Raw genomic sequence first — 144,179 nt, 5'->3', positions numbered from 1 at the left:
TCTGTGGCTTTGTTCTGGATTATCGAGTTGGAATATCTCTGGAGTTCTGTCATCTGTGGACAGCATCATCTCTCATTGTGTTCTTGGGACTCTCTCTGATTTTCATGGGAAAGACACTGGAGCAGCACCCGATGTACCCGCACTACACCTGTTATTACCCACCATACACACACAGCAAGGTACTAACCTGACTCGACTTGCTCATGTCGACTCATCATCTCTCTCTCTCTCTCTCTTTCAATTGATTAACTGCCTGGCTTTTACACTGAACAGTTGACAGTTGTGCATGCGTGCCTTTTTCAAAATCGAATTGTTAGGTACTGGTTAAGGCTGGGTATGAATTAAAGATTTGCTTCGATTCTGATTCACAAGCTGTTGATTCAATTTAGATTTTGATTCATTAAGGTATATTTCAGTTCCCTATCTGTCACACTCAACGTTGTGTCAAAGTGGTGGCACTAGGGGTCGACCTTGTGAGCCCCAAAAACCTCTGATGTTTGAGAAAAGGCCAATGAAAATTGACGAGTGGAATTTGCATGCCACTCCCCCAGATATACGGGTATAAAAGGAGCTTGTGTGCAACCACTCATTCAGATTTTTTCTTTGGAGCCAAGTGGTGTTGATGTATTCCACTGCCAATCTATTTGCATCTGAAGAAAGCAAGCGACCTCTGCTGCTGTTGGATTTCATGGCGCATTACAGCGGTTTAGATCATCCCTGAGTGCTTAGACAGTGCACGTTGAGCGCTAAAAGAGTATATTTTGCCCTAAAAAAGTATATATTCCCTAAAAGAGCAGACACTGATGGAAAGCGTCTTTTTAAAGATGCCTTTCCGGTTATGTGTATTTCCTGGTTGCGGTCGTAATCTCTCTGCTTCTGACGGTCATGATTGCTGTCTTATGTGTCTGGGCTCCAGACAAGCTGAGACAGCATTCATGGATGGTTCATGCCCGCACTGCGAGAGTATGGCCATGGCCACGTTGCGATCACAGCTTTCCTTACTCAGAGGGAAAGCTGCTCCACGTCCTGTTTCTTCTACCCGTGAGCACAAGAACACAACGGTTAGCGTTGGGGGCGATTGGGGGACTTCAATGGAAATAACTCTGTGGGGTGAAAACCCACGGACCTCCCATTCCCCAGCACTCTTGTGCACCCCCGTTGAGTTCTGGGATGGTGGTGAGGTGAGGATGTGAGGAGACTTGCGGCACATTTGGAGGTGGTAGACAGACCACTCCATCACCCGGTGGAGGGCCGGAGGTAGAATCCTTGTTTCCTTTTTTAAAAAAGAGTGCTTTCCTCACTCTCTGTGTCATACACTCGGTGATTTCGGCCATCGTTGTTATGACAGCCATGCATCGAGCATTTACGGCCAGGGCGTTGCAGGTGTGGGTTTCCCACCTGCACGCACCTGGCCACAACACACACACCCATGCACAGGTGGTTGTGGCTGACTATGAGGACGCTCAGCCTCCTCCCCCATCACTGACCAGTCCTACGTTGGGTACACGTTCCAAGGTAAGTGCCTTAACGTCTCTCCCTATACAGTAAGATCGGGACACGAGGCCCCCCGACGTAGCACTACCTGCCCAGCTCCACCACGAGACCCATTCCGTGGGTACAACAACAGCGGTCATCCCCTTGGTGCCCCTCGCCCGAAGTTAGGAGGCGTGGTTAATGCTCTCTAACACATCATGATGGCTGGCCAGGACAATTCGACTCAGCTACGCAATTCAGTTTGCCAGGTGCCCACCCAGGTTCGGCGGCGTCCATTTCACCTCGGTAGGTGGCGAGGACGCCACTGCCCTATATGTGAAAGTCACGGTCCCTCTGCAGAAGGATACGATAGAGCCTGTCCCTCAGCTGACATGAAGGGCGGCTTCTACAGCCACTACTTCATCATGCCCAAGAAAGGTGGTGGGTTGCGTCTGATCTTGGACCTGCGGGCACTGAATCGGGCCCTGTACAGGCTTCTGTTCAAGATGCTCATGCAGAAGCACATTCTATCATGCATCTGGCACCGAGATTGGTTTGTGGCGGTAGACCTGAAAGATGCGTGCTTTCGTGTCTCAATACTGCCTCGTCACAGACCATTCCTTCGAGGGTCGTGCATAGCAGTACAAGGTCCACCCCTTCGATCCCACCAGGGTCCTGGTGCTCAGCCACATCAGCTGATTAGGGCTTCAGGTCAACTGGGAAAAGAGCAAGCTCGCCCTGTTACAGCGACTCTTTTCTAGGGATGGAGTTGGACTCGGTCACTATGACTGCACGTCTCACTCTTTCCTCTATATTTTTCTCAATTTCCTGTTTGTTCCAAAGTGTCAAAAGCTCCTAGTAAATACAATTGACAAGGCAAACATGAATAGCCCATCTATAATGACCCAAAGATTATTTTAACCTATTCCTCCACTGATGCACGTAAAAATGGGAAACACTGAACCCAAATGCTCAGAAATAATAGTATAAAATAAGTAAACTGCAAAATACTTCTTAGCGAATGTAGGTATTAATTTTTATCTACACCAAGTTTATCTAGAAAGTTATCTAGAAATTAATAAATAAAAGTGATTAAGTTTATCTAGAAAGTACTCATTGTATATCAAAATCTTTTATGTATAGTATAATCATAAACCCCTGCAGATAGAGTCAAGGCATCATAACATTTTCCAGTTTCAATCTGGAAATGAAATTACATTATAGACATGAACAAATTTACACAGAAAAATTTAGAAAAAATAACGTTCTAAAACACAAATATGGTGTCCATTTAGTCTGCACGATTGATTGAAGTCTGAAATCTGCATTTAAAATCTGATAATCTGCATTCACCACAGTCAGTGATGTGTGATCATGTGGCGCCCTCTAGCGGTACACACTGAGCAAAGTTCTTCAAATTGATGAATTCTCAAATGTTGTCTATAGATGCAGTACCCTTGAAACATGTCACGGATCTATCTGAATCATCATGGTAATAGTGTTGGTAGAGGTTTGATTCTCCCGTAGCCTTTTCATATGGTTTGACATGAAGTGCCCGTAACTGCACTTTTTAAAGAAAGGAGACTGTTATTGTCTGATAAAGTCGGTGTATACATGCATGATGGATGATGCGGTGCTACAATCACACTCCATGTTGTTAACCTGTGACGTTCATTTGGAGCGTGAGCACATGTTCAGCTGATCAGATTGTGAGCGGCATTAAGCCAATTGCCATGAAGATTTTTCATGAACATTTCTAGATACACATTACAGACACACACCAGCCGAGAGGGAGCATAGTAGATAGGAAGAATCAGGGTGAAGTATTATATTCAGTGTGAGTCCAGAGGAACAGATTGGATCCACACGGCTGCATTTGTTTGTAAATGGGTTTCTCTGACTTTTTTTGCAGTCCAAAACTCAAACTGAAGCAATATGGCATAAAAAGGCAGGAGTGTGAGATGGAGAATTATGAGTTTGAAGGTAATGAATTTAAACCTTCCTAAAGTCAAGTTTAACCACGCCCTCTCTTTGTCCACCAGCCCTATGTCCCTCCCCCTCACCCGATGGCTCCGCCCAGTCCAGACAGCTCCAGCTGTAGTCAGAGTGCTGTGGAACAGCTCAGTCAAACCAACCTGTACATACGAGGACTTCCACCTGGAACTACCGACCAGGACCTCATCAAAATCTGCCAACCGTGAGTACAGACAAACACACACAATTAGTTAGGATGAAAATAAGGTCAATGGGGCCTATTTAAAATACTCACTGTTTCAAAACTATAGAATATTAAGAATATGTGTTTTAACTTTGTTGCCATGACGATGTAATGCCATAAACCCTAAAACGACTGTAAACATGACGATTTGTTACATTAAGAATGAATGTTAAAGTTCTTTTATAAAATTATAAGCTTCACTTCTTTAAACACTTCACTTCTTAAAAAATTGGCCCCATTGACTTCCATTGTAAGTGCCTCAATTTAACACAGATTTATGCTTTTTTTTTATGAAAAGATGGAGGAGTCAAAATTAATTTTGTGGTAACATTATGCCAAAAATGCTATTGATTGAGCTTGATTTTTTAAACACAGATTTAGCATAAAATTCTCTAAACGTTTGTGCAATGAGTCTGACTAGTTATACCTTGGAAATGGTCAAACCTGTAGCACTACGGGACACTAGCATAAGCACTAGCAAACCTCAAGCGTTATCAAAAACATTTTGGTCTTTAGATTACATTCATTTAGCTAGTTCACTGCAAATAGAATGTAAGCATGACAAAGCACCTGCACCTGCTCACTCCTCTTTGATGTTTCTGCCTCTTCATCACCACCTGCAAACTGCTTACATATAGTTATATATTTATATTTATGCATTTGGCAGACACTTTTATCCAAAGCAGTGCACTTATTACAGGGACAATCCCCCCGGAACAACCTGGAGTTAAGTGTCTTGCTCATGGACACAATGGTGGTGACTGTGGGGATCAAACCAGCAACCTTCTGATTAACAGTTATGTGCTTTAGTCCACTACACCACCACCACAAATCTGTTATTTTAGAACACTTTGCGCCATCAGCCAATAAAGCATTTTTCTTTTTTTAGCGCACCTTCTAGCTCATCCTGCGGGTAGAACAGGAGCGTCACAATGGTGCCGTGACCCGGATGGGAGTGAGGTTTGGGGTGGGGGTAACAGTGACCAGCTGATAGATAGCTGTGCAATGTGTATAAACCTCACTCTCCTGACCTCAAGAGGTGCAATAGCGAATGACGCTAGTGACTGTAGCCTTTAGCCTCCTTGTTAGCGCACCCGCCTTCCATGTCAGAGACGCCAGTTCGAGTCCCGTATGGAGCGGGTAGAACAGGAGCGTCTCAGAAACAATAGATGCTCATTTTGGACTGGAGAGGAAGATTTGAGTTCTGAAACTTACTGTTTGATTTTATTGTACAATGTCCTCTTGTACTGTATCTCAAAATATCTAGGAAAAGATCATTCCTCATGACATGACCCCTTTAATATTTGCATTAAATGTGTCATGTTTTACAGATATGGGAAAATTGTGTCTACAAAAGCCATTCTGGACAAGAACACAAACCAATGCAAAGGTAAAAACACATTATAACAACATAAACAAGCACTATTATATCTAATATTATATTGAATGCATCTGTCTGTTCCCTCATAAGTTGCTTTTCACGTTTATGAAAAGAAAGCTCCTCTACAACACGAGTGAAGAGTCGTTGTGATGTCTCTCAGTAGATGTGTCTGATGAGGCTTTCATTGTCTGAGAGTTTGTCCTTTAGAAGAACAGAGACTGTTTGTAATAGAATACTAGTGCATACTGCACAGTATATACTGTATACTTCACGTGTGACAGCAGTGTTCAATCGTGAAAACACAATAAATCGTTTCTTTAACTAGCTTTTCTCTCTGCCTCATTGTCACTCTTAACTTTCCACTCATATGAATTTTTCCCAGTGTGTCCGTGAGGAAGGATTTGAGGATTTGAGCTGTGAAGAGGGTTTTATAACCTATTTTCTCTCTAATTAAACCTTCATCTATCCTGGATAACAGGTCGGCGCTGACGGCTTTAATCCAATGTTGTGTGTGTGTGTGTGTGTACATTTAATCTACCATGAAATTTTAATTACCACCAGTGTGACCCATAACTGCCGATACTGCCCTGAGAATGAAGGTGTGATTGAAAAACAGAATAAGAAAGGGAAAGTGTGAGGGGTTGTGGGAGAGAGAAATCGCTCATAAATATCTCATAACTCATTAATCAGGTTTGCAGGTTTCCTCTCTGCTCGCTCTCTGATGGATGAGGTCACGAGGAGTCGAAAACACAACGGAAGAAAGTAAATTCTGACAATGAGGTCTCTTTGTCCTAGTTCTGGACTGGGCTGTTGTCATGGAAAAGAGAGTTTAGATAGAACAGCCTGATCTAATTTTTGCTAAATGAATTTACGTGCAATTTTACACTTTTTGCTGCAGTTTCCCAGTGAAATGTCCAGCGGGGGGGCACCAAAAGCGAGTGAAATGGTGTCGTAATCGGACGAGATTTTTAAGGTGAACATTAGATGGAGGTTTAAATAAGTAAAATGTACCACCCTATCCTAAAACTTTAACCTTAACCTAACCAATAGTGTTCTAAAACATAATGAAAATTAAATTAAATGTAATGGTAGGTGAACAAAACAGATGTGCCTAAAAATGTAAAGCACATTGATGCAACCACGTCATTTCGTGACGCTTCTATGTCAGTTTCATCTCACGTGTCAGCTTGTGGACTTGGCTGGTCTCAAACCAGATCGAACCACATTATAGCGACAACAAGGAGGTTACCCCATGTGACTCTACCCTCCCTAGCAACCGGGCCAATTTGGTTGCTTAGGAGACCTGACTGGAGTCACTCAGAACACCCTGGGATTCGAAATAGAAAACTAGAAAAATCCAGGGGTGGTAGCCAGCATCTTTATCACTGAGCTACCCAGGCCCCTGTTGCCCGTCTTTTTTTACCTAACACGGCATCTATAAAATGTAGCTGGATGTGGTGCAATGATCATTACAATGATTTGGTGTGTGTGTGTGTGTGTGTGTGTGTGTGTGTGTGTGTAGGTTATGGTTTTGTGGATTTTGACTGTCCGTCTGCAGCACAGAAGGCCGTCTCCTCTCTGAAGGCTGCAGGTGTACAGGCACAGATGGCAAAGGTAAGACCGAGATCTTCATCCTTCATCACTGTGTGTAAACTTGTTCTGAATTTTAGCATATTCAGTCACTGTGGCACTGTAAATACACAGCTCTCTGGATTACTTGATTGTGATTGGTCAATGGTGGCATTCTGTAGTTAAATATTTCCGTATAATTGCACTGAATTGTAATTGACTGTTGTTGCAGTGAAGTGATTTCCTACATAGCTGTGCAAGTTCTGTGCTGTCTTTCATCTTGTATAATGAAAAACTAGGGCTGTCGATTTAACACATTAAAAATGAACGCAATTAATCATGTCCCCCGGACTTCCTTCATCAGTTAAGGAAGTTCAACCTACCACAGGTGCTGCTTATACAGTTCTACACTGCCGTCATTGAGTCTGTCCTCTGCACTTCAATAACTGTCTGGTTTGGTTCAGCTACCTAGTCAGACATCAGAAGACTTTAATGGATAGTTTGGACTGCTGAGAGGATTATTGGCACTCCCCTACCCACCCTGCTAGAACTGTACACATCCAGAGTGACAAAGTGCTGGTAAAATCACTCTTGACCCCATTATCACAGCACACTTCCATTTCGAGCTGTTGCCCTCTGGCCGGTGCTACAGAGCACTGAGAACCAGAAAAGCCAGGCAGAGTAACAATTTTCCTAAGGCGGTAAATGGAAGTGGAGCGTAGTTCTAGCGGGAAGACCAGCAGGTGTACATCATCACATCATTAGCTGGGTAACTCCTAGCCAATCGCACGTAAGCCATTGCTTTATAAGTCTGCTCACAATCTATCACATTGCTGTTTCGGTGTGCTAACACTGCTACCTCCTCCACCCCACCACCACCAGTTGAGCCCTGTCCCTGCAGGGGGGTAGGCTCCTCAAACCTGCCTCCTATCTCCGGCAGGACATGACGGTTCCGGGTACAACTCCCTCGGACTGCCGGACGGGGCCTACGCCAAAGAGAGAGACATCACCTCCCGTTTTACATCTATCAAATAAATGTCATCTCAAACTTCACTCAAGCCTGCGTGTCTTCCCGATAGAAACGTTATCAGTGAAAGCACCATCTTTCTTTAAAAACCTTAAATCATGAATTCAATTTGTACATTCAGGGTAATAATCCTCAAACTGTACTCCAGGAATCCCTTTAGTCTCTTGAAGGAATTTGCTATATTAGACTATATATCACGGTCTGATATTCATTATAATTTTGTGAATAAATATGAACAATCAGATGTATTCGAAGCCGTAGAATCACCCTTGTCTGAAATCATATTTTCTGCCTCGCTTTTGTCTTTTTTTACTTACTTATTCGCCTTGCTTTGACAGATTTGTTTCTTTTGGTGGGGACTTCACAACATCACCAGACTTGTCCTGTTTATCAGTAATTGACAGTATCTGTAGGTACAGGAGGGTCACTGACCATGTTAGTGGGCTCGACCGCCGCGGGTTCAGCCACAGTGACAACCGGCACGGAAAAAAAGCCCACAGTATTCTCAGCCACTGCGGGTTCACTTGATAGAGTCTCGACTTCACCCAGCACGACAGTAACTATCTCATTCGTAGCAGGCGCAACGGTGGCCGCTACGACAGACTCGGCCTCAATGGAGCGTTTTCATCTATTTTTTCAGGACAAGCATGTACCACAACCAAAGCCTTTCATAATAATTTCAGACATTGCATAAACCGTATAATCAACTTTGACGATAAAGGACAGGTTAAGCATGTCAGCATTATTTTTCAGAATCATGCAAACCTGTCTCTGAAAAGACACCGTAAAGACAGAGCAGTTTTCCCAATGGGAGAGACTAACTCACCAAAGAATGACAGTTCATCTGTTACTAACGGAGGGATGTTCGACAGAATAACTTTTCTGGAAGAGCTACTAAGAGGAAGCACAGGTATGAGTGATTCGTTAATCACAACTCCTGTTTGAACAACCTCATTGGCGTTTTCGTTCGTGTTTAAAAAGAGAACAATTGCGTTGTTCATTCTAGAGGCCGAACATTTTTTGTTGTGTCCCACCACATTCCCCACTGCTAGACTACACTCCTCAACACTGACTGACAGAGGTCAGTTTTCTTGATTGATTGCACATGGAGAGATGGTCTGAAGTCGTCAGGGGTCGTGGAGATTTGTGTTGTGCATCCGCTCGATACCGCTGACCTGGAGTCGACAAACTCTCATGAAACCAACACGAGGAGAGACAGAACTCGGGTTCAAGATGAACGGATGCTGATCAATACTATCTACATACAGTTTAATCCCAAATGAGTCAATTGTTGACTCAAGTGTAGAGCTAAAACATGAATGTGGATATCACAGCTCAGATCAATTGCTCCTGGAAGGATTTGATTAGAAATGTTTGAGTTCATATTGAGATCTCTGACTTCTATTGCAGAATTACTTTCTATTCTATCTGGCAAATCTGAGCACATGAAGAAATATTCTCATATGTTCATCTCCTTCATCTGCATTTCTCTCCAATTAACGGCTGCCATCTGAATCTAATTAGTATAATTGCGACAGCAGGGGGTTCTGGGAAACTCAAGGACAGACAGGTTGTGGTTAAACTTGTAAGCTAACACAAAATCGACCCGCATGTGAGCAAACAGTCCACACACAAACATAACGAGAGATTGGATTACTTGTCTGGATAGTTTCATCATAATTGGGTGATTAGTTTGAAGTGTGTATGTTGTGTAGGAGTTTTCCATTAGCCGTTATGAGCCGTTTCCATGAAGACGAGCTCTCTACAACACACACACACACACACACACACACATGTTGGTGCAGCTATCCTTATGAGGACTCTCCACAGACATAATGATTTTTATTCTGTACAAACTATAGATTCTATACCCTAACCCTAACCCTACCCCTAAACCTAACCCTCACAAAAAACTTTCTGCATTTTTACATTTTCAATAAAACATTGTTTAGGATGATTTTTAAGCGATTTGAATTATGGGGACAATAGAAATGTCCTCATAAACCACATTTATAGCATAATACCCTTGTAATTACTAATTTGTAACCTAAAAAAATGTTCTCATAAACCACATAAACAAGCCCACACACACACACACACACACACACACACACACACACTCACTGGAGCTCAACTCTACTTGATCAAATCAACATTATCTGTGAGCAACAGACACGATTCACCATGATTTTATAATCAGTAATAAGTCATATGTGCTATAAAGGTAGATTAGGTCAGACGAATTAGAAAGTGTGTGTGTGTTTGTGTGTGTGTGTGTGTGTGTGTGTGTGTCTGTTTGAGTACGTGTGTGTGTCTGTGTGCGTTTGTGAGTGTGTGTGTTTGTGAGAGTGTGTGTGTGTGTGTGTCTGATTGAGTATATGTGTGTGAGTGTGTGTGTCTGTGTGCGTTTGTGAGTGTGTGTGTGTGTGTGTGTGTTTGTGTGTGTGTGTCTGTTTGAGTATGTGTGTGTGTGTCTGTGTGCATTTGTGAGTGTGTGTGTGTGTGTGTGTATTTGTGTGTGTGTCTGTTTGAGTATGTGTATGTGTGTGTGTCTGTGTGCGTTTGTGAGTGTGTGTGTGTGTGTGTGTGTGTCTGTCTGTGTGAGTGTGTGAGAGTGTGTGTGTGTGTGTGTCTGATTGAGTATATGTGTGTGAGTGTGTGTGTGTGTGTGTGTGTCTGTGTGCGTTTGTGAGTGTGTGTGTGTCTCTCTGTGTGAGTGTGTGTGTGTGTGTCTGATTGAGTATAGGTGTGTGAGTGTGTGTGAGTGTCTGTGTGCGTTTGTGAGTGTGTGTGAGTGTCTGTGTGCGTGTGTGAGTGTGTGTGTGTGTGTGTGGTGGTGTAGTGTCTAAAGCACATAACTGGTAATCTGGTAATCAGAAGGTCGCTGGTTTGATCCCCACAGTCACCACCATTGTGTCCTTGAGTAAGACACTTAACTCCAGGTTGCTCCGGGGGGATTGTCCCTGTAATAAGTGCTCTGTAAGTCACTTTGGATAAAAGCGTCTGCCAAATGCATACATGTAAATGTGTGTGTGTGTCTGATTGAGTATAGGTGTGTGAGTGTGTGTGAGTGTCTGTGTGCGTTTGTGAGTGTGTGTGTAAGTGTCTGCGTGAGTGTGTGGTGTAGTGGTCTAAAGCACATAACTGGTAATCTGGTAATCAGAAGGTCACTGGTGCTGGTTCGATCCCCACAGTCACCACCATTGTGTCCTTGAGTAAGGCACTTAACTCCAGGTTGTTCCGGGGGGGATTAACCCTGTAATAAGTGCACTGAAAGTGCATAAATGTAAATGTGTGTGTGTGTGTGAGAGAGAGAGAGTATGTGTGTTTGTGTGTTTTTGTTTGTTTTGGGTATTTTTGTTTTGTAGTATTTTTGTTTGTTTCTGTTGTTGTTTGAATTTGTTTTGTTGTATTTTGTTTGTTTTTGTTGTTGTTTTTATTTGTTTTGTTGTATTTTTGTTTGTTTTTGTGGTTGTTTGAATTTGTTTTGTTGTTTTTGTGTTTGTTTCTGTTGTTGTTTTTATTTGTTTTGTTGTATTTTGTTTGTTTTTGTTGTTTTTTATTTGTTTTGTTGTTTTTTGTTTGTTTCTGTTGTTGTTTTGTATTATACTTTTGTTATTACAATTACTGCACTAGGTCAGAGAGGAACATGATGGACTTTCTCATGTGTTTGTTTGAATGAGGTCTGTCCCTTCATGAGATATTACGAATATATAATATAAACATATAAAAGTTTAATACAGAGAGATGGAGGAGATGAGAAATGAAATCGGGAGATTTTAACATCATTCTAATGTTCAGTGCTCGTGATCAGACACATTATTGATGTTATTACTGGAGAAATATCAAATAATAAATTCATCAAATATTATGTGATCTAACAGTCCAAAAACAACTCATACTGACCTAATTATGTATTAAAATAACATGTTTAATATTAAAGTACCATTATAATGAAGTTCTGTTGCATATGTAGTAGGTTAAGAGTTTATTGGTTCACTAATATGAATATTTACCTGCACATTGTCATTAAATAAGACTAATATGTTTAACACAGGTTAACTTGCCCTGGAATCTGTGTGTCTGTCTGTAGCAGCAGGAACAGGACCCCACTAATCTGTACCTGTCTAATCTGGCCGTCTCTATGGATGAGCAGGAGTTGGAGGCGGTGCTGAGACCTTTCGGTCATGTGATCTCCACACGGATATTACGAGATGCCAACGGGATGAGCAGAGGGGTCGGATTCGCCAGGTACACAACAACAGCCTGTGGGATAGTTCACCCAAAAATGACAATTCTGTCATCATTTACTCACCCTCATGTCGTTCTAAACACAGAAGAAGATATGAGTCTCAAGTCACCATTCACTTTCATTGCATCTTCATCCATACAATGAAAGTGAATGGTGACTGAGGCTAAATCACTAGATATATGAGTACATGTGACAGGGCGGGGCCGGATCGTGATTCTACACACCCGGTCCCGTATCGGGCTCCACCGCATGAAGAATACTAACACGCGGATCACCCGATGGTATCTGGCCCTCCTCCCTGTCACAGTAAATTAAGTGAGAATCTTCATTTTTCAGTGAACTATTCCTTCAATATTTCTTTTAGTATCTACTGTGTGTTGTATTACTGTCATGTGTGTAAATATGTTGTTGTTTTTCTTCAGAATGGAGTCCACAGAGAAATGTGAAGTTGTCATACAACACTTGAACGGGAATTTTCTCAAAATGCCACCAGGCATCCCAGGTGACCTCTCTCTCTCTCTCTCTCTCTCTCTCTCTCTCTCTCTCTCTCTCCTGAAATTCAATCAAGCTTTATTGGCATGACTGTTGTACAGTATTGCCAAAGCAATAGTTATACAGTTGTAATATTTCCTCACCTCTCTCTCTCTCTCTCTCTCTCTCTTTGTAGCTCCATCTGTGCCGCTGCTGTGTAAGTTTGCTGATGGTGGTCAGAAGAAGAGACAAACTCCACTGAACGGCCGAGTGTGGAGAGAAGAGGTGAGATCACACACACACACACACACACACACACACACATGTAGTGTTTCCATGTTTTATGGGGACTTTCCATAGACATAATGGTTTTCATACTGTACAAACTTTATATTCTATCCCTAAACCTAACCCTACCCTAAACCTAACCCTCACAGAAAACTTTCTGCATTTTACATTTTCAAAAACATCATTTAGTATGATTTATAAGCTGTTTTCCTCATGGGGACCGACAAAATGTCCCCACAAGGTCAAAAATTTCAGGTTTTACTATCCTTATGGGGACATTTGGTCCCCACAAAGTGATAAATACACGCTCACAAACACACACACACTCACACTCACACACACACACACACACACACACTCACACACACTCACACACACATACACACACACACATACACATGTTGTTTCCATGTTTTATGGGGACTTTCCATAGACATAATGGTTTTTATACTGTACAAACTTTATATTCTATCCCCTAAACCTAACCCTACCCCTAAACCTAACCCTCACAGAAAACTTTCTGCATTTTTACATTTTCAAAAAACATAATTTAGTATGATTTATAAGCTGTTTTCCTCATGGGGACCGACAAAATGTCCCCACAAGGTCAAAAATTTCGGGTTTTACTATCCTTATGGGGACATTTGGTCCCCACAAAGTGATAAATACACGCTCACACATACACACACACACACAGAAAAACACACTCAAACAAACACACATACACTCACAAACACACAGAAACACCTACACACACACACTCACACTCTCTCACACACACACAAAAACACACACACACACACATACTCAAACAGACACACACACATACAAACACACACGAACACACAAATACACACACATACACACATGCTCACAAACACACACAGACACACACATACTCAAACAGACACACACACACACATACTCAAACAGACACACACACACACACACATCCAACACACACGAACACACAAATACACACACATACACACGCTCACAAACACACACACATACTCAAACAGACACACACACATAAAACACACACACACACACACACACACACATAAAAACACACACGAACACACACGCTCACAAACACATACTCAAACAGACACACACACACACCCATACACTCACAAACACACACAAACACACACACTCACGAACACACACACACACACCCACACACATACTCAAACAGACACACATCCACACACACACAAACACACACACACATACAAACACACACGAACACACACACATACACACACAAACACACACACACAAACACATACTCACACAAACACACACGCTCACAAACACAAGTATAAAAAAAAGAGTATTTTTTTAATTAATATGAAGTTATTTGAATTCATGTATATGAAGATTTTTTGGGGCCAGAACTAACTCATGATATGGTGTGACTGAGTCTGAGACTGTTTGAGTGCTCAAATGATGAAACATGCCACGATGAGCAGAAATAGGATTATTAAACCACCAGAGAAAAAGAGACAGACAGACACTCTTCAGTATGTTATTGTGTGTTAACTGCTCTGTCTGTCTCTCTCTCTCTCTCTCTCTCTCTCTCTCTCTCAGACAGGAATGACACTCACATACGATCCTGCTGTCATGCAGAACGGGTACATCTCTCACACACACACACACAGACAGGAGGAGTGGTCGTCTCTCCAAGACGTGTATTCCGAATGCAGGAAATCCTTCACTTCCTGTTTATTGTGTCTGCTTCCTGTGTGTGTACACCCTGTCTGGTCAAAGATCTTTCTTGAAGAAAAGCAAAGCTCAAATGATTATTTACAGCCACTGATCACACTTTTGAGTGCCGCCTGCAAGAGAAACACAAATCCACATATTCAGCACCATCAGTTTAATTTCAGTAAAATACAGCACCCTCGTGTCACCATTACCCCCATATCATCATCACATTCGTGTCACCATCACCCACGTATAACCATCCCCCTCTTCTCACCATCACCCTCGTGTCACCTTTACCCCCATGTCACCATCACATTCGTGTCACCATCACCCCTGTGTAACCATCCCCCTCTTCTCACCATCACCCTCGTGTCACCATCACCCCATGTCACCATCACCCTTGTGTCACCATCACCCTCTTGTCTCCATCACCCTCTTGTCACCATCACCCTCTTCTCACCATCACCATCACCCCCTTGTCACCATCACCCCTGTGTAGCCATCCCCCTCTTCTCACCATCACCCTCGTGTCACCATCACCCCATGTCACCATCACCCTTGTGTCACCATCACCCTCTTCTCACCATCACCATCACCCCCTTGTCACCATCACCCCTGTGTAACCATCCCCCTCTTCTCACCATCACCCTCGTGTCACCATCACCCTCTTGTCTCCATCACCCTCTTGTCACCATCACCCTCTTCTCACCATCACCATCACCCCCTTGTCACCATCACCCCTGTGTAACCATCCCCCTCTTCTCACCATCACCCTCGTGTCACCATCACCCCATGTCACCATCACCCTTGTGTCACCATCACCCTCTTGTCACCATCACCCTCTTCTCACCAGCACCCCCTTGTCACCATCACCCCTGTGTCACCATCACCCCCATGTCACCATCACCCTCTTGTCACCATCACCATCACCCCCTTGTCACAATCACCCCTGTGTCACCATCACCCCCATGTCACCATCACCCCCATGTCACCATCACCCTCTTGTTACCATCACCCTCTTGTTACCATCATCCCCGTGTCACCATCACCCCCGTGTCACCATCACCCTGTGTCATCTTCGCTCCCTTGTCACCATCAACCCCGTGTCACTATCTCCCCTGTGTCACCATCGCCCCCATGTCACCATCGCCCCTGTATGACCATCACCCTCTGTCAAAATCACCCCTGTGTCACCATCACCCCTTGTCACTATCTCCCCCATGTCACCATCGCCCCCATGTCACCATCACCCCCTTGCCACCATCACCCCGTGTCACCATCACATTCGTATCACCATCACCCCCATGTCACATCACCCTCTTGTCAACATCACCCCCGTGTCACCATCCCCCATGTCACCATCACATTTGTTTCACCATCGCCCTCATGTCACCATCACCCCCGTGTCACCATCACCCCCGTGTCACCATCACATTCGTATCACCATCACATTCGTATCACCATCACCCCATGTCACATCACCCTCTTGTCAACATCACCCCCGTGTCACCATCACCCCCATGTCACCATCACCCCCGTGTCACCATCACCCCCATGTCACCATCACCCCCGTGTCACCATCACCCCCATGTCACCATCACCCCCATGTCACCATCACCCCCGTGTCACCATCACATTCGTATCACCATCACCCCCATGTCACATCACCCTCTTGTCAACATCACCCCCGTGTCACCATCCCCCCATGTCACCATCACATTTGTTTCACCATCGCCCCCATGTCACCATCACCCCCGTGTCACCATCACCCCCGTGTCACCATCACATTCGTATCACCATCACATTCGTATCACCATCACCCCATGTCACATCAACCTCTTGTCAACATCACCCCCGTGTCACCATCACCCCCATGTCACCATCACCCCGTGTCACCATCACCCCGTGTCACCATCACCCCGTGTCACCATCACCCCCATGTCACCATCACCCCGTGTCACCATCACCCCCATGTCACCATCACCCCCTTGTCACCATCACCCCGTGTCACCATCACATTCGTATCACCATCACCCCCATGTCACATCACCCTCTTGTCACCATCACCCCCGTGTCACCATCACCCCCATGTCACCATCACCCCCATGTCACCATCACCCCCGTGTCACCATCACCCCCATGTCACCATCACCCCCATGTCACCATCACCCCCATGTCACCATCACCCCCATGTCACTATCTTCCTCATATCGTTCCAAACCCTTAAGACTTACTTTTGTGAAACACAAATAAATATTTAATTACACACTTATTTTTGCCAGAAAAGGAAAGCAAAAAACAGCATCAATAACATCTAACCTCATCTTGTGATCAAACATCCTCAATGAGTTTTTACTGGAGCTGATTCATTATTTTGAGAGTGAATCAAACAAAGTGAATTATTTCTTCTGAAGATTTGTAAAAGTTACTTTTAATGTGGTTTTACTTCATAGATTGAGGCAGTTAAATGTCTCTTTGTTTACAGTCAGATAAGCTCTGTCTCTATTCTCTCTCTCTCTGTAGGTTGTACTCTTCTCCATACTGTTTCACTACAAGCCGAATGATTGCACAGTCTTCTATCACTCCATTTATCACCGCTTCCCCTGTTTCTACATATCAGGTGAACATTTGTGTGACTCAGCTTTACTGACACTTGAGATTTCACCTCGTGACAGAAATGATATGTACTGGAGTTTCAAAAGCACTCACCCGTGAGATATTCTGCAGTATAATTTCATCAGATTTCACAGCAGCTCATTAATGAATTCAGTGTCGACATTAGTTCATCACATTAACTGTGTGTCGTAACCTGTTCTCCTGTGAGCTGGAAATGCATTGAGCTCGTGTTTAACCTCGTTAGGGACAGACACGTTCACCTCTTAATAATCATTACAAACATGTCCAAAACATCATTACACGTGAGTGTGTGTGTGTGTGTGTGTGTGTGTGTGTGTGTGTGTGTGTGTGTGTGTGTGTGTGTGTGTGTGTGTGTGTGTGTGTCTTTAGTGTGTTTTGATTGTTTTAATGTTCCTCACAGGTTCAGAATTCAGCGTGGATGCCACGGCAGCAGTATGTTATGCAACCAACAGTAAGACAACCTCTGACCTCTGACATTTCTTCTGGGGTTTTTGCATGATGGGTAACGTTTCCATTTATTTTGCTCATGTTTGCACAATTGTCTCGATCATGAAAGTCGTGAGGTTTTTATATGTAATAATTTGGTGTTGTGTAAACACTTGCTTACTTTAGTTGATCTGTCTGTCTCTTCATAAGGATGCATTAGAACACACTATTATATCAGCAGCTGCGACGACTCCACGATCACAACAGATGAACCAGCTCACACTGGGATCTGCTGCTAATGTGACTGCAAACTTTTACAACTTTTAGACTCTTCCTTTACATACTGACCAAAAGTACTGATAAAATCATCAACAATGGGTTTTGTCCATAAATGCTTTTTGCATGTGTCTTTAAACGATATTAACGGCACGCAGGCATCATGCACATGAACAAGAATGTCTGTGGATGAAATCTAGATTTTGTCCTGCTATAGGAGGTATCAGTGACTACTTTGGTTAAACCTGTCACCATGGTAACATGATCTAGTTGGATTGCATAGATGAGGTTTTGTTGAAATTGCAAGAATCCCTTGATAGTCTTTGAATCATCTAAAGGAAGGGGTTGGGAATGACCCATCAGAAAGCTGCTTTTCAGTGTTTGTGAATGTTTGTCACTCCATGAGAAACTTTCAGACAGAATGAGAATTGCACTTGTGGTTTATCCCGGTCTGATCCGTGTGTTTCAGTACATCACAGCACCTATGCAGGGAACATTCATCCATCAGTTCACACCTGTGCCTCCATCTACACTACCTGCTGAGGTAAATAACACACAACCATTTTTGCATGTACAGAAATGATTGTTGTACTCCACTCTGCTGCATGTGTTTGAATGGGAGTGAATGGAGCGCGGAGTGCTGTACGACCGCCCCTTTAGAGTCGGAGGACCACGGTTCAAGTCCGGCCATGAACTCAAGCTGATATGTGACATTACAGAGTCATAGAAGCGGCACGAAGGTGGTTGCTTCAGAAAATGGGCTTTTTAATTTCAGCTTCTGCATTTTAGAACACTAACGGACATCTTTTAGGCGTTGATTTGGTAAGGATGTCTGTTGTACACATCTCATTTATATTTTGAAACATTATTGGTTCGGTTCAGGCAAAACTTTTAGGTTGGGGTGGTATGTTTTAAAAACTAAAATTCACCTTAAAACCTCGTCTGAATACGACTCCATTTTACTCGCTTTTGGCGCCCCCAGCTGGACATTTTACTGGAAAACTGCAGCCAAACGTGTTGTACAGCACGTACATTTTGAATTGCAAAAATGTTGCCATGTTCATGTACATTTCATGAGATCAGGCTGTTTACATGCACTTTAAAAGCTTGTTTGCAGTCAAGCAATAACCCGAACCCTTGCGGCAATAATTCGCCTTTTACGTCCAACTATGTGTGACTAATGTCAGACTAACAGACCTCAGATGATGCGATTGTAGCTACATTTAAAAACACACATTTTGCGGTTTAGTTGACAACCATTTATGACCATAACCACTTCATTTATGTCATACGTGTTACTCTGGTTCATTTCCTGATCTAAACATAAAATTGTCTGATGTCTGGACTCCATATATAGGGGTTTATTTGAAGATAAATTAATGCCTAAAGGATTTGCATGCTCAGAGTAAGATTTGTGCAAGAGTAAATTCATTTGTATTGGCAGAGAATGTTCATCAAATCAAGGTGCAACCTTGTGAAAAAAAATATTTGCAATATTTGAATGCTTTTCAGTCGGCCGTTATCCCTCTTGAGGTCTAATTAGCCTGATTAGGGGCCGGGTGTGCAGAATCACGAGCTGGACCCGCCCTCCGCCCTCCGCCCTCCGCCCTGCCACAATGGACATGGCCTTATTATTTGAGTATAGAGATAAATGCAGCATACTTGCATACACTTTCAGTTTTAGCTGTTTAGATGAAATACCTCAAGACACCTCAGACTTGTAGAAGACTAATGGCAACATTCAGTATGACAACTATATGAAGGGAAGTCTTGCCCTTAAATTAAGAGCCAAATTGCCTTTTTGTAGGCAAAAGCATCAGTTTTCATTGAATTGCTTAAGCTTGAGCTTTACCTGGAATATGTTGAAAAAGATTTAACGAGATAAAAACGCTATGTTTATGAAAAACATTTTGTCATATTTAATTTGCCGTGTTATTAAAACACGCGTGTACATGTAGACTTTCCAATAGGGTCATTCCATCTCAATTCAACCAGTTTTCTTGCTCTTGAAAATCAAGATTTTGACTATATTGTTTTTATGTGAATAAATAAGGATACATTTCAAGTTTCAAAATGATTTGTACTTCAGACTTAGAAATACAAGCTTCATACTATGTAACCCACATTTGGCTTTCCACCATTGAAAATGTGTACAATTTCAAGAATTTAAACATATTGAGAGCCCCATATCTCTGCGATTTAACCATATAAGGACTTACAAATTATGAAACAAAAAGGAAAGTTTGTTCTGAATCAGAATCTAAAAGGATATTAAGATATCTTTAAGATGTCTGGAGTTATAGGCACTCCAACTTTGGAAAAACAACACAAAAATTTGTTTTTTCTCATTTTTGGACTCACACCATTGACATATAATCCAACAAGAGGTGCTGAAGTCAACTGGTTTTAGTAATAGATCTGCCTATCTCTGTGTAAAAATAAAATCAGGATACTGACACCTTTCAAAGTGTGTTTTTTTTACCTGTAGTTTTGCTCCAAATTCATAGGTGAAATGGCCAAATTGACCCTCTTCTACAAAACAATTGATTACCCCGTAAATATCGATCCATGGCATTTCATATTTTGGTTTTCACCATCATTTAGGTGTATCTTTCTTCAGAAAAAATCCCCAAAAATCTAAAATGTCATTTAAAAAAACATGTGGTTGATTTGGCATGGAATTATTTATGATGATGTCATTTCCTGTTCTCAGGCTGTAGTAACAGAAGCCTCGTCACACGGCTCTCTCCTCACAGGACGTCCACACACAACAACAACAACAACAACAACAGATCACCATGGAAACCAGTGACCACATTCAAACCTACTCCTACATCTCCAAGTGCGCACTGCACCCTGTGTACTGTACCCTACACCCTTGAGCATCTTGTGATTTTATTGTTTGCTTGTCTGTCTCTCAGTTCATTTTCTCTGTTTTCTCGTTGTGCTGTCATCAGATATCATCTTGAGGTGATGAATGTAAGTCCCCGTTGCCTTCTGATTGAAACGAGACGTTCGGCACTGAACACCAGGGCAAAGAATTGAACTTCCAGTTGACATCAGCACCAAAAATAGAGACTTGTTAGTTTCCTACCTGGACTAAAAGAAGCGCTCAGCAGTGTCGATGGGAAAGGCGATGAGGTGTTTTATGTCTATTGGACTGGCGCTTTCTTCAAAGACTTCAAACAGTTGCTTTTGTGGATAAATGAGGTTTATATTGTGAAATTAGAACATGGATCGTCTTCCTCAGATATTAAGCTAGCAATGGTCTTTGTCCATTGATTTCTGTCAGTTTTGTAGGAATTTGCATTACAATCTTGTGTTAAATTTCACTTTGAATCATGTGTAAATCATTACGACTTGACGACTTTTATTCATGACATTGAAGGAAAATCGATCAGAATGTTTTTCAATTGAAGACGATTTGGGTAATTATCATTTTTCCTGTAACAGATTGCATCTTTTACTTTTACCAGATTTGTCACATTTAAGTAAGAAAGTACAACCATATGCTGCGTCATGCCTCTATATTGTATTTATGTGTTCATTTCAGTTTTTGTCACTTTTGATTGTTATTTTACACACACTCCAAATATATATTTGATCATTTACACATTTCAATTTCTTGACAAAATGACACCAAATTGAATTGGTTAATCTTTAACACAATTAAATGAATAAAATGTTAATAAATGTACGTTTTATTAATATTATTTTGTTAAAGATTTTGTCAATTTAAATGCGTGAATCTTAAAATGAGTCTGTAAAATAGCATTGGATTTGCTGTTGAACACGTTGATGTTTAATATGTTGTTAACGTGCTTTGCTTGATACATACAGAATAGGGATGATTAGAAATGGAAAAAGAGTTGACGAGAATGGCGCATTAACTCTTGCAGTTTAAAGCAAAAGTAGAAATATGTCGATTTATTATTGCTGTGCTTGACAGAAAGCACGTTGACAACTATTTTTAAACCAAAGGCGAAGAGATGTTCTCAAGTTTGCAGCTTTTCATGATTTTATCTTGACTTAGTATCCAGTTTTATTATTTGCTCCTGTCTGACTCGAAATAAACCAAGAACTGTTACTGTGTTATATGTACTTAGGGCTACATTAAAAAATATATATATAATATATTTTCTTTAATTATGGCATTTCAATTTCATAGAAAAATTCCATCAAATTAAATGTAGTAATCTTTAATAAAATGCAATAAAAAAACTAAAGACAATTTAATGGAATTTTGTTCTGAAATTCAAATGTGTAAATCTTAAAAATGGGCTTAAGTATTGTTTTGAGTGCAGTGAAACTTTAATGACATTGAGATGACAATGTGCAGTTAGTTAAAGATATAAATGGAGTTTTCTTGTAATTAGTTAATAAATAAATCCAATGAAAATTGCATTTCTTATTTCCCAATACTTCTTCCTTAAATGCACTAAAATAATCCTTAATGGAACCATTAAAGCCGAAAGTATACTTCAGTTTTGACGGGAACAAATAGCGTATGGGTTCAGTCGAATGCTCACCTTTCAAAGCATATGTCACTTGACTGTGAGTGTACACAGGTGCTTGGCACACACGGGTATGTGCTACGACTGCTATGAGATGCTGGACGATTTCTCAAGAGTTTAGACCCATAAAGATGTCTTTATAGTCCTTCAGACTCGATGCAGATGTCCACTAACCTCCTCATGCACTCTTAACATAAACATCCACATTTCCACCTTTTTCCACCTTTGTCTCCTGTTGTTTAGAGGTGATTACATCTGCTTCTAGCACTTCCTCTTGAGAGAAATGGCTCAATTGTGAGTGTTGCCACCTTGTGGACCCAGTAATTAGTGCGATTAATTCCAGAGTATGTGCGGTCCGAAATATATGGATGGACGCATTTAGTGTTTGAGCACTCTACGTACACATCTGACCGAAGTATAATTTGAGCTTAAGAAATCAGCCAATGATTAAACAAGAAACACATGTATAAGATCAGTTCAGGCAGAGGAGCCCAGGGCCAACCATCTGGAGTCGGAGGAGGCCACGGCCGACCGCCAGGAGTAGGAGGAGGCCACGGCCGACCGCCAGGAGTCGGAGGAGGCCACGGCCAACCGCCAGGAGTCGGAGGAGGCCACGGCCGACCACAAGGAGTCGGAGGAGCCGAGGGCCGACCACCAGGAGTCGGAGGAGGCCACGGCCGACAGCCAGGTGTCGGAGGATCCCAGGGCCGACCGCCAGGAGTCAAAGGAGGCCACAGCCGACAGGAGTCGGAGGAGTCTTCTAACCCTGTCTGCTGCAGTTGTCCCCTCGGACCACCATTGCCCAGTCTGTCCAGTTCTCTGGGACCCCTGCCCTGTCGGTTCAGCCCTTTGGGGACCCTGCCAAGTCTGACCTGCCCTTTGGTGTTCAGACTTTTCCCTTGTCTTCGGGTTCTCAGCACATAACACCCTGAATTTCTGCTCCATTCCTGAATGCTCCTCTCAGGTCGCCGGACCCTGTCCCCTACCTTGACTCTCTTCTGAGGCCTTTGGACTCTGCCCCTTACTTAACGCCACCTCCATTGTTTCCCCTCCCGACCCTCCCTCCCGTTGTTGGTTCTGTCTACTTCCCTGGTCTGTGTTTTCTCTTTGTATTAGTTTGTTTTTGTGTCTGTGTTGCTTTTTTTTCAGACTAGACAGAAGAGCACATGGCAAGGAAAACAACCAAAGCCATGTACTCACACAGAGACACAGAACATTAGTGTCAGGATCCTGACTCTTCGTCAGGTTTGGTCTTGTTTCTGAGTCGGGATCCAGACACTCATGCTCTATGTATTATATTTGTTGGAGCACATGGCTAATGATGGCTTCATTGCCATGTGGTCTATTGCCTTGCCATTTTGTTTGTTCCATGTGCACTCTTGTCGGTTTGTCTTGTTTGATAGCACATGGCTTTGTGCTTGTCTTGCCATGTGCTTCCCCGACTCCACCTCCTCATTTCTTCATTACTCTCCCTCATTTAGTCCTTGCTTATGTAATTAGTTTCACCTGCTCCTGATGTGTATTGCTGCCTATATATTGTGCTTTCTTCCCTCATGTCTCTGCCAGATTGTTTTGTGCTATTGTGTATGTTACTTCCTGTAAGTTGCTATGTTTTGTTTCATTTCTCCAGTTGGTCCTGTCTTAGTTTTGTTTTAGTTTGTTGTTTTTCTCTCTCCTGAGAATTTTTGTTTGCTTTTTGTTCTTTTTTTTTTCAATAAATGTTCTAATTCAGAGATTATTCTTTGACTTCAAATATCCATCCATCCATATTCAACAGCTTATCCGAAGTCGGGTCGCAGGGGCAGCCGCTCCAGCAGGGGGCCCCAAACTTCCCTATCCCGAGCCACATTAACCACCTCTGACTGGGGGACCCCGAGGCGTTCCCAGGCCAGTGTGGAGATGTAATCTCTCCACCTAGTCCTGGGTCTTCCCCGAGGCCTCCTCCCAGCTGGACGCTTTGCCTTCAGGCTCAGCTCTCTTTTCGTGACAACGGTGCGATAGAGCGAGTGCAATACCGCCCCCGCTGCCCCGATTCTCCGGTCAACCTCCCGCTCCATTGTCCCCTCACTCGTGAACAAGACCCCGAGGTACTTGAAGTCCTTCACTTGGGGCAATACCTCCTTCCCTAGCTTAACGCGGCCAATTCAGCATGTTTCACGTCCGACACACGGCACGCTCGGTTCTCTCGATAGCCAGTCCGACCCTCATTGGCCCCAAAGTGCAACCGGCCCACCAGGAAAATGCTCGGTATGCCAGATTACCAGTCCAGCCCTGTTGAAACCCCAATATTCAATCACTCAAATCCTCTGATTAGCAATGGTGTCTGAGCCCCGTCCCTGACCAAAGAATGTGCATACATATATATCACCCTATACTGCTTTTGGACTGTTAATCACAGAACATTTCATAAAGTACAACACTATAGACACCAAAAATAATTATTTAAGGAACAGTGATGGGTCTCTTTCCCTCTCTGTCTGTTTTTATCTCTCTTTTTCTAGACATTTCCTGACTGCAAGTTTCCAAGGAAGCTGACGCAAAATAGAGGAAATTTAGTATTGAAACTCAGCAGAGAGAGGGTGAGAGTACATTGAGATATCATCATGTGTTCCAAACACAAAGTATGTCAACAAAAACATGCCAGATTAAACTACACAGATATACGGTAACCTTACATGTTTGATAGGCAATCTCTCAAACCTTTGATGCATTTTAAACTGCAAAACTATACGCAGGCCCCAAACAGAGGGCTCGAAACAAATGGCACCTGGCTGTGGTAGAGCGGGTCGGCCACTAATCGCAGGGTTGGCAGTTCGAATCCCGGCCCACGACTCCACATGCCGAAGTGACCTGGGCAAGACACTGAACCCCAAGTTGCTCCCAATGCTAGCACCTTGCATGGCGGCTCTACCGTCATTGGTGTGTGAGTGTGAGTGTGTGTGATTGGGACACAGTGTAAAGCACTTTGGTAACCTCTAAGGTTTAAAAGGTGCTATATAAGTGCAGAACATTTGTGATCACTGGATCACTAAAAGCATATACAGTTATAAAACACTAATGTGTCCATGATGTTTGTTGTCTTGAGAAGATGTATGATTGAGAACCAGCGTGAGCTGAAAGTTGGCAAACAGATCACACAAGTTTTTAAGAATAAACCAAGACTAGCACATGCTGGTAATGCTGCTATATTTACTCAGATAAAACCACAGTCAAGGAATCTTTTTCTGACTTGATGGAAGTTTGCAGAAGTTTAAGGGTTTTGTCATCAGTTTCATCAATTATTTAATTTATTTTAAAAGACATAAAACACGACATGTAAAGGTGCTAAAATAGTTTATATAATCGCATATTATTTATCCATTGAACTTTCATTCATTGTTTCATGAAGTAACTGTGTGTGTTTTACAGTTAAAAACCGCCAGAGGGATTATTAACTTGACCTAAAATAATCTGACAATCATTTTTCTATTATATTTCCTATACAATGCTTTTTATAACTCATAAAGTGACATCATTACATCAGATTTGTGTGCAAATAAGTTCATAAATTGAACCAGCTGGCTTTTACTGGCACAGACACATTGGAATGTAATATTTAGACATTTGTTAACAGTGCAGTTGAAGAGGAAACATGTTGTTTTTAACATTCATTTCCAGTTAAAGGTGATGAAAGAGACAAACTTCTACACTAGCATAGCCGACTGATGATCCGTCGCCTAAACTCACTAACCATTTACACATTTCACAAGTCCTGTTTCCCGGATTGTGTTAAAGGTACAGTTTCTATAATAATAATAATAATAATAATAATAATAATAGTTTTTGTTGCCAGAATTTAATGACTGATTCCTATTCTAGTTTTGAACTTCAGCTGTTTCAACTGGAACTAAGAAGGCCAGTGGTGATCATGTTATGGTACCCAGCTGGTACGTGCCGTGCAGTGTGTGTAAACCTCACTCCCCTCGCCTCAAGATGTGCGCTAGCGACTGTTGCTAGGGGCTTTAGCCTCCTCATTATCGCACCCGCCTCCCACGCCAAAGACCCGGATCAAATCCCGCTCGGAGCAGGTCGAGCAAGACCGGTTACAGTGGTGCCATGACCCGGATGTGAGGGAGGTTTAGGGGGGTGAGTGTAACAGTAGCCAGCGGGCCCGTGCTGTGCAGTGTGTGTAAACCTCACTCCCCTCGCCTCAAGCGGCATAGCAGTGACTGACACTAGAGGCTGTAGCCTTTAGCCTCCTATTTATTGTGCCTGCCTCCGACGCCAGAGACCTCGGTTCAAATCATGCTCGGAGCGGGTCGGGCAGGGCCGGTTACAATCGCATTGGTAAAACTAAAACTAAACCAAAACTAAACAGACTTTGTTAATGAGTTTTGTTCTTTACACAGAAATGTTGGCCAGCTAAAGCCTAGAATCCTTACTGACCTGTTTATCTGATATGAAATCTTGGATGTCCTTAAATTTCTTAAATCTCAACGAGAGCAAAACCGAGATTATTTTATCTGAGACCTCTGGTGTTCCTAACCTTAATTTGGCTAATTGTCCCCTTATGTTAAACCATTTGTGAATTTTTGTGTGTCTAATTTGATAGTACACTTAAGTTTGATAAACAGATTTATTCTGTTGTCAGATCAAGCTTCCTCCATTTACGAGCTTTGACTAATGAGTGTGTTTACATCTGGAAGACGTATTGTTTAGGTTGCTTGCTCATCTGTAATACGTGTGTAAGACATTTCCTCTCAGATGTCAATTCAGAAGATGTCTTTGAAAGGTTTATTATTTACACTGTAAATGTGTTTGACTGGATATGTGTTATAAAAGGATGTAAACAATCAATATCTGCTCATTTAAAAGGTGTGTGTGTGTGTGTGTGTGTGTATGTGAGGGTGTGTATTTGAGTGTGTGTGTGTGTGAGTGTGCGTGAGTGCATGCATGTGTGTTTGTGTAGCGTGTGTGTGTGTGTGTAGCGTGTGTGTGTGTGCGTGTGTGAGTGTGTGCGTGCGTGCATGTGTGTGTGTGTGTTATAAAATGATGTAAACAATCAATATCTGCTCATTTAAAAGGTGTGTGTGTTTGTATGTATGTGAGGGTGTGTATTTGAATGTGTGTGTGTGAGTGTGCGTGAGTGCATGCATGTGTGTGTGTGTGTGTGTGAGAGAGTGTGTGTGTGTAGTGTGTGTGCGTGTGTGTGTGTGTAGCGTGTGTGTGTGTGTGTGTAGCGTGTGTGTGTGTTCAGATAGCATATAAACTAGCTCCACCTCTCATTTATGGGAATGGTGATACACTCGCTGGATTCTTGTAAAACATCTGTTTTATCGGACCTGATACTAGAAGATTGCGTGTATTGCCTTGACAACCAGCTCAATAGTCCAGTTGCATAATCTAATTTTCACTGCTGTAATAATTCTCAATAATTCTCATTGCTGGTTGATTTTTTTCAGATTTACACATGGGAAGACTTTCAGAGAATGAGCACAGATCCTTAAAGTTGAATTTGCATACCCTTCATGAAACTCATGCTGCTGCTAATACACCACAGAAAAGACATTGATTTAATTGAATTTAACTAGTAAAAAACATATTTTTTATATCTGTAATTTTATTTTCACTAGTTTCAGAATGATCTGTCATTCAATCTTGTTCAAAAAGCAATTACAGATATCTACAGTTCATTTCTTAATAGTTCATCATTGATTATTTATTCATCTATAATCTATAATGATATTGTCACTAGTACAAGTATCCAGTCCTGATATAAACAACTGAATTAAATAACAAAGCACATTTTTGATATCTGGAAATGGATCAGATATCAATAAACTGGAGTGTAATGTCTTTCAAATGGCTTTTTTACTATTTACAGTCATATCACAGATACCTGGAACACACATTGCCACTAAAAACCAAAAAAAAACCTTTCAGAAATATCAATTGTTCATATCAGTAATTGATATCGAGGGCCGAATTACTCAAAATGAAATCATTAAATAAATATTGTAATATTTCAAAAATCATTAAATATATAAATCATTAAATCACAGAATAAATGAACAAATGCCTCTTGTATTTAATGGGTGCATTTTCATTTTCATTAAAATCATTAAATAAATATTAGTACAATAGTGACAATGTAATTATTGATATCAGAAAAGATCATTAAAGTGCATTGAACGTCCGTCTATAGCTGCGTTTGGGGATGGGATCATTTTGTCCTGTAAACACATGTGTCCTGGACAGTTTTACTTTCTGTGGTCTTCATCAAGTGTACAAATGAGAACACATGTAGAGTTGAAACTTGACAAATAGATCAATCAATACTGTTCAGAGTATTTAAAGCATGTGGTGAGTGATTCATCTCTGGTCTGGACGGCAGACGGTCTAAAGATGGTTTAACACAATCCTGCTCTATTGAGGAAGTTCAAACCACATTATAAAGGATTCTGCTGACTTGACGTAAAAGACTTCTGCAATGACATTTATTTCAGAACAGAAGACATACAGTAAACTACATGCCATTCTAACAGTATATCAAATCATACATGCATTAAAACTTTTCTCACATTTTATGGTGAAACTGTTTATTAATCATCATAAAGTCACTGTAACAGGGTTTAAAATGGGCAAGGAGGAGGTGCCACCGTGCTACGGCGGATGGACGCAGCTGCTCCTTTGGGCGGACAGCATTGGCGAGGACTCCACAACAGCACCAATGTAACAGGTTTAAAGTGGGCAAGGAGGAGAGAAAAGAGGAGAGGGAAAGAGCGAGGTGGAGCGACAGTGAGAGAGAGAAAAAATAATTCCCAACATGCCGTCATATGGTCCTCGACCACTCCTCCACCCTCTGGTGGACCGGAGCAAGTCCTCCGACCCCTGGCGGATGGAACGCCCCTCTGCATTCTGGTGGCCGGCAGCAAGCCCCTCCTCCCCTAGTGGATGGCGGCTGTTCCTCAGCATCCAGGCGCCACCAGCGGCGACTCCGTGCCACAGCGGATGGACACAGCTGCTCCTTTGGGCGGACGGCAGTGGCGAGGACTCCACGACAGCACCAATGTAACCGGGTTTAAAATGGGCAAGGAGAAGGTGGGAACCAACTGAACGGTCAAAATAATATTTGAATGAAAACTTAAACAAAAAGACACAAAACACAAACACACACACGGCAGCTGTGTGTGTCTCTCTCTCTCTTTCTCGACTGCCCTATCCGGCTCGACCTTATCCCTCTCCTCGGCTGATTAGCCCGATTGGGGGCCAACCGCGCAGACTTCCAGCCTGACCCCACCTTCCTCCTCTTCACACTCCTCCCTCCTTTGAATCAGACCGGGGAACACGCTGTCACCTGATCCTCAACCACTCCTCCACCTTCTAGCGGACGATAGCCGCTACTCCCTGGGCAGACCGGAGCGAGCCCCTCCGCCCCTGGCAGTGGTTCCACCGCTCCAGGCAGCCGGCAGCGACTCCTCCATCCCCCGGCGGATGGACCCAGCTGCTACTTTGGGCGGATGGCAGTGGCGAGGACTCCAATGTAACAGGGTTTAAAATGGGCAAGGAGGAGACGGGAACTGGCTGAACGGTCAAAATAACATTTGAATAGAAACTTAAACAAAAAGACAGACACGGCAGTTGCTTGTGGCTCTCTCTGAAACTGCCACATCCGGCTCGACCTTATCCCTCTCCTCGGCCGATTAGCCCGATTGGGGGCCCAACCATGCAGACTCACAGCCTGACCCCACCTTCCTCCTCTTCACCCTCCTCCCTCCTTTGAATCAGACCGGGGAACACGCTGTCGCCTGATCCTCAACCACTCCTCCACCTTCTAGCGGACGATAGCCGCTCCTCCCTGGGCAGACCGGAGCGAGCCCCTCCGCCCCTGGCAGTGGCTCCACCGCTCCAGGCGGCCGGCAGCGACTCCTCCATCCCCCGGCGGATGGATCCAGCTGCTACTTTGGGCGGATGGCAGTGGCGAGGACACCAATATAACAGGGTTTAAAATGGGCAAGGAGGAGACGGGAACTGGCTGAACGGTCAAAATAATATTTGAATAGAAACTTAAACAAAAAGACAGACACGGCAGCTGCATGTGGCTCTCTCTCGAACTGCCACATCTGGCTCGGCCTTATCCCTATCCTCGGCCGATTAGCCCGATTGGGGGCCGGCCGTGGGGCGACACGAACGGGGCATCACAGTCACTCATTGTGTCTTACAGTAAAAACCGCCAGAGAGATTATGAACTACTTCCCTTCATCTTTATGGTCTAAAATCATTTCTGCTCATTTATTTCAATAACTCTGAACTGCACATTCTCAAAGCCAATAAGATATGTTCCCTTATAAAGCAACATCTGCTTCAAACTAGAATAGCTGGGTTTAGTTGTACAGACACATAAGCATTAGTTCAGTACAGATGATGTGGAACCACAACATAAAATGATCTTTTTCTTGAATCTTAACAATGTCCCGTTAAAAGTGGTTAAAGAGATGTCTAGACTAATGTCCCATTCATCCTCAAATCCCCCTTTAACATTTACAATAAATAACACGTTTCACTAGTCTTATTTCCCAGAACTTCTCATGTTCCTCCTGCGAGACTAATAAAGTGTGCGTGAACCTGATATAAATCACTGTTACATAATCTGTACTCTTGTGCAACAGTTTAATTACACTTCTTTTAAGCTCTACACTACAAAAATGATTTCTTTTTTTTAGCAAAAATGTGTAAAAAGCACTTTGAATTGCATTTGATATTTGGTGAGATTTATGCTTAGAATAAGTGAAAAATAACAAATTCCAATATTCCAGATACTTTAGCTGAAAACTAGCTTTAATAGCATTTGTGGTTTCCTCCTCAGATAAATGTACTGTACGAATGATTTCTATATTGTTTTGCACACAGCTAATCTGCAAATGCTTTGGCAATATAAATATATTTATTTAATATATCTCTATAATTATTTGTCCTGCCAATAAAGTGTGTTAAACTGAAACTACAGTGTGAGTTTAATGATGCCCAAAAGTGCTGTCTGTCACACGTGTGCCACTCGACTAGTTTAAAGATGCCCAAAAGTGCTGTCTGTCACACGTGTGCCACTCGACTATTTTAAAGATGCCCAAAAGTGCTGTCTGTCACACGTGTGCCACTCGACTATTTTAAAGATGCCCAAAAGTGCTGTCTGTCACACGTGTGCCACTCGACTATTTTAAAGATGCCCAAAAGTGCTGTCTGTCACACGTGTGCCACTCGACTATTTTAATGATGCCCAAAAGTGCTGTCTGTCACACGTGTGCCACTCGACTAGTTTAAAGATGCCCAAAAGTGCTGTCTGTCACACGTGTGCCACTCGACTATTTTAAAGATGCCCAAAAGTGCTGTCTGTCACACGTGCGCCACTCGACTATTTTAAAGATGCCCAAAAGTGCTGTCTGTCACACGTGCGCCAGTCGACTATTTTAAAGATGCCCAAAAGTGCTGTCTGTCACACGTGCGCCACTCGACTAGTTTAAAGATGCCCAAAAGTGCTGTCTGTCACACGTGTGCCACTCGAATAGTTTAAAGATGCCCAAAAGTGCTGTGTCACACGTGCGCCACTCGACTATTTTAAAGATGCCCAAAAGTGCTGTCTGTCACACGTGCGCCACTCGACTGGTTTAAAGATGCCCAAAAGTGCTGTCTGTCACACGTGCGCCACTCGACTGGTTTAAAGATGCCCAAAAGTGCTGTCTGTCACACGTGCGCCACTCGACTGGTTTAAAGATGCCCAAAAGTGCTGTCTGTCACACGTGCGCCACTCGACTGGTTTAAAGATGCCCAAAAGTGCTGTCTGTCACACGTGCGCCACTCGACTGGTTTAATGATGCCCAAAAGTGCTGTCTGTCACACGTGCGCCACTCGACTGGTTTAATGATGCCCAAAAGTGCTGTCTGTCACACGTGCGCCACTCGACTGCCCAGAAGTGCTGTCTGTCACACGCGTCGCCACTTCGACTAGTTTAAAGATGCCCAAAAGTGCTGTCTGTCACACGTGTGCCACTCGACTAGTTTAAAGATGCCCAAAAGTGCTGTCTGTCACACGTGTGCCACTCGACTAGTTTAAAGATGCCCAAAAGTGCTGTCTGTCACACGTGTGCCACTCGACTAGTTTAAAGATGCCCAAAAGTGCTGTCTGTCACACGTGTGCCACTCGACTAGTTTAATGATGCCCAAAAGTGCTGTCTGTCACACGTGTGCCACTTCGACTAGTTTAAAGATGCCCAAAAGTGCTGTCTGTCACACGTGTGCCACTCGACTATTTTAAAGATGCCCAAAAGTGCTGTCTGTCACACGTGTGCCACTCGACTATTTTAAAGATGCCCAAAAGTGCTGTCTGTCACACTTGTGCCACTCGACTATTTTAAAGATGCCCAAAAGTGCTGTCTGTCACACGTGTGCCACTCGACTATTTTAATGATGCCCAAAAGTGCTGTCTGTCACACGTGTGCCACTCGACTAGTTTAAAGATGCCCAAAAGTGCTGTCTGTCACACGTGTGCCACTCGACTATTTTAAAGATGCCCAAAAGTGCTGTCTGTCACACGTGCGCCACTCGACTATTTTAAAGATGCCCAAAAGTGCTGTCTGTCACACGTGCGCCAGTCGACTATTTTAAAGATGCCCAAAAGTGCTGTCTGTCACACGTGCGCCACTCGACTAGTTTAAAGATGCCCAAAAGTGCTGTCTGTCACACGTGTGCCACTTCGAATAGTTTAAAGATGCCCAAAAGTGCTGTCGTCACACGTGCGCCACTCGACTATTTTAAAGATGCCCAAAAGTGCTGTCTGTCACACGTGCGCCACTCGACTGGTTTAAAGATGCCCAAAAGTGCTGTCTGTCACACGTCGTGCCACTCGACTGGTTTAAAGATGCCCAAAAGTGCTGTCTGTCACACGTGCGCCACTCGACTGGTTTAAAGATGCCCAAAAGTGCTGTCTGTCACACGTGCGCCACTCGACTGGTTTAAAGATGCCCAAAAGTGCTGTCTGTCACACGTGCGCCACTCGACTGGTTTAATGATGCCCAAAAGTGCTGTCTGTCACACGTGCGCCACTCGACTGGTTTAATGATGCCCAAAAGTGCTGTCTGTCACACGTGCGCCACTCGACTGCCCAGAAGTGCTGTCTGTCACACGTGCGCCACTCGACTAGTTTAAAGATGCCCAAAAGTGCTGTCTGTCACACGTGTGCCACTCGACTAGTTTAAAGATGCCCAAAAGTGCTGTCTGTCACACGTGTGCCACTCGACTAGTTTAAAGATGCCCAAAAGTGCTGTCTGTCACACGTGTGCCACTCGACTAGTTTAAAGATGCCCAAAAGTGCTGTCTGTCACACGTGTGCCACTCGACTAGTTTAAAGATGCCCAAAAGTGCTGTCTGTCACACGTGTGCCACTCGACTAGTTTAATGATGCCCAAAAGTGCTGTCTGTCACACGTGTGCCACTCGACTAGTTTAAAGATGCCCAAAAGTGCTGTCTGTCACACGTGTGCCACTCGACTAGTTTAATGATGCCCAAAAGTGTTGTCTGTCACACGTGCGCCACTCGACTAGTCAAAAAGATGCCCAAAAGTGCTGTCTGTCACACGTGCGCCACTCGACTAGTTTAAAGATGCCCAAAAGTGCTGTCTGTCACACGTGTGCCACTCGACTAGTTTAATGATGCCCAAAAGATCTGCCTCTCACACGTGTGCCTCTCGACTAGTTTAATGATGCCCAAAAGTGCTGTCTGTCACACGTGCGCCACTCGACTAGTTTAATGATGCCCAAAAGTGCTGTCTGTCACACGTGTGCCACTCGACTAGTTTAATGATGCCCAAAAGTGCTGTCTGTCACACGTGTGCCACTCGACTGGTTTAAAGATGCCCAAAAGTGCTGTCTGTCACACGTGTGCCACTCGACTGGTTTAAAGATGCCCAAAAGTGCTGTCTGTCACACGTGTGCCACTCGACTAGTTTAAAGATGCCCAAAAGTGCTGTCTGTCACATGTGTGCCACTCGACTGGTTTAAAGATGCCCAAAAGTGCTGTCTATCACACGTGTGGCACTCGACTAGTTTAAAGATGCCCAAAAGTGCTGTCTGTCACTCGTGTGCCACTCGACTAGTTTAAAGATGCCCAAAAGTGCTGTCTGTCACACGTGTGCCACTCGACTAGTTTAAAGATGCCCAAAAGTGCTGTCTGTCACACGTGTGCCACTCGACTAGTTTAAAGATGCCCAGAAGTGCTGTCTGTCACACGTGCGCCACTCGACTAGTTTAAAGATGCCCAAAAGTGCTGTCTGTTACACGTGCGGCACTCGACTAGTTTAAAGATGCCCAAAAGTGCTGTCTGTCACACGTGTGCCACTCGACTGGTTTAAAGATGCCCAAAAGTGCTGTCTGTCACATGTGTGCCACTCGACTAGTTTAAAGATGCCCAAAAGTGCTGTCTGTCACACGTGTGCCACTCGACTAGTTTAAAGATGCCCAAAAGTGCTGTCTGTCACACGTGTGCCACTCGACTAGTTTAATGATGCCCAAAAGTGCTGTCTGTCACATGTGTGCCACTCGACTAGTTTAAAGATGCCCAAAAGTGCTGTCTGTTACATGTGTGCCACTCCACTGCCCAGAAATGATGTCTGACTGCCCAGAAGTGCTGTCTGTCACACGTGTGCCACTCGAATGCCCAGAAGCGCTGTCTGTGTAGGCAGCTCGTGTTTTAAGTGGTTTTGAGACGCGCAGCGGCAGGAAAAGAGACGCTTCCTCCTCCCTCAGTGTTTTGTCTTGAAGTATATTTCCTGTCTAACTCTGAATGACTCACGTTCATCTCAACACGTTTCTTCACAGATGAAGAATCCGACCTAAATCAGACGGATAAGAGCATCGATCCGGATTGAGACGCGATCAGATCGACGGAAGTGTGATGGAGCGGTTCTGTGGGTTTGGGTCGGTTCTTGTCGCTTGTTGTCTGATGTCTGGTGAGTTTCGCTTCAGATCCGTTAGACCTGCTGCTATCATAATCAACACAGTAAGCGCGCGACGCGGCAATATTGCACAGTATTTAATAAAGTTATAAGCGCGCGTTTCCGTGGGTACGTTAAAAACAAGCTCGTTTCCGTTTTTCATGTGTTTTCAATGTAAACCAACAATTGACGGACGTCTTTGGCCGTTGCGCCGCTTGTTGCAGTTTTCTATCGGAAGAACTTTAACTATAAAAACGCGTCACGAAACACCATCGGTGGCGCTACGTCAAGCTTTTTTAATGTATTTAATTTTTTAGCGTAAAGACGCGTTCGGTGTGAACAGCACCTTATAATGGAAGTGTTTGTTTCTTTTTCGGAAGCAGTCATGCCATGCTCCAAATCACAAAGATCACCCTTTTCTCCATTCTGATGGTTGATGTGAACATTAACTGAAGCTCCTGACCTGTATCTGCATGATTTTATGTACTGCACTGCTGCCACGTGATTGGCTCATTAGATAATCGCATGTTTGATTGTTGGTGCCAGACGGGTTACACAGAAATCTCTAGTTTACTCAGAAGGGTGCTTTTGTCCAGGTGATTTATAGTGGATAAATGAAGTTAGTTCCCTTAAAGTTCACAAAGGTGTCCCACCTTAGCAGAGTAACCACAGGTGTATGGGGTTATATTTGTGCCACAACTCAGCATGCCAGATGATATTTTGAGTCAATGGTGTAGTTAAAGGTGGACCCACATTAGACCCAGTCCCACCCAGAATATTAGAGATTATTCTTTGACTTCAAATATATCAAATATTTATAAAAATGCCTAAATTTGGACATCTGAAAGTGTAAAAAAAACTGTATGAATGCATCCATCAAATTGGGGCGAAAACTTGGCCCATCCATTTTTATTGAGGTTCACCCAAAAGTAATTTCCTGGCTATGCCCCTGTTTTGACCATACAAAAATGAATTGAGCTCTTTTGTGAATTTGCACAGAATTCTGACATTTATGTTACTAAAAAGTCTGTGGAAAAGACATTTACAGAGGAGGTTGTGTTTGATTCTCCTGCATTCATAGATGCTTTTAAAGACATGTCCATGAATTCTGATGTGCTTCTCTGTTTGTGTGTCACAGGTGCATCAGTGATGGTCCATACAGTCAGTCACAGTACCTGTAAGTCATGTGGCCCTCGGCCGGCCAGCAGCATAGGACATAAGTGCTATCCAGACTGTAACGTGTCAAAAGTCTGCCCGAATCCAGAGGACGTCTGCGCTGCCGTCTGGTATGACTACACATGTAAACATGAATCACTGAGCTGTGCAGGGTTTTGTTCTAACATGTCCTCACCATCATTCAACAGACTGACACAGAGAAGATGTAGGAAGCATTTGTACTCTTAAAAATAGAGTTTCAAATAGAAGCCAAAAGGGTTTTATAGCCTGATCATAGGACAGTTCCCATGTTTTTGGAAAACCTGGAAATACCAAAAGTCTTAGGAATGTAATCTCAAAAGTCATGGAAATTCCTATAGAGAATTTTCCTAGTTCTGCTCGATAATGTTTCATTGTTTATGTGTAGAGTAAAACTTCCTCGAAAGCCATTTTTTAAGATCCAGTAATCACAAATGCTTGGAAGAGTAATTGAAATCAGAGGTGTATAGTAACAAAGTACAAAGAATTCGTTACTGTACTTAAGTACAGTTTCTGGACATTTCTATTTACTTCAGTTTACTTACATTTTGAAGAGAAAACGATACGCTTACTCTGATACATTTCTTCAGACCCTTTCATTACTTCTGCAAGCGAACATCGCCAAATATAACATCGCTGCATGTGGCAATGTTTTGATCCATTTTGAATCTGTCAAATTTTGCAGATCAGAATCAAAATGACAATGGGAACCTCGACAATGTGTGTTCATATTAATTTGCTACTTTTTTAAATGAAACATAATGTATGTTGTAAACACTGATGAAGTGTGATAAGCAGGGACAAATTATGACTGGCAAAGGCCCCCGGGCCAATTATCTCCAAGGGCCGCCCTCCCCTCCCACCATTTTGTTTTGCCTAGCAACTGACCCAAAAGTTGTTTTCATTGTTGATGGGTTTTCAAGCAGGGGGATCACCAAAATGGATGGCGAAACCTTAAAGCCCAGGGCCCCCCCGGGCAGTCAAAGGCCCCTGGTAGTCAAGGGCCCATGGGCACTGGCCCCATTGGCCCGGTCGGTAATCCATCCCTGGCGATAAGATTTGTTTTGATGTGTAATTTGTGTGATTTATTTACACTTAAGCACCATTTAATATCAGTTGCTTTAATACACTTACTTAAGTATTTTCCCCGTGATCTACTTTTAGTAAATATCTATAAAGGTATCTTTACTTTTACTCAAGTATGAAAATTGGATACTTTATCCAACACTGATTGAAATTAATTGGTCAGAAAGGGTGGGAGCACTGTGAATGGTTTTATTAAAGGGAAAATTCACCTAAAAATAAACATTCTATCATCATTTACTTGCTCTTATTTTGTGTCTTAATGATGAATAATGAGTAATAATAATAAGACTTTTTGTTTATATAGCGCCTTTTTAAATGCTCAGTCACTTTACTCTCAGTAACCAAATGTTCAAGATTTCTTGACGTTTTGTTATGCTTTTTTGTGTATTTGTTTCTGGTTCTTTAAAGCACATTCCAATTAAATAATTTATGGAAGCCAATTTCCACTAGAGGTAGACAGATATATCGCTTTTACCAATTAATCAGTGCCACTAGTTGCTTTCTGTAAATGTAAGTGCAGCGTAGTTCTAGCGGGAACACTAGCAGCTGTACATCATCGCACCATTAGTCGGGTAACTCCCAGCCAATCACATGTAAGCCAATGCTTTATAAGTCTACCCACAATCTATCACATTGCTGTTTTAGTGCGCTAACACGACAACCTCCTCCACCCCACCGCCACAGGTTGAGTCCCATCCTGCATGGGGGTAGGCTGCTCACCCCGGCCTCCTATATCCGGCAGGATATGACGCTTACGAATAGAACTTCTTCGGACTGCCAGACGGGGCTTACGTCAAAGAGAGACATTACATTTCTGTTTTACATTCATCAAATAAATGTCATCTTCACTGACCAGAAATGTAAAGAATATGGCAATAGTAATGCACATTTGTCATAGGTCACCCAGGTGTTCGACATATAGAGAGTATTTCACTAAGTTAACATACTGTATACTTGCGAAATAGCCGTATAAAAAGTATGGTGGTATTCTATTTTTAATGTAGCCTTTGAAATTGTCTTCCAGGTGGAGGGAAGCTGGAATTGTTACCATGGAAACCATGTGTCATAACCCTGCGCGGCCGCTGTACAGCGTGATGTTAAAGGACTACAGCAGCGCAGAATGTTTGCTGATATCGAAACATGTAGCAGGTCGTAACCTCCGTGTGTGCGCCTGTACTGGAGATGACTGTAATAAGCATGTGCTTCTGTCCAAACTGTCAGATCAGGAAGAATTGACAAGTAAGTTCTTAAAGGGACAGTATGCTTCATTCAAAGTACCAGTTTGGACACACTTCACTACATTTTTCATTCTCATGAGCTTCAAATGAGCTTTGCTGTTAAATATGAATTATGTAATGTAAAGAATGAATGAAACTGTATGAAAACGTTCATTTTTCTTCTGTTTTGGCACATTAAAGGGCCTTTCAAACTCCGCAAACTCTGTAGGTTCTGTGACATTGAATATTCAACCTGCAACGCCACAGGTGTCTGCGAATCTACATGCAATATCACATCCATCTGCGAGAGTCCAAACGAGGTGTGCGTCGGTGCATGGTACGTCCAGTGCCATTGTGACACTCAAGTTTATCTTTGTGCACAAACTAAAGAGAAACATCTGACACAAGTTGATACTTCAAACTCTGAAGGATAAATAAAAAAGATACAAATGAGTGAATTGTTGACATTAGAGTTTGACCGATATATCGGTTTTACAGATGAATCTGTGGCGATAGTTGTCTTTTGGAACTATCGGTTATTGGCATAAATCTATGCCGATAGTTGCTGAAAGTTTTTTATTATTACTATTTATATTATATCCGTGTTCCTCTGTGGAAGATTCTAAATTTAGAATGTCGTTGTTCTGTGTTCTGTTCTTATCAGTGATAACGAGTCATTAGTGATTGTGGCAGCTGAATGTGACCGATTCCGTCTTTATATAAGTCTGTCGCGACTCATAATGTAATTATCTGTTTCAGGAAGAGAAATGAAGGAATCTCCTCTGTGGAGACGGTGTGTCATGATGTGGCATTTCCGTTTTATGGTCAGTACCTGACCGACAATAACAGCAGCACCTGTGTGTTGAAACCGGTGAAGGGGACGGAGGAAGAGTTCTACATGTGTTCCTGTAATGCAGATGAGTGTAATGCCAAACTCATCTTTAATGGTACGTGTGTGCGTCCTCTACGCTCTCTGTTTGACAGTAATGACAGAACCAGAGACATTTTGGGGAGCTGACGAAGAGCAGCTTCACACTGGGAACTGAATGTCCGATGCATTAAATGTATTTATTTATTTTTATTGATTTGTTCATTTTGCAATATTGCAATACATTTTGTCTTTATTAGACTAGACAGCAGGATCAAGCACACACAATAAAATATAATATCTGCTAAATAGGGCGATAAGACGATTCATTGTCGAACAAATAATAACGATTATGACGATTCATTGTCAAACAAATAATTGCGGTTGTCACGAGTCATTGTCAAACAAATAATTGCGATTGTGACGATTTATTGTCAAACAAATAGTTGCGATTGTGACGATTTATTGTCAAACAAATAGTTGCGGTTGTCACGATTCATTGTCAAACAAATAATTGCGGTTGTCACGATTCATTGTCAAACAAATAATTGCGGTTGTCACGATTCATTGTCAAACAAATAATTGCGGTTGTCACGATTCATTGTCAAACAAATAATTGCGGTTGTCACGATTCATTGTCAAACAAATAATTGCGGTTGTCACGATTCATTGTCAAACAAATAATTGCGGTTGTCACGAGTCATTGTCAAACAAATAATTGCGGTTGTCACGATTCATTGTCAAACAAATAATTGCGGTTGTCACGATTCATTGTCAAACAAATAATTGCGGTTGTCACGATTCATTGTCAAACAAATAATTGCGGTTGTCACGATTCATTGTCAAACAAATAGTTGCAATTATGACGATTCATTGCCAAACAAATAGTTGCGGTTATGACGATTCATTGTCGAACTAAGAATTCTGATTATGTCGATTCGTTGTCAAACAAATAATTGCGATTATGGCGATTCGTTGTCGAGCAGATAATTGCGATTATGGCGCTTCATTGTCAGACAAACAACTGCGATTATGTAGATTCATTGTCCAGCTGGTAATTGCGATTATGGCACTTCATTTTCAAACAAATAGTTGCGATTATGCCGATTCATTGTCAAACTAATAATTGCGATTATGGCGATTCATTGTCAAACTAATAATTGTGATTATGGCGATTCATTGCCAAACTAGTAGTTGCGATTATGGCGAATCATTGTCAAACGAATAGTTGCGATTATGGCGATTCATTGTCAAGCCAATAATTGCGATTATGGCGATTCATTGTGAAACAAATAATTGCGATTATGGCGATTCATTGTCAAGCTAATAATTGCGATTATGGCGATTCGTTGTCGAGCAGATAATTGCGATTATGGCGCTTCGTTGTCAGGCAAACAACTGCGATTATGTAGATTCATTGTCCAGCTGGTAATTGCGATTATGGCACTTCATTTTCAAACAAATAGTTGCGATTATGCCGATTCATTGTCAAACTAATAATTGCGATTATGGCGATTCATTGTCAAACTAATAATTGTGATTATGGCGATTCATTGCCAAACTAGTAGTTGCGATTTTGGCGAATCATTGTCAAACTAATAGTTGCGATTATGGCGATTCATTGTCAAGCCAATAATTGCGATTATGGCGATTCATTGTGAAACAAATAATTGCGATTATGGCGCTTCATTGTCAAACAAATAGTTGCGATTATGGCGATTCATTGCCAAACTAATAATTGCGATTATGACGATTCATTGTCAAACTAATAATTGCGATTATGACGATTGATTGTCAAACAAATAATTGCGGTTATGGCGATTGATTGTCAAACAAATAATTGCGGTTATGCCGATTCATTGTCAAACTAATAATTGCGATTATGGCGATTCATTGTCGCACTGGTAATTGCGATTATGCCGATTCATTGTCAAACTAATAATTGCGATTATGCCGATTCATTGCCAAACTAATAATTGCGATTATGACGATTCATTGCCAAACTAATAATTGCGATTATGACGATTCATTGTCGCACTGGTAATTGCGATTATGACGATTCATTGTCAAACTAATAATTGCGGTTATGACGATTCATTGCCAAACTAATAATTGCGATTATGACGATTCATTGTCAAACTAATAATTGCGATTATGACGATTCATTGCCAAACTAATAATTGCGATTATGACGATTCATTGTCAAACAAATAATTGCGATTATGACGATTCATTGTCAAACAAATAATTTCGGTTATGCCGATTCATTGTCAAACTAATAATTGCGATTATGACGATTCATTGTCAAACTAATAATTGCGGTTATGACGATTCATTGTCAAACTAATAATTGCGATTATGACGATTCATTGTCAAACTAATAATTGCGATTATGACGATTCATTGTCAAACTAATAATTGCGATTATGACGATTCATTGTCAAACTAATAATTGCGGTTATGACGATTCATTGTCAAACTAATAATCGCGATTATGACGATTCATTGTCAAACTAATAATTGCGATTATGACGATTCATTGTCAAACTAATAATTGCGATTATGACGATTCATTGTCAAACTAATAATCGCGATTATGACGATTCATTGTCAAACTAATAATTGCGATTATGACGATTCATTGTCAAACTAATAATCGCGATTATGACGATTCATTGTCAAACTAATACGATTATGACGATTCATTGTCTGTTTTAAGGCTATGATGTTTAATTGTCTTTTTCAGAGCTTACACAATTGTCATATAAATTGTCATATTTCTTAAGGTGAATCATGTGTGCTTCATACACCTTAAAAAAATATATGATTTCCTTTTAAGACTTTATAAATGTTTTGATGGACCTGAAATATGATTTCAATATCAAAATATTTGTAAAAACTTAAAATATCTCTTTTCTTTTTGAGCAACATTAGTTTGGGTTAATTTCAATTTACATTGTTGATTTTGGAAATTTTGATATAAAATATTTATTTGTATTATGTTTATATTATATTATATTGTGCAGTAGTAAGATATTTCTGTCTTTATTTCTTCACTTTCATATGCTCTTTGGTTAAACACACAAGCTTTTATTTCTCATGAAGCAAAACCTTTGAGATTTCGTTTCATCTTTTTATCACTTCACAGAAATAGAGTATGTGTGCGTCTCCTCTTCTGTGTCACGGCATGTATAAACCAGGAATATTCAACACAACCTCTCGGCGAAATCGTCAGGATTCGAACAAATTTTCTAAATTTGGCTAATTAATATGATATTGTGCGACTGCACTCATTTGAATTCTAACGACTTACACTTCAGCCAATGACGTCGCTGGACATCGTTTCCATCACACACAACAGCTTCCTGTCATGTTGACACAAACTTTACTGATTGGTTGAGTTTAGATTAGGGGTTTGGGTAAGGTATAATATTAATAAACATGTCCTAACGCCTCATGCTCGCACATTCGCATTAGACAACCGGGAATTTGCACGTGATGAAGTAGTACGAGTGTATGCGAATAAAATTGTGCGAGATCATACGAAATAGCCAACTCGTATATTAAATACTAATTTTCATGAGATCGGGTTAGGAATATTTGCCATCACATGATCATTTATAGTGAAGCCGGAGTGCTTTGCTTAGTTTATATTAGTTAGTTTGTATTTTCGCAAGTTTTCCGCGAGTCTTTGCTGATGGCGTGCCCATCAGAGCGCTAGTGAAACACTTCACACGCTCTTCTATACTGGAGCGTATCTGTTGACATCCACGGTGATGCTCTGTGACGCTCAGAGTTCAACTGAATGACACACAAATGGCATTATATGTTCCCTTATAATTCCCTTGTTTGGGCGTTAAGATGGAATTTGAAGTGCGTGGTTATCTCAAATAACTGCGATCAGACGATTATTTAAGAATAGCAACTGGCCTACTGCTAAACATAATAAACTGTTCTCAGCTCATATGAACACAAACACAAACTGTCAGACATTTTCAGCAAGAAAGTCATATTTCGCAGTGTTGTGTGTGTATCATTTGAACAACACATTGTTGACATTATGAAATTGAATTTAGACGCATTCTTCATGTGCTAAACGTTGCTTCACTCATTACGCCTGCTTCTCTCTCTCAGACGTGTGGTTTCCTGTCTGTTTAAAGAGCATTCTGAAAATATTTCATGCATTAATGTCTCGTTGTTTTAACAAGAACATGTTGTTTTTGTGTCTGTGAGCGTGCTGGTGCTCGTGCAGTATGTCTGCGAGCCTGTGAGAACATTTACAGTAACGTGTACTGTGGGAAGTGCTGCTATATTGCAATTCTTGTATTTCTCATTACATTATCATCAGCCAATCAACCTGAGTGAGAGGTTGAGCTGAAACATTAGCATGAAATCTTGAATTTGGTTTGACCCTCTTTTACTGGCGTGAACAAAACCAGATGATCGTGTTGTCCAGCCTGGTTTTTTGACTGAGATACTGAGATTCTAGGGCAGAAGTAAGCACACGTTGAGACCTGTGTTTGATGTGGCGTGATCGTATCTGCACATGCGTCTTGTGAAACTGTGTGTTGTTTTACGCAAAACCTCTATGTTTGGTATCTTGTTAAAAACAGGAAGTTGCATCATGTGATTCGGTGGGGATCTGATGTTAAGAGTGCTGTTGCCCTTGTTTTGTTTTATGTACAAATATATTTAAGGCCAAGAGAGCATCGGGGGAATTGCTTGGGGGACTGTGAAAAAAACGTTTCAAAACATGTCTTACATACAAAAGTCCTCTTAATGTTAAAAATCAAGAAATGAATAATAATAAAAACACTTGGAAAGTTCAATCTAAAGGAAATGTGTACAGTCAGGGCATTTATTACTTATATTTTTAAATAATTTCATTATAATTCTCTCTATAATTGGAAGCACGTGTAACTTAACCTGTGCTCAGCACGAGGTCACAATGTGAAACTGCCAAACAAAGGGTTTAAAAATGCAACATATTGATTAAAGACTTTACGCTCTTGTTGGGTGGATCATATTAAAATGCTTTTAGTGTGTCTGATGTAGTTGACACCAATGACAGTAAGATGTATGTTATAAAGTCAATAAATGGTTTTATAAAAGCCTGTCCCCTTACATGGTACGTTAGCTGAGACATTTGATTACAAATACATCCATTTCAAATTCATTTGGTATTACAAACATGTTTTGTCTCTTATCTCACTAATCAGTGTAAAATTCTTGTTCATATTAGTTCCTCCATTAAAAGACAAGAGGACGTGTCTGCCGGTCCTCTTGGTCAGTCTGGTTCCTCTCCTGGTCGTCATTGTCCTGCTCGTCTCGTCCTTCTACATCTATCGAGTGTTACGCCAGCAGAAGCTGAAGATAAAAGGCATGGAAAGCGAGATCTTCATCAACGATGACGACCATTCTGATAGCAGCTCCGCCAAAGCCAACAATCTGAACCACAACAACGAGCTGTTGCCCATCCAACTGGACTCCCTTGTGGGAAAAGGTCGCTTCGCCGAAGTCTACAGAGCCAAACTCAAGCAAGGACTCATGTCTGCCGGAGAAGCCTTCCAAACGGTCGCCGTGAAGATCTTTCCGTACGAAGAATATGCTTCATGGAAAAACGAATGGGAGATCTTCTCTGACTCAGAACTTCGGCATGACAATATCCTGCACTTCTTGACCGCTGAGGACCGGAAGACCGAGAGGCAATATTGGCTGATAACGGCGTATCACGAGCGAGGAAACCTGCAAGACTTTCTGTCCAAGCACATTGTGAGTTGGGAGGAGCTTTGTCGATTGGGCGTGTCACTGGTGAGGGGCGTGGCACACTTGCACAGCGATCAGATGGTGAGCGGCCAGCCCAAAGTGCCCATCGTTCACAGAGATTTGAAGAGCTCCAACATCCTGGTGAAGACGGATCTCACCTGCTGCCTGTGTGACTTAGGGCTCAGTCTGAGACTAGATAACTCCTTGTCTCCGGATGAACTTGCCAACAGTGGACAGGTGAGAACATTTGCTAAAAGGATTGTTTATCATTAGCCTAATATTTCATTTAAATGTAAATTTTCTCTAGCAGAGGTTTTGCATGTTGGTTTCAAACTCCTAGTTCAAAACTCTCTGAAAGAAGGCCATATTTGGATGCAGTCTTTGATGGGGCATTTTGATCTTTAGGTTGGGAGAGTTGTTGTCTCTTTGTCCTGGCCCCTTTGATCGTTTTACTGTCCAACCGAGCTGATTTTAAATGAGAATAATTGTTTTGTAATTTCTGTCATCCATAGTAAATTGTGAGACAGTGGTGGCTCAGTGGTTGAGGCTCAGGATTACTGACCAGAAGGTCAGGGGTTCAAGCCCCAGCACCAACAATATGCCACTGTTGGGCCCTTGAGCAAGGCACTTAACTCCAGGTTGCTCCGGGGGGATTGTCCCTGTAATAAGTGCACTGTAAGTCGCTTTGGATAAAAGCGTCTGCCAAATGCATAAATGTGAAATGTACATTTTCACATTCATCATATTTCTGTTATAGCTTTTGGGTAAATAAGTGAACATAATGAAACGGGCATGCATTCAGGAAAGATAGTGACAACTGAAAGGTTTAAATGTGTTCTTAAAGGCCCTGGTATCCATCGTTTTTCTGCGGATTTCTTCAGATTGCGCTCGGTTGACCTTATACTCTTGAAGTATACTCTTTTGAGTATGAGCGAATACAAACGTGTTTGACGCATGCCACCTTGTGATTCTCTTTTAGTACAGTCAATGGCAGGCGTATATGCAGATGAGGACTGTCCGCGTGTCGAGAAAATCTGGCCTGCACATGGTCTGTGCTGATGACGAAATTTGCGCACACTGTATGCAGAGCGATCAACAACCGAAGTATACTTTGGCCTTAAAGAGCACCTATTATGGTTTTTAAACATGTCTAATTTAGTTTTAAAGGTCTCATACAATAGATTTACATGCATCCAAGGTCAAAAAACACTTTCATTTGCTCATAATTTCAATTGCAGCATTATCGTTTTCTCCCAGAGCCAGAAACGACTTGTTCAATGATCCGTTCTGAAGGATTAATTCTAAACTCCGCCTTTCAGACAGCCTCCTCTGCTCTGATTGGTCAGATGTTCCAGTCTGTTGTGATTGGTCTACAGCTTGGTGTAGTGTTTGAGGGTGGGTCAAAGCTGTTCGTGAGCAGCCAATGAAGACCAGAGGCGGTTTATTGTTACCAAATGACGTAGGCTAGTACAGGAAGTAAGTCTGGAATTACTAACGACTCGTTTCAGGTGTTCAGAATCGATTCTTTCTTTTGGGAGTCAATAACTCAATTTGTCCTGCACTGACATTTTTACATTCACGAACAAATGATCACTTTAATGTGTATGTGGCTATGCAGAAACTGACTTGCAAAAATTCAACCTATTCTCTGACAAACACTCACTGAAGTAAAAAGTTTGACAATGAGCAAAGGCACAAAAATGTGCAGCTGTAGCCTACTGTAGGTGACAACAACAATTAAGCTTGTGCTCTCATTTCCATCAAGAATGTGTGCATATGGGGTCTGCGTATCTCAGTGAGTATTGCCGCTGACTATCACACCTGGAGTCGCGAGTTTGAATCCAGGGTGTGCTGAGTGACTCCAGTCAGGTCTCCTAAGCAACCAAATTGTCCCGGTTGCTAGGGAGGGTAGAGTCACATGGGGTAACCTCCTCGTGGTGGTGATTAGTGGTTCTTGCTCTCAATGTGGCGTGTGGTGAGTTGTGTGAGGATCGTGGAGAGTAGCATGAGCCTCCACATGCTGTGAGTCTCCACGGTGCCATGCACAACGAGTCACGTGATAAGATGCGCCGATTGACGGTCTCAGAAGCGGAGGCAAATGAGACTTGTCCTCCACCACCCGCATTGAGGTGAGTAACTGTGCCACCATGAGGACCTAATATTGGGAATTGGGCATCCCAAACTGGGAGAACAGGGGATAAAATAAAACTAAATAAATACTGTGTGCATATACAGTGTGTATGCACAAAGTGTCTGTAGATAACTGCAAGAATAACTGTATATAGTTCAAATCTGTTGTCATAAAAGCACTTGAATTTGCTGTAATGGATGAATGGGCCCCTGATGCAGATTAGAGATCGACCGATATTGGTTTTCAGTGGACGATAAGATACCAATTATTTTAGTATACATCACTGATTTATAATTCTTGTTTTATTTCTGCTTTTAGGCTAAAACAAACAACTGCTGAGTGACCTGCTTTGCAAAACTAATAAACTTACTAAGTCTACAAAGAATTAATTTAACTAGTTTAAGTCAATATACACATGTTAAAGCCCCTAACTTAATTGGTAAACCTGAAATTAAAGAACCAGTATCAGATTAAAGGAATATTCTGGGTTCAATACAAGTTAAGCTCAATCAACAGCATTTGTGGCATAATGTTGATTAACACAGTCATTTTTTATAAATGCTAAAATCTGTGTTAACTTGTATTGAACCCAGAATATTCCTATAAGCAGTAAAGTGTAAATATCAGTTAAAAATATCGGTCTATCTCTAATGGAGTTCCCCACCTGTATTTCCCAAGCCATCACAGTTTGCCAAAGAATGCGAACGAGCATTGAAAAGTGTTGCATTTAAACTTGTATGTCTTCTCAGGTTGGCACTGCCAGATACATGGCTCCTGAAGTTCTGGAGTCCAGAATTGACCTGGAAAACATCGAGTCCTTCAAACAGGCTGATGTTTATTCCATGGCTCTGGTTCTGTGGGAGATCACATCCAGGTGCAGCGCAATTGGAGGTAATAAATGTCCATTCAGTCATCTGACCAATGGTTGTAAAGAACACATACTAGACAGAGCCATGTCTGCAATACCTGAAAATGCACAATGATTGACAGACAGAGAGTTTCTGATTGGCTAAAAAAACAGGTGTCAGGTTGTAGCAACATTTTAAGCTAAGTGAGATTCTAATGATCTGTTTAATAAATAACAAATCTGATCCGATTGATCACTTACTCTAGTACTTTCTGTTCCTCATGCTAACACACAGATAAATGCTTCTTCTCTCATGGACTCAAACTCTCTTTCACTTTCTTTATCTCTGTATCTCTACATCTGGCTTTTCAGATTTGGCTAAACTTTCCATTTAGCACTTGAAACAAGGAACTGTTTTGCTTTCGTTTCGGTTTAGTTTAGAGCTGCAGTTAGTTTTAAAGCCCATTTAAACTCCAAAAATAAATCCAGAAAAAGATTTGTTGAGCTTTGTTGTAACATTTAGAGGAAATGTCTGTGTGTTAAACAGGAAGTAACAGTGTTCTGAACTCAGCTGTGACACAAAGCCCACTTCCTGTCTTCCTGCACGTGTAATTCCGGAAAGTGTTTGTTGTTGTTTTGCGGTCATCGATCTTTGCTTCTTGTGCATTTACAGCAAGTTATTGAATAGTTTGATGTAATACTGCCCAAAAAATGTGTATGAGCATTAGAAAAATGTATGTTTACCATAACAAACCCCTGAACCTGATTATTTGGGCTGGTAGTTCTTCCAGCTTAACAAAGACCTATATTTTTATGCGAGTAAAAAGTGACATCACTGAAACAGGTCGATAGACTTACATTTGCGGAATGTACAAACAGGCCAACAGAAAAAATGTAAATGTAAACAAACCCACAAAAGGCCTCATTTTACACTGTGCTCTCTTTTCTCTTTCTGTCTGACAGCTTATATGTCTATCTACAGTATCTAGCTAACTGGTGATTTTCTTACTGCATTTATAACCATTAAACATCAAACTTCTGGTACTGGTTTAAACTTTAAGACAGGCTTTTTCAAGCCAATAACATAGTTCATCTTGACAAACTTTACTATCTGCTTCTAATAGTTCTGTACTTTATTAAAGGTTTGCTTTGCAAGTTGTGTGTGTGAGCAACAGATGTTTTTTCTCTCTCTCTCTCTCTCTCTCTCTGTAGATGTTCGTGAATATGAACCTCCATTTGGGAAGCTCAGAGAACATCCATGTGTGGAGAGTATGAAAGATGATGTCATCAGAGACCGACTGAGACCAGAGATACCAGCCAGCTGGAGTCAACACACGGTAAAACACACACGCAAACCTCTGAGCTATTAATGGAATGGTTTCGCATTCATGCATAGATTGCATATCCTATGGCACTGAAGGGGTTAAATTGTCTGACAAGAGTTTTATCCACTCAGCATCTGCCTTAGCATCTCTGACAGTAATGGGATTTTACATTTTAACAATTTCCTCTTAACTTTATTTAATTTTATCAAGCTAAATTATTATGAACATCTGAAAAAGTTTCTGAGGTAAATGTACCGTTAGGTGAAAGTTGTCATCTTCTCTCGGTTAAAACTGATCCATATTTCAGCCAATGGCACTGTATCTTTCAACATCCCTTGTGATGTTCATTCATGTGTTGTTTTTTTGCTGTAATTTGTAGTATAGAGGAGCGCTGATCAGATTTGACACGCAACAAAATATTTAGACTTTGAATTTCATGATAACATTGAAGACTTTATCAAAAACAATAGAAAAGTCAAAACAGTACAAGTTCAAGTTTTTCCTAAAACGGCCTATTTGTTTTTTACTATTTTATATATATATCATGATTATACTATACATACTATATTGGTGATTCATCTTTTACTATATTATATTTATAATGCGATTATACTATACATACTATATTGGTGATTCATCTTTTACTATATTATATTTATAATGCGATTATACTATACATACTCTATTGGCGAGTCATCTTTTACTATATTATATGTATATACACTCACCTAAAGGATTATTAGGAACACCTGTTCAATTTCTCATTAATGCAATTATCTAATCAACCAATCACATGGCAGTTGCTTCAATGCATTTAGGGGTGTGGTCCTGGTCAAGACAATCTCCTGAACTCCAAACTGAATGTCAGAATGGGAAAGAAAGGTGATTTAAGCCATTTTGAGCGTGGCATGGTTGTTGGTGCCAGACGGGCCGGTCTGAGTATTTCACAATCTGCTCAGTTACTGGGATTTTCACGCACAACCATTTCTAGGGTTTACAAAGAATGGTGTGAAAAGGGAAAAACATCCAGTATGCGGCAGTCCTGTGGGCTGAAAATGCCTTGTTGATGCTAGAGGGCAGAGGAGAATGGGCCAACTGATTCAAGCTGATAGAAGAGCAACTTTGCCTGAAATAACCACTCGTTACAACCGAGGTATGCAGCAAAGCATTTGTGAAGCCACAACACGCACAACCTTGAGGCGGATGGGCTACAACAGCAGAAGACCCCACCGGTACCACTCATCTCCACTACAAATAGGAAAAAGAGGCTACAATTTGCAAGAGCTCACCAAAATTGGACAGTTGAAGACTGGAAAAATGTTGCCTGGTCTGATGAGTCTCGATTTCTGTTGAGACATTCAGATGGTAGAGTCAGAATTTGACGTAAACAGAATGAGAACATGGATCCATCATGCCTTGTTACCACTGTGCAGGCTGGTGGTGGTGGTGTAATGGTGTGGGGATGTTTTCTTGGCACACTTTAGGCCCCTTAGTGCCAATTGGGCATCGTTTAAATGCCACGGCCTACCTGAGCATTGTTTCTGACCATGTCCATCCCTTTATGGCCACCATGTACCCATCCTCTGATGGCTACTTCCAGCAGGATAATGCACCATGTCACAAAGCTTGAATCATTTCAAATTGGTTTCTTGAACATGACAATGAGTTCACTGTACTAAAATGGCCCCCACAGTCACCAGATCTCAACCCAATAGAGCATCTTTGGGATGTGGTGGAACGGGAGCTTCGTGCCCTGGATGTGTATCCCACAAATCTCCATCAACTGCAAGATGCTATCCTATCAATATGGGCCAACATTTCTAAAGAATGCTTTCAGCACCTTGTTGAATCAATGCCACGTAGAATTAAGGCAGTTCTGAAGGCGAAAGGGGGTCAAACACAGTATTAGTATGTGTTCCTAATAATCCTTTAGCTGAGTGTATATATAGCGTGATTATACTATATATACTCTATTGGTGAGTCATCTTTTACTATATTATATATAATGTGATTATACTATACATACTATATTGGTGAGTCATCTTTTACTATATTATATATAATGTGATTATACTATACATACTATATTGGTGAGTCATCTTTTACTATATTATATATAATGTGATTATACTATACATACATATTGGTAGGTCATCTTTACTATATTATATATATATATATATATATATATATATATATATATATATATATACGTGATTATACTATACATACTCTATTGGTGAGTCATCTTTTACTATATTATATATATATATATATATATATATATATATATATATATATATATATATCATATATATATATATTATATATATACAGTGATTATACTATATTTACTCTATTGGTGAGTCATCTTTTACTATATTATATATATACAGTGATTATACTATATTTACTCTATTGGTGAGTCATATTTTACTATATTATATATATACAGTGATTATACTATATATACTCTATTGGTGAGTCATCTTTTACTATATTATATATATATACAGTGATTATACTATATATACTCTATTGGTGAGTCATCTTTTACTATATTATATATATATACAGTGATTATACTATATTTACTCTATTGGTGAGTCATATTTTACTATATTATATATATACAGTGATTATACTATATTTACTCTATTGGTGAGTCATATTTTACTATATTATATATATACAGTGATTATACTATATATACTCTATTGGTGAGTCATCTTTTACTATATTATATATATACAGTGATTATACTATATATACTCTATTGGTGAGTCATCTTTTACTATATTATATATATACAGTGATTATACTATATATACTCTATTGGTGAGTCATCTTTTACTATATTATATATATATATACAGTGATTATACTATATTTACTCTATTGGTGAGTCATCTTTTACTATATTATATATATATATACAGTGATTATACTATATTTACTCTATTGGTGAGTCATCTTTTACTATATTATATATATATACAGTGATTATACTATATATACTCTATTGGTGAGTCATCTTTTACTATATTATATATATATATACAGTGATTATACTATATTTACTCTATTGGTGAGTCATCTTTTACTATATTATATATATATATATACAGTGATTATACTATATATACTCTATTGGTGAGTCATCTTTTACTATATATATATATATATATACAGTGATTATACTATATTTACTCTATTGGTGAGTCATCTTTTACTATATTATATATATACAGTGATTATACTATATATACTCTATTGGTGAGTCATCTTTTACTATATTATATATATATATACAGTGATTATACTATATATACTCTATTGGTGAGTCATCTTTTACTATATTATATATATATACAGTGATTATACTATATTTACTCTATTGGTGAGTCATCTTTTACTATATATATATATATATATATATACAGTGATTATACTATATTTACTCTATTGGTGAGTCATATTTTACTATATTATATATATATACAGTGATTATACTATATATACTCTATTGGTGAGTCATCTTTTACTATATTATATATATATATATACAGTGATTATACTATATATACTCTATTGGTGAGTCATCTTTTACTATATTATATATATACAGTGATTATACTATATTTACTCTATTGGTGAGTCATCTTTTACTATATTATATATATACAGTGATTATACTATATATACTCTATTGGTGAGTCATCTTTTACTATATATATATATATATACAGTGATTATACTATATTTACTCTATTGGTGAGTCATCTTTTACTATATATATATATATATACAGTGATTATACTATATATACTCTATTGGTGAGTCATCTTTTACTATATATATATATATACAGTGATTATACTATATTTACTCTATTGGTGAGTCATCTTTTACTATATTATATATATATATATACAGTGATTATACTATATATACTCTATTGGTGAGTCATCTTTTACTATATTATATATATATACAGTGATTATACTATATATACTCTATTGGTGAGTCATCTTTTACTATATTATATATATACAGTGATTATACTATATATACTCTATTGGTGAGTCATCTTTTACTATATTATATATATACAGTGATTATACTATATATACTCTATTGGTGAGTCATCTTTTACTATATTATATATATATATACAGTGATTATACTATATATACTCTATTGGTGAGTCATATTTTACTATATTATATATATATATACAGTGATTATACTATATTTACTCTATTGGTGAGTCATCTTTTACTATATTATATATATATATATACAGTGATTATACTATATTTACTCTATTGGTGAGTCATCTTTTACTATATATATATATATACAGTGATTATACTATATTTACTCTATTGGTGAGTCATCTTTTACTATATTATATATATATATATACAGTGATTATACTATATATACTCTATTGGTGAGTCATCTTTTACTATATATATATATATACAGTGATTATACTATATATACTCTATTGGTGAGTCATCTTTTACTATATTATATATATACAGTGATTATACTATATATACTCTATTGGTGAGTCATCTTTTACTATATATATATATATACAGTGATTATACTATATATACTCTATTGGTGAGTCATCTTTTACTATATTATATATATATATATACAGTGATTATACTATATTTACTCTATTGGTGAGTCATCTTTTACTATATTATATATATATATACAGTGATTATACTATATATACTCTATTGGTGAGTCATCTTTTACTATATATATATATATATACAGTGATTATACTATATTTACTCTATTGGTGAGTCATCTTTTACTATATTATATATATATATATACAGTGATTATACTATATTTACTCTATTGGTGAGTCATATTTTACTATATATATATATATACAGTGATTATACTATATATACTCTATTGGTGAGTCATCTTTTACTATATATATATATATATACAGTGATTATACTATATATACTCTATTGGTGAGTCATCTTTTACTATATATATATATATATATACAGTGATTATACTATATATACTCTATTGGTGAGTCATCTTTTACTATATATATATATATATATACAGTGATTATACTATATTTACTCTATTGGTGAGTCATCTTTTACTATATTATATATATATATACAGTGATTATACTATATATTACTCTATTGGTGAGTCATCTTTTACTATATATATATATATATACAGTGATTATACTATATATACTCTATTGGTGAGTCATCTTTTACTATATTATATATATATATATACAGTGATTATACTATATATACTCTATTGGTGAGTCATATTTTACTATATTATATATATACAGTGATTATACTATATTTACTCCATTGGTGAGTCATATTTTACTATATATATATATATATATATACAGTGATTATACTATATATACTCTATTGGTGAGTCATATTTTACTATATTATATATATACAGTGATTATACTATATATACTCTATTGGTGAGTCATCTTTTACTATATTATATATATACAGTGATTATACTATATATACTCTATTGGTGAGTCATCTTTTACTATATTATATATATATATATATACAGTGATTATACTATATATTACTCTATTGGTGAGTCATATTTTACTATATATATATATATACAGTGATTATACTATATTTACTCTATTGGTGAGTCATCTTTTACTATATATATATATATATACAGTGATTATACTATATATACTCTATTGGTGAGTCATCTTTTACTATATTATATATATATATATACAGTGATTATACTATATATACTCTATTGGTGAGTCATATTTTACTATATTATATATATACAGTGATTATACTATATTTACTCCATTGGTGAGTCATCTTTTACTATATTATATATATATATATACAGTGATTATACTATATTTACTCTATTGGTGAGTCATATTTTACTATATATATATATATACAGTGATTATACTATATATACTCTATTGGTGAGTCATCTTTTACTATATTATATATATATATATACAGTGATTATACTATATTTACTCCATTGGTGAGTCATATTTTACTATATTATATATATATATACAGTGATTATACTATATTTACTCCATTGGTGAGTCATATTTTACTATATTATATATATACAGTGATTATACTATATATACTCTATTAGTGAGTCATCTTTTACTATATTATATATATATATATACAGTGATTATACTATATATACTCTATTGGTGAGTCATCTTTTACTATATTATATATATACAGTGATTATACTATATATACTCTATTGGTGAGTCATATTTTACTATATTATATATATACAGTGATTATACTATATTTACTCCATTGGTGAGTCATATTTTACTATATTATATATATACAGTGATTATACTATATTTACTCTATTGGTGAGTCATATTTTACTATATTATATATATATACAGTGATTATACTATATATACTCTATTGGTGAGTCATCTTTTACTATATTATATATATACAGTGATTATACTATATTTACTCTATTGGTGAGTCATCTTTTACTATATTTATATATATATACAGTGATTATACTATATTTACTCTATTGGTGAGTCATCTTTTACTATATTATATATATATATACAGTGATTATACTATATTTACTCTATTGGTGAGTCATCTTTTACTATATTATATATATATATATACAGTGATTATACTATATATACTCTATTGGTGAGTCATCTTTACTATATATATATATATATATATACAGTGATTATACTATATATACTCTATTGGTGAGTCATCTTTTACTATATTATATATATATATATACAGTGATTATACTATATTTACTCTATTGGTGAGTCATCTTTTACTATATTATATATATATATACAGTGATTATACTATATATACTCTATTGGTGAGTCATCTTTTACTATATTATATATATACAGTGATTATACTATATATACTCTATTGGTGAGTCATCTTTTACTATATTATATATATATATACAGTGATTATACTATATATACTCTATTGGTGAGTCATCTTTTACTATATTATATATATACAGTGATTATACTATATTTACTCTATTGGTGAGTCATCTTTTACTATATTATATATATATATATACAGTGATTATACTATATATACTCTATTGGTGAGTCATATTTTACTATATTATATATATATATACAGTGATTATACTATATTTACTCTATTGGTGAGTCATCTTTTACTATATTATATATATATATACAGTGATTATACTATATTTACTCTATTGGTGAGTCATCTTTTACTATATTATATATATATATACAGTGATTATACTATATATACTCTATTGGTGAGTCATATTTTACTATATTATATATATACAGTGATTATACTATATTTACTCTATTGGTGAGTCATCTTTTACTATATTATATATATATATACAGTGATTATACTATATATACTCTATTGGTGAGTCATCTTTTACTATATTATATATATATACAGTGATTATACTATATTTACTCTATTGGTGAGTCATCTTTTACTATATTATATATATATACAGTGATTATACTATATATACTCTATTGGTGAGTCATCTTTTACTATATTATATATATACAGTGATTATACTATATTTACTCTATTGGTGAGTCATCTTTTACTATATTATATATATATACAGTGATTATACTATATATACTCTATTGGTGAGTCATATTTTACTATATTATATATATACAGTGATTATACTATATTTACTCTATTGGTGAGTCATCTTTTACTATATTATATATATATATACAGTGATTATACTATATTTACTCTATTGGTGAGTCATCTTTTACTATATTATATATATATACAGTGATTATACTATATTTACTCTATTGGTGAGTCATATTTTACTATATTATATATATACAGTGATTATACTATATTTACTCTATTGGTGAGTCATCTTTTACTATATTATATATATATACAGTGATTATACTATATTTACTCTATTGGTGAGTCATCTTTTACTATATTATATATATATATATCAGTGATTATACTATATTTACTCTATTGGTGAGTCATATTTTACTATATTATATATATACAGTGATTATACTATATATACTCTATTGGTGAGTCATCTTTTACTATATATATATATATATACAGTGATTATACTATATTTACTCTATTGGTGAGTCATCTTTTACTATATTATATATATATAGTGATTATACTATATTTACTCTATTGGTGAGTCATCTTTTACTATATTATATATATACCGTGATTATACTATACTCTATTGGTGAGTCATCTTTTACTATATTATATATATATATATACAGTGATTATACTATATTTACTCTATTGGTGAGTCATATTTTACTATATTATATATATACAGTGATTATACTATATTTATTCCATTGGTGAGTCATCTTTTACTATATTTTATATATATATATTGTGATTATACTATATTTACTCTATTGGTGAGTCATCTTTTACTATATTATATATATATATATACAGTGATTATACTATATTTACTCTATTGGTGAGTCATATTTATATATATATATATATATATACAGTGATTATACTATATTTACTCTATTGGTGAGTCATATTTTACTATATTTATATATATATATATTCAGTGATTATACTATATTTACTCTATTGGTGAGTCATCTTTTACTATATTATATATATACAGTGATTATACTATATATACTCTATTGGTGAGTCATCTTTACTATATTATATATATACAGTGATTATACTATATTTACTCTATTGGTGAGTCATCTTTTACTATATTTTATATATATATATTGTGATTATACTATATTTACTCTATTGGTGAGTCATCTTTTACTATATATATATATATATATATCAGTGATTATACTATATTTACTCTATTGGTGAGTCATCTTTTACTATATTATATATATATTGTGATTATACTATATTTACTCTATTGGTGAGTCATCTTTTACTATATTATAAATACTATAATTGTTCTATATTTACTCTTATTGAGCCATATTTTACTATATTATATATACTATATTTATACTATACTATATTTACTACATTAGTGTGTCATGTTTTACCATATTATATTTATATTTTACAATGTTATCCAACTAACTCTCTCTCTCTCAGGGTATTCAGTTTGTGAGTTCTGCAATAGAAGAGTGTTGGGATCATGATCCAGAGGCCCGTCTCACAGCACATTGTGTCATGGAGCGTTTTGATGACATCACCAGTGCAGTGATCCTTCCCATCAGCTCGGAGCCCAAGAGTTCGGAGGATTCCGGGAATGATGACAAGTGAACGACTGTAGAACAAGCGCTACGATCCTTGGAAACCAAACCCATAACATCCTATACAATCATTCATGAGATCACCAGATTACCATGGAAACAGACTTCAGACAGGTTTTATTTCACACAGAGACACGTGTTTTTGTTGGGCGGCAAACTGGAGAATTGTAACATTTGCACTTTGCGTTTACACACTTGGAAATGTTACAATGAAAATATTTGTTATATTGCTTCAAAACTCATTACCAAAAGTTCTGCTTAAATGACATGAAACTGGTATAAATAACAGAGGAAAAGGATGGAGTTGAGAGAAAAACTGTATTTCAAACCAAAGAGTGTTCCTTAACTCCAGCAGCCAATAAGAAGAGAGTATTCTGACACAAAAGGCATGAGTGGAACAGATGTGACATCATGTTGACATCATCTACAAAGACATCTACAACTGAGTCAAATATACACGAGGGAAAACAGGGATGCTTAGAGAACGATTGTAGCCTGAACTGAGCCAGATTACCTTCACATAAAGGACATTTATGATTGATAAAACCAGATTACATCCAGCTGATGTTAAGCAGAAGAGTGCACTGAGGTATTAAATCTGTATTAAATATGACATACTTAAGGACACATATGACATCTCTTATGAGACACATTTAAAAATAAATAATAATTAAAAACTGGATATGTAAAGTACTCAGAATTTTGGTCTCTGTTTAAAGATTCTGGAAAACCCCTAAACCAAGTCTGTAGATGAACAGCATGCCAACAAAAGGAAAGACTTGTGCATCAAAACAAAGAAATTACCATCATTTTCTTTCAGTGGTTTTTGTTATTAGATAGGTCTCTAGTTTCATAAGTGTGCAAAGCACAGTGCATCAACCGTGCACTAATTCTAATGGGTATTCCGTGCCAATGCAAAGCGCAAGTGGGCATGGGTGGGAGTGTTGGCGCTATCTGTGGGTGTATGTGCACAAACTGTGGGTGTGTTATATGTTAATGAAGTTTTCCTGTGAAACAGGTCATTGTGCCAAGATGGTTGACAAGCACGTCTATTTTCAGCACAAAGTCTAAACTCAGATCCTACATTTGCAGTTTGGAGATTCCACCAGCAGGTGTTGATCCAGTTCACATCCAAACTCTGAAAATATGCTGGAACATCAAATTATGCCACTGAAGATGAGCCATTTTATGAAACAAAAATTTATGAGATTTGTGTTAAACTTTAAGACATCATGGTTTATTTTTCAATTATTATTATTACATTTATATTTACAATTATATTACATTTACTCATTTGTATTGGTAGTTGGAGCTGGAGGAAAAGTTGCAGAAGATAATATATATATATAATAATAACCATTAGTTTGATTATATTTTCATTTAGTTTGAAGTGTTATTTGAATTTAGAATTATATTTGGTTTAAGTTTTTATGTTTTAATGAAATAATTGAATTTAAAAGCAAGATGGACTAGTAGAAGTGAAGTGCGTGCAAAAAACAAACCAGTTACAGTCACTGTTAACACTAGCCATGATTCGTGAATCAGTAGATGAAAATGATTCATAATACTCCAAATCCTGACAAGAATCACATTCTCCATGTGTCCTAAAGAACGTAAGTCCATATTTCTATTCTTCTAATTCATTACATACAGTCCATTTTCACTTTCAACTTCTTATAAATGTGCTGTCTTTGTTTATATCGCTGGTGCATGAAGAACCTCAGAATGAAATTGCACTTGACCCAGCCAATTTCACCAACCCACTTGCGCCAACACCTGGTGCATGCTTGCATTAAAATTCGGAAACTTCATGGCCATGCGCACTGACTTTTTACAATTTATGGCACAGCGCTGGGTTAAGTGCTCTTAATATAGTGCCCCTAGTGTTGATTTTTTTTAAAGTGCCAGATTTCATGTATTCCTTCTGTTTGGAGTGTCTGGACCACTGATTGGTGATCAGGACCGGTGCTGTCCTCTTCAGATGTGGTGAATTCCACTAACCGAACATTGAAATACTGTAAATTCCAAATCTCATGAGGATGCTTTCGTTTAAAAAATCCACACTACACACACACACACACACACACACACACAAAGAGAGACAGATTGGTTTGAGAATTTCAGAAAATGTGTCCCTGAATGATGAGGTATGTCTTGAGGTGGTTGCTGATTGGTTCTTACCTTTACCAGCATCACTACTAGAATAAAGCATATGATAACTCCAGCCACTGCACTCGTGCCAACAATCAGCCCTCGACTGGGTGCGATGAAAAACTCCACATTCACTGTAGTCTGTGAGAAATGAAGATCAATTATTCACCATAACAACGAGATTTTCTTTGATACTCACTATTGACCTGTTTCAGTGACGTCACTTTTGTGGCTAATTGTGGCGATGACGGTGAATGTAAAAACACCCGAGAAACGATATCAAGAAAAACATCCAAAATTGCTTTTGGTCCCAGGAAAAGTTCACACAGGTCTGAAGACAGCACAAGTATTGCAAAACTGAACTTTCATGTAAAGATATTTTATCCACGCTTCATCTCTGATGTGTGACTGGTGACACACGCCCACCGGTACATCACCGTAAACGTCTTTCAGAAGTGTCAAATGTCTGGTGTTGTTTTCTGGTCTGATTTAGTCACAGTATTTAATAGCGTATGTGATGATCCCGTCTGTATGAATGTAGGAGCTGTGCACACAGAACATGACAGTGAGACACAGAATATAATACAAGGTAAGAGTATAAATAGACATACAAATAATAGGACATATAACATAGAATGGCGTATGTACATGTGCAAGTGGTCATATATGTGCAAGGTTCAGTGCGGTCATACAGTGACGTCACATGAAACAGGTTAATTCCTGAAAAGATTTCACTGGCTTTATATAAGTGAAAGAACATGGATAAATCTTCATATAAGTCAAAGGTGCTGCAAGTGATATTTCTGAAAGGATTGGCACGTGCATCCGTGTATATTTACGCACATTTTGGGACTTTGCATAAAAAAACGTTCAATGGAAACAGCAAGAATGAATGAAATCTCCAAAATGCACATAAAAAGCATATATACGCTCACACTGAGACATGATCCTGCTCTCCTGCTACATCTCTCATTACATAGAAATAGGTGATACTCTATAAAATATTCATCACTTTATTTCATTTAAGCAATATCGTGAATATCACAATAATTGTATGCACTTATTGTTTCCTCGAGCGCATCATTAGACTCACTATCCTTCAGGGCTGCACATTTCACCAAAATAACATTCATATATGTTATATTTTGGTCATATGTGATTATTAAACCACAAAAGCTGCGATGTAATTGCATAAATGCATGGTCTGTGTGTGCTTCAGTGTGAATGAGTGGCACGCTGTTCTGCTGCTTTTCTGCGCTTTGTGAAAGCAAAGTGCTGCAGTTTCACACATTCACGCAATTCCAAATTTGTTACCACTTTAAGTTGTTATTCAAATCTAAAAGTGGAACACAGTATCACAGAAAAGGAGATGACAGCGTTTTACTAGATTTAACAAACTGTAAATGGTCAAATAATAAAAATACAAAATAAAAATATTGATGGACCTGAGATTTGCAGACGACATTGATGGACTAGCCAGGAATAAAGAGGAGATCACCAATTTGGTGGAAAGGCCAGACAGAACATCAACAGCTTTCGGAATACAAATAAATGCAGAAAAGATTAAGTTGATGACGAGCAATGCCAATAGTATCGGCCAACTCAATTCATGGACCCTGACCGCTGAAATTGAAAAGAGAATACAGGCAACAGAGATGAGATGCTTTCACTTCTCCTCGGCATCTCTTACAAGGACCACATCACAAATGAAGAAGTGAGGAACAGAATCCGGCCATCTATGGGGCCGCACGAAGATCTCCTGTCTATAATGATGTGACAGGGCGGAGGGCGGGGCCAGGGCCGGGTCAAGATTTTACACACCCGGTCCCTTATCAGGCTAATCAAGCTTCCGAGAGGGATAAAGGCCGACTGCGGACGGTGGTGTGACAGAGAGAGAATGTGTGTGTTTGTGTCTTTTGGTTTATTTCTTCATTAAAATATTATTTATATTGTCAAGCCGGTTCTCGCCGCCTCCTTTCCATTGAACTCCTTTACACTGGTGCCAAAACTCAGGAAGTAGGAGGGATGTGCCGTAGTGGAGTTCTCGCCACTACCATCCACCCCAATGGAGCAGCCATGGCCGTCTTCCGGGGACGGAGGAGTCCGGCAACCTGGAAGCGGAGGAACGGCCGCCGACCACGAGGAGAGAAGGGGCTCCTAGCCGACCGCCTGGAGTGGTCAGGGCCGCTGCCAGGGGCGGAGGAAACCCCTACCAGCCGCTGAAATGCGGCAGAGTCTGAGACCGCCACCACGAGCGGGGAGGGGCTCACTGCCGACCGCCTGGAGCCGGAGAACCGCTGCCAGGGACGGGGCAGACCCCTTCTGTTCTATGAGAATGTGGCGGGGCGTGCCGTCCACCAGGAGATCTGCCCGGGGAGGCGCTGCTTTCGTCCACTAGAGGGTGGAGGGTGGAGGACCAAGCTAAAGTTTATTGGAGAACCGGCAAGTAAGAGTTTTTTTGTTTGTTTTTTTCTCTCTCTCTCCCACTGCAGCTTAAGACGGGGCATAAGGCACGCCCTCCCCCAGGGAAAGAGGGAGGGGGGATCTACGTCATGCCAGGGGCTCCCTGGCCTGAGAGAACAAAGGAAGAAGGGCGGAGGGCAGAGCTGGGTCGTGAGTTTACACACCTGGTCCCTAATCAAGCTAATCAAGCATCCGAGAGGGATAAAGGCAGACTGCGGACGGTGATGCGACAGAGAGAGAGCGTTTACGGGCAGGTGTCCGTCCTATGTGTCTGTTTGTGTCATTTGGTTTTAGTTCTTTATTACAATATTATTTATATTGTAAAGCCGGTTCTCACCTCCATTGAACTGCTTTACACATCAAAAGGCGAAAGTTGAGGTGGTTTGGACACGTTCCAATGGTCTTGCAAAGACAATCCTGCAGGGGACTGTGCCAGGTGGAAGAACAAGAGGTGGCAAAAGGAAGAGATGGGAGGTCAACATCCGTTAATGGACGGGTTTGCGACTATCTGACGCAATGAGAAAGGCCGAGGACAGAGAGGCGTGGAGAGAGATAACATCTGAAAGTTCATGTGGTGCCCCAACGGTCTAAAGACTAAGGGACTAATGATGATGATGATGATGATGATGATGATGATGAGGAAATGGTCAACACCACTCTTTCAGTTTTTTCACCAAAATACAAGCTCCAGGTGAAGGTGACAGAAATATGACGGAAATACATTACTATTGTATAAACAAATGTAATCCTTACCATTATAATAATAATAATAATAATTCAGTATTAAAATGATAACTTGACTGGGTATCACAATAATAATTCAATATCATAATAATATACTCAACTGGGTTCTCTAAAATAAGTGAGTGAAGTTGTAGTTTTTGCACACACCGTCCGTATAATAATTATTATTATTATTACTGTATAGATGCATTTAAATGAAAGTGATTCAATATTGTTCCTTGTGTTCATTTAGTGAAAAACTGTGGAAGACATGCCTTCATTATTGTTCATTAGATTTTTCATTAGGTTTCCTCTGATTAAAAAATAAGACTTTTATGCTATATCAGAGCAAATACATAATTATTAGATATCGTATATTGCCAATAAGCAGAAAAACAGATGTTTTAGAGATATATCAAGAGATTATTTTTGTAACCATACCACCAAGTCCTAGCGGTACAACGGTATGTTTGGAGGGCGGGGTTTAGAAAGAATGGGCGTGTCTAATTCAGAGGTTTACTCTGGCAGAAATGGCTAAAGTCGCTTTCAGCACCTTTAAGAATTGCTACATTTACATTGAAGATTGACACTTTGTTGTGGAGGAAGATAAAAAAAGAATCTTTATGAAAGACTGAAAAATAAAGTCATTAATACCTGAGATTTGTGTGGGTTGTGCTGTGGAGGGAAGATTAAATATTGTTAAAATCGGACAGAATTGTCTGCATTAAAATAATTCTGATCTGTACATCAAAGTCTGTTGAATAGCATTTTTCTGTTTATGATTCAATTATGGTGTGTGGTTAAAATTAATTTATTAAGTTACGTTCTTACAAACGAAGTTACGTTGTTGAAGAAAGTGATAGTAACCTCAGACCTTATTTTACTCAGAAATAAAAAACAAAACTGCTATTTTAAAGAATGCAAACACTCTTACAAGTCGTGGTACAGATTCAGTTTGATGTAACAGTTCATATTTCAGATGTCACCTTTGGGTCAGTTGATGTCTGTTTGTAGTGGGTTTTGTTGTAGTCCAGCTCTGCACTGATTTTAAACACACTGTTCATCCTGAACTCATAGAAGGAATATTTCTACAGCAGAAAAAAAATCAGGGTTTTTTGAGGGTTCTCCTCAATTTGCAATTCCCAATGCGCTCTAAGTCCTCGTGGTGGCGTAGCGACTCGCCTCAATCTGGGTGGCGAAGGACGAAACCCAGTTGCCTCCGCGACTGAGACCGTCAATCAGCGCATCTTATTACGTGACTTGTTGAGCATGTTACCGTAGAGACGTAGCGTGTGTGGAGGCTTCACGCTATTCTCCGCGGCATCCACTCACCACGCGCCACACAGAGAGCGAGAACCACATTATAGCAACCATGAGGAGGTTACCCCATGTGACTCTACCCTCCCTAGCAACTGGGCCAATTTGGTTGCTAAGGAGACCTGACTGGACTCACTCAGCACGCCCTGGACTCAAACTCACAACTCCAGGTGTGATAGTCAGCGGCAATACTTGCTGAGATACCCAGACCCCGAAAAAAAAAACATGTTAAAAAGAGTATTAGGAGTCAGTTAAAATGTTTTGGTAATAGTGGTTTCACAGATTCACAGAATCCATATGCGTCTGTGTGTGTGTGTGTTCAGTAACTCACGGTCTCATATTGCTTTATATTGTGTAGGGTTGCGTGTGCCGTCATATTGAAGTGAACAGCAGAAATATTCTGGAGTTGAAAGAGACATTTAAAGTGTCCACAGTGACCGTCCTGTAATCAGAAAACAAAATCACAAAACGCAGAAGAAATCTCCGTCAGATTTTCTACTTTGCATGAGAAAATGAAATAATTGTGCTTTTATTGGATTACATTTCTAAGGGGAAAGACATATACTTGTTACTCCTTAAAATTTAATTTAGTGCTTCAAAGTATAAAGTACATATTTCACTGCCATCGAGATGTTGATCTTTCTCCTTAGTGAAAATACATATAGTATAATTTTGACCGTATTCATTACTCATTTCTAATGCTCTCAGTTGAATCAAATTAATTACACAACATGCTGAATTTCATCAAATTACTTGCAATTAATCGCATATATAATATTTGTATATATATATATATATATATATATATATATATATATATATATATATATATATATATATATATATATATATATATATATATATATATATATATATAAATATATAAGTCCTCCCAATACTAATAATTCAATATATAATGATGAAATAATTATAAATGTAATGAATAGTATGTATATCAAATCATTAAAATGCATTATTGTGGCAGACGAGTAAAGCATTGATAAAAAGTGGCATTAGAAGACAATCTTCAGTATTGTTTATTTCTATATTATTGAACATAAATCTGTCATTGGCTCACAGTCCACACAAATCCATTTTGCAATCAACTTCATCAATCTGTCCAGGATTTTCAATTAATGCGTCCCCAGATGAACGCTCGACCCCGCATCAATGTACTGCATCAGACAGATGAGCGTCTCACTTTGGTTGCGTCGCATCATTTACGGCACGCTTTTAGGCCGCCGTGTCAAGTTCAACATAGTTTGGAACTTATAAAATCACATCTTGAGTTCCCCTGCATTTGAGGTGCTCTCTGTCCAGCTGTGTTTAAACGCAAGAGTGCATCCTCATCTTGTGCTGTCGCTGGTGTCAAGCAAGTCTGAGTATGGTTTGTTCTCTTTACAACTGGAGTTGCACTTACTGCCCCCTGCTGAATACAAGTGCTACTTAAAGCTTAAATTGCTCCGATTGCAGGAATATCACTTATTACGGTCCAGGAACATGATTGTGTTTTTAATGCATTATGTTTTTATAATTTATTGCACTGAATATGTTGAATCGACAGCCCTACTCTATTCATTCACACTAGTAGAAAGCTATTAAACACATATTGATTATTGAAAGAGTGTTCCTAAACACCTCATGTGATGTTTGTGGCGGTTTATCTAAAGAGTTCTCACTCACCTGTGGCTCCTTGATGAACTGGCACTTCTTTGAATTCTGTGTAGAAGAAATTGTGTTTACTGAACACATCATGATTTGATCATATATGACAGAGTGAACATACAGCACCTCCAGCATGATGAATGAGTGAGGTATTAAAATCACGTGTGCAGTTGGACAGGGTATGAGGAGTGTAACCGACACCGGCATGCTTCTAGTACCCAGATTTTCCACCTAAGAAAACATGAAAAAACACTAATTTCATATCACCAGACAGTATTGTGCTCCTCTACATGCTAGTGGATTCAAACGGACCCTGTAGATGATGATGAGGGGTTTCGGATCTCTGTCCTCCAGAGAAAAGTTCACATACATCAGAGAATCTTCATCAACACTGAAAGACACAAAATCAACAATCATAAATACCTATTAGATTAGTTTGACCTTTGTCCATTCTTATTTTATCCTATGCCTCATAATATTATTTGGCATTTTTATCTAATGCGACTATTCATTTTGTGCTGTTGCTTATAGTCTAAATACACACACTCACACGCACGAACGCACGCACACACACACACAAATTTATACACATTAACTCAACCATTTTTTTAGCAAGTCCTTCCACTGTCGGTCATTTTTAAATGCTCTCGGGAGGTCATGCCAGTGCAGCTCATATCTACTTGAATGGAGAAAATGTCTCAGTTACTATCGTAACCTCTGCTCCCTGACGGAGGGAACGGGATGTTGTGTCGATGTAGTGACACAAGGGGTCGCCCTTGGGAGCCCCAACCACCTCTGATCTTTGAGAAAAGGAAAATGGGAATTGGCAAGTGAAATTTGCATGCAACTCCCCCGGACATACATGTATAAAAGGACCTGGCTTGCAACCACTCATTCAGGTTTTGTGCTGAGCAGCCTAGACAAGGTCCAGGCCATTTCAGCAGATAGTTCAGTTTTTTTTCTCCCCAAAAATAATGAAATTGTTCAGCTGGGGGCCATACAGGTTCCGATTGGAATTTGAGTGGAAATACATCACATGGTCTTACTGAGTCAAGTCGAAAGCATCTCATGTGGGGAGTCCTGTGGTAGGTCCTACCCAAGGGTGAGGGACCTCTCCCCAAGGAAGACACAGTTTATCAATGGGGAAACCATTTTGCAGACGATACATCACACAGGGTTTCCTATGGGCAACCAGCACATGTGGAACACCTACCCCGGTACTGGGCCTAGTTAGCACATGTACTGGGCTGGCAGCAAGTTCCTCCGAAACTCACCTGCCACAGGGATAAGGAAGAAGTACATCCAGGGTCCACGACTTTGTGAGCACAACTGGGAGTAAAAGCGCACTTCTTCACCTCGGGGAAGGGAAAGGCGCTATGCACAAGCGGTAAACCCAGCCAGCTGTCCCAGAACTTACCTGTTCATACCTGACAACACACGGGACGAGTCCGGCTCAACCCTGAGGTTGTAAAACCTTGCAAAGGTGTTGGGTGTTGCCCAGGAGGTCAGGGCCCAGGAGGCTGAACAGACAGTGGCAGACCGGCGTGACAAGTACGCGGTGTACACCTTGGCACCATGTCCATCTCGGGACTCGAGTCTGAAGCCAGGGCTGAAGTGGTCTCATATGCATCAACCCGAGTGGCGTGACTGCTGCTAAGGATGCTATATGCCCCAGGATAATAATTTCAGTGGGAACGACGTTATCTGACTGAAGTCTCTCAGACAGTTCAGCACAGACTGCGCACGCTCGCTCATGAGGCACGCCATCATTGAGACTGAGTAAATCCATGCTGAGAAAAGAGATGTTCTGAACCGGGGAGAGCTTGCTTTTTCACAGTTGACCCGAAGCCCCAACCGGCTGAGGTGCCTGAGCACCAGGTCCATGTACGCACACAACAAGTCCCACGAGTGAGCTAGAATCAGCCAGTCATCAAGATAGTTGAGGATGCGAATTCTGCAAGGTAGGTATACATTATTTGCTGTCTCTCTCTCTCGACCATACAATGTAACAGTGTTGCTAAAACAAAATGTGATGATGTTCAACAAAATGTACTTTCATAGCCACTATACAGAAGATGAACAAATGGGTTATGGAAGACCAAGTTTAACATTAGCTTATCAAACAGTGTGATGTTACTAAAATGCAACATTGCATTTGATGTAATTCTAGATATAGCTTTAACATATATTCTTACATTTTTATTTTTAACAAAAGAGAAGAAAATTAGATTAGATCTAGGGGTTGGGGGGGACAAGCAACGTGACAAGCATGGAAGCAGGCCATGCCAGCAACAGCCTTTTCTCTCTCTATGTATTCTATGTTTGGAGACAGCATTCCCTTTCCGCTGTCAGCCAAAGCAAACATAGAGCTGCTCGGAACGTCTAAAGCTATGTGTGCAGTCCAAATAGGTGCGCAGAGTACATACCAGACACAGCAACGATAAGGCTGGGTCTACCTCCTCCCGGGGCAGCACTTGCAGGTTCACTACCTGGTCCCTGAAGGGGGTCATAGAAACCTTGGGCATGTAGCCCGGTCGGGTCTTAGGATGACATGAGCATCTGCTGGACTGAACTCCAGGAAAGTGCCACTGACAGAGAATGCTTGCTCTTGATGGTAGCGAGTGCAATCAGGAGGGCCATTTTCAGGGAGAGGGCGTTTAGCTCAACTGACTCTAGCGGCTTGAAGGGAGCTCTCTGAAGGCCCACAAGACCACGTAGAGATCCCATGAGGGGAGCAGGCATGGCATGGGAACAGGTCTACCTGTGCTTTGCCCCAATGATTCTAAACCAAATTTTACACTCTCCACTGAGCATGGCCTGTCGTGACAGCATGTCTTATTGAGGCTGCCCGGGATGTAAGTGGCAAGCAGCGACCTCAGCCGGTGCTGACTCCAGAGGAGGAGATGGTGGGCGAGTTGCAACACGCGACGAGAGCGAAAGTCCCCTTGGTGAGTTATATATGCGACAGTCGCGGAGCTGTCTGAGTGGATGAAGACGTGCTTACTCAGAAAAGGTGGGATAAATCTCTGCAGGGCAAGAAGTACAGCCTAGGCAGTACTCTAGGCAGTTTATGTGCCAGCCCAGCCATGGTCCTGTCCAGGATCCACCGCCTTCGCACCCGTTTCCCAAGGCGCCCTAGCCCAGATTTGAGTGGATCACATTGGTGACCATGATGCATTTGGACACCTGCTGTAGGGGGACTCCTGTCCGCAAAGAACAGATGTCTGTCCAGGGGCTGAATAGCTGATGGCAGAGAATGGTGATGGTCACACGGTATGTGCCGTGGTACCATGCTCATCTCTGGACTGAAGTCTAAAGCCGGTGCTGAAGCAGTCTCATATGCATCAACCCGCTGAGGATGCCAAATGCCCCAGGAGCCTCTGAAACTGCCACAATGGAACCGCTGTGCCTTGTCTGAATGACTTAGGCAGTTCAGCACTGGATGCATGTGCTTGCTTGTGAGACGCACTGTCATTGAGTCAAAATCCATTCCGAGAAAAGAGATGCTCTGAACTGGGAAGAGCTTGCCATAGGCAGCTTCAGGAGGTGCTTGAGTACCTGGTCCCTGTGGGTGCAAAGTGACTCTCAAGAGTGAGCTAGAATCAGCCAGTCATCGAGGTAATTTAGTATGCGGATGTCCAGTTCCCTTAGCGGGGCAAGGGCTGCCTCTGTGACCTTTGTGAAGGTGCGAGGGGACAGGGACGAGCCAAAGGGGAGGACCTGGTACTAGTACGTCGGGCCATCGGATGTGAGCAGTAGGACGGGTCTGTGTCGAGGCCTACTGCTGCGAACCAATCTCAATGCTAGACGCACGTTAGAATACGTTTCTGCATGAGCATCTTTAACGGGAGTCTGTGTAAGGCCCAGTTCAGAACTCGCAAGTCCAAGATTGGCCACAACCCACCGACTTTCTTGGGTACGATGAAGTGAGGGCCATAGATACCCTTCTTCATCTCGGATGGAGGGACATGCTCAATAGATTTATTCATGTCCATGTTTTAAAGGGTTGCAATTTCCGCTCGCAGGATGTTGCACTGAAGTGAAGCAGATGCTGCTGAAACAGGGAGGGTGCCTGGCGAACTGAATCTATTAGAGTCGGATGGTCCTGGGGGACAATCATGTTTGACATACTTGGTGGGGCTTCGCAGCAGAGAGGAGCAGGTAATGTTATGTCAGGGGGTAAAGTTGAGTCCCGAGACAGTTGTGCTGAGGGAAAACTGAAAGCACTTACCTTGCTCCACATACCCGGTTGGGGGTGGGAAAGTGACTGAGGAGGAGGTCCTGTGGAGGCGTCCTCTAGACTCGTCAGAACTGGCCTGCCGGGAGTCTACAGTCGAAGGCGAGGAGGCAAGGGGACCGCGTCCATGGTGCCATGACTGTAGGTGTTTGGCGACAAACCACCATTAGAACAGCATGTGTGGACACCAGTTAGGTGAATCAAGGAGTGAGGATGCTGCTCCTTTGGGTACCACAGCCCAGTCGGGGTAAAAGGTTTCCCTACCAGCCCTCCAGTCTAGAGGCCAGCTCCATAGCGGCCATCATCGATCGTCTCAGGAACACTTGGGAGCCTTACGGGTCCTGTGGGGAGCTCTGCGCTGGGGCCCAGAGCTGGCCCGGGTTGGGGCGGAGCTGCCTGATCTTTTGCAGCCACATGGGGATGTTCAGAGATGTGAACAGACAGAGTACATGCTCTTGAGCGACGAGGAGGCATGATGTGTTGAATGGCCTCTGTCTGTTTCTTCACCTATGAATACCATTGGGCGAAGTCCTCAGTGGAGTCGCCAAATAGGCTGAGCTGGGAGACGGGGATGTAGAGAAAATGGGCTTTGTCTGTATCCTGCATTCAGCCACAGGTGTCGTTCCTGGACCACGAGGGTGGCCATCGCCTGTCCGAGTGCCTGCGCTGTGACCTTTGTGGCACGGAGGGCAAGGTCAGTTGCTGAGCGCAGTTCCTGCAGCACATCAGGATCAGGAATACCCAAGTGCAGTTCTTTATGTACCTTGGCCTGGTGGGTTTGCAGTAGGGCCGTGGCATGCAGTGTATAAGCGGCCCTTCTGGTGGCTCTGCAGGCGTTGCACGCCAGGGACGACAACGTCCTACAGGCCTTGGAGGGGTGTACCGGGCGATCCCACGAGGCAGCTGCGTTTTGTGGGCACAGGCACACCGCAACTGCTTTGTCCACCTGGGGGACCTATGTGAACCCTTGGACCGCCCCGCCATTGAGGGTAGAGAGAGCAAACGAGCGAGGAGATCAGCTTTGGGCAGTAAAAGGTGCCCTCCACGACTTCATCAGCTCGTCATGCACTTGGGGGGGTGGCTGTGAGCGGTGCCCTGACCCGAGGAACCAATCATCTAGCCGTGAGGGCTGATGGGAGGGAACAGGGTGTTCCGGTTCAACCCAATGCTCGCGGCGGCCCGGGCAAGCCTGCCGGACATCTGCACGTCGGCCTCAGACTGGGCGAGCTGATTTGAAGGTGGCAGTCCAGTCGAGTCCTCAGCGTCAGACGCCGCAACACTCTACGATGCAGCGGCAATATTCTCATCCAGCTCGGCAATGAGAACATGAACCATTCATTAGCACTGCCTCCGTGTGCCCCGACACTTGAGGAAGCGCCAAGACCATAAGAAGTGTAGAGATATCTGCCGCATCCAGGAACTACACAAACCAGAAATGCATCTTTAAAAAGACGTTCAATGCCAATGTGTACTCTTCTAGGGTAAATAGTCTTTTAGAGGTTATTTGCTCTTTTAGAAGCACTGTCGAAGCGCCCAGGGACGTAGACTGCACTGGCGTGCAGAGAAGAGAAAAGCCACCGATAACACACTGTAAGATCCAACAGCAAAGCTCTGCAGAGGTGAGTGGAACAGTAGTGGAAACATCAGCTTGCTGAACACACAAACGTTTTGCTCCGAAAAAACAATCTGAATGAACAGCTGTATTACGCCCTCCTTTATACCCGTATGTCTGCAAATTCTGTTTGCCAATTTTTCATTGGCCTTTTCTCAAGTTCAGAGGCAACCAAGGCTCTCAAGAGAGACCCCTAGTGTCACTACATTGACACAACGTCGAGTGAGTGACAGAACGGGTACCACAGTTTTAGAAACACATTTTTAACACTTTGTTAAAAGTAAAAATGAAAGACATTTCTTAGAGCTATAGCTAAAATGAAATGCATTATTGTGTTTTAATCAAATAAACCTATTTGTTAAACTAATGCCAAACATTAGTTATGTTAAACCATTTATTCATTTTAAAGTGAATATGTAAGCTGCTTTGTGGCACATCTTGTATGTTTTTTTAGAGAGTCACTTTCTTATCTTTGATAATAACAAAGTCTTACACCATGCATTATTTTGTCACCTCAGTTTCGTCACTAAGCATTGTACAGATTTCTCTGCGTGCTTCTATCTATTGTTAATACATTTCCTTAATTTTATTACGACTTTGTCTTCATTGTGTTGATGATCAAAAGACTACTTTAAAAGTGAATGCAATTGTTTTGATTGTTGCTGGAATTTTAATGCAGATTTTAACTTCAGTATACATAGTTGAAATCATAAATGGAAAAGGATTAATAAACAAACAGACAGTCCTCTCAGAATTGAAACTCAAAAATGTTTGAAGGAATGTGGAGTATTACAATTAGGGCTGGGCGAAATTGCTCCAAAAATGATATCTCTATATTATCAACCTATTCAGAATTCGATATATATCTTGATAATTGGCCTATGTTTTTTTTTTCCTCATAGAAAGCATAATTTCAACCAAACAACAATTGTAGTTAAGTAGATTCAAAATCATTAATGCATGAAGTAAAAATCTAGTTAAAGTAAACGAATGAACACAAGAGAGAATTATATGTAAACCTGAAGAAATTTTTCTATGTTAAGGTACTTTCTCATATTCCAGCTTAATATACAGAGGCCGCTATTAGTGAGCAATTCATTGGCTAATTTTCAAAAAAACAGTAAGAACTTTCTTTCTGTGGTGCTATGAATATCTTCTGTTTGTTTAGAGCAGGGGTGGGCAACTATTTTGGTAAAGGGGCCACATTGGGCTTTATTTTTATTATTTGACAAATTAAAATAATAATTTTACAAACTGAGGGATGAGTCGACATTATTTGTAGTGCTCGCAGATGCTGTTGATAGATCTTAAGTTGTACTTAACCTTCAAACACTTGTTCTTACCTTTTCGTATCAGCAGCAGATGCTGAGCTGTCCACAGAGATGGTTACTGGAGGAACAGTCTTCCGTACAGCTACAGTGCTGAAATTCAAACACACACATGAATGATGATTTAGTTTTCAATTATTATGTTTTGCGTCACTGTCTTTTATTCACATATACAAAAGTGTTGCAATCAAATCATTCAATTGGATTGGGTCGGTGACAAAAATTTTAATACATTTTAAATTGTCCTCCTCCACTCTGAAGGTGTACATAGTGTACATATTATATTAATACAATTTTATATGGGAAATGTAATGTTGCTGGTGCTGGCAATGACAAATACGATGAAGACGATGATGTATGATAACCCCAAGTTCAGTTTTATTTCCAAACGTGAAATCCAAAACCCTTACTATAAACATGAACAAATACAAAACATGGTGTCACAATAAACTACGAGATCGTCAAGTCTGGGCGTTTGCCAAAGTTGGATGACACAGTAAGTCTTGTTGAATCAGAAGCTGCTTAGAGGGCATATACTATCTTTGGGAATTTTTTATAGCCCTGCTAAATCAAGTACTAAGTCAAGTTTTAGTAAGAAAAACCAGACTTTCGCAACAGTTTCAGTTACTAATGAATCCAACACATCGTCCACACCAAAGACAACATCAAGATTTAAGTGTCCAAAGTGCCCTGAAGGACACTTTCTGAACCAGTGTCAAGCCTTTCGGGCTCTGTCTGTTCAAGAATGTTTGGCCTTTGTTCAACAAAACTACTCTGTCTGAACTGTTTCATGAAAGGTCATCGCATCAGAGTCTGTACTCGAAGCTTCTAACAATGACAACAGCCAATCTAATAACTAATCTACTGGAGATGAGCCAGCTGCTGAACCACCACAAGCCATTCAAGCACATGCCACCAGAAAGTGCATTGAAAATAGTCGAAAGAAGATTGCACTTCCCATTTTGCCAGTAGTGGTTACAGACAGACACAACCGATTCTCTATCAATGTCTTTGCTATGCTTGACAGTGGCTCCAATGGGACTTTTGCTTCTAAGAAGCTAGTTCATGCTCTTAAGCTGGAGTCACACAAAATGAACATCAAACAGAACTCCATGGAGACCAAAAATCTCAAAGTTGTCACCTTAGCAGTGGATCCATGAGCTGAACGAAATTTCTACTTTGACGATTGGTCAGAGTCTTCACCAAAGTCAGTACCAACAGAGGAGGATGCCATTAAACTTGCTTCCAAACTCCACAAACTGCTCACCTGTGGAGGCTTTAGATTAACCAAGTGGTTAAGCTGGACTGGGCAAAGTCATTACATGAGGTCAACCTTGACCAAGAGGATTTGCCATTTGAACGAACACTAGGTGTCCTTTGGGATGTGGAAAGAGATTGCTTTACATTCAATGTCAAGGCAGTAGACAAACCTGTAACAAAGAGAGGAGTATTGAGCATTACCAGTACCATCTGTGATCCTTTAGGGTTTGCAAGTCCATTTGTGCTCAAAGCAAAGGCAATTTTTCAAGAGTTGTGCCGCACGAAAGTCGTCTGGGATGAGGAGGTACCGGTGGACATAGCTGCTCAGAGGTGCAGATGGTTAAACGACTTGCCTCTGTTGTCTGCACTGAAAATTCCAAGATGTGTTACACCAAAACCTACTAGAGTTGCTTGATAGCGACCCAGCTCCATAATTGTTCTCACCAATCAACTAGCTACTAGCAGTAGCGGTAGTTGCTATGGAGCTGGACCAGCAAATCAATCGCCACTTGGAAATTCCAATCGACTTTCTTTTGGACAGACAGTACCATCGTACTTTAGTAAATCAACAACAAGCATTGTCGTTTCCAGACATTCGTCACCAAGCTTATTTCACAAATATATGAGTGTTCAGAATCATGCCAGTGGAGACAAATTGATTCTGCTTCTAACCCTACAGATGATGTCTCTTGAGGAATGACTATGGAAGAGATCTTGGCAAGTGAACGATGGGTATCTGGTCCACACTTTCTTCAACTTGAAGAGGAACACTGGTCTTTTCAACCTATCATAAATTACTTGCCAGAGGAAGCAGAGATTAGCATAAATCCAAACCAAGTGATGAAAAATGCAGTGGATAGTCTACTGGAACAATACTCCAGTTGGCATCGAAAAGGGCTACTGCTATCCTGTTGCGTGTCAAGGCTTTGCTATACAAGAAAGCAAGTGTGCATCTTTCCAACCCCATTGGTGAGCTCCAACAAGCAGAGTTAGCCATTTTCAATTACATACAAACTGCATCTTTCATATCTACTCAAGCCAAAACCAGTTCCCTTCTCAATCTTAAACCTTTTGAAGATGAAAACAACCAACTTCTTCAAGTGGGAAACAGACTAACATATGCCCCAATTCCCTTCGAGGCTAAACTACTAATAACTACGAGTGATTCTACCTAAAAATCATCATGTCACCCTGCTGATTATCAATCACTACCATCTTCGCTTGAGTCATGCAGGCCCAGAGCGAATGACGGAAATTCGTCAATGTTTCTGGATTCTAAAGGTACGTGCTATCATTAACTGAACTTTCAAGTCATGTCTACAGTGTCAGAATGTAAGAGCTAAGATGCAATACCAGCAAATGGCAGACTTACCTGACTCTTGACTGACACCAGGTGAGCCTCCATTCACACGTGTGGGCATAGACTACTTCAGGCCATTCTTGGTTAAGAAGGCACGCAGTGAGCTCAAGGAGGTACAGATGTTTGTTTACATGCCTCACCACGATGGCTATCCATTTGGAATATGTGCAAACCCTTGATACTGACTGCTTTATTAATGCCTTACAGCGATTTATCGCTAGGAGAAGCCCACCCACGGAGATACGATCGGATAATGGGACTAATTTTGGATTTCGAGAGTTGCGGAAGGCCTTGAGTGATTGGAATCAACAAAGGATATCTGATTACCTACTACAGAACAATGTAAAATGTATCTTCAATCCACCTGCCGCCTCCCACATGGGTGGTGTTGGTGAGCGACAAATTCGCACTGTTCGTTCCATTCTAAACATTGTCCCATTCTAAAGTGGGCTAAAGCACATAACTGTAATCAGAAGGTTGCTGGTTCGAACCCCACAGCCACCACAATTGTGTCCTTGAGCAAGACACTTAACTCCAGGTTGCTCCGGGGGGATTGTCCCTGTAATAAGTGCACTGTAAGTCGCTTTGGATAAAAGCGTCTGCCAAATGCATAAATGTAAATGTAAATGTCCTATCGCAACAGGCACCAGATGATGAGGGTTTGGCAACACTGTTTAGCTGTTTTGAGTCTATTGTCAATTTTAGACCAATCAATAAACTCTCAGACAACTTATCAGATCAAATACCACTAACACTAAATCATCTGTTGTTTCTACATTCCGGACCAAACAAGACCTTTACCAGTGCAGATGGCACCAGGTGCAATATTTGGCAGATGTCTTCTGGTGCAGATGGCTCAAGGAGTACTTGACAAAAATGGCTGCAACCAAAGAGAAATCTTCAAGTAGGAGATCTTGTGTTTATTATTCATGAAAACCATGCAATCACTGGCCGCTAGGTCTGCTTACTCAAGTCAATCCAGGTGCAGATGGACTTATGCATACTGTGGAAGTGAAAACACAAGCAGGGGTCTTCATCCATCCCGCAGAAAAAATCTGCCTCCTGGAAGCCAGTCTTATCAATTGAATTAGTTTAATTGAGCTTTCCTAAGAGACACCCTTCCTTTGTTTGAATGACCTGTTTTGGGTCATTGGGGCCAGGATGTTGGGTGCTGCCCCTTTAAGGACGTTGAGACTGTGGGCTCATGTGATTGCCCAGGAAAGGGTGCAAAACAATTATTAAAAAAATAACGAACTGAGGGAGAAAGCCATGTTGTTCTTGTGTTAAGACTTGCTGAAATTCTTTAACAATTCCAGATGAAACCATAATCTAAAACAATCTATTCCCAAAGTGGTGAGTATACTTTTGTTGTTATAAGTATATTAATGGTTCTTGATGTATTGCTATATAGATCGCTATTTGCAATTAGCACCTCAATAGCGATCCAAGTAGATGCGCAAAGCACACATTGGACACAGCAAAAATAAGGCTGGGTCTGCCTCCTCCCAGGGCAGCACTTGCAGGCTCACCACCAGATCCCTAAAAGGGGTCATGGGAAACTTGGTCACATAGCCTGGTCGGGGTCTCAGGATCACGTGAGAGAATTCCGGATCAAACCCCAGGCACGTTTCACTGACAATGAACGCTTGCAGGTACCTGACCCTCTTGATGGAAGTGAGTGCGGTCAGGAAAGCAGTCTTAAATGAGACAGCCTTTAACTCGACTGACTCTAGGGGCTTGAATGTGGCTCTCCGAAGGCCCAGCAGGACCCGTGGAGTGGTCCGATGAGGGTAAGAGGCGCGACCTAGGAGAGTTCAGCCACCTGGCGCCTCTCAGGAATCTGATGATCAGGTCACGCTTACCAAGGGACTTACCTTCAACTGCATCGTGGTGTGCTGCTATGTACACCTTCAGGGTGGAGGGGGACATCCACACCTCCAGCTTCTCCTGCAAGAAGGAAAGCACCAACCCGACTGCACATATTTGGGGGTCTTTGCTACGGAAAGAACACCACTTAGCGAACACACACCACTTCAGGGAATACAGCTGCCTTGTAGAAGGAGCCCTGGCTTGAGTGATCGTGTTACCACTGCAGGCAGTGTACCACTTAAATCTTCAGCATCCCATCCAGGGACTAGACGTGGCGGTTCCAAAGGTCTGTGCATGGGTGCCAGATGGTGCCCCGTCCCTGAGAAAGAAGGTCCTTCCATAGGGGAATTTGCCAGGGAGGTCTGAGAAACAAGTCTGGGTGGTCCAATACGGTGCCACAAGGGTGACTTGTTCCTCATCCTCCCTGAGCTGAAGGGACAAGGGACTAGCCTCGATGAGGGACTAGACCCCAACCAGGCTTTGTGACCAAGTTTCCCATGACCCCTTTTAGGAATCTGGTGGTGAGCCTGCAAGTGCTGCCCTGGGAGGAGGCAGACCCTTCCGACAGGCTGAAGGACCGCAGTTGAGCCGAGGGAACGTAGATCCGGGGTGATGTCGAGGGATCGACAGGCCAAGGCAGTGTCCAGTTTTCTGAGGGTCTAGGTGGAGTTGGAGGTTCAAAAGTTCTCCATGTCTGGGATATCTCAGAGGGCAATGATCAAGCCGATGGCTTGGGGGAAACCGGCTGATCAGGAGAACTCAGGGTGGGCACCAATTCTAACTCAAATAGTACAGTGAGAAATGGCTCTGGAACAGAAAGTTTTGCAATGCTGGCTCTGGGATGGACAAGTCTTGCAATGCTGGTTCATTGGACGTAGCAGATGTGGGCGGTAGGTCGTTGACTGTGGCAGGCCTGGGCATTGGCTCGTTGACCAGAGGTGAGGCTGTGACATGGCATGGAGTAGACTCAGGATCCTCCATGCTAGCTCAGCAACCATGATGAGGAACTCTGGCTTGGTGGCCATGAAACGGGTCTCTGGCAAAAGTGTTGCAAACAAATCGTTCTATTGGATTGGTCACAAAACAGTCTAATTTTCTGCACAATTTTCTGTAAAGTTGCTTTGAAACAATGCATATTGTCAAAGCCACTATACAAAGAAAAAAAATTGATGGCTAAATCTAAATTAGAGATGTAAAGTTTAATTAACTCTCAGAGACCCAGCGTAGAAAAATTCCAACATTTATTTGAAAACAATAATATCTCATTTTAATTTAATATGGAAAAATTTACACATAAAAACAGCTGACACTGGGCAACTATTTTGGTAAAGGGGCCACATCTGGCTTTATTTTTATTATTTAAAAAATTTTAATAATTATTTTACAAACTGAGGGATGAGTCGACATTATTTGTAGTCCTCACAGATGCTGTTGATAGATCTTACATTGTATTTAACCTTCAAACACTTGTTCTTACCTTATCGTATCAGCAACAGATGCTGAGCTGTCCACAGGGACGGTTACTGGTGTAACAGTCGTCCGTACAGCTACAGTGCTGAAATGCAAACACACACATGAATGATTTATTTTTCAATTATTATGTGAAAGCCCAGGCAGCTCCGCCTCAACCCGAGCCCAGCTCTTAGCCCCACGCAGGAAGCTGACTGCCCCTGTCTCACAGTCCGGCACAAGGACCCGGAAAGCTCCTAAGCACCCCTGAGACAGACGACCCCGGGAGCGAGACATAGCTATACAGGAGTGGGCGGGGCTGTCCATAAACAGAATATTTGTCCACTTACCAATTATATTAAGCCACTTTATACCTGAATGGTCCCAGACCATGGGGGTATGTACAGGAGTCGGCGGGCTGTCAATAAACAGAGTATATGTCCACTTACCTAGTATATTATACCACTTCTTCTCAAAACAGAGAATGCAATGTATTTCTCAAAACACAAGCAATGTATTTATTCTGTATTCTGTCTGTCTAGCTGACATCACTGGACTTCCTGTTGCTGACGGCACACTACACGAGTGTTTGCTTGTAGCCTGCTTAGGTTGCTTAGCATTGCTTATTCTTATTCTCATACGTTCATCGTTATATCATTTTTCATTTTACCGCATTTCTGGTTTTTCCGCTTTTCTACTGTTTCATCTATGTGTATTTTATATGTTGCTGCTGGCGCCTAGCTAGAGTCTGTGTTTGTAGCCTGCTAGTTTTTAGCATCGCTTGGATATCTGTTTTCAGCCTTTAATCCTTAACATCTGCCATTTTTAAGTGTGCATTGGGATTTCCCTCACATTATTCTCTTATCGCGATTCAACTGCATACATTTTTCAGCGAGCACCCGTGATAAATTTAAGGAATTAGTCAGTCTGACGGAGAAGATTAATGAGTTAGATATACGCATCCGAACGCTAGTGGAGGTCAGTGAGAAAGAGAAGCTGGTAGATACTGTTTCGGATGTGGGCATTACAGAGAGCAACACACACACTTTGGTTCCGGCTGTAGAGCCCCTGCAGCAGGGCATTTGAGTGACGTCTTAGCAGCATACTCGCTCAGCAAAGAGACGCCACTATCCCGCTCCTGTTAGTATTTCCAATCGATTCTCCCCACTCAGTGATGCACCCACTGAGAATCATGTAGAAAGAGCCCTTATTATTGGCTATTCTATTGTAAGGGAGGTGGAAATAGAGACTCTAGCCACTATTGTTAATTGCATTTCGGGGGCCAGAGCGTCTGACATCAAATCAAATTTACATGTGCTGGCTAATGCTAAACGTAGATTTTCTAAAATTGTTATCCATGTTGGCACTAACGATTTCCGGCTTTGTCAGTCGGATATCACTAAAGATAATGTTAAAGAGGTGTGCAAATTTGCAAAAATGATGTCAGACACAGTAATATGCTCTGGTCCCCTCCCTGCTCATCGTGGTGACGAGGTTTGTAGTAGATTAGTGTCACTGAATGGCTGGATGTCTGAGTGGTTACTGAAGAATAAAATAGGATTTATAGACAATTGAAAGAGTTTTGGGGGTAGACCTCAACTGAAAAAAAGAGACGGACTCCATCCCTCCAGGGAAGGCGCAGCTCTCCTCTCTAGTAATTTGGCTCATGGTCTTAATAATGATAGTATTTGACTAACTGGGGCCTACGTCAGGAAGCAGACAAACTGGTTAATCCGAACGTCTGCTAGCTGCCTTGAAACGTCACACAGGTCACATAAACTACAACACATAGAGACTGTTTCACCTAGATATCTCATAGAGACTGTGTCTGTTCCCCAAACTACCAAACACAATACCCTCACTAAATCAAGCTTGTTCACAAATTGGTGTTCTTCCCGAGCCGAAGACCCCCAGAGATGTGCAGCTGGGTCAGTGCTTTCCTTCCTGCAGGAGAGGTTTGAGGGGCGGCTGTCCCCCTCCACCTTGAAGATATATGTAGCCACTATAGTGGCTCACCATGATGCTGTAGAGACGGTAAGTTCCTAGGGAAGCACGATCTGATCATCAGGTTCCTCAGAGGTGCCCGGAGGTTGAATCCTCCCAGACCACGCCTCTTCCTCTCATGGGATCTCTCTGCTTTCCTCCTGGGCCTGCTCCCATGCTAGTTATGTCGCTTCTCTCAACAGGGATGTGGGGAACAACATGATGTCTTTTTGGGGCTTTGGGGGAGGTTACGTGCAGACTGATGCATCTGCTATTACACATGCAGCAGCTTGCTTGCACCTGCATCAGCAGTTCACGAAACGCGATTAAGAGGTTGTGGCATTTTTCTATAGGGACGATCGACACAAGGTCGAGTGAGTGACAGAAGAGGAATGTCTTGGTTACTGTGGTAACCTCCGTTCCCTGATTGAGATAATGAGACGTTGTGTCCCTCTTGCCATAACGCTGTACTAGCCGCTGAAATGGCCGCACCTTGTCTCAGCTCCTCAGTAAAAAAACCTGAATGAGAGTGGCCATTCCTTCTCCATTTAAACCTGTATGTCTGCGGGAGTGGCATGCAAATTCCACTCGCCAATTCAGGGCTATAAAGAGTGACCCCTAGTGTCACTACATTGACACAACGTCTCATTCCCTCCATCAGGGGACAGAGGTTACGACAGAAACCAAGACGTTGTGAAGTTGATTAACTCTCAGAGACCCAGTGTAGAAGAATTGCAACGTTTGTTTGAAAGCAATAATATCTCATTTTAAGTTAATATGGGAAAAAATCTACACGTAAAAACAGCTGACACTGGGCAACTCTTTTGGTAAAGGGGCCACATCGGGCTTTGTTTTTATTATTTTACAGATTAAAATAATTATTTTACAAACTGAGGGATGAGTCAACATTATTTTTAGTGCTCACTGATGTTGTTGATAGATCTTACGTTGTATTTAACTTTCAAACACTTGTTCTTACCTTGTCGTATCAGCAGCAGATGCTGAGCTGTCCACAGGGACAGTTACTGGAGGAACAGTCGTCCGTACAGCTACAGTGCTGAAACACAAACACACACAAAGAAAAAAACTTGATGGCTAAATCGAAATTATAGTTGTGAAGTTTGATCAACTCTCAGAGACCCAGTATAGAAGAATTGCAACGTTTGTTTGAAAGCAATAGTATCTCATTTTAATTTAATATGGGAAAAAATCTACACATAAAAACAACCGACACCGGGCAACTATTTTGGTAAAGGGGCCACATCAGCTTTGATTTTATTATTTTACAAATTCAAATAATTATTTTACAAACTGAGGGATGAGTCGACATTATTTGTAGTGCTCGCAGATGCTGCTGATAGATCTTAAGTTGTATTTAACCTTCAAACACTTGTTCTTACCTTTTCGTATCAGCAGATGCTGAGCTGTCCACAGAGATGGTTACTGGAGGAACAGTCGTCCGAACAGCTACAGTGCTGAAATACAAACACACATGAATGATGATTTAGTTTTCAATTACTATGTTTTGTGTCACTGTCTTTTATTCACACATACAAAAGTGTTGCAAACAAATCATTCAATTGGACTGGTTCAGTCACAAAACTAATTTTAATTAAAATTTTCTGGAGGCTTAGCTGTGACATGGAGCAGCCTGAGGCATTGCTGTGACATGGCATGGATACGGGGAAAAAGATGGCGCTAGCTCAGCGAACATGATGAGTAACTCTGGCTTGGTAACCGTGACGTGGGACTCTGGCTTGGCGGCCATAATGTGGGATTCTGGCTTGGCATCCACCTCCCCCATTGTGAACGATGAACCACAAATTAGTATGGCACGGTGTATATACTGAGCCAGGCTGTGGGTACTCTTACCACCTGGCAAAGGGGAAAGCGAGAGCTAGAACGAGTGCACTGGCATACATGGTTGCCAGATTGCACAAAATAAGTATAACATTAGGCAGAATATTTCCAATTTGCGCAAGTTTAAATCTCAAATATTGCATCTCATATCTGGCAACCCTGAGCATGTTAAACGCTTGTGGAGGCGCGTTAGGTCCCAATGTAAGATAACTCAAAATCCAAATGAAAAAATGCTTTTAGGATAAATGAGCCATGGGCCACATTAAACCATGTGGAGGGCCGTGAGTTACCTGGTCTGGTTTAGCACGACCCACGTTCCACAACCAATGGCTTGGGTTGGGGGCGGGGCTAACTCTTTGTTTGACCAACGGCAGTATTCAGAAAGCTGTTTTGAAAAGGTTTATTTTTGCATATCCATTTGGTGGCACGGTCAAATTTACTTCAACATCACCTCGAGCTTTTATTTTGTCATATTTTTTGTCATAGATTTTATCATTGATATTTTCACAATGTTTCTTTTGGCAAGCAAAATCATTGTGATTATATTGTGAATACTGGTATATTGCCCAGCTCTAACTTTGTTGTAGATGTTAAGAGTATTTCTGTCTTACTATAGTCGTATAAATATGTTTTTTTTCTTTCTTTTTTTCTCATATACTACACATTGGTTTATTCTTTGACTGAACTGATAGTAAAATCAAGAGTTTAGTGTTTTAAGGTTTTTTAAATGTTTGTAATACAACATATAATGAAAAATTTAAAATCGGACATTTTGTGCAAGATTCTGGGGTGTTTGCTTCTTGCAATGTAAATACTAATAATACTCTCAAATTATAAAAACATATTTTACTCAACTTAATCTTATGTTTTTACTATTTTTTTATTCTCTCCTCTTTCCTCCCCAATTTGGAATTCCCAATGTGCTCTACGTAAGTCCTCGCGGTGGCGTAGTGACGAATCTCAGATACCTCCATGTCTGAGACCATCAATCCATGGCATCCACTCACCACGCGCCCCACCGAGAGTGAACCACATTATAGAGATCACAAGGAGGTTACCCCATGTGACTCTACCCACCCAAGCAACCGGGCCAATTTGGTTGCTTCAGAGACCTGGCTGGAGTCACTCAGCACGCCCTGTATTCAAACTCAGGACTTAATCATTTCGAGCATTGATACAATTTGAATAAAAGCGTCTGCTAAACGAATAAATGATGTGGTGTCAGTATCAGTGGATATTACTTACATTAAACTGAAGTTCAGTGTCTGGTTGGCCACACTGATGTTCATTGATTTACAGCTCCTTTGAAACAGCATCTATACATGGAGATGAAAAGACACAATGGTAAATATAGCTGCAAGCAGCGATGGCGGGCCCAAGCCGGTGGCACCGCCACCCCCGTGCCTTTAGGGTCGCTGTGCACGATGGGCAATAACGTAAGCTCGCTTTGACCGTCGAGAAGACGTGTGCTGTAGAGCTCGCATCAGCGCGGGCTCTGCAAAAGTGCGCATGGAGGGCACATATCGACCACAAAGTATACGTGAGCACCCTTCCGATACCTAAAATGAAAAATGAGACACCCTACGGTCTCATGGAGCTAATGTACACACGAAATAAGTACACAAGACTGAAAATTCATATGAAGTGTGCCATTTGAGACAGGGCCTATGACCGTGAACCACAATAGTCACATCTATGAGGTAATTCAAATGTAGAATAATTTTTGATGTCATAGGATGTCATAGGTCAATATCTTTTGCAGCACTTAAACGTGTTAATCCAGAAGGCCAGTATTTATCTGGAGGTCTTTGTACAGGTTTATTAATGTAATTATAATGTACTCTTATGTGTTCCTATGATATGCAATGGAAGTACATTTTTATGTTTAACATGGGTGTATTCACAATACATAGAATACAATATAATATCTTAAGATTATTTATCATTATGTTAAGTACATCACACAAATTTGACTGTATTCACCTGTAATGTCTCCAATAAGTACAGTATATTGGCCTGTATGGCCATGATATATTGCCTTAGCTAGACTTTAGCTAACCTATTACATTAGCTAGTAGCTCATGAGTCATGAATGTTAGCAAGACACAACTATATATATAATATATAATAACTATATTTGCTTTTGGCTAATTAGCTGTATAGTCGAGGCACTGTACACGACGCGGAGGGAGGGAGGGAGGGTGGGCATCGACAAAATCTCATCTACCGACCTGATGTTTTGATTTTTTATTTAATAAATATATTTGTTTGACAGGGAAGCTGTGCGTAAACAGGAATATATATATTAATTTATTTATAAAAATAAATAAAAAACACCCCAGAAAAAAGGGCACTTTCTCTCGAGGAAGAAAAAGGGCAGGTGCTCAAGCCCCTTTGATGTCTATGTGTGCACGTGCCTGAGGGTGAGTAAATGATGAGAGAAATATCTTTTTGGGGTAAACTCATTTTATTTGAAAGACTATCTAGGTACATAATAACACTGCATTGCTGTGACTGTTTATAACTATTTCAAAATGTACAAGCTCACACTTTAAATGGTCAGTGCTTTGATTTTTAAATCATTAAAATAGCAACAGATCAGAGAAAAAAATGGAGATTGAGTGATTATTTTTACATTTTACATGCCATTCAAAAACGTGGCATTTTACAACGTAAGAGAGAAATAAAAAAAACTTAAAATAATACCATTTGTACTTTTCAATGACTTGGGATGTCTATGTTCAGGGCGATTTGGAGCTTCAAAGTTCCAACAGAGAAATTCCCTCCCACTTCCTTCCCCACACACACAGACAGAATGGCAGGGCCACTATGTCTGTCAGAGAGAGACAGAGAGAAAAAACACAGAACGGGAGGGGGCACTCTGTCTGTCAGAGAGAGAAAAATTCCAAGAAATCCACATTCAAACCACAATATCTGACTTTCTGTTGGTCGGAGCTAATGACTGTAAATTAGAAAGTTGTTCGGCTTGACGAGAATAATATACACGCCGAGTTTTGTAACTGTAGATAGAACTAACTAAGTTATAACACACTTCATGTGTCCTTTTTTAGTCCTAAATCAATTTCCTCGCCACGGCCAAACCGTTCGAGATATCAATAATCCGTCCGGAATGTAGCATCCTCAATGTCTTGACTTCATGCCAACCGAGTTTGGTGGCGATTGGATTCATTCTCTAGGAGGAATATATATAATTCCAGAGCATGTGTTTCCAAACCACCCATAATAGCCGACTTTCTGTTGGGCTGGCGTAAAACTTAGAGCACGAAAGTTGTTCGGCCCGATGAGATCTACAAGTGTACCGAGTTTCATATTATTACATGCAAGCATGTTTGATATATGGACAAGTGTTCGAATCCCATTCCAGGGGGCGCTGTCGAGCCCCCCTGCCACGCCCGTGTACCATCTTCGGCCCGGCCCTGATGGCAGCGGGTTCTGACCCGTGTGCAAAGTTTCAAGAGTTTTCGAGCACGTTAAAGGCCCCAAAACCTTGAAAAACAAAAATAAAAGCATTCTCACTCAACAGCCAAATCATCCCCCTCCCCCCAGACACAGAGAGACGTAGGGTCAGTGGGAGAGGCAGAATAAATTCTCCAAAACATCCACATTCAAACCAAAATATCTGACTTTCTGTTGGTCTGAGCTAATGACTGTAAATTAGAAAGTTGTCCGGCTCGATGAGAACAATATAATTACTGAGTTTTGTGACTGTGGGTCAAAGTGTAAAACCAACCCCCTCACTTTTGTCAAAAGGTGGCGCTACTGAGCCCCTGCACCACGCCCGTTTCTGAAACTTTGCACATGTCTACTGGCTAATAAATGTGATGTGTCTGTCGAGTTTCATGCAATTTCAAGAATGCTAAGAGTCTCAAAAGCATCAAAAAGAATATTCGAGTTTGAAGCATTGCCGCGGCAACAGTATCCAAGATATCAATAATCCTTTCACATGTCTACATCTGCCGTGTGTTTACATTACACACCAAAAGTTTTAAGTAAATCGGGTAAAAATAAGAGGGTGATTTCAAAGCATTTTGAAAGTGACACACTTCCTTCTGCCAGTTGGTGGCGCTATAACTTTGACTCACAATAGTCACATCCATGCGATCGGCCTGTTACAGCGAACACACTGCTGAAGTTTCATCGAGATCAATTAATGTATGCAGAAGTTATAACACACTTCCTGTTTCTCTTTTCGCGCCATCATTTCGTTTCCTCGCCACGGCCAAACCGTTCGAGATATCAAAAATCCGCCGGCAATTTTTCATCCTCAATGTCTTGACTTCATGCTGACCGAGTTTCGTGGCGATTTGTGGAATTTTCTAGGAGGAGTATTTCAAATTCCATTGCATGTGTTTTCCAAAGAACCCTAAATAGACGATTTCCTGTTGGGCTGGGGTAAAGTAAAAGTATGAAGGATATATGAAACGATGAGATCTATATGTGTACCAAGTTTCATATTATTACATGCAAGCGTGTTTGATTTATGGACCAAGTTTTCGGACCCCGTTCCAGGGGGCGCCGTCGAGCCCCCCTGCCACGCCCAGGTACCAGCTTCAGCCCGGCCCTAATGGCCACGGGTTCTGACCCTTGTGCAAAGTTTCAAGAGTTTTAGAGCACGTTAAGAGCCCCAAAAGTGCCCGAATAGTCGTAAGAAAAATAATATTCTAACGAAAACAATAGGGCCTTGCCTTTTCAAGGCTTGGGCCCTAATTAAAGTGACATACATGTACACATTTATAAAAGTTTGAGGGCTGTCAGAGTTAATTCAGAAAGTTAACACAGTTTAATTTATTTACCATAGTTAACACATTTAGCTAATTTGACATTTAAAATATTGGTTATCAGAAAAAGTATTTATGTCCGTCGTGTTTCAACACTGCTCTTCTGGTGGATGAATCTTATGATTTGAGGTTTCTCAAAGTATAAGTCTCTGCAGAAAAGTAATGGGTGTTTTCATAACTGTGGGCATTTTAAAACTGGGATGGGCGTTTCTAAACTATCCAATGAAAGTAGGGAACCTCATGTGAGAGGTTGGCAGATGGTTTAATCAGCGGCCACAACTAGCAGAAGCACAGCATTTAAATCGGTCACAGCAACAAGGCTCATGTGCGCCCCTAGAGGGGGCTGCTGGGTCATAAAAACATTAATAATATTTATTAATTAATATATAATTATACTATATCTATTGACAGCCCTGACAGTTTATAACAACAAAAACTTTATAAAGTAAAGTTGATAAATTCTTGTTGTTTGTGTCAAATTTATATGAATCGCAGTTCACCTCAGCATTCTCTTCTGTCCTGCTGTCGATATCAAGAACAACCATTGAGTGTCCCACCATCATCCGAGTTTGCCAGAAATTCATCCGTATCTTCAGAGGAGACAGTGTGTCTGCAACACATCGCTAAAACAAACGGAATATATCTCAAATTTAAGCTGATGTGATCGTGTAGAGTTTTAAAAGCTCAAGCTGTGATAGACAACACATACTGCCATGAAGATTGGGAAGGTGAAACAGGAAAAATCATCATCCAGCAGAATGAACCTCTGCAGAGTTCTAGATGATGAATGATTTGGATCAAAGAATGCTCGACTTGTTTTTGTTAAATCATCCAAGTATAGGTTGATCGTTACATTCAGACTCCGTATTACTGATCCTGAGAGAGATAAAAGAGGTAAGACATCATTACAGTGAGTTTTCCATTGTTTTGATCATCTGCTGTGCGAAAACTGTAAGTTTGATCAGTTAAAAAAGTCAAAGCACACTATTCCAGAACAATCTGCAGGTCTGCACCAAGTTTGGTGAATGTAGCTTTAAAGCTCTAGAAGGAGTCCGTTTTAGAAATTTCGGTTTCGGATTAGGGTTTCTCAAAAAACAATGTTTTATCAATATGTTGGCTTCAACTTAATGGAACAATTGAAAATGATATAGAAGTCAAATGTATGAACTATAATAGCGTAACATTACCTGTGCTAATGGTCCTCTCCGTCACATTGAAACAAGAAGTGAGGTTAAATGCGAGAAACACATCAGCACTCGGACATTCAAAGTCCTTTAGACTGATTTCATGGGGGTTGAAACTCAGTTGTGAAGATACAGATATCACCGGCCGAGCTCTGAGATAAAGATGAAGATAAATTAGTGAATAACTAACAGTCTCAAGTAGACACACGGATTGATTTTGTTATTTAAACTGATGTTGAAAGTGAATATTTCATTTATAATAGTGTTGTGAATAGTCCTACTTCAGCAGTACGATCGCTCCTTGAGCTCCGACTACAATATCAGGCAGATTATCATCGCTCATGTCCATCTGACCTGATAGAGACACTCCAAACTGATGTATCCCAGGAAGAACTGACCGTGCTGCAATCCGCTAAACACACAGACACACGTTTTTCTGTCACAGTGGAGACTTTCCATTGACTTTCTACTGAGCTGATGATATTTTCGGCATTTTATACACACAAGTTTGTTCTGCTGGTTAGTTTTGTTCAGCTGTGCATTAAAGCTCGTGTTCCTCTGACCTGAGGAGTACGTGTCGGGCGGATGCCGTGTTTCCTCTCGCCGAGGTAAATGTAAACAACTCCCCATTCATCCTCCAGCGGCGCCCCAACAGCTACATCCGGCACATTGTCTCCATTCAAGTCCTTTAGTGACGCCAACGATGCAGCAAACCTGCCAGTTGGTGACTCGCTCACAGTGAGAATCTGCTGCAGAATGAACTACAGACAGAACAAGAATGATGAATGATGACATAAACCAACATGAGCAGCTGCTGAGAGAGGTGAAACTGTAAGTACCTGCTCCGTTAAAGCATAAACGTACATACGTCCTTCTCTCCTCGGATGGGGCTGGTAAAATAATGGTGCTCCGACAAGGAGAAAATCTGTGTTTCCATCCAAGTCGACATCTAACAAACTTAAAGATGCTCCAAAATATGATCTAATCTAAAAATCACAAAATGAGCACAATATGTATCTAATGTCATGTTAATGTTATTGGTAATGTGGTTAACAGGGTCTAAAACAATAACCGTGTGTCAGTGCAGACTGTAAACTGTACTATCACTGACCTGTTCTCCTGTGATTCTCCCCGTCACTCGCCATGTATTTTCAGTGTTAGTGAAGAGGGTCACCAGACCCCTGTGTTCAAAGGACGGACCCCCAGAGAACAGAAGAGACACGTCACCTCTGTGTCCCACCACAGTAGAGTAACCTGAACAACATCAGCACTGGTCAAAAAGCACTAGGGTTACGTTACTAACCCTAACATTAAAATTAAATTAAATAAAACTTAAACAAAAGACACAATGAAACATGAACACACCCATGTAAGAGTCTTTACTGAGAGCTGCATCTTTAATCTCTGTCTTTCTGAATCCAGATCCCGAATCAGTCACTTCATACAGAACTCCACACTGCTCATTAGATCCAACCGAACCCACAATCACAGAGTCCTGAGAAAAAACCATCAAAATCACCTTTTACTCTTCGCTGTGACTGGTTAATGGTACCACACATACACAGTTTGTATGTGTATATATATACGGTGTATATATATATATTTACCGGGGCTAGTTGTCACACTTTTTACTCCAGTGAATATTTCTCGGGGGACAGTAAGATTTCTGTATAACTGCACACCTTTTCTAGATCAGTACTTTTGTACCACACAAAATAAAATATCAATATCTTCTTTTCCCAGTTATTTTTTGTAATGTTGGGAAGAAATGCATTTATAGCAGAGAACAGTATAATAAATGTAAGAGTTTTTATTAGAAACAGGAAGGCAAATGGTCCTATAAGCTGGCTGGGGGCCCTCATAGACACAGGGCCCTATTGAGGGGGCCTTGCTGTGGGGGCCACATATTCAAGCAAATATAAACTTAAAGTTGATGGGTTGCCAGATCTTTCAGCCCAGGTGAATACCCCATAATGACAATGTGATAGAAGTTTATTTGAAATCTTTGTATTAAAAATAAAAAATCACATGTACAGTATTCACAGCCTTTACTCAATACTTTGTTGAAGCAACCTTTTTGGGCAGTTTCTCCCATTCTTCTTTGCAGGACCTCTCAAGCTCCATCAGGTTGGACGGGGAGAGTCGGTGCACAGACATTTTCAGATCTCTCCAGAGATGTTCAATCGGGTTCAAGTCTGGGCTCTGGCTGGGCCACTCAAGGACATTCACAGAGTTGTCCCGTAGCCACTCCTTTGTTATCTTGGATGTGTGCTTTGTGTCGTTGTCCTGTTGGAAGATGAACCTTCGCCCCAGTCTGAGGTCCAGAGCGCTCTGGAGCAGGTTTTCATCAAGGATGTCTCTGTACATTGCTGCATTCATCTTTCCCTCGATCCTGACTAGTCTCCCAGTTCCTGTCACTGAAAAACATCCCCACAGCATGATGCTGCCACCACCATGCTTCACTGTAGGGATGGTATTGCTCAGGTGATGAGCGGTGCCTGGTTACCATCAGACATGACGCTTGCCATTCAGGTCAAAGAGTTCAATCTTTTATTCCTCATGGTCTGAGAGTCCTTCAGGTGCCTTTTGGCAAACTCCAGGCAGGCTGTCATGTGCCTTTTACTGAGGAGTGGCTTCCGTCTGACCACTCTACCATACAGGCCTGATTGGTGGAGTGCTGCAGAGATGGTTATTCTTCTGGAAGGTTCTCCTCTCTCCACAGAGAAATGCTGGAGCTCTGTCAGAGTGACCATCAGGTTCTTGGTCACCTCCCTGACTAAGGCCCTTCTCCCCCGATCGCTCAGTTTGGCCGGGCGGCCAGCTTTAGGAAGAGTCCTGGTGGTTCCAAACTTCTTCCATTTATGGATGATGGAGGCCACTATGCTCATTGAGACCTTCAATGCTGCAGAAATATTTCTGTAGCCTTCCCCAGATCTGTGCCTCGAGCCACATTAACCAGCTCTGACTGGGGGACCCCGAGGCGTTCCCAGGCCAGTGTGGAGATGTAATCTCTCCACCTAATCCTGGGTCTTACCCGAGGCCTCCTCCCAGCTGGACGTGCCTGAAACACCTCCCTAGGGAGGCGGCCAGGGGGCATCCTTACCAGATGCCCAAACCACCTCATAATAATACCACCACCAAAATAACCACCTGTTATTTTTTTGTTGGGGAGAAATGCAGTTATAGCAGAGAACAGTATAATAAATATATTCCTTCGACAGCACTTTTCATACAACGCACAAAGCTTAACCCTATAAAGGCTATATGAAATAATAGTCAGTAAACTCACATCTTTAAAGAGTTTTATTAGAAACAGGAAGGCAAAAGGGTCCTATAAGCTGGCTGGGGGCCCTCATAGACACAGGGCCCTATTGAGGGGAGCCTTGTTGTGGGGGCCACATATTCAAGCAAATATAAACATAAAGTTGATGGGTTGCCAGATCTTTCAGCCCAGGTGTGTATGAGTTACTGTGTGGTCATTCGAGCAGGTTCAGTCATTTTTCATATTTGCAACTCAATATGAAATACTGGAATAACAGAAATAATAATAATCTCGTACCTTGTTGGAGACCACACTGAATCCTCTCGAAGATATCTCATTCTGTCTGTCTGAGGTGAGAGCGCTCAGTGACCCTGAAACCAAAGCAGATCCTTCAACAGGTAAAACTTACAGTGATTGTACTTGTCCTTCAATTCTTAATTTAGATTGCACCTTCAACGCTGTCGATCTTGTTTTTCAGGTCGTCAATAATTCCTTTGAGTCCAGCGTAATCTTGAATGTAGAATGTGTTGTTTTGTTTTGGTACTGAAGCCAGACTAGTGAGTTTCTTCAGATCAATAGTTCCAACCTGACAAACAGAAGATTTAATTGTGTTATGATGAGAATAATGGAATATTCTCAACGTTAACATTTTTTTAGAACGCAGTGGGGCGTTCCGTCCGCCAGGGGCTGGAGGACTGTCTCCGATCCGTTAGAGGGTGGAGGCGTGGCCGAGGAACAAGCTATGGCATATCGGAGAACTGGCAAGTAAGTGTTTTTCTTTCTCTCTCTCTCACTGCCGCTCCGCGTTGGCCTTTTCCCTCTCGTTTAAAAACGTTGGCCTTTTCCCTCTCGAAAGGCGCGCCCCTCCCCAGGGAAAGAGTGGGGGGGGGGGGGTTGTACGTCATGCCGGGGACTCCCCAGCCTGAGAGAACGAGGGAGGAATGTGGCAGGGCGGAGGGCGGGGCTGGGTCGTGATTATACACACCCGGTCCCTTATCAGGCTAATCAAGCCTCCGAGAGGGATAAAGGCCGACTGCGGAGGATTGTGCAGGAGATAGTGATAGTTTATGGACATGTCCGTCATGTGTGTGTTTTTGTCTTTTATTTAAGTTTCTTTTTAAACTATTATTTATACACATGTTGTTAATAATCAAACATCGTGAGTTCGTTTGTCTGAGGTGACGACAATCTCAGCTTCTAGCCTAAGATGTTCAATTAACCTGTATATATTCTAAATATACTTGAGTTCAGCATAATAACGATCATTGATTACTGTTTACTGTGTATAAATATATGTTTAAATAATGTATAGATCTGTTCAGTGATTATATAGATTTGTAAGCTTATTGTGAAATGACTCAGCAAAGACATTTCGGATAATTCCGTTTATGAGCTTAGGCGCCATCTAATGGTAAGATTTGATATTACAGTAAATAATGTTATGTTTATAATAGAACATTATTAGGATGAATGCCAGCTGTTGTTAATTACGATGGGCATGTTTGATATCTAATTATTGTTTATTATTCACTGTTTCAGACCACACAACATACTACTTCAGATACCATATCTAATAGAATAATTCTAAATGCCCTGTGGTCTGACTGTGCTGTTCATTGTGATGAATATTCCTGCTGGACTGAATTAAAACTGTTACTTCTGATTCCTGCCTCCTGTGTTCTGACCGACACACCAGTGCGAGCACAGCTAGTTCGAACCATTGCAAATACAGTCCTAAATAAAACCTCAGAAACATTTGGTCCTTCGAGCCGGATCTTTGTGCTTACACTGGACCAGAATGGATGAATATCAGACTCAAGGTGCACGTCCTAGACGTTCAGTCCGCCATCCAGCCTATTTGGAAGAATTTGAAGTTCAGTATCCAAATCAAACTAGAGTTTCTATGACGGCACAGCAGTCACATGGGCTAGAAGATTATCAGCACAATGCTACAATGATAGCACATGGGCACAATATCAGTCATCAAAGTACAGACAAGGAACCTGGGATCAGAACACCTGATTCGTTAGATGCAGGAGATCTAGGTAGAAAGCCCTTGTATCTCAGAGATCAGTGGAGGGAGCTAGATGATTATTCACCACAGATGGAGAGTTATTCAATACCTAGGGAATCCAGAGAAAGATTGTATGATCTTGAAAGAGAGAACAGACAGCTGCGTCAAGCACAGCAAACAATGAAAGAGGAAATTGGACAACTGTTGGAGATTCAGAAAGGTATGCAAGAAATGCTAATGAGAAACCAAACAAGTTTAACTTCTTCACTTCCTAAACCACAGCCTTTAGCCCCAACACCTCCACTACCTTCACCTAGAACTGTCTACAGATCTATTGAGCAACCTGTTCCTAGACCAGCCTCTCGAGTTCAGCCGATACCAGCCCCCCGCAGACTTCTGACCCCACATAGAAAAGAGCATCTTGATGCTACAGATATTGAGGCTCACATAGTTACATCCCCCTTTACTAGTGATGGATTGACTCATGTTCCATTAAACATGCTTAATCCCTGTAGAAACCAAAGAGACTTACGGCAGGTGGAAACAAAACTGGCATCTTCTACTCCTCTAATGCCATCTGTTCCTTCTTATTCTCAACCTTATAGACCACCAGTAAACCCCGTGGCGTGGCATTCCAGTTCAACTAGACAAGAGACAACTTATAGGGGTCCACAGCCAACCATACCTGACTTCATCCATCGAGACCCAGGCGAATTTACCAGGCTAAAGTTAGCTTTGGGTAACTTGTTACCAGAGGATGCAACTGAACTGTTCAAATATCAGGTACTCATTGACCATTTGAAACTAATGGAGGCACGTCTGATAGCGGACTCTTTCTTGAACTCACTTACCCCATATACAGACACCATGGAGGCGTTGACTGAGAGATATGGCCGTCCTCATCAACTGGCTCTAAATAAGATAGCAGCTGTTATGGATTCTGCAGATATCCAACCTGGTGACACGGTTAGCTTTGAACGCTTTGCTCTCCAAGTCCAAGCGCTTGTAGGCCTCCTCAGGACATTGGGGTCAGAGGGAGAGGTTGAACTACGCTGTGGTTCTCATGTGTCGCGACTTCTCACTAAATTACCTACAGAGTTACGTGCAGCCTTTAGAAGAAGCATCAGCAATGAACCTGGTATTGTGTACACCCTCTATGATCTGGCAAAGTGGCTGAAATTTGAGTCATGGTGTCAGGACCATGATAGCTTTGCGGGAAACAAAACCCAGAGAGACAGAGTCAGAAATAAGGTGGACTTAAGCAGAGAACCCAGATTCAAGTCCAGATCAGCCACAATCCTCCATGGTGCAGATCAGACAACTTCATCTGAAATAGTACGGCAACCATCAAATAAATTTGAGAAGAGCAATGCATTCTGTCCATACTGTGATAACAGAGACCATTATCTGAGCCAGTGCACCATATTCCAAGCACTCACTAAAGAACAAATCACAGACTGGATAAAGAGGAACAGCAGATGCTGGAAGTGTGCACGCTCACATCGATCTGCGCAATGCACGCTAAAGAAGCCCTGCCACAGGTGTAATGGCAAACACTTACAAATCTTACACGACGTTAACGTTAAGACAGCAAATGAGGGTACTTGTCTGGTGAGCTCTACCACAAAACCACTGTACTTGGACAGACCTCCAAGTTCTAAACGAGTCCTTTTGAAGGTGGTCAGAGTTGTCCTGGAGCATAATGGGCAGAGTTTGGACACCCATGCCGTACTAGATGATGGATCTGAGCGCACCATCCTCCTGTCATCAGCAGCCAAAACGCTAGGACTCAAAGGAAAGTCTGAGGACTTAACTTTAAGAACCATTAGGCAAGATCTTACTACTCTAAAAGGTTCAGCAGTGTCTTTCAGAATTTCAACACCCACTCAACCACACAAGAGCTATAAAATCCAGAATGCCTTCACAGCTGAACCCTTGAGCCTGGCAGAGTACTCGTATCCTGTGGCAACCTTACAGCAGAAATACAGCCATCTGAAAGGCCTCCCACTTCAGCCCATTCATAAGGCTCGTCCATTGTTGTTGATCGGAGCTGATCATCCTCATCTCATTACCACAATAGAGCCAGTTCGACTCGGTCCACCAGGTGGCCCAGCAGCCGTTAAGACACGACTGGGATGGGCTTTGCAAGGTCCGGCTCGTGTACTGGAGGTAACTCTTAACACTCAGCAGTGTTTACATGCCACTTTTAGCCCTTCACAGGCAGAGTTGCTCCAAAATGTGGAAAGGCTTTGGCAGGCTGATGTCATTCCTATCAAATCAGAGAGGTCAGTCACACGATCAAAGCAAGACCGAGAAGCTATACACCTTCTACAAACTCAGACCACAAGAGTATCAGTTGATGAAGTGTATCGATATGCCACACCCTTACTGCGCAAGAAGGGCATGCCACTCCTTCAGGCCTCAATGGAAGCAGTGCTGCCTAATTTAAGAAACACTGAAAGGTGCCTTGAGAGAGATCCAGTCAAAGCAGCTGCATATAAGGAAGAAATAAAGAAGCTGGAAGTAGCTGGTTATGCCGTAAAACTTTCCCCCCATGAAACCAGCAAAGAGGGTGAGTCATGGTTCCTACCTCACCATCTAGTTCAGCATAATGGCAAGAACCGTGTAGTTTTTAACTGCTCCTTTCAGTATCAAGGCCAAGTTTTAAATGACTACCTGCTACCTGGTCCTGCTCTAGGCCCATCATTGTTAGGCGTCCTTTTACGCTTCCGTGAGTATACTGTGGCTGTGAGTGGTGATATCAAGGGAATGTTTCACCAGGTCCGCCTTCTACCTGAAGATAAACATCTCCTTCGCTTTGTGTGGCGTGACCTGGACAGAAACAGGCCTCCGGATATTTTTGAGTGGCAAGTACTACCCTTTGGTACAACTCGCAGCCCGTGTTGTGCCATATATGCTTTGCAGCGGCATGTTAATGACCACAGTGAACCAGGTGATGAGGTCAGATTCACAGTCGTGAGGAACTTCTATGTAGATAATTGTCTGCGAAGTGTTCCATCCCCTCAAGAGGCCAAACACCTAGTAGATAGACTGTGTGAACTTCTTGCTACTGGAGGTTTCCAACTCCGTCAGTGGGCAAGTAATGTTCCTAGCGTAATTGAGCATTTGCCAACTGAAGCACGATCTGACAGCAAAGAGCTGTGGTTGTCCCAAGACCGAAATTACACCCAGGAATCCACTTTAGGATTGAAATGGCACTGTCAATCTGACACATTCGGTTACAAAACCCGCCATGTAAAGCCAGGAAAATGTACTCTGCGTCACATTTATAGAGTATTAGCAACGCAGTATGACCCCCTTGGCTTTATCCTCCCATTCACCACACATGCTAAATTGCTGGTCCAGAGACTTTGGGATAAGCAGAGGGAATGGGATGACCCTAATCTGCCTGAGGACCTCCTGGAATCCTGGAATAACTGGGAAAAAGAACTCCCTGACCTGGCCACCATTACACTGCCTCGTTGTCTTGTGACATCAAATACAGATCAGTCTATGGTTACCAGACAGATTCACATATTCTGTGATGCCTCGGAGAAGGCATATGGGTCTGTCGCCTATCTACGGACAGAAGACCCACAAGGCCAAGTTCAGCTAGCCTTCATTATGGCAAAATCTAAAGTTGCTCCTAAGCGACAACAAACCATTCCCCGACTGGAATTATGTGGTGCATTAAATGGTGCTCAACTGGCCAAACTCCTTGAAGCTGAACTCACTTTAGAAATCAGTAAAGTGATCATGTGGACAGACTCCACAACTGTCCTTACATGGATAACGTCTGAATCCTGCAGATTCAAAGTATTCGTTGGTACGAGGATTGCAGAGATCCAGGAACTGACTACTGGATGTACCTGGAGGTACGTAGACTCGTGCAGTAACCCAGCTGATGACCTTACTCGAGGTAAAATGCTTACAGAGTTATCAATACCCAACAGGTGGAGCCAAGGTCCATCATACTTGCTCCGACCCGAACCAGAATGGCCAGTTACTCCTCCTATACAAGATCCCATGGATAAAGACGAACAGCGAAAGGTTATTTTCTATGGATTACTGACAGAAACTACTGCCCCTAACATTCCTGACCCTGCCAACTATACTTCCTGGAGTGACCTTGTTGAAGCAACAGTTCAAATTCATAAACTCAATGAAACCCCATTGGCAGCTAACTACCAAGCTGCAGAAATGTTCCTCTTTCAAAGATCACAAATTGATAGTTTCCCTGAAGAGTACAGCCTGCTCAAAGCGAAAAGACCAATTCTCTCTACCAGTCGGTTGTTAACCTTAGCCCCAGAATATGATGAGTCTTGCCAAGTAATTCAAGTTGGTGGTCGTTCATGCAGAAGGAATGGAGCCATCAGTGATCCACCCTATAGTGCTAGATCCTTATCACACAGTCACCAAACTACTAATAAAAGAATATGATGACAAGCTTTGCCACCCCGGACCAGAGAGAGTATTTGCGGAGATACGGCGAAACTTTTGGGTGCTGAGAGGGCGTGAAGCCATCCGTAGACAGCAACGTCTATGCCAAGAATGTCACAAGTGGAAAGGCAAACCGATCATTCCAAAGATGGCAGATCTGCCACCAGCCAGACTGAGAATTCAGAAACCACCTTTCTATAGTACGGGCATGGATTGTTTTGGACCATTTCAAATCAAAATTGGCAGACGCAGTGAAAAGAGATGGGGGATAATCTTTAAGTGTCTCTCCACAAGATGTGTTCACCTTGACTTGCTTTCCTCTATAGATACTGATTCCTTCTTAATGGCCATGCGGAGGTTTGTAGCCCGTCGTGGTAAACCATGTGAATTATTCTCAGACCATGGCACAAACTTTCATGGTGGAGAAAGAGAACTTCGAGAGGCCTTTGCATCCCTCAGCCCTCAACTACAACAGCATCTGGCCAAGCAGAAACTTTCTTTCCATTTCAACCCACCAAGTGCGCCACACTTTGGGGGTACCTGGGAACGAGAGATCCGCTCTGTAAAGAATGCTCTTCGGATCACCATCGGCTCACAGACAGTATCTGAGGAAGTGCTCCTGACAGTGCTTATTGAAGTGGAAGGGATTCTGAACAGTAAGCCTCTGGGGTACACATCTTCCAATGTAGCTGACTTTGACCCAGTCACGCCCAATTACCTACTCATGGGGCGGCCTGACAGTTCATTACCACCTGTTATATATCCAGCTTCAGAGCTCATGGGGCGGCGGAGATGGAGGCAAAGTCAGGTGCTAACCGATCAATTTTGGTCAAGCTTTATTCGCCACTACTTACCAACACTCCAAGCTCGTCACAAATGGTGTAAAGATACGGGTGACATATCCCCGGGAACTATTGCTATGCTTGTAGATTCACAACTCCCACGTGCCATGTGGTTGGTCGGCAGAGTAAGTAAGACCTTTCCTGGAACAGATGGTCATATCAGAGCAGTGGAAATCCAAGTGAAAAATAAAACATACACTCGGCCAGTTGCAAAACTAATTCCACTTCCAGCCCTCACAGATGACGAACATGATAAAGACTCAAATCCCCCTAAGTGACTGTACCAATAAAGTAGCAAATATGTTCAACATATTTGGGGGCGGCGATGTTGGGAAGGAACAACCAATCAGATTAGTTGTTACTCTATTGCGTCAGTCATTTTCTGTTCCTGACGAGCCCGCCACGCGAGATATCGCTTGAGTTCCTCCAGCATGTGAACCGCATGTGTGTTGAACCTAACATTCATGGTTAAAGTGGATATGTTTAAGTTGTGCGTCAATGAGACTATGTAAGTAATCTAATGAGTGTCTATATCAGATATCACATGTTGTTAATAATCAAACATCGTGAGTTCGTTTGTCTGAGGTGACGACAATCTCAGCTTCTAGCCTAAGATGTTCAATTAACCTGTATATATTCTAAATATACTTGAGTTCAGCATAATAACGATCATTGATTACTGTTTACTGTGTATAAATATATGTTTAAATAATGTATAGATCTGTTCAGTGATTATATAGATTTGTAAGCTTATTGTGAAATGACTCAGCAAAGACATTTCGGATAATTCCGTTTATGAGCGCTAGGCGCCATCTAATGGTAAGATTTGATATTACAGTAAATAATGTTATGTTTATAATAGAACATTATTAGGATGAATGCCAGCTGTTGTTAATTACGATGGGCATGTTTGATATCTAATTATTGTTTATTATTCACTGTTTCAGACCACACAACATACTACTTCAGATACCATATCTAATAGAATAATTCTAAATGCCCTGTGGTCTGACTGTGCTGTTCATTGTGATGAATATTCCTGCTGGACTGAATTAAAACTGTTACTTCTGATTCCTGCCTCCTGTGTTCTGACCGACACACCAGTGCGAGCACAGCTAGTTCGAACCATTGCAAATACAGTCCTAAATAAAACCTCAGAAACAGATTTTGTTCTCAAATTAACATCTCGCTGGAGGGAGATTATCAGTGAATAATGACTTTAGTGGCTTTAGAAGACGTGAAATATAGCACACATGTCTTCCGGACTAGTTTTATGCTATTTTGTCATTTTTGAGACTTGACAAACATGGTCACTGTGAACTGTCATTGTATGGAAAGAGTTTCTTCTCGTCTTCAACAGAGTAAATAACAGAATACAGGTTTGGGACATCCTTATGGAGAGTTATTATGCTTATTAATAAGTCTTTGCATAGATGCAGAATTCATGTTTAAGGACTCACCCCAATAACAAAGCGGAGGATATTTTGTTCATCACACCTTTTGAGGACACTCTTAGTATCCCTGTCAGTAGGGTCTCCATCTGTGATAATCAGCAGAACTTTTGTAGCATTCAGATCTGCTCCAGATGATTGATTATTGAAGAGGTTACTTCTGTGGAACCAATAAAACAACACTGACACAAAAACAAACAGCTGAACTCATGTTGGATCATAAATCAAGTATTCCCCACAACATTAACATCTTGTTAAAGGTGCATATCCACAAGCAGGAATCTGGTCACCCTATGTATGGACCTACAGAGCTGAAATATTCTTCTAAAAATCTTAATGAGTGTTCAGCAGAAGAAAGAAAGTCAACCACATCTGGGATGCATGAGGGCGAGTAAATGATGAGAGAAGTTACATTTTTGGGTGAACTGTCCCTTTAACAAATGGAAACTTCTTGTAGTGGGACAATAAAAAAAGATGGATTGACTCACAAAACATAGTTGATTCCAAAGTATGTCTGTGACAAAGTCGACATCTGATGCTCTTTATTAAGTTTTTCTTCAGCTGTGTTGTTCAGAAAGTCATTGAAGTCAAACACTGTCCGAGTTCTGCTAGAAAACTGAACTGCAGCAAACTGATCATACAAGTACAGCACAAACACTGTTAATATCTTTACTACAAAAGCCCTGAACCGCAAGGTGACATTATTATAATTATTTTAAATGGATCCGTCCTCTCTGAAATGTGTTTTTCCCCCACTGGAAACACATGAGATTGTTTTTCACCTTGTGTTTCAGAGCTTCTGTACATTAAACATATCTGCACTTCTACTGTATTTACACAATGCATATATGCAAATGGCAGTAGTAAGGGGCTGATTTTGGTGTTCAGTTAAAGTACCGGTGCATTACTGTAGTGTTTTAGACGTGTAATACTGTGATGTTCTTTAAAGGTCTGTTGCACAGAACTTGTGTGTTGTGAGCTCACAGTCATGAATCATTCTTTACCTTTATGGATGAATTTGAAAAACTTCTCATAATGTCTTTTATGAACCGTTTGTTCATATCAAACTCGTCTGATTTCATACTATTGGATCCGTCGAACAGAAACACCACATCCACTGACGCCTTTGTGCATTCTGCAGAAAAATCAGGAAATGCATTTTATTATTCAAATTAAAGGGGTCATGACATGGTTTTTTTTATTGTATTATTATGTTCCCTTAGGTGCAATTATAGTATTAATATATTTTTTTTAAGAAAAACTTTTAAAATCTAGTGATTTATGACCTTTTCCCACCCTGTTTCTCATCCTCTGATTCAAACAGTCTGTTTTGGGGGCGTTTTCCATTTAAGACTTCAGTGTTAACGCCCACTGTTATGATTGGCTAACGTCAGTGCCTATGTATCAATTATTGACGCCCCCAGCCAGAACAATATGCAAGTAAACTAAGTAAAAACACTGTGATTATTCATAATGAATGAAATTGCGCTTTAAAAAGTAGTTTAAAGTTTAAAATAGATTACTTACAGTTTGCGCCGTCGTTGTTCCCAGAATAGTCGGCACGGACTTATCTTTGAGCAACAGTTTTCTGGCAAAGCCAGCATCATATTGAGATTTGTTCTCAAAACAGTCATCCTTAAAATGTACAGAACAAACGCTTAAGTTAACACTGCCGTGACTGGGACGTCCTCAAAAAATAAACTGCATCCATTTTTCCCTGACGTCTGGATCTTTCGGCAGCTTATTCAGAGGTTTTGTTTGACCACAGCCAGGAACAGCACATCTGTGTGGCATCGTAATTTTCCTGTGCACAAGTAGTCTCTGTCAGAGCTTGCTGTCCATCGACTGAACACTTGTGAGGCGCACGGCGATACGAAATGTGCGTAGTTGTCTTGCGCTTAAATCGTAGTTATCTTGTGCTGGAGGCGGTCATATGCAAACGCTGTTACGTCACTTCTAACCGACACGTCACTTCTAACCATGAATCCAGAACGAGCTGTATTTTGAGCTTGATTAAATAAATGATTCGTTTAGAATGGGGAGGACGTCTTAAAATATTAAACTTGCAGGACGTTTTAATGATACAAAGACCTCTTATATACCAAAAGATCAAGGCAATTTCTCATGTCATGACCCCTTTAAAATGAACAAATAAATAATTACTTTTCCAAAGGATTCCTGATATAAAGTGTGTGTGTGTGTGTGTGTATGTGTGTGTTTGTTTTGTCTTACACACACAATAAGAGATCTGTACATTGAGATATAAACACATCAAACCCTGTAAAGATGCAGTGAAGTTCGAGATGGGCTGTAGTTTGCTGTTGAACTGGTAACAGACGGCATTTAAATATGAGTTTCCATCACACTCACGAGTCACATGTGGACTACAAATCTGAGGAAAAGAGTTTTAATTCAGAGTATCACTTTACAAAAACATGACACCCAGCATTGCTCTGAAGTTGTTTAGCATTCAGACAGAAAAGTGAACTCACAGTGATGTTACCAGCACCAGGGGATGAAACCGCAGCAGAAATCCCAAATGACCTGACGCTCTCAGAACCTGTGAAAAGTGTGTGTGTTTGTGTTACTGTACCCTCTACCAGTGTCAGAGAGTCACTTATATAGGGGGCAATATTTACCCCTTGGAAATGACCTTTAAGGCCATTGTTTACTTTTCATGAGGACTTTTATTTTATTTAAAAAAAAGCACAACTCTGTGTTCCAGTGAGGCACTTTCAATAGAAGTCAATGGGGTCACTATAATTTGTTGACGTCCTGTGGCTATACTTTTAAAACAGAGTATTTTCACATTTACGGATTTATTGAGTCAATTGTTTTCAAATGTTAATTGCATGTCTGCTCGAGTAAACATACTGTTGTTCAATGTAATGTGATTACAACCCTGGAAAATAATTGTGTTGGATTTGCTTAAATACAAATGAAGCATTTTTGCATCACACTTTATTAAAGGTGCACTCAGTATTTTTTCCTCTTTAAAAATGTTTTATACCTAAAGAAATGAATAGTAATTTTGAAACATATGTATAAAATTATGAGCACTTACATGAGATGAGGACCGTCATATCAGTAACCTTATAAAAGCTGTTTTATTCTACATGGGGCAGGGGTGCCCTTATGGGGGCTGCCATTTTAGAATCACATGACCAGCTGAATTCTACTTGTGGCCTCCAAGTTGGCTTTTTCACCCCCAAAATGCTCAGAAATGGCCCTGGATTAAAGTCATAATGGCTGACTATGAATAGACAATGGAAACTGAAAACTAATATTTTGATGCCTCTAGGTGTCAGTGTCCAAGTCCAAAACAACACATAAAAAATTACTGAGTGCACTTTGTCATGTGACAACTGGTCATGTGATTCTAACATGGCAACCCCCAAGAGCGCGCCCCTGCCCCATGTAGAAGGGTCTGACCCCGGGCCCGATGTTAGGGGCCGTTCACACCGAATGTGTTTTTGCGTGCGTCTGTTCTGTTTCCCCATATTTTTCCTATGTAAACACATGCTGGATGAATGTCTTTGACATTTGCACCGCATCTCACTTTTTCTTCAGCGTCTTGTGCAGGACCATACCGTGTTAAAAACACAATCTGAACAAGTCATGCTGCATAGAGTTGCATGTTTCATTTTATTCCTGATTGTTCTACAACATGTGAAGTTTCAGCAAATAAATGTTAATGCAATGCTTTTTCCCCTTCTGCTCTAGTGTACTGAGGGGCTGCCTTGTTAATGTTGCCTATATGCTTATAACATGTGACAGTCTATTGCAACAGTGCTTGCTAGGAGAAGAAATGATATGGTAAGCGATTTTGGGTTCAGGTTCAGGTACGGGTCGGGTTTCATTTTAAGGCCTGTGCAGATCTCTAGTGTAGAATAAAACTGCTTTTATAAGGTTGCTGATATTACTAGAGTCTTCATTTTAATGTGAGTGATCATGATTTTATACACGTTTCAATATTGGAATTTGGCACATTTTCCCACATTTCCTGCAGTAGGAAAACTTCTCCTCTGGGATAAAGATAGGAAATACTAAAGGGAGGAGACTGACTTCCTTGCTTTTATGAAGCTGCACAATCACTGTACTTCACATATGAAAAAGTGACACTTGAGATCAACCTCTCTGAAACATCAAGAATCTGAAAATAAATCCACACACATTTTTGACAATTTTCATGTCATTGTTTTCATATGAAAGCAGCATTGACTAAAGCTGTGCAATTAATCAAATACATATTCGATATTATGATTATGGCTGCCGTGATGAACCACTGAATCAAAATATTACATTTAAAATATGTTTTTACACTAAAGATTTACAGAATCCTCTGACCAGGAGTAAAGGTTGGAATAAAACTGCAAACTGATTAAACAGACTTCAGTTCTAGAGATATATATGAAATATGAATATGCTGACAAAACGCTCTTTTACATTTATGTAATATAGGCATCGCCGCCAAATTTCTCTGGTTTCGCAGAAGATTGCAGTGGTTTTCTTCTCCAGTGTTCCTTGGTGTTCTAGACACAACCCCAGCGATTCACTAATGATCGTTCAAAGATCGCTTTTATCATCTCCCACCTCACCGGAAAGGCTCTTCAATGGGGAGCCAGCCGTTGGAATGAACCAGTGCTAATTATCCGCCATCAAAAAAGGTTTGAATATTGCTCCATCCTCCAGGCCTTCCATGGCCTCATGCTCCAGACCAGTCACAGCCAATAGCTGGTGTGTGGTGGGCGTCACCTCATCATCCTCAGCACCGGATGCCTTCACAGATTCTACAGCATCCGCAACAGCTCCTCCTCTCCATCTCTTCCAACATTAATCAACCCAAAGGCATCACAGGCAAATTTATCTGGCTTAGCAGAAGATTGCAGTGGTTTTCTTCTACAGTGTTCCTTGGTGTTCTAGACACAACCCCAGCGATTCACTAATGATTGCTCAAAGATCAATTTTATAATTTCCCACCTCACCGGAAAGGCTCTTCAGTGGGGAGATGCAATGTGGAAACAGGGAGGCTCCATCATGCAATCCTTTGGAGCTTTCACAATGCACTTCTAGGAGGTATTCGATCTATTCGCGGGGGATTTCCACGCCGGTGAGCAACTTAGCCATTTTAATCAGGGAAAGTTTTCAGTCCCTGAGTACTCCCTACGCTTCCGCATGTTAGCCTCAGCCAGCCATTGGAATGAACCAGCGCTAATTATCCGCCATCAACAAGGTTTGAATATAGCTTCATCCTCCAGGGCTTCCACGGCCTCATGTTCCAGACCAGTCACAGCCAACGAGCCAAAGCTCATTCCTGCCATAGTCAACGAGCTAATTCTTGAAGCCCCATCCATCCCAGAGCCAGCATTGCAAGCCTCGTCCATCCCAGAGCCAGCGCTTGCTGAACTAGTTAGATCTGGAGCTGTTTCCTGTCCTTGTGCCCACCCCGAATAACCTTCCTCCTCCGCTGGTTCCGTCCAGCCCTTCTGCTCTCCTGGTTCCATCCAGCACGATGGACATTCCTCCTCTGCTGGTCCAAAAACCAGAGCAAAGTGATTTTCAATTATCTGGAGTGAAAATGTTATTTCTAAAAGCTGGTAACTGGTTATAACTGGTTTATCACAGAACATTTCTGGAACTACTGTGACGAAGCAGGCAGAGAATGGGAGGCTTGAGAGGCGGAGACCTGGGAGGCGGAGCCCTGGGAGGCTCGAGAGGAGGAGCCCTGGGAGGCGGAGCCCTGGGAGGCTCGAGAGGGGGAGCCCTGGGAGGCGGAGCCCTGGGAGGCTCGAGAGGAGGAGCCCTGGGAGGCTTGAGAGGAGGAGCCCTGAGAGGCTCGAGAGGAGGAGCCCTGGGAGGCTGCAGGTGCTGGCTCTGGGACGGTCGAGGCTGCAGGCGCTGGCTCTCTGATCGTGGCAGGCGTGGGCTCGGGCTCGCTGACCGTGGCAGGCATGGGCTCAGGCTCGCTGACCGTGGCAAGCATGGACTCGGCTCGCTGACTGTGGCAGGCGTGGGCTCGGGCTCGCTGACAGTGGCAGGCGTGGGCCCTGGCTCGCTGACCGTGGCAGGCGTGGGCTCTGGCTTGCTGACCATGGCAGGCGGAGACTGGGGAGCAGAAGCCTTTCCTCTTCTCCTCCTCCTCCGAGCGAATGAAGCTGGCAACGCTGGCTCGTTGGCCGTGGCAGGTGTGGGCGTTGGCTCGCTGGCCGTGGCAGGCACGGAAAGCCCAGAGGCGGAAGCTGGGATCGAGAGAGGTGGTTCCCCAGTAGCGAGTTCTTTCAAGACGAGACTCACATACTCCTTCCACATGTGATCTCCGGGTACCGGCAATTCCCTCTGCCAGCGTGTTGGTAGCCCGAGCCAGTAGATGGTCTTCAGGGAAGCGTCATACACCAAAACCGGTGTGGATGGCAACAGTGGAGAAGAAGTGTGAGTATTCGTGGATGGTCCAATCCGCCTGGGCCAGTTCATTGAAGAAAGCTGCTAGATCCATATTAGGTAGGTTGGTTCTTCTGTGACGAAGCAGGCAGAGAATGAGGATCTATGTGCAGCAGTTTATTTAATGAACATAAAGAAAACTCAGAATCAAGAAAAACAAGGGAAACCTGGCACAGAGCATACAAAAACATGCAAGAACCAACAAAGCAAACAAGAAAACTAAGGGCTTAAATACAAAAAGGAACAAACAAGGGAAAGAGGGACACCTGGGGAAATAATCAGGGAAGGATAAACAATCAGGGGAAAACCAATCATAAAAAGAAATTACAAAGGACTACAAAAACCAAACAGGAAACAGGAACTAAACTAAACTTCAACATAAAAGCACAAAAACAAAAGACAACAGTGAACATGACAACTACAATCACTTCATGTTGCCTGACAAAAAGAAGCATGTGCTTTGATACTGAAGGAAACTGTTGCATCACACATTTCTTTGCCCATCATTCTTTGTGGATGTTGCATTCTGTGAATGAAGAACTTTAACAACTTTATATAATTATTACATATACATGCACAGCTAATCCAGATACATTGAAAACATTATTAGAGATAAATGTACAGTTCTCAGTTGTTTCCATGTCAGAGATGATGCATTCATACAGATTCTATGCTGATAAATCCACCACACCAGAAATAATTTATTGCTTTTTCTAAGCATATTTTGGTAAGGCACGTGGCTTATTTTGGGTTTGTTTTTATAGACCATGTTGCTTGTTTCTCTTGTGAGATCTGGCAACACTGTGATTGGTATTTCACCCACCCATTAGCGCAAAGTAATGTCATTTTTAAAAGAATGTTATTAACCTTTCTTTAATTTTGTTCTAACTGGTAACCATTTGAAAAGGAGGCTGCGGAACTTTTGAACTGAAATGAAAAATATATTGAAATGAAAAACATGTTGTTTTTTTGTCCCTGGTAAATTGGAAAATTCATGGGGCATACAGTATGTTGTCCCTCAACCGCTTGGCATGCAAAGTTTGAATACAAAACATGAATACAAAATATATCAAATATTAAAATTGAATAAATGTCTTTTGTCCAGTCTGTATTATTAGCATTAATTTATTGTCCCTTATTAATTTTAGATACAGTTCCCTATCTGTCATTCACTCAAACTTGTGTCAATGTAGTGATGTCACCATGGTCCCTTTCTTCCCGGAGGTGCTTGAGGAGCTCACATTGTCATGATGGGCACCTTTCAATGCCCGGACCCAATCTCTGAGCTCCTCCGCTCTCACTACTCTCGATGGAGGGGCTGCCAGGGGTTCTCGGCAATTTCCCAGGTGGAAAAGGCAGTTGCGGGTGCACCTGTGCCAGCAAAGCACCGCAAACTGGTGGAACTTCCTGAGACACCCGTCCAGGGCCTTTAGGTTTGCATCGTCACTGGTGACTAAGCCCTATGGTGCCACTGGACAGGCTACCTCCGCATGCCATGGCTCTCCTGCAAGTGCACCAAGCCAAGGTGAGGAGAGAACTGCACAAGGGTATACCATTCAGCAAATCCTGACCCGGCACGGATCACAATCCCACACCCCGTCTGCTCATCGCCAGGGGCATCCCTCTGCAGCAACGGCACTGGCTCTGCCGCAACCCGGCGTAGAGCCCTCGACAGGACACAGGCGCCAACCCGTCTCATGGCCCGCCACCAAGAACCCAAGGAAGGCTTCTAGGCGGCCCTGAGATGGGTGATCCAGGTACGTGGAAACCCACTGCAGGCCTATATACGGTAAGCAGACCACTCCATCCCCCGGTGGAGGGCTGCGAGGAGAATCCTTTGTTGCTTTTTCTTTGATTCGCCGCATGCCTGAAAGGCTGCGGTACCCACCTTTTCAGAAAAGAAGCGGTTTCCTCATTTCCTGGGTCACAAATCCAGTGTTTATGGCCGTCGTTATTGCGGTCGCTGGACATCACGCATTTATGGCAGGCATGACGCTGTGGAGGCGGGCCCACTGCCCCTGTGCGCCCAGCAGTGGCACAACACACCCACGTCCGGGCGGTTGTGATGGATTATGAGGACGGTTCCCTCCTCCCCCTTTGCTGATGGGTCCTATGGTGGGTACCCGGAGCCAGGTAAGTGCTTCTATGTCCCCAGACTCGGTAGAGGCTGTCACTCCAGCCTGAGATGAAGAAGGGGTTCTACAGCCCCTACTTCATTGTAACAAGGAAAGGATGTGGGGCCTGCGGGGAGCCCCGTTTGAACCCTGGAGTTAGTTGAGCAAAAGGCGGTCTCTTGAAGACTGCCCTCCTGACTGAGCACACGTGCATCAAGAGGTTAGGGGACCTGCAGGGGTTCTCTTTCAGCGACACGTGCCTGGAGTTCAGTCCGGTATACTTTCACATTTTCCTGAGGCCCCGACCGAGCTATATGCCCAACGACCCCGTTTAGGTATCAGGCCTGCAAGGTATCTTCACCTGCAAGCGAAGCTTTGTGCATCTACTTGGATCACATGCAGAGCTTTAGATGCTCCAAACAGCTCTTTGTCTGCTTCGGAGGACAGAGCCCTTCTCCAAACAGAGGATCGCCCACTGGGTCGTGGACGCCATCACTTTGACATACCATGCCCATGACGTGCCGCCCCCCTTGGGGCTTCGGGGACACTCCACCAGGAGTGTGGTGGCCCCTGGGCCCTGACCAATGGCACCTCTTTAGTAGACATCGGTAGAACAGCGTGCTGGGCAACACCCAATACCTTCGAAAGGTTCCACAATCTCCAGGTTGGGCCGGTTTGTCCTGTGTGTTGTTAGGTACAAACAGGTACGTTTGCGGGACAACTGGCCAGGTATACCACTTGCGTATAGCACCTTTCCAATCCTGGTGGGGGAGAAGTATGTTATTGACCCCCCAGCAGTGTTCATGAGACTGTGGGCCCTGGACGTCCTTCCTCCTTAGCCCTGTGGTAGGCGGATTCACAGAGACATGTGATGATGGCCCAGTATGTGTGCTAATAAGCCCTGTAATGGGGTAGGTGCTCCACATGCGCTGGTTGCCTCTATGTAACCCCGTGTGATGTATCTTCAGTGAGACGGTTTCCCCGTTGGTAAACCTGCATCTTCCTTGTGTAGAGTCTCCCTCTGCCACCAGTCTACCTCTGGGTAGGACCTACCACGGGTACTTCTCCACATGCGACACTGCCGGCAAGACCATGTGACATATTTCCACACAATTTCACAGGCTGTGGTCTCTGTAGTGTCTTGGGAATCGACCCCCAACCCCCCCCCCCCGCCGCACACACACCCCACGCTGACACTTATGGCCACCAGCTGAATGATTTCCATTCTTTTTGGGGAGACAATAAGAAGAGAAGAGTCACTGGCATGTCACCATTTTTTGCAATCAACTTGTCCCCGTGGTGCGGGGGAATGTACAACGCTCGTAGGAGCATTGGGGAGGTTATGTGATGGCCAGGTGCGCTGGCTAGGAGACACGCAATGGTTTGCTCATCTCGCACCGCCAGTCCACGTAACACAGTTCTGCTAGTTTTGGCATTTCATATAGGGACCACTCGTGTTACTACATTGACACAACATCAAGTGAGTGACGGATAAGAAACGTCCTGGTTACTTTTGTAACCTCTGTTCCCTGATGGAGGGAACGAGACATTGTGTCCCTCCTGACACAACACGGAACTACCTGCTCAAATGGCCGGGACCCTGTCTCAGCTCCTCAGAAAAAACCTGAATGAGTGGTTGCGAGCCAGCTCCTTTTATACCCGTAAGTCCAGGGGAGTGGCATGCAAATTCCACTCGCCAATTCCCATAGGCCTTTTCTCAAAAATCAGAGGTGTTTGTGTCTCCCAAGGGCGACCCCTAGTGACACTATATTGACACGTCTCGTTCCTTCCATCAGGGAATGGAGGTTATGAAAGTAACCAGGATATTCCTAAATATTATTATTTATTTCACTATAATACTGTTGAAAATGAAAATGTAATTTATTACTGCTAAAAGTTATGTGAGACAAAAAGGTTTACTCATCATCTGTAACAACAAAAAACTTACATTTTTCGACTGCTTATTGCATCAATACAGGTGTGTAGGGAGAGTGACAGATGTGTACCTGGACTGGCCAGTAGCGTGCAGTGTAACAGATCTGTGCTGCAGGTGTACATGTCTCCAGATGAATTTCTTCCAAACGGGGCACCAACAATGATCCTGCAAAACCAACACAGCATCAATCATCCAAAAATAACAAATCATATATGAACCCGATCCTGAATAGATTACAATTAAATATAATGCATGAGTGTGTGCAAATAAATTGCTGCACAGGTTTAGCTGTACTTCTAAATGCCTTTTTGTTTTTACTGTTCTCACAAATATAGTAAAAAAAAGACTTCTTAGGATATTTAAAGTGGACATCATTGAAAAGTCTCATAAATCAGCCATATCATGTTTAATCTAATAATGTCAACAGATTTGTGCCAGGGTTTGGGTTTAGTAAATGATCTTATGAAAAGCATGTGTCTACACTCACTGTTTTCCATGTTCAGACTCGTACTGATAAACGCTGTAACCGAAGAAATCTTCATGTTTCCCAGTAAAGCTCAGTGGATTCTCTATATCAATATTAAAGGCCTTCGACACTGTGAACACTAGAACAGAGAGAGAAAAATGCACAAACAACTGTTGAGTGTCATTTGAGGTTTTAGGAGAGAGTTGTGACATCAGCATCTAAATGAGTCCATATGTTTCTATCTAAACTGAACGGACATGAATCATCTAATGAAACTCTTAGCATGTATATAGACAGCGGTGTAGCAGTCATTTCAAAGGTGAGGACAGAATGATTAACGCAACATGAACATAAATATATAGGATTTATATGTTTCAATCGATTAAACATTTTAATTGCATTAATTGCATGAATGACCAGTGAATTTGAACTTTTGCATTTACACATTTAGACATTTGCTGTATGACAGACACAGCGTAAACACATTTGCCCTGTGAAAAAGTGCGGGGGATGAACTTTGGTTTTATTAAAATTGTCCCCCCCGTGTTCTACGCCCTGGAGTATTGCACTCATGAATTCCTGACGGCATGCCAACACACCCACTTCCAAAGACTTTACAACACACACAGATATATTTACATACAGACGGTGCAGTAATATTTGCCTTGAGAGTGTCTTACCCCAAATAAACAACAGCACTGTCAATGTCTCCATGTTCATCTGTCCATCTACTGGAGAAGTGTGAGGGGCGTTCACACAGAACGTGTTTTTGTTCAAAAACTTGTTGAGCTTGTTACATAAAGGGAAAGCCCACCACCCACCCCACCTAACAGTGCAATAATAGGAGGAACTCTTACTTTCTTTTTGATCTGACTTTTCTATTGGCTGTGAGGCATGTACAGAATATGGAGTGAGCAGAAAGTGTTACGGCTATTTGACCTCATTTACAAAATAAGTACAATAACAATACTTTAGTTTTATGGGCATGATTGTACCATGGGTTTCTTTGTTGTACTTTGAAGAAACATATAAATACTGTGCTATATGAATATTGTATTCACGCAGTAGTATCATGATACTGTATCAAATTGCCATCATTGTTTCACTGACAACATTCCTATATATACACTGGCAGCCAAACGTTTGGAATAATGTACAGATTTTGTTGTTTTGGAAGGAAATTGGTACTTTAATTCACCAAAGTGGCATTCAACTGATCACAGAGTATAGTCAGGACATCACTGATGTAAGAAACAGCACCATTACTGTTTGAAAAAAGTCATTTTTGATCAAATCTAGACAGCAGCATCACTCCAACACTTTATCCTTCAGTAATCATGATAAATTGTATTATAGAAATCACTTGCATTATATCAAACACAGTTGGATCATTAAAATAAGCTTAACATTGTCTTTGTGTTTGTTTTTGAGTTGCCACAGTATGCAATAGACTGGCGTGTCTTAAGGTCAATATTAGGTCAAAAATGGCAATAAAGAAACAGCTTTCTCTAGAAACTCATCAGTCAATCAATGTTTTGAGGAATGAAGGCGATACAATGCTTGAAATTGCCAAAAAACTGAAGATTTCATACAAAGGTGTCACTACAGTCTTCAAAGACAAAGCACAACTGTCTCTAACAAGGACAGAAAGAGATGTGGAAGACCAGATGTGCAACTAAACAAGAGGATAAGTACATCAGAGTCTCTAGTTTGAGAAATAGACGCCTCACATGTCCTCCGCTGACAGCTTCATTGAATTCTACCCGCTCAACACCAGTTTCATGTACAACAGTAAAGACTCAGGAGGTCTTATGGGAAGAATTGCAAAGAAAAAGCCACTTTTGAAACAGAAAAACAAAAATAAAAGGTTCGAGTGGGCAAAGAAACACAGACATTGGACAACAGATAATTGGAAAAGAGTGTTATGGATCTAAACCCCACTGAGCTTTTGTGGGATCAGTTAGACTGTAAGGTGCGTGAGAAGTGCCCGACAAGACAGACACATCTATGGCAAGTGCTACAGGAAGTGTGGGGTGAAAGATCAAGTGGTACAGGAAGTGTGAGGTGAAAGGTCAAGTGGTACAGGAAGTGTGGGGTGAAAGGTCAAGTGGTACAGGAAGTGTGAGGTGAAAGGTCACCTGAGTATCTGGACAAACTGACAGCTAGAATAAGAAGGATCTGTAAAGCTGTCATTGCTGCACATGGAAGATTTCTTTTTGAAGTAGTTTAATAAGTTTTGAAAAACAATTTCAAACTGTAATAGTAATTTAATCACGTTATTAATGTCCTGACTATACATTGTGATCAGTTGAATGCCACTTTGGTGAAAAAAAGTAGGCTACCAATTTCTTTCATCAGAGCAAAATCTGTACATTATTCCAAACTTTTGTCTGCCAGTGTGTATATATATATATATAAATAAATATATAATAGATAATGCAGGCATATTAAATAGTAACCTCTGTCTGTTCCTTCTTCCTTGTTTTTTTTCTAGAGCCTCCATCCCACTCCTTCTATCCTTCCCCTCTTCCTCTCCTTGTGGTGGCAGGTGGTGGTGGCCTAGTGTGAGGCCTCTGGTTTTGCTCCTCACACTTTGGAGGTGGGCAGGGAGTTCAGTGGAGCAGATGGGAAGTCCCACGGTCTGGTTCAGGGAGGTGTAACGGGTCACATACATCTGATGGCACTTTTAGTCAGAGCACCCTTCTTGAGTTGGACTCTGCTAAGCAGATTGGTATTTCTGATCTGAAGTCTCCTGGTGTTTCTGATATTAATATCTGCAATGCCCCTTCAGCCAAACCACTCTGTCAAAGTGTTTTATTTGAACCAATTTTTATCATTTAGTTATTATCATTTAAATGTGTTTTACATTTTTGCAAGCCTAAATATTCAACTCAATTATGTTTTCTGCCATGTAATAGGCTAAATGCCAACGGCTGTTGTGACGTACTTCAGCTGAAATCTCAGCCACCACGAATACTTCCGGTTAGTCTAAGCGTCGACTTGTTTTAGTTTTTTTTATTGAACAAAAAGCACAGGGGATACATGTATCAAGCACAGAAAAATAAAATAAAATACAAATAAGACAGTACACTCAAAGTAAGTGTGGAATAATTAATGCTTCTCAACTTCTCTGGTGATGTAATGTGGAATAATGAAGGCCTCTTTTATGTATCTCTTGTTGGGGGTAGCTACAGCTGCTCCCTGCTCTAAAGATGTTCTAGGGAATGTGTTTTTGTCTCACGTTTCGCACGTAGCTCAAACATGTATGTCACCCCCATATAAGGTAAAGAACTATTTCATTGGTGAGGGTCCAGTGGAATGTGGTTTTCTGGACCATAAAACAGAGTGTTGAGACAATAAACTTAGAAGAGGAGATTTGATACCACTGAGTCTCTGTGTCATTTCTTTTCTTCCCTCAGCTGAGCCGTATCGAGACGGGGATTGCAGATCAACAAATAAATTAAATACATTGGATGACAAAATTATCTAACAGTAAGCAAGGCAGTAGCCTAGATAAGGGATAGTCCACTAAAAAAATAAACACAATTCACAAGACATGCATAGAGTCGACTTGTTTTAGTAGCTGCTTCTAGTTTTTTTACAGTCTATGAGTTGATATGAAGTCATCAAAGTTTAAATACCAGAGAGTGTCTGGTACTACTGCCGAACACTGTTGTGTGCCACAGTGCCAGGCATCCGGAAAGTACAATTCTGTACTTAGTTTTTTACTTTTCCTGCTGATGAGGAGCTGAGGCGTAAGTGGATCGTTAATATTCGCGAGGGACAAATTCACCGTTACGCCTCACACCGGGTGTGTAGCCGGCACTTCAGAACGGAAGACATCCGTGAACCAGCATCAGAAACAGGTCGTCGGCTGTTAAAAAAGGGTGTTGTTCCGGTTTTATTTGAGTGGAACAACTTCTCCCTTCCACCTACAAGACCGGGGTTTGGGAGAGAAGGGAAAGACCACCGCCGCCAGAGGATGACTGGGAGGATACACCGGACCACGGAACATTCGGCGTCCCCATGCAACACGACTACTGGCGTCGAAACCTGAAGCTGCAGTCGTTGATTTGGTGTTGGAGGAAAATGCGTTTCTCCGGGAGGAAAATCGCCTGTTACGCCAACAGATCGAGGGGCTTACACTGAGGCAGCGGTTCGGCATTCATCGTTTTGCTGCCTCGGACAAGGATATCAGGTTCTTTACAAGGTAACTTACGTCTAGACAGGTAGGCTTAGGCTAACGTGTGTGTGTGTGAAAGAGAATTATTATTATTTTTTATTTTTTTAAGCATCGAGTCAGGAGCACATCCCAGATTTGTTTTTTTATTTAGTATTTTTTTACGTCATTACACCGTTTAGAGCATAAGAAACAAATTAAAAAATATATTTTATTCATATTTTATGCTATGTCCTCTGTAGAAAACACCAGGTTGTTTTAAAAATAAAATGACATGAAATTACATGCATAGGTAAAAACAATGTTTTTTTTTTTATTCGCCAATCAATTTCTATGTTTCAGGATTTTTTTAACCAAACTTTGTTTAAAGATAATTCTCAACTATGTTATGAAAGACATAATGGAATTGATTGATATATGATTTTCCATCCCAAAAAAGTGTAAAAATGGGAGTATTGATTGGCAACATTTTCATAATAATATTAAATAATTATTAGGAATGTTGATATGTAACTTATTTCCCTATTTATTGTTCTGTCTCCCAAAATGCCTGATAAACAATGTGCCTTAGTGTTTTCAATTTGCACAAATACATTTATTTAAAGTTATGTGTGTACATTTTGTGTTAATTATGAACCGTTATTAATAGTGTATCTGTATTCCATTTCTTTAGGTTTGCATCATATGATCTACTGATGCGTTTCTGGGGCTTGATTGCGAACTCACTACCATCCATGGTCAGTGTTCGACAAGCACAAAGAGGAGCTCTCACAGAGTCAAATGCTACAACCCATTCCCTGAGTTTTTCCTATTTTTGAATTACCTTGCCCTTGGGTCTAAGCAGCGGACCTTGCTGACCGGTATGGTATTCATCAGTCCACGGTCAGCAGAATCATTACTACATGGAGCAACTTCCTGTTCACAGTACTCGGCTCAGTGAGGATCTGGATACCTGAAGAGGAGATACAGAGAAAACTGCCTGCAGACTTCAAGGACTACCCCGACACCACAGTCATCCTTGACTGCACTGAGCTGAGGTGTCAATGCCCATCTTCCCCTCTCCTCCAAAGTGAGGTATTTTCCTCCTACAAGTCCCACTGCACTCTGAAGGGGCTCATTGGGATCAGCGCCACATGGGCCAGTGACATTTGTGTCTGCGCTGTATGCTGGGTCTATCAGCGACAAACAGATTACCCGTGAATCTGGTCTCCTCAGTCTGCTCAAACCTGGGATGGCTGTCATGGTAGACAGAGGTTTCCTCATTAATGACATTGTGCCCTGCAAGGTTTACAGGCCAGCCTTCCTCTCTGGCAGGCCTCAAATGTCTGCATCTGAGGTTAGGGAGACCCAGGCCATAGCACGTGTAAGGGTGCATGTGGAGCGCTTCATTCGCCGGGTCAAAGAGCACAATTTTTTCGATTCTGTGATTCCCCTACGGGTTTTTGGGAGCATCAACCAACTGTACACGGTGGCTTGTCTCCTTACAAACTATGAAAATGGGCCACTGGTAAAGGCCTGGGCAAAGAAGCCTGAGATCTGAGGATTTCCAACGTGCAACCACACTGTATATTTATACACTTTCATAAAGGCACTGCATATCAGGCTTTCAGCCAGACGACCTTCAACAAGCAATTGCACATAACATACATAAAAACTATGTATTATATGTGCAGTGCACTGATGAGGGACGTCTGAGTAAAAGCTTGATATGCAGTGCCTTTATGAAAGATTTATGAAAGCTTTGTGATATTAAAAATAATTGTTAGTAATCTGCTTTTGTTTGGTCTCTCATTTTTAATTCCTGTCTTTTACCTTTTAAAACTAAATTTAAGCCGTACAAAACACCAAAATGCTCAGATTTATCAAGTCATTTATTACTTACCCTAAGCATTACATCACAATTAAAAACATTTCACTGTCAAATATATTTACACTGCAATCAAGTCATTAATTGGCCAAGAAGGCATTGAGGTAGAAATAAAAAAGAAATAGTCAACTTTTTCTTTAATGGTTTGTATGACTTGCATGTCACGGGAATTCTCTGAATGAACATGTCATCCTCTGTGTAAATGACAAAGTCACACCAGTCACAGCCAGAAATCAACATTTGTCCCTGGACTTGCCAGTAATAAGGATGGGTTCAGCCTCAGTGTATGTGTACCCTCCTTTATCACAACATAAGGGCAGTCCACATAGCTAGTTACATTTGGGCATTTAATTTCTAACAGGCCAAACACTGGCTGCCCCTCAGGATCGTACACAAGCCCATCAGGTGTTGACCCCATCCATGGTGAGTCAGGGTGGATCAGGAACCCACATGGGTAGTGGTTGACTTCCCTCACCTTGCAGTACTCCTCTACTGCTACAGGCTCCAGGGCAAGACCCCGCCGCATGTCAGCAGTCTGATGGCAAGATCCCAGAAGCCTTTTTGCCAGGTTTTCAGCAGAGCTTTCCCCCCTGGTGTGGCAAACTTCTCTAAATTTAGTAGAGGTGATGCAGCACCTCCTTAGTTGGTGCCACTCAGCGCAGGAACTCTGCTCTCGCGTGCTTTTTTCAACTTTGTGTGCCGTCTCAAAAGATGTCGCAAGGGATGCCAGATGATGGTGCTGATGTTCAGAAAACACAAATGCACAGGTAGGGGGTCCCAGTCTGTAATCCGAGAGTGGCAGCTGTGGGGAGAAGGGGCACCTGTGTGTGGACGGGTACTGGGGACTGCCATTACTGGTAGCTGATAGGAAAGCACACTTCCCTCCTGCACCGGACCGAACATGGACTCAATCAGAGGTACATCACTCGAGATAGCCATTGCTGTGATCATGGGAGCTTCGTCTGCACTAAGTCCATGGTACGTCTCCTGAACTTTCAGAGTGGAGATGTCTGGCAGAGGGCAGATAACTCCTTTATACAAGTTGCTTCTGTGGAAAAAAGACAAACAAATGTGTTAGAATTAAGAAGTAAATGTGCAAAGCAGTGAGTTTTGTGCGTGTGACAGATCGCAAATGTATATATATCGCAATATGCATATGGCATGAACAAAAGACAAAGAGAAAATCACTCACTGCTGTGGGCTGAATAATTTTTGTAGCTTTAATAAGAATCAGTATATATTTAATTCATACAGTGAAAACTAAGCAGTGTTTTATTTTTTAATTTGATTATTTAGTATCTGTTGTTAAATAAACTTAACGTAGGATAACCTAAACCCCGTGGTTTACACTGATGTTAAAATAACACTTCTTATGCTACTGTAAAACACTGATGTTCACTTTCAGAAGTTGTAGGGATGTTTTCTTGTCACAAAAATAACGTGAAACAAGTATGTAGGTTATATAATTCATTTTGAATATACTTTTAAGAAGTTACGTTTATTTTACACACTTTAAGCATTATCAGTATCACATATCGAATATCGATGTATAAATATATAGTTTATATAAAATAATGTTCATAAATCAATTTCCTAAACTTAAACCACTAACCTTTTTTTGGTTTCACTTTTTAAACTTTTTTATTCTACTTTTAAATGAGACCACACTTAAGTCTCAAGCTTTATTTTATTTTTTTGACAGACATTTTTGTCCACCATGGACCTATGTGTAACTTTTTTAATTGATGCACAAGGGTTGAGCAAGTAAGTACTTCTGAGGGTGCGTAAATGTATGTGTGCAAATGGATTTGTTGTGTGTGTTTAGTATAGATAACAACATACCTGATTCCTTCTGCAAGTCTCCTTTCTTTTGGTCTGGCTGATATAATGACCATGTCATTAACTGGACCAGGTTGAATACCCTGCAACGAAATAAAAACATGTTTGAGAAACATCCAAGAGATATCCATACATAAAATGAAAGAGTCATTAAAAGGCTTGCTACCATGGTCCTTGGTTTGTGCCACTTTTGTTCAGTTTCTGTGCAGCTGAACACTGGGGAACTGATATAAGCCTCAGCTGGGAGTAGTCGCCGTCTGGTACAGTAGAGCTGCCACATGACTGCACAAGGCTGTACCTGCCACACAGGTACACTGGCATCTCAGTAACACCACCGGCTTTGAATCCCTTAGCACAATCTGTTACAACAACAAATATTTGTTAGAAAACTGTACCGGCTACAACTGCAATTAAAGAGAAACACTAAATTTGTGAACGGCTGTTAGCAAAAAATCTGTTAGTGAACTTTAAAATGTGCAAAGTGATACAGGGATTGTTACAATTTATTTAGCCTATAGTTGACCATGTCAGATGTAATATATCATGATTAATCTCACTATACTCATTTTAAAATAGTAGTGCAGAATAAGTAATGAAGAAATTATAGAAACTCTTAACAAAATCTTGCTTCTGTGGGAGCCATTAATTTTATATTCTTTCTGGCACACCCTGTATTCATATTTCACATGATATCTCAGGTACCATATGATTCATATAGTGCAATGATGATGTTTATCTGGATCTAATTCACAGCAATGATATGGCTCACAGAAACTTCATTTTGACAAAAAAAGAACCTGTTTCTTCTGAACCTGAACTGAACCTGCAGGATGACTTTCCCTTACACTCAGACAGTGAGGCTTCTGGCTTTTCCTCATAGATCTGAAGCACTCAGACCTAACCGTGACCTCTCCTGACTCCTTGTTTGAAACTGTGATTAACATAGAGGTTAGGGTATTGCATTTCAGAAACACAAAATATTCATGATGTTAACCTATCACTCTGCTAACATTATTAACGTTGCTTCCTCACTGTGCTATCTTTGGCTAGTAAAGAGCCAATGAGCTAGCATGTATCGTTTTTGGTAAACTCAAAACAGAGGCTTGTTAACTTACCTTCGTAGTTGTTTATATAGCTGGACACATACAATTTAAAACCTTTGTCCTTTTTTGATGTTGGTGTATTCGATGTGGTCTGGATGATCCGATGTACATCGTTTGCCGTTATACTCGGCAGGTCCTGCAGCGATCGCATACGCTACCGTGGACCGGAAGTACTGAAGCTGGCTGAAAAATGCGGAAGTACCAGAACGGAAGTGCGCGGCATTAAGCCTATTCAATCAGAGCTCATAGGCTAAAAGGCTAAAAGAAGGGAATGGATTTAAGAAAAGCATTTTACCTAGGATAAGGATGGGTGAAAGTAATTGATGTAACTAAAAAGAACAAACAAGTGTAGAGATGTGGTCCTCAGGACAAGAGTTTTAACACCAGCACTCGGTGCGTTCAGTTTTTCGAATTGTGAGTACAGCGGTTTATTACCTTTTGCTGTGTTTTGTTACTGGATATAAGTGAAGCTGTCTTAAACATTATTTAGGTTGATAAATGGATATAATTTCATTCACTCAAACAAAGAAAATCCATCAAATTGAATTAAAGGTGCAAAATGTAACAATTTTAATGTAATATTCGCCCCTTTTTTGCCAATGTGTGAGCGGCTTTTAATGCAACTTCTAAAATGAGCCCTTCCCGGACTTCCTAGGTTGCGTATTAAAGCCAGCAGTGACTCAGCTCGCTGCGTGCCACTCACATCCCGGGCAACCTCAACGCGCTATCAAGACAACGCTTGCCCAGAGGAGAGTGGAGGCTTCACCCCCAATCGGTCCAGCTGATTTGGGAACGGTTTGGCAAGGCCTAACCTTGGCTGGCACACAACTGGCCCACAGGGCTGTGAAAGTACACATTTCCTCCACAGAGCCTTCTTGAATTCGCCGCCTGTTGCGGCCGAACCATTGTCGTCTCCTCAGAAAAATCCTGAATGAAACAGATGCATTTTCCCTCCCTTTATACCCGTATGTCCGGGGGCGGGACATGCAAATTCTGTCTGCCAATTTCTCATTGGCCTTTTCTCATAGATCAGAGATGCAAAAGGCGCTCAAGAGAGACCCCTAGTGTCATTTCTTCGACACAACGTCTCGATCCCTCCATCAGGGAACGTAGGTTACATCCGTAAGGTTTTATTCATTTCATTTTGTCATTAAATTTCATAGAATTTTGTTATAAAACTGAAATGTGTAAATCTGAAATATAGGCAAGTTTTTGGAGTGAGCTCTCTAGAGGGTAATTTGATTAGACATTTATTAAACAACATTTTCTTTTTCACTTGTTAATTTTGCAAATATCTGGCATATTTTAAAGTATTTACATGCCACAATTTCAGACACATGTACAGGCAAGGGATAAAGAAGTATATTCTGGCTGCAGTCTCTGTTTCAAAACATTTACTAGGAAGTGATGATATATCATACGCTGGTATATAGGTTTGTGTGGTTTGCACCTTTTAGATACTGACATCACCTGTCAATCAACTCAAGAATGCGCATGTGCATAAGCTGTACAAACGTACAAATTTTGGTTCCCGTCTGTCGCTCACTTCAACGTTGTGTCGAAGAAGCAACACTAGGGGTCTCTTGAGAGCCTCGCAAATCTGTGAACTTGAGAAAAGGAAATATTGGCTGACAGAATTTGCATTTCCAGCCCCCCGGATAAACGGGTATAAAGGGAGGTAAATGCGTCTGTCCATTCAGAATTTTACTTCGGAGCCGAGCGGTTGTGTGATCAGTGAGATGCATTTACAAGACTGTTCACTTCATCTCTGCAAGAATGTATGCTGTTGGATTTATGGCACATATCAATGTCTTTCTCCTTCTCTGCACAGCAGTGCAGCTTTGCCCCTGGGCACTTCGCCAGAGGTTTTAATTTCGTTTATTTTTCTAAAAGATTTTATTTCTCTAAAAGAGCAATACGTGTCTTTCTAAAGATGCCCTGCCGCCCTTGTGTATTTCCTGGATGCGGTCGAGTTCTCTCCACTCCTGACGGTCACAGGTGTCACAGCGATTGGTTCCTCGGGTCTGTGCGCCGCTCACAGCCAACACCCCCCGGCCCGATTCCTTTCTACACCTGTGTCCCGAGAACGCCGCCATCTGGCGGGATCGCCCAGTGATCCCCTCCAAGGTCTGTAGGATGATGTCGTCACTTACCTCCAAAGTCTACAGTGCCACCGGACAGGCCGCTTCAGCCTTGCATGCCAAGTTCATCAGACCAAGGCACTTGGGTAGTCCTGACCCCGACGTGTTGCAGGAACTGCGCTCAGCGTCCGACCTCGCCCTCAGGGCCACGAAGGTCACAGCGTGGACACTCGGGCAGGCGATGGTTCAGGAACGACATCTGTGGCTGAAACTGGTCGAGATACAGGACGTGGACAAAGCACGCTTCCTCAACGCCCCCGCAGGAAGCGCACGCCCCCCATCTCACAAACATTCTCCTGGACCCGGAAGGCTTTCGGGTATCTCGCAGACATATATTCCCTTAGTAGCGCTGTCAAAGCTGACACCCAAACACTCGGCTCTGAAGAAAAATCTGAATCAGTGTATGCATTCCAGCTCCGTTTTTATACCCGCAAATTCCACTCCCCAATTCTCATTGGCTTTTTCTCAAAGTTTGAGACAACGTTGAGTGAGTGACAGAAGGGGAAAGAAATTGAATTACAGTAATTAATTACTTAGTAATGCATTGCACCCTGCTTATAATAATAAATAAACATTATATTAACATTAGATAACACAATAAATATTGTTAAACCTGGCTCCAAGATGCAGCATAAAGGGAAAGCAACACAAATTGGTAATCTAGAAAAAGTATTTATTAACACAAAGCAACGGCAACATAATCAGAACAGCAGTAATCAGTTGTGTCAGTCAGTCATGTATATAAATGTATGAACGTGAAGTGTTGTATCAGTGAGTGTATGGATGCTCAATAAAAACAACAGCCAAAATTGAAATGGGGGCTGGCAGATGGCCTAAGCAGCAACCACAACTAGCAGAAGCACAGCGTTTAAATCGGTCACCGCAACAAGGCTCATGTGCGCACAAACCACGACACAATCACATCAACTGAACCTGCAAAGAAAGAAAAGAAAACACATGGGTACCACACTGACTGGGCCATAATAATATTAATTTATTAATATATAATTATACTGTATCTGTATACTGCCCTGACAGTTTATAACAATTAAAAACTTTATAAAATTGATACATTTATATGAATCGCAGTTCACCTCAGCATTCTCTTCTGTCCTGCTGTCGATATCAAGAACAGCCATTGAGTGTCCCACCATCATCCGAGTTTGCCAGAAATTCATCCGTATCTTCAGAGGAGACAGTGTGTCTGCAACACATCGCTAAAACAAACGGAATATCTCAAATTGAAGCTGATGTGATCGTGTAGAGTTTTAAAAGCTCAAGCTGTGATAGACAACACATACTGGCATGAAGATTGGGAAGGTGAAACAGGAAAAATCATCATCCAGCAGAATGAACCTCTGCAGAGTTCTAGATGATGAATGATTTGGATCAAAGAATGCTCGACTTGTTTTTGTTAAATCATCCAAGTATAGGTTGATCGTTACATTCAGACTCCGTATTACTGATCCTGAGAGAGATGAAAGAGGTAAGACATCATTACAGTGAGTTTTCCATTGTTTTGATCACCTGCAGTGCGAAAACCGTAAGTTCGATCAGTTAAAAAAGTCAAAGCACACTATTCCAGAACAATCTTAAGGTCTGCACCAAGTTTGGTGAATGTAGCTTTAAAGCTCTAGAAGGAGTCCGTTTTAGAAATTTTGGATTAGGGTTTCTCAAAAAACAATGTTTTATCAGTATGTTGGCTTCAACTTAATGGAACAATTGAAAATGAAATAGAAGTCAAATGTATGAACTATAATAGCGTAACATTACCTGTGCTAATGGTCCTCTCCGTCACATTGAAACAAGAAGTGAGGTTAAATGCGAGAAACACATCAGCACTCGGACATTCAAAGTCCTTTAGACTGATTTCATGCGGGTTGCAACTCAGTTGTGAAGATACAGATATCACCGGCCGAGCTCTGAGATAAAGATGAAGATAAATTAGTGAATAACTAACAGTATCAAGTAGACACACGGATTGATTTTGTTATTTCAACTGATGTTGAAAGTGAATATTTCATTTATAATAGTGTTGTGAAAAGTCCTACTTCAGCAGTACGATCGCTCCTTGAGCTCCGACTACAATATCAGGCAGATTATCATCGCTCATGTCCATCTGACCTGATAGAGACACTCCAAACTGATGTATCCCAGGAAGAACTGACTGTGCTGGAATCCGCTAAACACACAGACACATGTTTTTCTGTCATAGTGGAGACTTTCCATTGATTTTCTACTGAGCTGATGATATTTTCGGCATTTTATACACACAAGTTTGTTCTGCTGGTTAGTTTTGTTCAGCTGTGCATTAAAGCTCGTGTTCCTCTGACCTGAGGAGTACGTGTCGGGTGGATGCCGTGTTTCCTCTCGCCGAGGTAAATGTAAACAACTCCCCATTCATCCTCCAGTGGCTCCCAACAGCTACATCCGGCACACTGTCTCCATTCAGGTCCTTTAGTGACGCCAACGATGCAGCAAACCTGCCAGTTGTTGACTCGCTCACAGTGAGAATCTGCTGCAGAATGAACTACAGACAGAACAAGAATGATGAATGATGACATAAACCAACATGAGCAGCTGCTGAGAGAGGTGAAACTGTAAGTACCTGCTCCGTTAAAGCGTAAACGTACATACGTCCTTCTCTCCTCGGATGAGGCTGGGAAAACAATGGCGCTCCGACAAGGAGAAAATCTGTGTTTCCATCCAAGTCGACATCTAACAAACTTAAAGATGCTCCAAAATATGATCCAATCTAAAAATCACAAAATGAGCATAATATCAAGTCAAGTCGAGTGGTTTTTATTGTCGTTCGACCATATACAGTTAGTACAGTACACAGCGAAATGAGACAACGTTCCTCCAGGACCATGGTGCTACATATAACAACATAGGACAAACACAGGACCACATGAAACTACACAGACTAAATAATAATACGACATAAAGTGCACGTGTGCAAAACAGTACGGGACCGTACAATAAATTACTAAAAGGAACAGAAAATAGACACAGTAAGAGACAGTGCAGTGCCGCCCAGTACACATTTGTAATGAATAGTGCAAAAAGATGACACTTTCTAAAAAAAAATGCCAAATATAAACATAGCATACTATGAAATAGTGTTCTATGGACACAGCAGTTATTGAGGTATCAGCCAGGTAAAGTGACAATGAATTAAAGTGCAACTCTGGACATGTGCTAAAGTTGGATGGTGTACAGGTGTGTGTGTGTGTCAAACCAGTCTCTGAGTGTTGAGGAGTCTGATGGCTTGGGGGAAGAAGCTGTTACACAGTCTGGCTGTGTGGGCCCAAATGCTTCTGTACCTGTTGCCAGACGGCAGGAGGGTGAAGAGGTTGTGTGAGAGGTGTGTGGGGTCGTCCACAATGCTGGTTGCTTTGCGGATACAGTGTTTTCTGTAAATGTCTTTGATGGAGGGAAGAGAGACCCCGATGATCTTCTCAGCTGTCCTCACTATCCTCTGCAGGGCTTTGCGGTCTGAAATGTCCGAAATGTCCCAAACCAGGCAGTGATGCAGCTGCTCAGGATGCTCTCAATAGTCCCTCTATAGAATGTAGTGAGGATGGGGGGTGGGAGATGTGCTTTCCTCAGCCTTCGGAGAAATTAGAGACGCTGCTGGGCTTTCTTGGTAATAGAGCTGGTGTTGAGGGACCAGGTGAGGTTCTCCACCAGGTGAACACCAAGGAATTTGGTGCTCTTGACGATCTCCACAGAGGAGCCATCGATGTTCAGCGGAGAGTGTTCACCTTGTGCTCTCCTAAAGTCAACAACCATCTCTTTTGTTTTGTCTACATTCAGGGACAGGTTGTTGGCTCTACACCAGTCCGTTAGCCGCTGCACCTCCTCTCTGTATGCTGACTCGTCGTTCTTGCTGATGAGACCCACCACGGTCGTGTCATTGGCGAACTTGATGATGTGGTTCGAGCTGTGCAATGCTGCACAGTCGTGAGTCAGCAGAGTGAACAGAAGTGGCCCCTGGGGGGCCCCAGTGCTCAGTGTGGTGGTGTTGGAGATGCTGTTCCCGATCCGGACTGACTGAGGTCTCTCAATCAGGAAGTCCAGGATCCAGTTGCAGAGGGAGGTGTCCAGGCCCAGTAGGTTCAGCTTTCCAATCAGGTGCTGAGGAATTATTGTGTTGAATGCTGAGCTGAAGTCTATGAACAGCATTCGAACGTATGAGTCCTTATTGTCTAGGTGGGTGAAGGCCAGATGGAGGGTGGTGGCGATGGCGTCGTCAGTTTGGACGGTTTGGACGATACTCGAACTGCAGTGGGTCTAGTTAGGGGGGCAGCTGGGTCTTAATGTGCCTCATGATGAGCCTCTCGAAGCACTTCATGATGATGGGTGTAAGTGCAACAGGACGGTAGTCATTGAGGCAGGATACTGAAGACTTCTTTGGCATGGGGACGATGGTGGTGGACTTGAAGCACATTGGAACAACGGCACTGCTCAGAGAGATGTTGAAGATGTCAGTAAGAACATCTGCCAGCTGGTCTGCACATCCTCTGAGCACTCTGCCAGGAATGTTGTCTGGTCCAGCAGATTTCCGTGGATTGACTCTACGTAGAGTTTTCCTCACATCAGCTGTGGTAAGACAGAGCACCTGGTCATTGGGAGAGGGGTGGTCTTCCTCACCACCATGTCGTTCTACACTTCAAACCTAGCGTAGATGTCGTTCAGTGCATCTGGAAGGGAGGCATCTTTGTCACAGGCAACAGATGTTGTTCTGTAGTTGGAGATGGCCTGGATGCACTGCTACATGTGCTGCATGTCGCTGCTGTCCTGGAAGTGACTGTGGATTCTCTGGGCGTGTGCGCGCTTTACCTCTCTGATGGCCCGGAACAGTTTGGCCCTCGCTGTTCTTAGGGCCACCTTGTTGCCTGCTCTGAAGGCGGAGTCTCGGGTCCTCTGCAGTCATCCACGGCTTCTGGTTGAGGCGTGTGGTGATGGTCTTGGAGAAAGTGACGTCATCAATGCAATTGCTGATGTAGCTGGTCACTGATGCTGTGTATTCCTCCAAGTTGGTAGAGTCGCCATATGTTGCAGCCTCCCTTAACATGTGCCAGTCAGTACACTCAAAACAGTCCTGAAGCGCAGAGATGGCTCCTGCAGGTTTTCACCTGCTTCTGGAGCGGTTTTGTGTGCCTGACGAGCGGACTGTATGCTGGAATTAGCATAACAGATATGTGGTCTGAGCAGCCAAGGTGGGGCGGGGCTCTGCCCAGTAAGCGCCTGGGATGTTTGTGTAAACAAGATCAAGCGTGTTCCACCTTTCGTTGCAAAGTCCACATACTGATGGAATTTAGGGAGCACTGTCTTGAGATTCGCATGGTTGAAATCTCCGGCGACAATAAACAGTCCGTCAGGGTGAGCGTTCTGCAGTTCGCTAATAGCCCCATACACTTCACAGAGCGCTTCCTTCACGTTAGCGCTGGGGGGAATGTAAACTCTGGTTATGATAACAGTGGTGAATTCCCGTGATAAATAAAAAGGTCTGCATCTAACAGTCACAAGCTCCACCAGCGATGAGCAGTAGCTAGAGACTAGCATAGAGTTCTTGCACCATTCCGTGTTGATGTAAACACACAAGCCACCACCACGAGTCTTACCGCAGAGAGCTGTATTTCTGTCGGCACGAAACGAGGCGAGCCCGTCTAGCTGAATAGCGGCGTCCGGAACACTGTCGCTGAGCCACGTCTCTGTGAAAACAAAGGCACAGCAGTCTCTAAACTCACGCTGCGTAGTCTGCTGGAGTCGGATGCAGTCCAGTTTATTATCCAGGGAGCGAACATTTGAGAGCAGCAGGGGCGAAAATTTCATCAAAATGTTGGGGGGGACAATAAACATAACAATTCTCAAGAGCAATTTTTGAAGGGGACACCAAGGTTTTTTTTGTTGTTGCCCCGTTTGCATTTGTATCATTTTATTTAATAAACAATTATTTTAAGAATATATCATTCTATTATTTACAATACACATATTTTAATGATATTTTAGGGGGGGACAACCCTCAGATGGGGGTCCTGACCCCCCGACCCCCCCGCGATTTCCGCCTATGGAGAGCAGGATAGACGGGGAGAGCCGGCCGGCTAGGGTTTGTTTTTAGCCTAGCATGGACCCCCGCCCTCTTGCCGCGCTTCCGCTTCCTCTCCCCCGGCCACCGGCATCAGGCGACGCCGAGGACTGGAGGCCTGGTCTCCGCAGCAAGCCGAGGTCGCGTAGCTTCTCTTGCAGATCATCTTGCAGCTTGGTTGTTGCATGAGTCTTATATTTGAGCAGTGTCTGGCGATGGTAAACACGAACACCGGTTGCTCTGATGTCCATGTGCTGTAAAAAGTTAGGCTAAGTAACAAAAATAGCACCATTTTGGATCCGGAGTGGCCGCTGCGTGCTACCGCGCCGCCATCTTGGATAAAAAAAATATGTATCTAATGTCATGTTAATGTTATTGCTAATGTAGTTCACAGGGTCTAAAACAATAACCATGTGTAAATGTGTCTGAGTGTCAGTGCAGACTGTAAACTGTACTATCACTGACCTGTTCTCCCGTGATTCTCCCCGTCACTCGCCATGTATTTTCAGTGTTAGTGAAGAGGGTCACCAGACCCCTGTCTTCAAAGGACGGACCCCCAGAGAACAGAAGAGACACGTCACCTCTGTGTCCCACCACAGTAGAGTAACCTGAACAACATCAGCACTGGTCAAAAAGCACTAGGGTTACGTTACTAACCCTAACATTAAAATTAAATTAAATAAAACTTAAACAAAAGACACAATGAAACATGAACACACCCATGTAAGAGTCTTTACTGAGAGCTGCATCTTTAATCTCTGTCTTTCTGAATCCAGATCCCGAATCAGTCACTTCATACAGAACTCCACACTGTTCATTAGATCCAACCGAACCCACAATCACAGAGTCCTGAGAAAAAAACATCAAAATCACCTTTTACTCTTCGCTGTGACTGGTTAATGGTACCACACATACACAGTTTGTATGTGTGTATATATACAGTATATATATACAGTATATATACAGTATATATATATATATATATATATATATATATATATATATATATATATATATTTACCAGGGCTAGTTGTAACACTTTTTACTCCAGTGAATATTTCTCGGGGACAGTAAGATTTCTGTATAACTGCACACCTTTTCTAGGTCAGTACTTTTGTACCACACAAAATAAAATCTCAATATCTTCTTTTCCCTGTTATTTTTTTATTGGGGAGAAATGCAGTTATAGCAGTGAACAGTATAATAAATATATTTGTTCGAAAGCACTTTTCATACAAAGCACAAAGCTTAACCCTATAAAGGCTATATGAAACAATAGTCAGTAAACTCACATTTTTAAAGAGTTTTATTAGAAACAGGAAGGCAAAAGGGTCCTATAAGCTGGCTGGGGGCCCTCATAGACACAGGGCCCTATTGAGGGGGCCTTGCTGTGGGGGCCACATATTCAAGCAAATATAAACATAAAGTTGATGGGTTGCCAGATCTTTCAGCCCAGGTGTTTATGAGTTACTGTGTGGTCATTCGAGCAGGTTCAGTAATTTTTCATATTTGCAACTCAATATGAAATACTGGAATAACAGAAATAATAATAATCTCGTACCTTGTTGGAGACCACACTGAATCCTCTCGAAGATATCTCATTCTGTCTGTCTGAGGTGAGAGCTCAGTGACCCTGAAACCAAAGCAGATCCTTCAACAGGTAAAACTTACAGTGATTGTACTTGTACTTCAAATATTAATTTAGATTGCACCTTCAACGCTGTTGATCTTGTTTTTCAGGTCGTCAATAATTCCATTGAGTCCAGCGTAATCTTGAATGTAGAATGTGTTGTTTTGTTTTGGTACTGAAGCCAGACTAGTGAGTTTCTTCAGATCAATATTTCCAACCTGACAAACAGAAGATTTAAATGTGTTACGCAATGTAATATTCTCAACGTTAAAAATATTGTGAATTATTTGTATTTTTTTTCACAAACTTCCCTATTTTCTGATTGATTCAGTCTGATTTGTTTACAGAATAAACCGCTGTGGCAGGGAGGAGGGCGGGCCGGGTCGTGATTCTACACACCCGGTCTCTTATCAGGCTAATCAAGCCCCTGAGAGGGATAAAGGCTGACTGCGGAGGATTGTGAGAGGGAGAGAGAGATCGCTTACAGACATGTCCGTCATGTTTGTCTTTTGTTTAAGTGAATCATTAAAATATTATTTATGTCGTCAAGCCGAAATTCGGAAGGAGGAGGGATACGCCGTAGTAGAGTTCACACCACTACCTTCCACTCCAACGGTGCAGCCGCCGCCATCTGCCGTGGGACGAGGAGCCCGCCGCCTGGATGCGGAAGAACGGCCGCCAACCGCGAAGTGGAGAAGGGGCTCCTAACCGACCACCTGGAGCTGTCGGGCCCCTACCAGCCGCTGAAACGCCGGGGTCTGAGACAGCCGACCGTGAAGCGGGAGGGGCTCGCTGCCGACTGCCTGGAGCGGGAGAACCGCTGCTAGGGGCGGGGAGACCCCTTTGTTCACCGAGAACGTGGCGGGGAGTTCCGTCCGGCCAGGGGCTGGAGGATTGCCTCCGATCCGCCCGTTAGAGGGTGGAGGAGTGGCCGAGGAACAAGCTGCGGCGTATCTGAGAACTGGCGAGTCTCTCAGCCTCTCTCTCTCTCACTGCCGCTCCGCTGGCCTTTTCCCTCTGGTTTAAATTTTACAGTGTTTTTTGGGGGTACTACATTGTTACAGGAAGTACCCCTATTTAATTATTTCTGTTTCCTCCCTTGTTCCCTCCCTCATCCAGGTGGACAGGAATGACCTCCCGGCAGACGGGGCTAAAGGCCCGGGGCTAAGGGGGAGTGTACGCCATGCCTGGGGCTCCCCAGCCTGAGAGAACGAGGGAGGAATGTGGCAGGGTGGAGGGCGGGCTGGGTCGTGATTATACACACCGGTCCCTTATCAGGCAAATCAAGCATCCGAGAGGGATAAAGGCCGACTCGTGGAGGATTGTGCGGGAGAGAGTGATAGTTTACGGACATGTCCGTCGTGTGTGTGTTTTTGTCTTTTATTTAAGTTTCTTTTTAAACTATTATTTATATTATCAAGCCGGTTCTCGCCTCCTCCTTTTCATTGAACTGCGCTACAACCGGTTCTTACAAAGTTGATTCGGTTAAAAAATCTGACTGATCTTGTTCTCAAATTAACATCTCGCTGGAGGGAGATTATTAGTGAATAATGACTTTAGTCTTACGGCTTTAGAAGACATGAAATATAGCACACATGTCTTCCGGACTAGTTTTATGCTATTTTGTCATTTTTGAGACTTGACAAACATGGTCACTGTGAACTGTCATTGTATGGAAAGAGTTTCTTCTCGTCTTCAACAGAGTAAATAACAGAATACAGGTTTGGGACATCCTTATGAAGAGTTATTATGCTTATTAATAAGTCTTTGCATAGATGCAGAATTCATGTTTAAGGACTCACCCCAATAACAAAGCGGAGGATATTTTGTTCATCACAGCTTTTGAGGATATTCTTAGTATCCCTATCAGTAGGGTCTCCATCTGTGATAATCAGCAGAACTTTTGTAGCTTTCAGATCTGCTCCAGATGATTGATTATTGAAGAGGTTACTTCTGTGGAACCAATAAAACAACACTGACACAAAAACAAACAGCTGAACTCATGTTGGATCATAAATCAAGTATTCCCCACAACATTAACATCTTGTTAAAGGTGCATATCCACAAGCAGGAATCTGGTCACCCTATGTATGGACCTACAGAGCTGAAATATTCTTCTAAAAATCTTAATGAGTGTTCAGCAGAAGAAAGAAAGTCAACCACGCCTGGGATGCATGAGGGCGAGTAAATGATGAGAGAAGTTACATTTTTGGGTGAACTGTCCCTTTAACAAATGGAAACTTCTTGTAGTGGGACAAAAAAAAAGGATGGACTCACAAAACATAGTTGATTGCAGAGTGTGTGTTTGTCAAAGTCGACATCTGAGGCTCTTTATTAAGTTTTTCTTCAGCTGTGTTGTTCAGAAAGTCATTGAAGTCAAACACTGTCCGACTTCTGCTAGAAAACTGAACTGCAGCAAACTGATCATACAAGTACAGCACAAACTGTTAATATCATTACTACAAAAGCCCTGAACCGCAAGGTGACATTATTATAATTATTTTAAATGGATCCGTCCTCTCTGAAATGTGTTTTTCCCCCACTGGAAACACATGAGATTGTTTTTCACCTTGTGTTTCAGAGCTTCTGTACATTAAACATATCTGCACTTCTACTGTATTTACACAATGCATATATGCAAATGGAAGAAGTAAGGGGCTGATTTTGGTGTTCAGTTAAAGTACCCGTGCATTACTGTAGTGTTTTCGACGTGTAATACTGTGATGTTCTTTAAAGGTCTGTTGCACAGAACTTGTGTGTTGTGAGCTCACAGTCATGAATCATTCTTTACCTTTATGGATGAATTTGAAAAACTTCTCATAATGTCTTTTATGAAGGGTTTGTTCATATCAAACTCCATAGATTTCATACTATTGGATCCGTCGAACAGAAACACCACATCCACATTCACCACATTTGTGCATTCTGCAGAAAAATCAGGAAATGCATTTTATTATTCAAATTAAAATGAACAAAAAAATAATTACTTTTCCAAAGGATTCCTGATATAAAATGTGTGTGAGTGTGTGTGTGTGCGTGTTTTTTTGTGTGTGTGTGTATGTGTGAAATCGTCTAGGTTACGTATGTAACCTCCATTCCCCGATGGAGGGAACGAGACGTTGTGTCGGAGAAGCGACACTAGGGGTCTCTCTTGAGTGCTGAAATAAGCCTCTGACTTATGAGAAAAGGCCAATGAACAGTATTTGCATACCCCGCCCCCGGACATATGGGTTTTTAAGCGGGCAAATACGGGAGATCATTCAGAAAATTTATTCGGAGCCGATAGTCGTGTATGCATTCTGCTTCGAGTTACACACACCAGTTTCCGTGTATTCCTCTGATGATCTGCATGCTGTTGGATTTGACGGCTTTCTCTTTTCCTGGCTGTGCATTGTTGCCCCTGGGCGCTTCGACAGCGCAGATAAAACTCGAAAGAGTTTTTATAAAAGAGTTATTTTATTTATAAGAGTAATATCCTCTAAAAGAGCAAAACACAGCTGACGCTTGAACATCCTTTTCAGGACGCCGTCTTTCTCAAGATGCCTTTCCACACCTGTGTTGTTCCTGGATGCGGTAGAGTGCTCTCCGCTTCAGATGGCCACAGGCGTTGTCTCGTGTGTCTGGGCAGCGATCACACCGAGGCTGCGTTTGTAGGATGGCTCATGTTCTTACTGCGAGAACATGACCATGACAACGCTAGCGTTCACGGCTTGCTTTCAACAGAAAGCTCACAGCCTCGCCCCCAGGTCCCGCTTTTCCGGAAGTGCATGATGAGCTGACGCCATCGTGGAGAGGGCCCTCTCCTCTCGCCAAAGTGCCACCCGCTCATCCGCCTCGCCACCCTCGAGGCGGAATGCGCCACGGGTACACGGCGATTCCCCAGGTGGATAGGGCAGTTGCGCTACACCTTTGCCCCGAAGCCCTATCACCTGGCGGGCCGCCCTGTACTCCCCTCCAGGCCCTGTAGGACAACATCCTCGCTGACCGCTGAAGGCCTACAGCGCTGCTGGACGCCGCCGCTTCGCCTCTGCACGCCATGGTCCTCCTGCAAGTCCACCAGGCCAAGGCGCCAGAAACATGCACAGGGGTGGCCCTGATCCCGATGTGCTGCAGGAACTGCGCTCAGCGACCGACCTCACCCTGAGAGCGACGAAGGTCACAGAGCAGTCACTCTGGCAGGCTGATGGCCACGCTTGTGGTCCAGGAACATCACCTATGTTTGAACTTAGACTCGCTTCCTGAATGCCCCTGTCTCCCAAACTAGAGGCGTGGCTTTCAATGCGCAACCCGCCACGCTGGCTGCACCGACCATTCCACTCGGTTACGCAATTCAGTTTGCCAGGCCTCCGCCCCACTTCGCGGGCGTCCGCTTTTCCGCGAGTACACGGCGAGCATGCCAGTTCCTGTGCACGGAAATCGCTACTATTTTACTCAAAGACGCCGATAGAGCCTGTCCCTCCAACCGAAATGAAGACAGGTTTCTACAGCCCTTCATTGTACCCAAGAAAGGCGGCGGCTTACTTAATCGATCTTGGACCTGCGAAGTTTTCAACCGGGCTCTGCTGAAACTCCCGCTCAAAATGCTCACGCAGAAACAGATTCTGACTGGCGTCCGGCATCTAGATTGGTTCGCAGCGGTAGACCTGAGGGATGCGTACTTTCACGCCTCCATTTTGCCACGACACCGACCCTTCCTACGGTTCGCCGCCAGGCGTATCAGTACAAAGTCCTCCCCTTCAGCCTGTCTCTGTCCCTCGGCCTTCAGGAAAGTCACAGAGGCAGCCCTTGCCCCGCCCGAGAAGCCGGCATCCAGTATACTCAACTACCTCGACGACTGGCTCATCCTGGCCCACTCGCAGAGTTACTATGCGACACAGAGACCAGGTGCTCAGGCACCTCAGCCGCTTGGGGCTTCAGGTCAACTGGGAAAAGAGCAAGCTCACCATAGTTCAGAGCATCTCTTTTCTCGGTATGGAGTTAGACTCAGTCTCAATGTCAGCATCGCCTCACCAACGTGCATGCACAGTCAGTGATGAAATGCCTCGCTTCCTTCAAGCCAGGGACTATGGTCCCTTTAAAACTTTTCCAAAGGCTCCTGGGGCATATGGCGCCCTCCACGGCGGTCGCGCCACTGGGGTTGATGCATGTGAGACCACTTCAGCACTGGCTTCAGACTCGAGTCCTGAGACGAGCATGGCGGCGCCGCACACACCATGTGATGATCACCACCGCCTGCCGCCAGACACTCAAACCCTGGACAGACCTCTGCTTTCACGCACAGGAGTACCCTTGCAGCAGGTGTCCCGACGCGTCCTGGTCACGACCGACGCCTCCAGATCGGGTTAGGCGCCGTGTGCAACAGGCACGCAGCCGCGGGCCGCTGGAAAGGGGTCACTGCGCTGGCACATTAACTGCCTAGTGTTGCTGACTGTTTTCTTTGACCAGAGGAAGTTCCTCCCATTATTTCGGGACAAACATGTCCTAGTCAGGTCAGACAGCACCGCAGTGGTGGCGTACATAAATCACCAAGGTGGCGTACACTCCCATCATATGTCACGACTCGCCCGTCGCCTCCTCCTTTGGAGCCAGCAGCGACTCAAGTCTCTGCGTGCCACTCACATCCCCGGCGACCTCAATGTGATAGCGGACGCGCTGTCACGACAACACTTGCCAGTCTTCACCCAGTGGAGAGTGAAGGCTTCACCCCCAGTCAGTCCAGCTGATTTGGGAGCGGTTCGGCAAGGCCCAGGTAGACCTGTTTGCCTCCCAAGAAACCTCCCACTGCCCGCTCTGGTACGCCCAAACAGAGGCTCCACGCGGGGCAGATGCACTGGCACACAGCTGGTTAAGTTATTAGCTTGTTTCACCTTTGTTTTGATATCCAGTTCTGTTCTCCCTATATACACATTTTTTGTTTGTATCCCTTATTAAATCTGCATTTGGGTTCATCACCTCTGTTGTTCTGTTCCTCTAAGCAGAACAGAAGAATAGACCATTGAGAGAATGAACCCAGAATGAACCCAGCAGAAGCAACGCCTCACATCGAAGCTTTAACCTAACTTGAACATCATCTCCAGTGACACTAAAGTATGCTTGATGAAATGCGGTGCCTCCTGGAAAGACTAGTGAATATTCCACCCATCACCTAATCATCCATACCGGATGCCTTCACAGATTCTACAGCATCCGCAACAGCTCCTCTTCTCCATCTCTTCCAACATTAATCAGCCCAAAGGCATCACAGGCAAATTTATCTGGCTTAGCAGAAGATTGCAGAGGTTTTCTTCTACAGTGTTCCTTGGTGTTCTAGACACAACCCCAGCTGATTCAATAATGATTGCTCAAAGATCACTTTTATCATCTCCCACCTCACCGGAAAGGCTCTTCAATGGGGAGATGCAATGTTGAAACAGGGAAGCTCCATTATGCAATCCTTTGGGGCTTTCACAACGCACTTCTAGGAGGTATTCGATCTATTCATGGGGATTTCCACCGGTGAGCAACTTAGCCATTTTAATCAGGGAAAGTTTTCAGTCCCTGAGTACTCCCTATGCTTCCAAGATGTTAGCCTCAGCCAGCCATTGGAATGAACCAGCTTAATTATCCGCCATCAACAAGGTTTGAATATAGCTCCATCCTGCAGGGCTTCCATGGCCTCATGTCCCAGACCAGTCACAGCCAACGAGCCAACACTCATGCCTGCCATGGTCAATCGAGCCAGTTCTTGAAGCCCCGGCCCATCCCAGAACCAGCATTGCAAGCCTCGGCCCGGTCCCAGAGCCAGCGCTTGCTGAACTGTTAGATCTGGAGCTGTTTCCTGTCCTTGTGCCCACCCCGAATACCCTTCCTCCTCCGCTGGTTCCGGCCCAGCCCTTCTGCTCCCCTGGTTCCATCCAGCATGATGGACATTCGTCCTCTGCTGGTCCTGCCCAGGACATTAGCTGCTTCTTCCTCCTCCTGATCAGCCAGTTCTCTGTGGCATTAAAGATGAAAAGAACTGTTAGCCGCTCCGACTCACTTTGCTGATCCTCGGCTCCAAATTGGTCCTCCAGCCTGTCGCCTCCACCGGGTTCCTCGTCCCTCCAGCTCCACCTTGGTCTGTCGGTCACCTGGCTACGCCTTGGTTCTCCGGTCCACCAGTTACGCTGGTCCTCAGAGCCTCCTGCCCACCCTGGTTTCTAGGATCTCCAGCTCTGCCTCCTATGTCTCACGCCTCCTATGGGTTCACCTCCTGAGTCTCATTGGGCTCAACCTCTTAAATCCTCCCTCACATTCCTCCAAGCCTTCCATGGCAGTCAACAAACCTGATCCTCCTCCTAAACTTCCTGACCCTCCGCCAACAATCTCCTTGCCCCCTGATTCTCATCCTAGGCCTCCTGACCCTGTCCCTGCCTTGTGGCCACCTCCCAGGCCTCCTGATCATCAATTGGTTCCTCCCTGGCATTCGGCATCATCCTCTTCATTTTGGGCTTCGGGTGCCGCCCATGGAGGTGGGTACTGTCAGGCCCTCATCAGACTCTGCTCCCTCTCTTCCCTGCTCCAACTCTCCCGAGTATTGATTACACTCACCTGATCTCCATCAGTCACCTCATCAAAGACAATATAAATACTCCCTCTAGCTCCAAATCTCTGTGTAGTCTCGCTTTGGACTCACATGTGTAACACTCATCCTTTTGACTTTCCCTGAAGATAATCTACAATGTTTGAGTTAAGTTATTAATTTGTTTGACTTCACCTTTGTTTTGATATCCAGTTTTGTTTTCCATTTATACCCGTGTTTTGTTTGTATCCCTTAATAAATCTGCATTTGGGTTCATCACCTCTGTTGTCCTGTTCCTCTGAGAGTAACAGACACATGGTTTATTTGTATGTATTATTTAACATTAATGGACATAACTATTATAATATTGAATATATACAGTATATATGAAATTATTTATTATAATTAATTTGATACTATATATTTATGTTAATGAGCTGATAGCTCATTGGATGATGAAACATTGTATATATTTTTAAATGTGTATCTACTGTAAATACTAAAAATCTCAGACTAAAAAGGTTCAAGAAACAAAATGAATTTTAACAAATGAAATTTTTAGTAGAGCTAAACCAAAACCAGAACAAAGTGATTTTCAATTGTTCTGGAGTGAAAATGTTATTTCTAAAAGCTGGTAACTGGTTATAACTGGTTAATTTAACTTTCATGAAACTAAAGGCCAAAGGGTTTATCACAGAACATTTCTGGAACTACAATCACTTCATGTTGCCCTAAAAAGAAGCATGTGCTTTGATACTGAAGGAAACTGTTGCATCACACATTTCTTTGCCCATTGTGGATGTTGCATTCTGTGAATGAAGAACTTTAACAACTTTATATAATTATTACATATACATGCACAGCTAATCCAGATACAATGAAAACATTATTAGAGATAAATGTACAGTTCTCAGTTGTTTCCATGTCAGAGATGATGCATTCATACAGATTCTATGCTGATAAATCCACCACACCAGAAATAATTTATTGCTTTTTTTAATCATATTTTGGTAAGGTAAGTGGCTTATTTTGGGCTTGTTTTTATAGACCATGTTGCTTGTTTCTCTTGTGAGATCTGGCAACACTGTGATTGGTATTTCACCCACCCATTAGCGCAAAGTAATGTCATTTTTAAAAGAATGTTATTAACCTTTCTTTCATTTTGTTCTAACTGGTAACCATTTGAAAAGGAGGCTGCGGAACTTTTCAACTGAAATGAATAATATATTGAAATGAAAAACATGTTGTTTTTTTGTCCCTGGTAAATTGGAAAATTCATGGGGCATACAGTATGTTGTCCTCAACCGCTTGGCATGCAAAGTTTGAACACAAATTTTTTTTTACTTTTACTTTTTGTCCAGTCTGTATTATTAGCATTAATGTATTGTCCCTTAATAATTTTAGATACAGTTCCCTATCTGTCACTCACTCAAAGTTGTTTCAATGTAGTGATGTCACCATGGTCCCTTTCTTCCCGGAGGTGCTTGAGGAGCTCACATTGTCATGGCGGGCAACTTTCAATGCCCAGACCCAATCTCTGAGCTCCTCCGCCTCACTACTCTCGATGGTGGGGCTGCCAGGGGGTACTCGGCAATTTCCCAGGTGGAAAATGCAGTTGCGGTGCACCTGTGCCAGCAAAGCACCACAAACTGGCAGAACTGCCCGAAACACCCGCCCAGGGCCTTTAGGTTTACATCGCCACTGGCTGACTAAGCCCTATGGTGCCGCTGGACAGGCTACCTCCGCGATGCCATGGCTCTTCTGCAAGTGCACCAAGCCAAGGTGAGGAGAGAACTGCACAAGGGTATACATTGACCCGAGCAGATCAATATCCCACACCCCGCCTGCTCATCGCCAGTGGCATCCCTCTGCAGCAACGGCACTGGCTCTGCCGCAACCCGCATAGAGCCCTCGACAGGACACAGACGCCAACCCATCTCATGGCCGCGCCAAGAACCCAAGGAAGGCTTCTAGGCGCCCCTGAGATGGGTGATCCAGGTACGTGGAGAGCCCGCTGCAGGCCTAGATACGGTAAGCAGACCACTCCATCCCCCGGTGGAGGGCTGGGAGGAGAATCCTTTGTTGCCTTTTCTTTGATTCGCCACATGCCTGAAAGGCTGCGGTACCCAACTTTTCAGAAAAGAAGTGGCTTCCTCATTTCCTGGGTCACAAATCCAGTGTTTATGGCAGTCATTATTGCGATCGTTGGACATCACGCATTTATGGCAGGCATGACGCTGTGGAGGCGGGCCCCCCGCCCCTGTGCGCCCAGCAGTGGCACAACACACCCACGTCCGGGTGGTTGTGATGGATTATGAGGACGGTTCCCTCCTCCCCCTTTGCTGATGGGTCCTATGGTGGTTACCCAGAGCCAGGTAAGTGCTTCTATGTCCCCAGACTCAGCATGGCCACAAGTTCAGGGTCCGAGTCCCTCAAAGTGGTGCCTCCGCCTCTGCCCCGCCACAAGGCCCCACCTGCCAGTTCGCACAACGCTATTGTCTCCTTGGTCCCCCTCATCCGGAGATTGGGGGATGGCTTTGCTCCCCAAGATAGCTGACCGACTGTCAAACTCGGCTATATGATTCAGTTCACCAGGCACCTGCCCGGTTCAGCTGCATCCATTTTACCTCAACTGCAGGGCAAGAATGCCGCTGCCCTGTGTGCCGAGATCGCGACCCTTCTAGTGAACGACGCAGTAGAGGCTGTCACTCCAGCCTGAGATGAAGAAGGGTGGTGGTGTAGTGGTCTAAGCACATAACTGGTAATCTGGTAATCAGAATGACGCTGGTTCGAGCCCCACAGCCACCACCATTGTGTCCTTGAGCAAGGCACTTAACTCCAGGTTGCTCTGGGGGATTGTCCCTGTAATAAGGGCTCTGTAAGTCGCTTTGGATAAAAGCATCTGCCAAATGCATAAATGTAAAATGTAAATGTACTTCATTGTAACAAGGAAAGGATGTGGGGCTCATGGGGAGCCCCGCTTGAACCCTGGAGTTAGTTGAGCAAAAGGTGGTCTCTTGAAGACTGCCCTCCTGACTGAGCTCACATGCATCAAGAGGTTAGGGGACCTACAGGGGTTCTCTGTCAGCTGACACGCGCCTGGAGTTCAGTCCGTATACTTTCACATTTTCCTGAGGCCCCGACCGAAGCTATATGCCCAATCCACTCCGCTTAGGGATCAGGTGGGGAACCTGCGTTTAATCTGCCCCAGGAGGAGGCCTTTTCAATGCTGTGTCCGTGCATGCTTTGTGCATCTACTTGGATCACATGCAGAGCTTTAGATGCTCCGAACAGCTCTTTGTCTGCTTCGAAGACAACGGAATGGGAGCGCTTTCTCCAAACAGAGGATTGCCCACTGGGTCGTGGATGCCATCACTATGACATACCATGCCCAGGACGTGCCGCCTCCTTGGGCTTCGGGCACACTCCACCAGGAGTGTGGTGGCCCCTTGGCCCTGACCAATGGCTTCTTTAGTAGACATCGGTAGAACAGCTGGCTGGGCAACACCCAATACCTTTGCAAGGTTCCACAATCTCCAGGTTGGGCCGGTTCGTCCTGTGTGTTGTTAGGTACAAACAGGTACGCTTATGGACAACTGGCCAGGTATACCACTTGCGTGATAGCCCTTTCCAATCCTGGAGGGGAGACGACGCTTTTGAACCCCCAGCAGTGTTCATGAGACCGTGGGCCCTGGACATCCTTCCTCCTTAGCCCTCTGGTAGGCAGATTCACAGAGAAATGTGATGATGGCCCAGTATGTGTGCTAATAAGCCCTGTAATGGGGTAGGTGCTCCACATGCGCTGGTTGCCTCTTTGTAACCCCGCGTGATGTATCTTCCGTGAGACGGCTTCTCGCTGGTAAACCTGCATCTTCCTTGGGTAGAGTCTCCCTCTGCCACCAGTTTACCTCTGGGTAGGACCTACCACGGGTACTTCTCCACATGCACACTGCCGACAAGTCTCGGTAAGACCATGTGATATATTTCACACAATTGCCTCCCCTTTGGGCAGGCTGTGGTCTCTGCAGTGTCTTCACCTTGGGAATCGACTCCCCACGCTGACACTTATATCCCCCAGCTGAATGATTTCCATTCATTTTTGAGGAGACAATAAGAAGAGAAGAGGCCACGGCTGGCCTGTCCCCATTTTTTGCAGTCGACTTGTCCCCGTGGTGCGGGGAATGTACAATGCTCAGTAGGAGCATGGATGGGGAGGTTATGTGATGGCCAGGTGCGCTGGCTACGCAGACACGCAATGGTTTGCTCGCCTCGCGACCGCCAGTCCACGTAACACAGTTCTGCTAGTTTTCGGATTTCATATAGGGACCCCTAGTGTCTCTACATTGAAACAACATTGAGTGAGTGATGGATAAGGAACGCCCTGGTTACTTTCGTAACCTCTGTTCCTGATGGAGGGAATGAGACGCTATGTCCCTCCTGACACAACACTGAACTACACACTGAAATGGCCGGACCCTGTCTCAGCTCCTCAGCAAAAAACCTGAATGAGTGGTTGCAGCCAGCTCCTTTTATACCCGTAAGTCCAG

At 42.0% G+C, this 144,179-nt stretch overlaps 4 protein-coding genes across 10 annotated transcripts in view; 2 read left to right on the top strand and 2 right to left on the bottom strand.

Moving 5' to 3' along the window:
- LOC127650765 (RNA-binding motif, single-stranded-interacting protein 3-like) overlaps positions 1-22,104 on the top strand; it is a 22,383-nt gene extending 279 nt beyond the window's left edge. The window contains exons 1-14 of one of the 7 annotated variants that reach the window (XM_052136393.1): positions 1-179; positions 3,516-3,670; positions 5,023-5,081; positions 6,595-6,686; positions 11,762-11,919; positions 12,343-12,422; positions 12,588-12,676; positions 14,276-14,430; positions 16,916-17,012; positions 17,430-17,480; positions 17,666-17,755; positions 18,201-18,275; positions 20,445-20,573; positions 20,689-22,104. The exon at positions 1-179 is cut by the window's left edge and continues 279 nt beyond it. In XM_052136393.1, the coding sequence (XP_051992353.1) occupies positions 105-179; positions 3,516-3,670; positions 5,023-5,081; positions 6,595-6,686; positions 11,762-11,919; positions 12,343-12,422; positions 12,588-12,676; positions 14,276-14,430; positions 16,916-17,012; positions 17,430-17,480; positions 17,666-17,755; positions 18,201-18,275; positions 20,445-20,543 (1,275 nt within the window). In that variant the 5' untranslated portion in view covers positions 1-104 and the 3' untranslated portion in view covers positions 20,544-20,573; positions 20,689-22,104. Of the gene's footprint in view, positions 180-3,515; positions 3,671-5,022; positions 5,082-6,594; positions 6,687-11,761; positions 11,920-12,342; positions 12,423-12,587; positions 12,677-14,275; positions 14,609-14,642; positions 14,760-16,915; positions 17,013-17,429; positions 17,532-17,665; positions 17,756-18,200; positions 18,276-20,444; positions 20,592-20,688 lie in introns of those variants that run through there. The other 6 variants (XM_052136394.1, XM_052136396.1, XM_052136395.1 and 3 more) reach the window with 6 other exon arrangements.
- A 12,881-nt stretch (positions 22,105-34,985) lies between these two features.
- On the top strand, positions 34,986-59,026 carry tgfbr2a (transforming growth factor beta receptor 2a). The gene is made up of 9 exons (XM_052136811.1): positions 34,986-35,220; positions 36,344-36,491; positions 38,510-38,724; positions 38,904-39,039; positions 39,462-39,649; positions 44,813-45,573; positions 48,217-48,358; positions 49,527-49,651; positions 58,855-59,026. Exons 1-9 carry the CDS (start codon positions 35,166-35,168, stop codon positions 59,023-59,025), a joined length of 1,941 nt encoding a protein of 646 aa, XP_051992771.1. The 5' UTR covers positions 34,986-35,165; the 3' UTR covers position 59,026.
- A 1,857-nt stretch (positions 59,027-60,883) lies between these two features.
- On the bottom strand, positions 60,884-114,046 carry LOC127651086 (integrin alpha-M-like). Its single transcript, XM_052136810.1, has 30 exons — positions 113,919-114,046; positions 113,260-113,377; positions 112,843-112,937; positions 104,777-104,844; positions 104,562-104,676; positions 103,289-103,419; positions 102,773-102,915; positions 102,294-102,444; positions 93,988-94,123; positions 93,835-93,908; positions 91,641-91,770; positions 91,387-91,529; positions 91,115-91,261; positions 90,839-91,036; positions 90,557-90,687; positions 90,279-90,427; positions 89,801-89,967; positions 89,592-89,714; positions 85,538-85,608; positions 83,833-83,907; positions 83,412-83,489; positions 80,478-80,555; positions 74,527-74,604; positions 67,647-67,725; positions 67,353-67,565; positions 66,001-66,111; positions 65,339-65,440; positions 65,007-65,027; positions 61,197-61,307; positions 60,884-61,078 (listed from the first exon to the last, which is right to left on the bottom strand). The coding sequence occupies exons 1-30, from the start codon at positions 113,956-113,958 to the stop codon at positions 60,896-60,898; spliced, it is 3,459 nt and encodes a 1,152-aa protein (XP_051992770.1). The 5' UTR covers positions 113,959-114,046; the 3' UTR covers positions 60,884-60,895.
- Positions 114,047-125,024: 10,978 nt separating this feature from the next.
- On the bottom strand, positions 125,025-132,169 carry LOC127651088 (integrin alpha-L-like). The gene is made up of 10 exons (XM_052136812.1): positions 132,024-132,169; positions 131,182-131,311; positions 130,928-131,070; positions 126,977-127,123; positions 126,702-126,898; positions 126,420-126,550; positions 126,142-126,290; positions 125,670-125,836; positions 125,463-125,585; positions 125,025-125,301 (listed from the first exon to the last, which is right to left on the bottom strand). The coding sequence occupies exons 3-10, from the start codon at positions 130,959-130,961 to the stop codon at positions 125,287-125,289; spliced, it is 963 nt and encodes a 320-aa protein (XP_051992772.1). The 5' UTR covers positions 130,962-131,070; positions 131,182-131,311; positions 132,024-132,169; the 3' UTR covers positions 125,025-125,286.
- Between the last annotated feature and the right edge of the window lie 12,010 nt (positions 132,170-144,179).

The sequence above is a fragment of the Xyrauchen texanus genome, chromosome 10 (genome assembly GCF_025860055.1).
Source record: "Xyrauchen texanus isolate HMW12.3.18 chromosome 10, RBS_HiC_50CHRs, whole genome shotgun sequence".
NCBI classification, from domain to species: domain Eukaryota; kingdom Metazoa; phylum Chordata; class Actinopteri; order Cypriniformes; family Catostomidae; genus Xyrauchen; species Xyrauchen texanus.
Note: the sequence above shows the minus strand (reverse complement) of the source record. Positions and strands in the feature narration are given on the sequence as shown.

Excerpts from the sequence above, each read along its gene's own strand:
- tgfbr2a (XM_052136811.1), top strand. The coding sequence starts at position 35,166 with ATGGAGCGGTTCTGTGGGTTTGGGTCGGTTCTTGTCGCTTGTTGTCTG. Across the intron at positions 39,650-44,812 it reads TGCCAAACTCATCTTTAATG|TTCCTCCATTAAAAGACAAG; the intron begins GTACGTGTGTGC and ends TGTTCATATTAG. Across the intron at positions 48,359-49,526 it reads CAGGTGCAGCGCAATTGGAG|ATGTTCGTGAATATGAACCT; the intron begins GTAATAAATGTC and ends CTCTCTCTGTAG.
- LOC127651086 (XM_052136810.1), bottom strand. The coding sequence starts at position 113,958 with ATGAACATGGAGACATTGACAGTGCTGTTGTTTATTTGGG. Across the intron at positions 91,530-91,640 it reads CAGTAAAGACTCTTACATGG|GTTACTCTACTGTGGTGGGA; the intron begins GTGTGTTCATGT and ends GATGTTGTTCAG. Across the intron at positions 61,308-65,006 it reads ACAACCCACACAAATCTCAG|ACTACAGTGAATGTGGAGTT; the intron begins GTATTAATGACT and ends CATTTCTCACAG.
- LOC127651088 (XM_052136812.1), bottom strand. The coding sequence starts at position 130,961 with ATGGCGAGTGACGGGGAGAATCACGGGAGAACAG. Across the intron at positions 126,899-126,976 it reads TTTACGCTTTAACGGAGCAG|TTCATTCTGCAGCAGATTCT; the intron begins GTACTTACAGTT and ends TTCTGTCTGTAG. Across the intron at positions 126,291-126,419 it reads GGAGCGATCGTACTGCTGAA|AGCTCGGCCGGTGATATCTG; the intron begins GTAGGACTTTTC and ends TCTTTATCTCAG.